The 142,667-nt window shown below is 51.8% G+C and overlaps 1 protein-coding gene and 2 long non-coding RNA genes across 10 annotated transcripts; 1 reads left to right on the forward strand and 2 right to left on the reverse strand.

Annotated features, from left to right (window-relative positions):
* Positions 1–660: 660 nt before the first annotated feature.
* Positions 661–96,446, reverse strand: ACTN1 (actinin alpha 1). Of its 8 annotated transcripts, none has more exons than XM_023627983.2 (22): positions 95,367–96,056; positions 46,340–46,454; positions 41,475–41,594; positions 34,713–34,799; positions 32,129–32,216; positions 31,523–31,601; positions 27,271–27,352; positions 25,569–25,654; positions 17,842–17,934; positions 16,233–16,463; positions 14,227–14,374; positions 11,442–11,592; positions 10,544–10,652; positions 9,917–10,057; positions 8,901–9,083; positions 8,470–8,604; positions 7,127–7,306; positions 6,036–6,182; positions 4,986–5,066; positions 4,430–4,495; positions 3,002–3,160; positions 661–1,378 (listed from the first exon to the last, which is right to left on the reverse strand). In XM_023627983.2, exons 1-22 carry the CDS (start codon positions 95,469–95,471, stop codon positions 1,220–1,222), a joined length of 2,745 nt encoding a protein of 914 aa, XP_023483751.1. In that variant the 5' UTR covers positions 95,472–96,056; the 3' UTR covers positions 661–1,219. The 8 variants fall into 8 exon arrangements, with proteins under 8 accessions (XP_023483751.1, XP_070105768.1, XP_070105767.1 ...); XM_070249667.1 differs by lacking the exon at positions 95,367–96,056 and adding an exon at positions 90,889–90,981; XM_070249666.1 differs by lacking the exon at positions 95,367–96,056 and adding an exon at positions 74,284–74,438.
* Positions 96,447–112,789: 16,343 nt separating this feature from the next.
* Positions 112,790–114,944, forward strand: LOC111770323 (uncharacterized). The gene is made up of 2 exons (XR_002803511.2): positions 112,790–114,524; positions 114,740–114,944. It is a non-coding gene; the product is annotated as an uncharacterized lncRNA (long non-coding RNA).
* On the reverse strand, positions 114,937–124,015 carry LOC111770324 (uncharacterized). Its single transcript, XR_002803512.2, has 4 exons — positions 123,776–124,015; positions 121,512–122,139; positions 117,309–117,506; positions 114,937–115,547 (listed from the first exon to the last, which is right to left on the reverse strand). It is a non-coding gene; the product is annotated as an uncharacterized lncRNA (long non-coding RNA).
* Between the last annotated feature and the right edge of the window lie 18,652 nt (positions 124,016–142,667).

Below are 142,667 nucleotides of genomic sequence, written 5' to 3' on the forward strand. Positions count from 1 at the left end.
GGAGAAAAACAAGCTAGAGCAGTGTGCACAAATCCCCCGGGGAGCTTGTTAAAACACAGATTCTGACTCAGAAGGTCTGGGGTGGGGCCCCAGGTGATGCTAGACAGCTGCCATCGGTGGGACATTCTGCACAGTGAGGGATGAGGTGACTCTTAGACAACTCAGTGTGCCCCCTGTGGCAAAGATAAAAGGAGTGGTGGGCACACAGAGCTGTTTGATGCTGTGGAATATAAACAAAGGTGGGGCTTATCATCAAGGAGTCCCTTACACATCCAGGACCTTATTTTCACCTCACAGGAGCCTTGTGAGGAAACCGCCTTTTCCTTTTTTAAAGTGACAAAACTCAAGTGTAAGAAGATTGAAGGCACCAGGGTCAAAAATGTCCTCGAGGTGGGGACAGGGCCCCACACCATCCTTGCCCCACACACACTTCTGGGAAACGGTAAGCAAGGACTAAGCTGGGAGCTGTCATGGGCGCATCATTGCTTTAGTACAGTGGGTGCCAAGCAACAAAGTTGTCCACTCTGCAATTTTATCCTGACCCTTTCTAATAGGGAATATTAAAATTTTTAAAAAGTGTGTGCTGATAAAGAGGCTAACCATACCTCTTGACTTAAAAATGAGAAGCCAAGCCACATAAATTCTCTTCCTTAAAAAACAGCCATTTCAAAAGATTTTCTTTAATATCATAAAATATCTTCATGGACAAGTGAGCTAGCAAACACACATGCACCAACGTGCCTTCTGACCAGTTTATCCCTGCCCCAACCCCCACTCCCACATCAAGGCGGACATGAGATTAGAGAAATGAATACAGCAGATGGAACAGATAGAAAAAAAAAAGAAATCGATAAAAAGGATGGAATATAACATTGTGCTTGGTTATTTTCCTATGTCACAACAAAACAAAACATTTCGGTGCAAATAGTTAATTTTTCCTCTTTTCCATTTAAGTCTGGTGGAGAAAAAAATACTTTTTCTATAATAAAATATGTGGTTTTTTAGTTTTTTACTTTTTTTAACGTAACTTTTTTTCTTTTTTGCAGAAAATAATTTGTAAACTGTCACTTCACGGGCAGGGAGGCTCGATGCCACGTGGGGCCCAGCTCGCCCTGGCCGAGGCTGAGCGGAAACCACACCCGGGCGGGGAGGGGGCAGCGGAGGTGCAGGGCGGGCGCTCAGGCGTCGGGGGCGAGGGCGCTGGACCGGCCGGGGCGGGTCAGAGGTCACTCTCGCCGTAGAGCGCCGTGGAGAAGGACATGTAGTCCAGAGCACCAGGCACAGCGTCGGGGCCGGCGTAGGGGGCCATCCGCGCGATGCAGTACTCGGCCTGGTCGGGCGGCAGCTCCCGGCGCAGCTCGTCCATCGTGATATAGTTCTGCGGAGAGAGCGCGGTCAGGGCGGCCTGGCGCCGGGGAACCTCATTTGCGACATTAGGTACCACGTCCCACCCCCATTCTGGCCCCCTCCTCGTACTTCTGGACATTTATACACACACCTATGCACACATCCACACGTGTATGTTACACATGCATATGCATGTATGCGTATACACACACATGAAATATGTTTATTTTAAATCTCATACTTTAACCCGTTTCCAAACTAATTCCAAGGGCTAACTGAACCTATAATAATAACTCAGCTGGAGCAGTTATCAGCAGGTAGTTTGGGGGAACATAGCGGGACCCCACAACTGGGCTCCATGGGGTGACATAATTTCAGCAAATTACAATGAACACCCATTTGGGGCATCGCTGCCACAGGCAGCTACCTGAACCATGTTTGCAAAGTGTGGGCCTTCCCCCATCCCAGTGGCTCTGGGCCTGGGCCTCTGCTTTCCCCTGCCTTGGGCTTGCCATGACAGGTCTGCTTGGAAGCTGCTTCTTTTGGGAGCCTGAGGCTCTGGAAGAGCCCACTGAGGGGCTCCAGCCCACAGCTGGGCCCCCAGCTCCCCGCCCAGCTCCGCCAGGGTCCTCTAGGAACCAGTGTGAAGGAGGGGGGCTGCCCTCAGGTCACCCCAAAGTCAGGAGACCGGGCCCCTTTCTGGGCCTCGGAGACCTCTCTCTAAAGCGAGCCACTCCACCTAGGTGGTTTGTGAGGGTCCTTCCACCTCCGAGGTGCTGTGACCCTCACAGGGTGTCCTTGAACTCAACTCAGGCCTTTAGGAACCTCTTCATAGGTTCAGTCTTTACTCCATTATAGATTGAGACGTTACAGAAATTATACTCCCTACCGGCTTTCGCTTTTCGTAACTGAATCTTTTCAGGTCTGAAGAAAGGATGGCATAAGGATCATCCTGTGAATTTCACAGAAAGGAAATCTGGCCTCCAGACTCCTCTCCTCCCTAATTTCCACGGGATGGCTCCTACAGATCCCTGGGCTAGAGATGGTGGTGGGTTTGAGTGACATCCAGGTCCACCAATGATCATCTCAGATAGCCGAGACCTGACCTGGGCCTCTGGTCTCCACAGAGACGGCCTGCTGCATCCCTCCCAATTTTCCACTGTCAGGCGGGGCTTTGCAGAGAGCTGGGGAAATTCAGAAACCTGAGGCTGACTGCTGCTCAGGGTGGAAAAACGAGACCTGCTTCCCTCCTGCTCCCCACAGTCCCTCATGCTGCTTGCCCCCTCCATGCCGTGCCTGTGGCCCAAGAGGATAGAAGGTGAAGTCTGAGCTCTCAGATGGACTTGCCATCACCCAATCACATACTCCAGCCCAATCTACTGCCCTCCACCACCCATCATTTCATCACAAGTACGAAGGAGTCCCTCAGTGACAAGCAATACGCCTGGCAGGGGACCCCATTAAGCTAATAGTGTGTCCTAGCACCTTAGCTGAGCCCAAGGTGTTACAGATATGGGGAGAGGTTGATGGCAGTGAGAGGCCCAATGGGACGGTGGAAGAAGGGGCAGTGGAGGTGCTCACGATCTCCCCTCCAGATCAGCGTCCAGCCAGTGCCTGCCACGCCAACACGGTGCCCACACCACAGCAGACCCACCTTGTCCCCGGCCAGGATCTTGAAGGAAGCCATGACTTGGTCTGCTGTATCTGTGTCGGCCGTCTCACGGGACATAAAGTCGATGAAGGCCTGGAATGTCACTACCCCCAGGCGGTTGGGGTCCACAATGCTCATGATGCGGGCAAATTCTGCCTCTCCCTGGAGAAAAGAGCCAACCCCAGCCCTGTCAGCCTCTCAGCCACGGCCGCTGGGAATCTCTTACCCAGTCAGCCTCTCAGCCATGGCTGCTGGGAATCTCTCACACGGAGCTGAAGCCCCCGGGGGCTCAGAGGAGGCTGAGGCTGTCAGAGCAGCCCCTGACCTAACCTGGGTTGTCCTGAGGGTATGAGAGGGACACAACACCCAACAGTGAAGACCTGGCTCAGGGCTTCCCACCCCCTACACAAGCCTGGGCTCCCCTTGGGGCAATAACGATAATGCTGATAACAATGTTAACAATGACTAACATCCACATAGCATCTACTATACACCAGGTGCTATTCTAAGTGCTGTGTATATTTTAGTTCAGTTAACCCTCACCACAACCATAGGTGGTAGATGTTTATTATTTCCATCTGATTCCCAGATGAGAAACCTAAGGCCCAGACAGGTTGGTGACTTGCCCAAGGTCACCCACAGTAGGTAGTGGAGCTGGGACTGGAACTCAGGCTCTCTGGCTCCACCCCCTGTGCTCTCCTCACCACCCAGCACTTTCTATGTGCCAGACACGTGCACAGCACTCATGTGAGTTCCTTCATTTAACCCTTACCACAGTCCGGCAGGGTTCCCCTCATCTCATCCAGGCCCCCACACTGGTGATGGCAGAGCTGGGCTTACTCCCAGGGTCACTGCCTCTAGAGCCATGCCCTTGGCCCTGCGCTGGGCAGCCCAGGGCTCTGCATTTTGCACCACAGCCCAGGAGTCCCTGGCTGCCTGGCGAAGGCTGCTGCCTGCTCAGAAGGCCTGCAGGAGGGCAGGCAGCTGAGAAGGGTGCAAAGGAGCCCGGGGCCACGGCAGAGGCAGCAGGCTTGGCTGCAGCCATCACCAGGGAAAGGGGAGAAATCGCCATGCCTCGTGTGAGATGAAGCAGAGCCAACCCAAACCTAGGATGTCTAAACCACCAGTCCTGCCTGGTAGCCTTGGGGCCAGCCCAGCCATCCTTGGTGGGAGTGGAAAAGCCCGTCTCCACAGCAAATACCAGAAGACACAGTGGCACAGACTGAGGCGAGAAGGCCAGGCTCCAGGACACACACAGGCCCCGAGGCTAAGGCCGGGTTCAAGGCACCATCTTCCCCAAGGAGAGGAATCTTGAGCGCCCTCTGGGGAGGGCAGCCCCTGGCCTGAGGGCCTCCAGCTTGCCATGGCCAGGACATGGCCTCTCACCAGCTGGCTGCCCCTCACCAGGGCAGAGGATGGGGTTTACATTACCATGTTGTAACCCATGGAGATAAGGCAGGCGCGGAAATCATCCGTGTCCATCATGCCTGTCTTCTTCTGTGGGGCAGTGGCACCAAGACACAAGGAAGGTCAGAGGCGAGAGGAGGAAGGGTCGGCCCGGGGCCAGGAAGACAGGGCACAGAGGGCCGGAGGGGAGGACGAGACGGACGGTTTGGAGGTCAGGAGGGGGAGAGGAACACAGGAGAAAGAGATGCAAATACACATCCGGGGAAAACGTCCACAGGAAGGCGTAAGACGGAGCAGGGAGATGCAAAAATCCGTCCACAGGATGGAGAGCGGTGAGGAGAGAGGAAGGCGGGCACCGAGCAGGTTCCCAAGAAAGACAACCGAGGGCAGAGGTCAGAGTAGTAGATGGAGGAGCCCAACACGGGCCCGGAGGGGACAGCAGGAGAGGACGAGCCCCACGGCCCACAGGAAAGGGGAAACAGGGAGATGCAGACAGGGAGAGAAGAGAAAAAGGAGAAACACGCGTTATTTCTCGCCCCGGAGGCCACCCCTGAGCGTGCTCCATGCAGGAGGCGAGTACCTGGGGGTCGTTGCCAATATCATAGCCCAAGCTGATGAGGCAGGCTTTGAATTCCTCGGGACCCAGCGTGCCGGAGTGGTCCTGGGGCCGCCGTGCACCAGGCAGCGAGCCATGCGGTGCCAGGGAGGTGGAGGCCGTGAGGGGAGGGTGGGCCATGCCCCGGGTGGAGGGTGGCGTGTGGGGAGACACAGGACAAAGGCATGCGGGTGGAGAGGGTGAGGGTGAAAGGGGCAGGGGAGGGGGAAATAAAAGTGCACACGGTTAGACACAAGGACAGACGAGGTCCCGAGGGTGCCCTCTCCCCGGCACACGCAGCCCTGCTCCGGGAAGCAGGCCAGAAGGAAGCACGGTGAGCCACGGGGGTGAGAAGCCCCCCAGAAGTGCCCAGCCCCCCTCCAGCCCCCACCCCAGTTTCCATGGGTGCCCCCACCAGGTGCCAGGAGGGCAGTGAAGCAGGCAAGGTGGTGGGCAGCGCCTGACCCCATGCTCCCACCCCATGGGGTCACCCCGAAGCCCTAGGGCACTGGGAGGGGAGCTCACATAACCCGGCCTGTCCCAGGGCTGGGACGAGAACCCAGGACTGACAACTCTGACATCCGCCACAGAGGGTCCCAAAGACGGCCCCTGGGGGTAGGGGTGGGTAGGAGGGAGCCTCTGCTCCTCTGTCCTGAGGCAGAGGTGAGGGCCAGTCCCCACAGCCAGGGGCAGCAGGCCTTCACTTGAGGCTGTGGCAGCCTTGCTCCTAAGGGTTGACTCCTCATGTTAGGAGAGCAAGGGTCAGGGGTCAAGGGTCCTCTCTCTACCCACAATAGGAGCACTCTCTCCAGGAAAGCAGAGAAGCTGGTGGGACACCAGGACTGGCTTTCCAAGGCCGGCTTCATGCGGTGCAGGGAGTCAGGGCAGGCTGACGGCCTCTCCCTCCTCCTCCTCCTCACTTGCCCAGGAACCGGGCCCAGCATGGCTGCGTACACCCTGGCAGTGCCCTCCAGGGCCCTTGGGCAGGGGCTGGGAGCTGCTCTAAGAAGCAAGAGCAGGGGGTGGGGCTCTCACCCGATCAAAGTGGTTGAAGGAGGCCCGGAACTCATTCATCTGCTCCTGGCTGATGCCCTTGGCATCCCGGGTCAGGATTTGGTTCTCCACCTCATTGATGGTCCTGGCTATGGTGGTGAGGAGCTGCTCCCAGCCCACGCGGATGTGCTGCAGGTGGGCGAGGGGCCTGTCAGCAAAGGGGCCCCAGGCCTGGACCCAGGCTGCCCCTGCCCAGCCCTTCCCCTGACCATCCAAATGTCTAAAGTAATCAAATTCAGCCTTCCTTTCGGATTCACAGTGTCAGCAGAGGCAGGGGAACCAGCACAAGATCCCAGGACAGAGGACCCAGATGATGAAGCACGGCACAGTGGTGGCCTCTGCCTGGGAAAGCAGAGACCAGACCTGCCAGCGTGGGTCACCTCAGGGAGGAGGGCAAATTTGGTAGTTGGGAAGATTAAAGGACAAAAAATTGGGGAATTCTCTGAACCTCCAAAGCCATAACCACACATGCATGCCTTCAAGGTCAAAACCCGCGTTTAGAATGAGGATGCCAGGGCCGAGTGGTTAAGTTCACGTGCTCCGCTTCGGCGGTCCAGGGTTTCGCCGGTTCGAATCCTGGGCGTGGACATGGCACTGCTCATCAGGCCACGCTGAGGCGACATGCCATGTACCACAACTAGAAGGACCCACAACTAAAAATATACAACTATGTAACTGGGGGGATTTGGGGAGAAAAAGGAAAAACAAAATCTTTCTAAAAAAAAAAAAAAAAAAGAATGCGGGTGCCTAAGGCAGGTTTGGACACCAACATCAGAATCACTGGGTGCTTGTTAAAAATTTACATTCCTGAGCCCCACCCCAGACCTAGTGAGTCAAATTCTGGAGAGGGGCCCTGGAAACCCTATCTTAACAAGCTCCATGGGAAATTCAGAAGGCACTGAGGACCCAGAGCTCCAGCGGGGAGATGCTGGTATTCCTCCACCCACTTTATACTCCTCCTAGGACCAGTCCCCTTGGAAGATGGGTAACTGCCCCCTGCACCAGCCCAGGAGCAGGGAGCAGAAGGGGACCCAGGGCTCCCTCCCCAGAGAAGCGAGGCTGGCGCTGCCCACCTCCATAGTGTAGTTGGTGTGCTTGTTGTCGAAAATGAGCGCCTCCTGGATGAGCTGGTGGTCGCCCTCAAGCTGGTCGATCTTGGGCTTGTAGTTGACAATGCTCTTCTCATACTGTCGCAGGTGGCTGAGCTGGTCCTCCAGGGTCCCGTGCATCTCGATGGAGATCCTCCCAATCTCCTGCTCACCCAGGAAGGAGGCCCTTGTCAGACCACCCCACTCTGTGCCCCTGGGGTGGGGACTGAGGCCCCAGGTCAATGGTCAACCCCTCAGATGACTCAGTTCCCACCCCAGCACTAGGGAGCCCACGAGTGGTAATTAGTAAGCCTGGAGCAAGAAATATACAGCAGGGGTGAGCCTTGGCATGGAATAGCATCATGGAGGGGTATGACAAGCATTGCTATTCATCACCGGATGAAATGCCTCCTGTCTCTTGGGTACCTCTCTTCAGGAAGGGGATGCAAGGTCAGCTGTTAACCTAAATGTTCACTCTTCTGCTTGCTATTCAAACTCCCTTCTCGAGCCTATTCCCAAGCATCGTCCATCTCAGGGACCCCTACTGTGCCCATGAGCCAGGTTCTTCACAGGCTCAGCGGACCTGGCTTACTCTCAGTGGCCTGAGAGTGGACTGAGTTCTGCTCCTGGGATGCCTGCCTTGGCCCACCACATTCCCACCCATCTCCGTGGGCCAGGCCTAGTCCCTGTTTCTGTCTGTCCATCCATGTAAATGAACCTTGTTTGTGAAAGCACTCTCTGTGCTCAATTCAATCCAGCAAATATTTCTTGAGCACCTACTATGTGCAATGTGCTAAACAGGCAGGGGTAGAGTGCAGGGGAGACACAGACGTGAACTCGACCTGGGCTCTGACCTCAAGGAGCTCAGAGGGACACCACGCTCTCAGCCAAGTGGTGTCCCTTTTCTGATCCATACAATTTTGCAAAAAATTCCACCCTTGCCCGAGGTTCTGTTCTCTCTGGGAGGATCATGTTCTTTGACCAAGCTCACGGCTCAGGAGCAGCAGGAATGGAGAAAGGGAGACCTGGTCAGCCAGATAAGCCCAAACGGTAAACCACGTCAGCCAGAAAGAGAAAACACTTTCTCGTGTGGCTCCTTAGCACTGTCCCTGTGTTGGTCTTTGCTCCCAAACCAGACTCTGGGATCAACCCACAGGCCTTCCCTGCAAAGGCTACACACCCCTCTGCAGGGCAGCAGACCAGTCACAGGCTCAGGACCCACAGTCCTCCATGGCTCCCACCCCGGAGGAGACAAGGCAAGCCTTTCTGTTGGGATGGTGCTGAGAAGGCCTGGAAGCCCCATCTCAGCCTCCCATGACAGGACTCACCTCCATCTTGGTCTGGATCCAGGGCCCAATGACGTTAGCCTGGGCCCCAAACTGCTTACGTAGCCTCTCATTGTGCTGCTGGCGGGCATGCTCCTCCGTCAGGGCCTGGTCCCTCCGAGGCACCAGCTGCCGTACCTGGGGTGGGAACAATCATGGGACACTGGGGACAGGCCAGCCACCTGCCTCATATTTCAGATGAGGAAATGGAGGACTCGTGAAGGAGAGGGGCCGGTCAGTAATAGAACAGAGTAAAGATGTTAACTTGATCCAGAAACTCAGTCATTCATTAACTTGACAGATGAGTGTTTATTATGTGACAACCAAAAAACCAAAATCAATGAAAATCAATCAACCAAAAAAGAGACCAAAATCTCTGCCCTAATGAAACTTACAGTGGTTCAGCCAATGCCTCACCCAGCCCTCAAACTCACATGGTCCCATTTGCCGTTGATCTCCTGAGGCGTGATGGTTGTGTAGGGGTTGGTGCCTGCCATGTTGACATGGTAGGTCTGTACAATCTTGGACACCTCATTGTGGATGCCCAGGATGGCCAGGCGCTCCTTGTCGGCATCAGGGAGGGTGGCTTTGAACTGCTCGTGGGCTGTGGTCAGTCCCTGGACAGAGATGGGGATGCAGAAGCACAGTGACTGGGAGGGACTGGTGCCTCTCGTGAGCAAGATGAGCAAAGGCAGCCCTGCACGGCCCGGGCAGAGGCGGGTGGAAGGGCCCCGGGAAGCCCGGCCCCACACCAGCTGGGAGACCAGGAGGCATCAACCAAGGATGCTCACGGCTGAGGACCAGCACGGCTGGGCCAGCCATGGGAAGGCAGGCAGAGCCATCACAGTAGCAGTGTCATCCTTGGGGCTGGTGAAGTTGGCAGCAACCCCCTTGGGCATTCACCACCCCAAAGTCAGGTCAGGGACAAAGCCCGAAGTCTGCTCCCCAAGTAACCTCCCCCAACATATACTTCCTCAGCACTTTACAAAACCTTTTCAATCTAACACTCTATAACTATAGAAAAGGGCAAGAAAGCTGTTTTTTGATATAAAACAAGCTCCAAGATAACTGTTAAATTAAAAATAAAGGTTGAGAATACGGTATATGATAAAAGCTACTTTTTGTGTAAAAAAAGGGTGCAGGGAAGAACATGTTAATAAATAAATATCTTTGCTTGCATATGCAGAGACTGTGAGGTCATATGGCTTCCCTTTGGGGAGGGGCATGAGAGATGGGGGACAAGGGCAACTTACTGTATATCCTTATCTTTTAGATTCTATACTACGTGCATGTATCACCTAGTCAAAATAAATAAAATGCGAACCTTTCGAAGCTATAAAATCTTTGGGATGCTAGCCCTCTGTCCTCTCCCCACGGGGCAGTCCTGAGGAGTGTGACTCGACGAGTGTGGGCCGTGGGGGAGGGGGGGGGGCACCGGGCTGCAGCACACCTGGATCTCCTCGATGGTGTGCACGATGAAGGTGTCCTGCAGGTCCTCCATGGCCCCCTCCATCCAGTTGTTGAAGGGCGCAGCCCGCTTGGCATACTCCAGGTACAGCTGGTCAATGGTCTCCAGCAGTTTCTCTGTCCGCTGGGAGTGCCAAATGGGGTGAGGTGGGGAGCCATTTAGCAGTCATATCCAGACTACCCCCTCATCCCAAGAGCCCCCTGGCCAGCCCCAAGGGGTCCAGGTCTGCACGTCCCAAACTAACTCAGGCAGAAAGAACAGGCTTTTTCTGGGGCACTGGTTCTTAATGCATGGTGTACGGACCACCCCAGATTAGAATCACCCGGCCTGGCCCCCAGTCTGGTCTGTAGAATAGGAAAGTTCTCAAACGGCTGGGGTTGGGCTAAGTGCACTAACTCAGGAGGATGAGATATGGTTAGGACAAAAGAGCAAGCATCACCATGGGGAAAAGCCGAAACCCAGTGCCAGAGTGAACTTCCCAGTCAGGCCAGGGCCTGGGGAGGTTGGGGAACACAGGGGAGCCTTTGAGCCCAGGCAAAGGGAGTCATGAAGCAGAAGGAGCACACAGAGCTGCGGGAGGCAGGCCTCCATCTCCCTTGGGGCCTTCACCTCCAGAGCTTCCCTCCGCTTCTGGGTCAGGGCCCCCAGGTTGTCCCACTGGTCACAGATCTTTTGGCACCGGGCGTTGACACTGGGTGAGTCGTAATAGTCCAGCTCACTGGGAGGGAAGACACAGGAAGAGTAGGTGACCCAGGTGACCTCTGTGGTCTGCCCTCCTCTCCCTGGGGCTGGGGGCACTTGCTAGTGGTGCTGGGAGGTCAGGTGTGCTCACTTCATCAAGACCTTCCAGGCGCCCCCCACCCCATCCCCAACTCCTGGGCTTTCAGGAGACTGCTTGGGGGAGACCAGTGAAGCCTAGTTCTCCTTTCCAAGGGCCCCCACCACAACCTTGGCTGGAGGCAATGCCAGTCTTGACTCCAATGCCCAATGGCAGGGAGATGCTGAGGCCCAGCGAGAGCTTAGCGCCAAGACTTGTCATCCTCTCATCCTGTACTACTAGTTACAATGAGAACCCAAGGCCTGGGGGCCAGCCCCGTGGCTGAGCAGTTAAAGTTCTACACATTCCATTTTGCTGGCCTGGGGTTCATGGGTTCGGATTCCGGGTGTGGACCTACTCCACTCATCAGCCACGCTGTGGAGGCATCTCACATACAAAATAGAGGAAGACTGGCACAGATGTTAGGTCAGGTCTAATCTTCCTCAAGCAAAAATAGAGGAAGACTGGCAACACATGTTAGCTCAGGGCAAATCTTGCTCAAAAAAAAAAAAGAACCAAAGGCCTGCAACAGAAAGGGCCATAGGCTCATTCTCCACTGGCGGAGGTTCTCAGTCTTCTTTACTGACCACCTGCCTGCCAAGGCACCTGGCTATACCCACCCTCCTCACTTTTCACAGCCACACCCCCATCTCCCACAGCAGCCCCAGCCCATCACTGGGCCACGCCTACTTGAGCTCCTGTGCAATGGCAGCAATCTGCTCCACACGGTCCTGGTGGGCGGCCAGGTCGCTCTCGAAGGCCTCATGCTTCTTGAGCAGGGCCTTGATCTCTGACAGGGTGGCCGTCTCGTAGTCCTTCTGCCGCAGCATGGCCTCTTTGCCTGGTTCAGGGAGAGGCAGTACAAGGCTGAGCAGAAGCTGGGAGGCCCCATCTTCTTGGCCCCAACCATCCACCCCCTCAGGACTCCAGGAGCTCCACTCCCAGAGTACACGCCAAGGAGATGTCCACCGTGCAGTGACCTGCAGTTTGAGAAAGCAGATGTGCAACCAGAACACCCACTGCAGGGCAGGGCAGGAAACTCACCATTTCCATGGGGCCTGCACAGGGCCATTAGGAGTGCTTAGGTGTGGATGCAATGCAAGACTACGTGGGAACACCAGGGCATAATGTTAACTCAATGAACAGCAGGAAACAACGCTCTAGGCTCTGTGGTCTAACCAGGAAAAAGCCAGCCAAGCACCCCAGGATGCTCCCTCTTCAGAGTTTCTCTATTTACAGTTGCTAGTCCCCAGCAGCCTTGCCAGGACCCCCTCCCAGTTCCTCTCAGTGTGGTCAAAACGTCCCACACACTCTGCATGTAAGCCATTGGTGACCAGAGCCCTCTCTGACCATCAGGCGCACTGCCCTCTCTCTTCAGGGCTGGGCAGGGCTCACATTTCTTGGATTTCTGTTTCCTGGGAGGAAAATGGAATGAGAAATGACCCCCTGGAACCGCTGTTAGATGAGGATGTTCACCAGCTGCCTTGTGAAGCGACTGGCACAGGACAGGGGCTGGCCTTCTCACACGCCCACCCTTGCACACGCACACTGTTCACGCCCGTCACACATGCTCATCCCCTCAGTAAATGAGCCTGGGCTGTGAGGCTGAGAGCTGTGCCCAATATAGCACTTCTTTCCCTCTCTCGCCTCGTTTTTAAGTCAGAATAGTAAAATGACAAGTTTAGGAAAAAAATATAGATGAGCCTCTTTAGTTCTCGGTCTTTCCCCATATGGATGTTGAGTTAAAACCACAGGGGATATATAAATTATGTTTCCAGCAGCACATCACCAGAGTTTCTACTTCGGCTCCGTGGCCTCCTATGTGCCACTCCGATAGCTACGGAACATTCCGCCGCATGGCTGAACCACTGTCGGCGTAAGCACTTGCCACCCTCTTGTGGGGCATGCCGGCCCTGGGCTTGCACTGTTGCAGATGGTCCCACTGCAAACATCTCCAGGCACAGGACCTCCTCCGTGTTATGGTTAATTCTTTAGACAGTCTCAAGAAATGGAATTCTTGGGTCAGTGAGCAATAACCTTGTGAGGTGTAAATACATGTAGCCAGATTGCTTTGTCCAGAGGTTGTGCTGGCATCTACCGCTGGCACGCCAGCACTTCTCATGCCCTTGCTGGGCTGGCAAGCAGACGGGGCCAGTCCTTCTCTGTACCTTTCCGTGAGCTATTCCTTGGCCCCAGAGAGGAGACGACAGAAGCTGTAGGTGAACCAGTGCAACCTCCACCATCCCCTTCCACTCTGCACCATCCACGCCTGGATACATAACTCCATACACACACAGTGGAGGGTGGGCAGCAACCTCAAGTCATTGTGTACAAAGCCCAGCGTGTGTACTTACAACAGGCAGCTGAAGCCAACCCCCTTGGCTGAGTCAAGGGCACTCCAATCCCCTCCCTAGCCAGGTAGCCACAGAGTGTGGCCAACCCCCCCTTGTCTCCAGCCTAAGGTCTGAGGAGCACAACAGAGCTGAGTCGGGGAGTCTGAGGGCACTGAGCTCCACCAGCCAGTGGGGTCTGCCCCAGGGGCTCCAGCTGGCATGGACTCAGGGCCCTAGGATTTGGGCAGTCCATGCCCCTCTCCAGCCCCGACCTGGGTTCTGAGGAAGATTTCTAGGAATGATTTTCTCTCTTTGCAGTTAACCTTAGCAGCCAACAAGCAGATACTACACGTGGCCCACGTGCCTCCAGGTCAGAGTAAGGGAGACACACATGTGCTAAGGCAAGCGTTCTAGGTCACTATAACTGGGGGGCAGAAAAAGGAAGAGGAAGGCAGTGGAGGAAAAACACCCATGGCTACCATTTACCGAGTGCATTCCACGTGCTGGGCACTCAACTAAGCATAAAACATAGTTAGGACATTTAAGCCTATGACAACCCTTTGAAGGGGGTACTGAGTTGGATAGTGTCCCACTCCACCTCACTTCAACCTAGAACCTCAGAACCTGACCTTATTTGGAAATAGGGTCTTTGCAGATGTAATTAGTTAAGACAAGTCATACTGGATTAGGGTGGGCCCTAAATCCAATGATGAGAGTCTTTATTAGAAAAAGGAGAGGGCGATTTCAGTCACAGAGACACAGAGAAGCAGTCATGTGGAGACGGAGGCAGAGACTGGAGTGATGCTGCTCAAGCGAAGGAACCCCAAGGACTGTCAGCAACCACCAGATGCCAGGAAGAAGCATGGGATGGGGTCCCCCTCACAGCCTCCAGAAGGAGCCAACCTTGCCGGCCCATGCTTCTTCCTATGAGGCTGACACTCTTATTATCCCCACTTTACAGATGAGGAAACTGAGGCAACCCAAAGACTGATGAATTTGCCTAATGTCAAGGAACTGGTAAGAGGCAAAAGGAACACAAAACTAACAAAAGGCAAGAAAAGAAAGGAGGTGCCGCTGGTGGCTGGGTTCGGGGAACATGAAAGCCAGGCCCTTGGGAAGGCAGCAGGCTGGGCTGGCCTCACCGTCCGTCCAGGCCTCGTGGATGGAGGCCTTCTGCCGGAACTTCTCTGCCAGGTGGTCCAGCCGCTCCAGCCGCCGGATCTCATTCAGGAGCCACTCCTCATAGCCCTTCTCTGCCTGCTCCAGGCAGCCCCAGGCGTTGTTGATGTCCTGAGGGGACGGGAGGCACAGGGTCAGCTCCACTTGGCCCCTGAGACCCCCACAGCTGCTCTGTGCCTTCCAGGAGCCTCCTCCCCATCTCAGCCATACCCACTCAGCCCCCACTGTTATTTCCCTGGGCCCCCAAGGCATCCGGCTTCTTGGGCAGGGAGTGGAGCTGAGTCCACATGGGCCACCCAGCTGTGGGGCTCTGGGTGTGCGGCCCCACAGGGAAAGAGCCCAAGGCCTTCTGTGGCCCAGGACTGGCTTCTGACAGGATTTCTGACCAATCAGAGAGGTTGTAGGACCAGCCAGGCAAACAGAGCAACGAACTGAATGGGGCAAGCAGCCTCCCCAACGTTTTCTGGATCCTCTCATGGGCTCTGGCCTCTGGGAAGTAGCCTGGGAGCTTTAGGGACCCTGGCCTGGGTGAGCTGGGCAAGAGTCTGAGGATAGTGACAGATGCTGAGCACAAACCCATAGCCCTCCAGACAGGAAACCACCGACAGGGCCACCCCCTACAGTTTGCACAAGGGCATCCTCTGGGCAGCAACTGGGACTGAAGCCAGCCTGCGTGCTGCCCTGGTCCCCACCATGTGCCTGGGGGCCAGCCTGCACCCGCCCAGAGGAGGGGACATTTTTTCTAACCCGCACAGAGACTCTCCGGCTAGCAAAAGCTCTGGCCAGCTAAAAACTGCTGATTCAGCCCCGGAGCCCAGGAAAGGACCACACTTGCCTAGACTGCATACACTACGTCAAGGGCCTCCTTTCTCTTCTCCGGGTTCCTGGGTCCTGCCTCCTCCCACTGCTGTTCGCATGCTCCTCCCATTCCCTCGCGTCCCCGCCTGCTATGCCACGTCCTCCCATTACTCTCATTTCAAAGGACAAAAGCTTTATGCTCATCAATTTTAAACTTTTCTTTTGCATGTTTCTCTGGCTCATAAACTTTCTCCCTGAAGAGGGAGGAATAACAAAAATTGACATAAATGAAGAGTATATAACAACATGCAAAGTTGGTCACAATATAAGTTTAGTTGTTTTAAAAAGCAGCTTATTAAATAAAACCTGCTTTAGGATTACCTTAAAAATTATGTTTATATAGAAAGACTAAAAAACTCTTTTCCAAAAAAATGTTTAAGTTGATACTGGGTAGTAAGATTATGAGTAATTTCCATTTTCTATATTTCGCTTATTTGTATCTTTGAAATATCCTACCACAAAAATCTATTACTTGTTTAAGGTAATAGGTTTTTTTTTTAAGTGCTTCAACAAGATTCCATGGAAGTAAGAATGATCTTTTTTTTTTCCTGCTTTTTCTCCCCAAATGCCCCCAGTACATAGTTGTATATTTTCGTTGTGGGTCCTTCAAGTTGTGGCATGTGGGACGCTGCCCCAGCGTGGCCCGACGAGCAATGCCCAGAATCAGAACCAGCGAAACCCTGGGCCACCAAAGCAGAGTGTGCGAACTTAACCACTCGGCCACAGGGCCACCCCTATGGAAGTAAGAATGATCTTTATTGCTATTGAGTTACGCCCTGTTTGGTTCAATGTGTCAAAAGCCATTTTGTTTGCAAAGATGATTTTTTGAGGATCAGGGGGAAGCTGGCAGTGCTGGGGAGGTCTGGGGTGGATGTTCAGGGGTCTGGAGGGACCCCTGACCCAGTCTGGTCAGGAGAGAAGCCGCCCCCCACAGCTGAATGGGGGCTCCAGCCTGGGTGGTACCCTGGAAGGGAGAGATGATATCGAGAGCAGTGCATGCAGGTAGAGCCAAACCTGGCTCCGCCCACGACGCAGCACCTGACCATGACCATGAGCAGGTCAGAGCCAGATGCAGTCTCGGCTGGGGGCCCGGGCTTGCCCCCATGCTCACCGAGACCATCCTGCCCTCGGAGGGCATGAAGGCGGGGCGGTTGCTGAGGCGCAGCTTGGTCTGCAGTGTGTTGAAGTTGATCTCCAGCTGGCACTTCTCCTGCACCTTGGGCGGCTTGTGCAGGCGCCGGTAGTCACGGAAGTCCTCCAGCTTCTGCTGCATGGCGTGCATGGTGTTCTCGGGCGCCCGGTTCTCCAGCCAGGGGATGGTGCGGCGGATCCACTCCAGCAGCTGCAAGCGGAAGGGGAAGATGCTGGGAGGGAGGACAAGGGCCGGCTTCCCTCTCTTCCCGCCAGCCCTTCCCACACAGGGGGCTTCAGGGAGGCGTCTCTCCTGACAGCACACTCTCCCCAATTACCACCCTAGGTCATTCTGGGGCCACAAGGCCAGGTTCTAGGGTGCCCCCTCTGAGAATCACAGACATCATGAAGCCTGGCCACTAGGCTACGTTAACTCACAGCCACATCACTGAACCTCCCTGCTCTGCAAGGGGGAGAACTGCCGACGTGGTGGAAGACAGCTCAACCAAGAGCAGGAGAAGCGAGTCCTGGTTCTAGGTCTACCTGGCAGGGCCTCAGTCTCCTCACCGACACCATGGAGAAGTTAACAATTGTTCCCTGAGGTCCTTGCCGCCTGACCTTCTAGGATTCTAGAAGGTGGGTCCCTGACTCAAAGGGGAAGAGGCGGCTTCTGGGACACAGGCAGGGAACAGCTTGGACTGTTTTCCTTGAAGAGGTGATGGTGATGGTGAAGACGGAGGAGCTGAAGCGACGATAGCAAACATACTGATCCCCTGCAAGGTGCCGGGCAGGTCACCCAAATTAACTCATCTGAATAATCACAGGAACCCTCTGGGGTCAAGTGCTATGACCCTCCCCCAGGTTACAGACGAGGTAACCAAGGCACTGCGAGGTTATGTGACTTGCCAAGGTGACCCAGGCTGAATGGCGGAGCAGGGATCAAACCCAGGCACGTAGGCTCCAGAACAGGGGTTCTTACTACGCTGGACAGCAGATCCACCCAGGGGAGGGGTGAGCTGTTCCAAAGGCTGAATTCTTTCAAGGAAGAAGCATGTGGACTCTTAACCCAAATGCATTCAATGGCAGAACAGCAAACCCAGCACTGTCCCATCCTGTCCCCCGGGGTGGTTCAGTCGCTAGGCCAGCCTGAGCCAGCACTGATCTCCCTGGTTCATACCCTCTCAGAACCAGGCGTTCCCCTCTCCTAGTCTGAGTGAAACTCACAGAACAACAGCACATCAGGCTGGAAAGGCCTGTGAGATCCCTTGGCTCAACTCTCACTTGTCAAGTGAAAAACCTGAGAACCAGGGAGAGGAAGGGATTTCCCAGGCTCACTGTGGGTGACAGAATGGGCCTGGAACTCAGCTCTCAGAAGCCCAGAGACTAGCCCCGGACTCACTCTCTGCTTTCTGGGAGAGCAGGAGCAGAGCCCAAGATGTCCTGGGTTAACTGTGCTGGGACCACGGACCACACCCGGCCTGCACTGGGCCCCAGGACGGACTGGAGGTACAGGTTCTGGGGCCCCTTTTCTGTCAGGGTGGGGTGGCAGGGCCTTGCTGGGGCCGGGCCAAAACTCAGGTGATACCCACATCGCTGGCCAGCTTCTCGTAGTCTTCCATGAGCTGCTCGTTCTCCTGGTTGACGGCCAACACCTTGCAGATGCGATTGGCTGCTGTCTCCGCCTGGCAATGAGACAGAGGGTCCCGGTCAGCCTCCCGGAGCACCTGGTCCACACCTGTCCCGACAAAGCCCCCTCCCACCCCTGCAGCTCCCAAGGCTCTGAATTCACAGCCTCCTTGCCCCTCCTCACCATCCTCTTTGCCAGCCCATACCTTGTCCCATGGATCAGGGGGGCCCAGAGAGAGGTCTTGGTGGCTGAATTGGGCCCCTGGAGCAGGGCCTGAGTTTGAGGCCCAACATGTATGTTAGAAAGAAACAAATCCCATGACTGATAGAATCAACCCGCTCAGCTCAGGCTCAGAGATAAGAAAGTTCACGCCCATCCTAGAATTCCAAGAGGAGGCCCTGGGACCCCAAGGCTCAGGCTCTCGGGCTGGATCCCAGGGACGCAGAATTCAAATCTGGGAGTTCTGGAATAAGGGGCTGACTGAGAAGCGGTGCGGCCTCTCGGGATCCCTGCAGAATCTCTCAAGTCTCCTGGGGCAAAGCCCAAAGAACTTTACAGACGATCCAGGGACCCTCTCCTCCACTAAGGGCAAGAGGTAAGGGTCAGCCCATACGGGCAGGACGCCCCGAAACGGAAGTGTGGGCAGCCCTGGGAAAGCCCTGCTCATGTCCTGCACTGAGTGCCGATCTGACACGGAGCTGGGCCCCGGCAGCCAGAGGAACAAGATAACGGAGCGGCAATCAGAGGCAAAGGCCCAGAACCCTGGGAGACACACCTTCTGTGCATGGAGGGCCCTGTGCACCCCACACCGGCAGGGCCAGGTGGTCCTCAATGCACTTTGCTCAGGTGACTTTTGAATTCAGCTCTATTCTTGTGCACAGCCTAACCCAACTCCAAGGGGAGGTGAACTCAAAGCCTTTTTGGGGTCCTGGATAGAAAGGAAGACAGCCTAGGGGTGGGAGCAGACAACGCCTGTGAGAAGACAGAAACGCACTCTGGGGCCCTGGAGAAGGGTGCCCCTGAAGATGACAAGGGACGATGAAGGTTTAGGGGTTAGAAAGATGAGACCTCACAACTGGTTGATGAACAAGACAAAATGGGTTTCAACTGCAGCAAGACAAACTGAGGCTACACAAAAGGAAGAACTTCCTGAGAATGAGGATGCTTAGAACTGGGAAGGAGTGACTAAGAAGATGTAAATGTTTCTTCCCTGCAGAACTTTTCGAATAGGAAGTACACCCACAGAATCATGTGATGTGTGTGTGACTGTGCTGGGATGTGTGTGTGTGTGAGGGGGTAGGATGAGATCATCATCAAGGTCCTTTCAAGCTCCAAGGCAAGAGACTGCATCCTCCAGGGTGAGGCGTCAGAGCAGGTGGGCCTCCAGCAGGGGAAGAGCGGGAATGGCCAGAGAGGGAGCTGAGCGTCCTCTGAGAAGGGACTTCGAGGCACCAGCCTGGTGATGCAGTGGTTAAGTTCCCACGTTCCACTTCGGCAGCCCGGGGTTCACCGGTTCGGATCCCAGGTGCAGACATGGCACCGCTTGGCACGCCATGCTGTGGTGGGCATCCCACGTATAAAGTAGAGGAAGATGGGCATGGATGCTAGCTCAGGGCCAGTCTTCCTCAGCAAAAAAGAGGAGGATTGGCAGCAGATGTTATCTCAGGGCTGATCTTCCTCAAAAATAAATTGATTAATTAAAATAAAATAAATAAAAGGTTTAAAAAAAAAAAAAGGACTTCAAGTCCCAGGTCTCAAGAAACTGGGGCAGAGAGTCACATCCTTGGACCCTCATCTCCGGCCCCTCAACTCAACTGTGTCCTGGAGATGCCACGGCCACTTCTCACACCCACTCCTGACTGATCATCCTTCCGTCTGAGAAACAGGGGGAGTCCCAGGAGGCAACGAAGAGGGAAATTCCTTCCTGGAGCCTGTCCCAGAAGGGGTGGGGCCCCCGAAATAGCAGGGTTACGAGAACCAGGCCGATGTGCCCACGAGGCTGGCTGGGGCTGGCAATCCGCCTGCAGTCACAGGGCTACTGTCCTTGAAGGCTAGGGCAGGGGCCCTGGGGGAGGCCAATGCTCTCCTCCGTACTGACATTCCTGTACGAATGCGGGGTGGCTGCAAAGACCCCTTCCCAACGTGCTGACGGGGCAGGTAACAGTCATGGCAGCTGCTCGTGGTGGGCAAATGGCAGCTGGCGCTGTGAAGCCCTCCTTCACCTGGGTGTCCTCCTGATTCATCTTGAAATCCTGGGCTCAGTAGTCACACAAACTTTGATTTGTGTGTCAACTTATCAAATTGGTGGACTGAGCGAGGCCTGCATTCACGGGATTTTAGGAGGCGTCCCGTGGGTCTCGCGAGCCTTGCCCGTCCCTCACAGCCTGGCAACTGTTCCAGGGTCAAAGGGACCTCCTTTTGGATGAAGTCTGGGGGAGTTCCCGAGTGGGCCTTCTGGAAATTTTTCAAAAAGACTCCATTTCTTTCCCAAGCCTGCGTCTCAGCCTGGCCCCAGCCCCGCCCCTCTCAGGCTGGCCTCACCAGGAGAGGCTGACTGAGGAAACCCATCAATATGACCAGGGAATCTGCCTTTGGAAATAAAGCCTGGGCCTCCTGGACCACAGAGGGCTTTCTTTAGAAAAGGCCGTGTCCTGTCTGCAAACCCCATCAGGGTTGCCTCAAGGGACAGCCCAGCTCCCACTGTGACCTCCAGGAAGCAGGCTCCCGGAATCCAGATTTGATTTCAGAAAAAAAAGGAACGACATGCAGGACCCTCAGAACCTCGCCCCCGACCCTGCGCTCACTGCCCGATTCCCTCCCTCACGGAGGCAGAAGCCCGCAGAAGCCCGCAGATGCCTGCCAGCCGCCTGCCAGCCGCCTGCCAGCCGCCTGCCAGCTGATGGGTGAACTTGCTTCCACACTGGTCCCTCAGTCACCCATCAACCCCAGCTGACCCCAGCCCAGGACGTCAGAGACCAGCTGAGGAAGCACAAGCTTGGTGAGGCCTCCAGAACACGGTCCCTGGAGTGGAAGAGAAGCGAGACTCCTGCTGGTGGATCGGAGCCTACCCCAGTCGTCCCAATGTTCTGGTTTTCTAGCTTTTTTCCTCCCAGGGCTACAAGAACCCCACACACTATGGAGGATTTAGGACAGAGGTACCCAACACCACCAGGTACACAAAGAGACTGCTCAAAGGAGAGACTGGTTGTAGGGGAGGAAAGATTCAGTCCCTGAGAGGAACTCGAAAACTGAGGCAGCTTCAGAGTCCTGCCCCCAGGCTCCTCCTGCTCTGGAGCCCGAGAAGCAGCCCCAGGATGCCAGACCTTTCTGATGATGAGAGAATTTGCACACACAGGACAAGGGATGTGAGCACAGATCATCAATGGGCTGAGAAAATATTTTACAGGAATAGGCAAATGGATTACTTCCAAGTGCCAAAGGAAAAGACTTCTGGAAATCTGTTTACCTTTCCTTGTTTTGCATTCTCTTGTTTTTCATGACCTACTTTAAGTTGTACTATTTTACAACTGAACACAGAACAATGTTTGGCTTCATATTAGTTATTTTTAAAGAAATTAGGGACTATTATTCCTGGAAGATGAGCTATCCCAATGAAACCTTCAGCCACCCCAAGACAAACTGCCACCCTGACAATCGGCATCCAATTAGCTGGAACAGGCAGTCTGGAGAGGAACCATCCCCAATTACGGTGACATCAAACACCCAGACGTGGCCAAATGATGCAGCCCACAGCCACCCACAGATTCACATCAGTGCCACCACAATCATCTGTGACATTTTTAGTCAAAGATTTCCCAAATCTAGCTAGAAGTGCCCATTTCCTTCCTCCCACAGCCACCCACTGCCCTAGCCCTTCCCCATGTCCCAAGTCAGCACCCAGCCCTGGTGTCCCTGACAGTGAGGCCCCCAACAGACAGGAGCAGACCCACGGCAGCCGGCCCGCTCTGTAGCCGCCGTCTCTGGCTTTCCCCCAGCAGCCCCTGCTCCAGGCAGTGGGACGAGAGCCTGTACCAGCGCCACTTGCTCTCCTCTCACAGACCACACTCCGTCACATCTCAGAGCTTCCGTACAAGCTCGGCTGCCCTCCTCAACCCTCCCTAAGCTTCTCCCTGGTGGGCCCCCTCCTCAACGCTTAAAACCCTCAAGCCCAGTGTCCTGCTCCAGGAAGCCTCCGTGGCCTGCAGCCGTGCGCCCGCCCGCAGGTCCACAGCGAGCAGAGCACTGAGCAGACCGCGGCCACGGTGGGCTGCCGTTATGAACGGTTTCCCCAGGTGGACCAGGAATTCCTTGAGGGCAGGAAGGGGTTCTTTCCCTTAGAAGATTCACAAGAGTGAATAAAGCCATGGATGATGGAGGCATGCAAACAGCACCATCTACTCCTAGAAGCTTCCAGAAACACCTACAGCAAATCCAGTTGGTGCCTTAAATGGCTGTTTCTCACAAACAGTTCCACTAGACCAAGAGCTCTAAAGCTCAAACTAGATAAATGAAATCTGGTTGCTCCAAACCCCTTCTAAATCCCCACAGGGGAAAAGAAGGGGAGGAGAGCTGGGAAAGAATCAGAACCCGAACCAAGGTGGCAAACAGAAGCTGGTCCTCATCTGACCAGGAAAATCAATCCGGCACACTTGCATGCCCCATGCGTGTATGGGCACCTGTACTGCTGCACACGCACATGTGCACCACACATGCACGCATGCAACAGACTCTGCGGCTTCGCTAGTTCCACCGTCCACGGGTTGACAAGAGAAAGGCCAAGGGAAGGACAGAGGACACTGGGCATGGGTGTTGGAAGATGTCTCCCCATCGCACCCGACACCGAGACGGGAAGAGCGTGCGGGTCTGAAGGACCTTCCTCCACGACGGGACGGGCAAGAGCCCTGCCCACCGGCCTGCGAAGCTCTAAGCAGCTGCCTGAATCCTTACAAGTGGTTCAGGGCAACTCTCAGGGAGGTCCCTGACCCAGGACAGGAACACCCCCCCACCCCGACTCCCACCCCCGCCCCCAGCTGGTGACCTTGTCCTCAGAGGTGGACAAAAGGAGCGTGAAATGGTCGCAAGAGGGATGAGTGAAAGGGAAGAGGGCATGGGGGGAGGTGGTATGAGATCTGGGAGGGAGAAAAGCAGGCTGACACACACACACACGCACGCACGCACACACACACACACACACACACGCACGCGCACTCCCTACCAAGCACTGTCATCAGCCAGGACACAGGGAAGGCTTCAGAGACCGGGAAGGCCAGGGCCAATGGGCATGAAGCCCAGGACAAAACCCCTGAAGGCACAGGGGAGGAGGAGGAAGGGGAGTTGGAAAGAAGGTTGGGGAGACCACGGCAGAGAGCTCAGACCTGCCACGGACACGGGCCGGCAGACCCTCTGTGGTTCTCAGGGCTGGGGGCCCACTGAGGCAAATAGACAGACGCCACTCACATCCTGGCTAAAAGACGGGGGGCAAGAGGGGCCTGAAGAAGTTGATGAGAGAGAGCAGCAGAGGTGGGACAAAGAGAAAGAAGAAGCAAGACACCAGAGAAGAGGCTGGAAGGGGCTGGGCATCCTGGGAGGCCAGGGACACCTAGGAGAGGGTGCCTCCCGGCAGGGCTGCTCTCATGTCTCTGTCAGCGCCAATGAGGCCTTGGCAAGAAGCTGAGGAGGGCCCTGCGCGCCCATCCAGGCAGGTAGTAGGGCTACTGCTTGCCCATCCAGGGCCTTCATGTAATATTTTAAAGGCATCTCTTCTCCAAAGCACTTCTAATGGAAACTGTCACACCAATTATGTTAGAAGACATTTTTACTTCCATCTTCAGGACAATTTTAGTAATAAATATTCAGATCTTTCATTGTCTACGGTGCACACATGGCACCCGGGTATAGTGTGCAACCTGCTCCACTGTCCATGGCAGGCCTGGTTGGGAATGATAAGGCAGGGCTCTGAGCCTCTGGCCTGACACCAGGGAGGAGGCAGGAAGACTTCTCTCTGCTCTGGCTTCTGGGTCGTCTGAGAGGATGGTCTTGCCTAAGCTGGACCAAGGGAGAAGGAGAAGTAAAGGGGCCCTGGGTGAAGGAAGTAGTCAGGAAGCACAGCCAAGAGCTGTGCTGCTTGGGATGAGGGCTTTCAACTCAGGCTCCGGGGAAGGAGCTGAGGCCACGAGCATCTTTCCCATTTGTGGCATCCATGATGCCCAGTGTGTAGGGACAGAAAGCAGGAGACCATCCAGAGACTGGGGTCATGGCACCGTCAAATGTCCTGGCCAAGGTTCAGAGGGCACCCTGCGCTTCTGCAAGAAGAGGGGGCTTCCCTGCCCCGTCCTTTGACTCCAGGGCCTGCTGCTGGAGGTCCAGGGAGGCCAGCAGGGGGCGTGGGCAAGGCCGAGGGAGAGCTCACCTTCTGCGCACCCGAGAAGGCGAGGCAGTGACATGAAACACTAGGTCACATGGCCCTCCCATCCGGCCTTAGCGTGCCCACACATCTGCGCAGAGAAGGAGAAGAGGTTGAGAAGAGAAAGTAGCGGCAGCAGCACAGAGTCAACCTACACAGCCACGGCGGACGGAGAGAACGCAAGACGGACGGACAGACAGAAAAGGAGGGACCGAGCAGAAAGGAAAACTGAGATGGTGGCAGGAGAAAGGGTCGGGGGGAGCACAGGCTGAGACAGGGAAGCGGGGAGAGCAGAGGGGAAGGCTGGGCAGAGGGCGGGGGACGTGCGGGACGCCCTGTCATGCTTCTGAGACAGTCTCTCCCTGTGGAGGGTGGGAGATTTGCCTGAGCACGTGACAGGTCGAAGGCCAGGCCTGTGGTGTGCGGTCATGGTGACCTGGATGTTGTGTTTCTGGGGTCCTGCCTGTGAGGGGAACTGAGTGAGGGGCATCTGCTGCCTCAGCTAAGCCTGGTAATAAAATCTTCAAATCTTCCACATCTGGAAGCAGGGTGAATGATGCCCTTTAGCTGTGGTACCCTTGTGTAGTACGGAACCTGCACAACTGGACTTTAACCTCAGGCCTCCCTGAGCAAATCTGGGCCAGGACACTTGAAGGGGTTCACGTCTGCCCACCCATCTTTCCCTTCCTCCCTCCAAGGGTTGTGCTTATGTCCAGGAGTGGAAAGCGACCCCACATGGGGGTCCCGGGCAAGATATAGAAGGCACCAGGACCCAAAGGGGCTGTGGACAGATTTGCTAAATCAAGGCCATGTGCAAGAGAAAGTTGGGGGCTTCATGACACCTTTGCAAAACAGGTCAGTGAAGACAGGAGACAGGTCCCCAGAGCGGCTTCCCCAGGGAGGTCCCTACTGCCCTGACACACCCTATAGCTTCCACAGAGGTGGGCACTGAGGTGCCGCTGCCCATGCACCTGCCAGGCCTTCAGAACCACCCCGGCTGATGTCACCCATGCAGCCCTTCCCGCTGAAGCCATCGGGGTCCCAGGAGGTAAGCTCCTGCCCGACTTTCTCGGAGACAGTAGAGAAAGAGCAGAGGTGCAGGCGGGAGAGGCGCTGAGCAAGGCCACCACGCCACACTGGCCGCAGGGGCTGATGAGACCAGAGACGGGCCCTCAGGACCCTGTGGCCGAGGAGAGCGGAGAGATGGGGGTGGGAGGGGCGTGAGCATGGTGTGGGGTCCGGCATGAGGTGTGCTGGGCAAGGAAGGACCAGGGGGCCCTGGGTACCTTCTGGGCTCCAGAGAAGGCATGGTAGAAGCTGGACACATAGGTCATGATGGCCTTCTCATCCGGTCGGGCGGTTCCGACAATGTCTGTCAAGAAAAATCTGGAGTTAAAGCCAGCTGGGGAACACACAACACGCCTCCTGATGTGATGTGGACAGAGGCTCTCAGACCACCCGGTCTTCTTGCCAAAATGCAGAGCCTGAATCTAACTGGCTTCCGGCATCAGCTTCCACTTACAGGAAGATGAGAGGGACAGTGAGATGGGGCCCTGAGGGAGCAAACAGACAAACCCCGAGTAGGGAACAGTGCCTGGGACAGCCGGCCCAGCTCCTGCAGGCAGCTCAGTGGCGGGAACAAAACGGGGTGGAAGGAGGACAGAAGAGCTACAGATTAGAAAAGACGTAAGAAATACAACTAAATGCCATGCGCAGACTCTGGATCCTGATGAAAACAAACCGACTCTAAAAAGAAACAACTGGGGAAATCTGATTTTGAACTGGGCAGTAGACGTATCAAGGAATTACTGTTAATTTGCTAGGTGTGAAAATTGTTTTATGGTTGCATAAGAAAATATGCAGGAGCCAGGCCGGTGGCATAGCAGCTAAGTTCACACACCCCACTTTGGTGGCCCAGGGTTCACAGGTTCGGATCCTGGGCATGGACCTACGCGCCGCTCATCAGGCCATGCTGCAGCAGCATCCCACAAAGAAGAACTAGAATGACCTACAACTAGGATACACAACTATGTACTGGGGCTTTGGGGAGGGGGAAAATAAAAAGAGGAAGATTGGCAACAGATGTTAGCTCAGGGCCAATCTTCCTCACAAAACAAAATAAAAACCTTTAAAAAAAAAAAAAGAAAGTATTCATATTTTTAAGGTATGTATTCTGAAGCATGTAGCTATGAGATCCTGTGATTTCTGGGATTTGCTTTAAAATATTTCAACACAGAAAACAAAAAAAAGAAAAAAATAAAGTGTGACAACATCTCAATAGTTGTTATCTGGATGATGAATACATACAGGTTCATTATACTATTGTCTCTGCTTTTACATATGTTTGAAAATGGCTCCACACACACACAGATGTTGTCACAAACTATCGCATCTCTCATCTATTCTCCGAAGGGCCTGTTCATCTTTCCAAAAAGTCATTTGCTTTCCTGTAAGTGCCCTCTCTCCCCCTTCCCCCTGCGAAGTTAGAGATGAACATACACCCCCAACTGACCACTCCTTCCATCCCCACCACCCGAACTCCCGAGTGGACGCGCGATGCTCATGTCAGTAAATGGCTGTTGGCTTTTCTCTTGTTAGTCTCTCTTTCGTCACTCTAACTCACAGGGCCCCAGCTGGAGAACCCAGGAGGGTAGGGGGAAAAGATGCTTTCCCTCCCCTACAGCAACCAGGGAGCACCACACTCTACCCCAGCAGCCACTACCCGGACCCCAAGGCCAAAGCGAGAACCACCCTCAGGCGGTCGATGCAAAAACAGCCTCAAAGCCTTTGTCAGCACCAGCCACCCTTCCCTACAAACCTCAGGGAACTATGGAATCCCTGACGGGCAGGTGACCTCCAGGCTCCCCAAATGAGATCCCAGAGACCAGGTCTTCTCCCTTCCTGCCTCAGGCTGCTGGGCCCACTCGTGCTGACCGCTGGGTGGCAGGTGGGAGAAGAGCTGGTGGCCCAGAAGGAAAGCGCCTTCACCTTCAGCATCCAGCATCTTGGGGATGTCCAGGTACTTCTCCGCCACATCGAAGGCCGTGTTCAGGTTTGTGAGTGGATCATCCTACAGGGAGAAGAAGAAGAAGGAGTTAGACAGTGAGAAGTATGACAAGACGCTGGCTACCCCCATCTGGATGACCACCAAGATTGGGGGGCAGAGGAAACTGTTATAGCCCCTCCCAGGCTCAGTCCTCAGGGGCCAGCTCTGGGTGTAGAAGGCTGGCCTCACCACGAGGGCTCACTGGCTGGGGGTTTATAACACCATCTTTCCTCCTCAAGCCTCAGCTTCTTTGCCAGAGAAATGGAGTGAAGAATATTGGCCTGCAGCCCAAGAAAGAATTGCTAAGAAGTGAGTGCTGAGAGCAGGGTACCGGCCTGGGTGCTATCAGTCTTGGCTTCTGGTTTCATCTTTGCACCAACCAGTGGGACTCATGGGTAAGCAAGCTGGCTTCAGTTTCCCCATCTGTTACTCAAGAGATAGACTAGGAGGGGCCAGCCCCGTGGGCGATTGGTTAAGTTCGCGCACTCTGCTTCGACAGCCCAGGGTTTTGCCAGTTCCAATCCTGGGAGCAGACATGGCATCGCTCATCAAGCCATGCTGAGGCAGAACCCCACATGCCACAACTAGAAGGACCCACAACTAAAAGACACACAACTAAGTACCGGGGGCTTTGGGGAGAAAAAGGAAAAATAAAATCTTTAAAAAAAAAAAAAAAAGAGTTGGACTAGGAGCTCTCAAACTCCTTTGGAGCTCACATTCCATGAAATCTTGGGGCTCCTTCATACAGCTATAGCCTTCTGACTATTCTTATTTCTGCTACCTTCTCAAGAAAACCCATTAGGGATTGGTGAGGATATACAGAAACTGGAATCCTTGTGCACTGTCGGTGGGACTATAAAATGGTGCAGCTGCTGTGGGAAACAGTATGGAGGTTCCTCAAAAAGTTAAACATAGGGGCCAGCCCAGTGGCGCAGCGGTTAAGTGCGCATGTTCCGCTTCAGCGGCCTGGGGTTCTCCGGTTCAGATCCCAGGTGCAGACATGGCACCACTTGGCAAGCCATGCTGTGGCAGGAGTCCCACATATAAAGCAGAGAAAGATGGGCATGGATGTTAGCTCAGGGCTAGTCTTCCTCAGCAAAAAAAAAAAAGAGCAGGATTGGCAGGAGATATTAGCTCAGGGCTAATCTTCCTCAAAAAAAAAAAAAGAATAGGAAAAAAATAAGTTAAACATTGAATTTCCATATGACTCAGTAATTCCACTTCTGGGTATATATCCCAAAGAACTGAAAGCAGGGACTCAGATATTTGTGCACTCATGTTCATAGCTGTGATATTCGCAATAGCCAGAAGTTGGAAACTACCTACATGTCCATTGAGAGATGAATAAATAAACAAAATGTGGTATATCCGTACAACAGAATATTATTGTGCCTTAAAAAGGAAATTCTGATACATGCTACAACATAGACAAACCTTGAAAACATCATGCTAAGTGAAATAAGCCAGGCACAAACAATGTATGATCCCACTTACAGAGGTACCTAGAATGGTTAAATTCCTAGAGACAGAAAGTAAAATGGTGGTTTCCAGGGGCTGGCAGAAGGGGGAATGGGGAGTGGTTCAATGGGTTCAGAATTTCAGTTTTGCAAGACGAAAAGAATTCTGGAGATGGACAGTGGAGATGGTGGCACAGCAATGTGAATATACTTATGGCACTGAACTGTACTAAAAATGGTTAAAATGGGGGGTGGCCCAGTGGCCCTTCTGTGGCCTGGGGTTCATGGGTTTGGATCCTGGGCGTGGACCTACACCACTCATCAAACCATGCTATGGCAGCATCCCACATACAAAATAGAGGCAGACTGGCAATGGATGTTAGCTCAGGGCCAGTCTTCCTCAACAAAAAAAACAAACCAAAGAAAGAGTATTAAAAAAAGGATAAAGCAGTAAGTTTTATGTTGTGTACATTTCACCACAACTAAAAAACAAATTTTAAATGTGGAAAAAAAACACAACTCAGTGGGAGGAGTTTCTTGCTGGACCTCCCACTATTTCTTGGATCCCCAGATTAACCTAAAAACAAGCTGGTTTTGTCAGTCCAGGACTCAGTTTCCCTGTTTGCTAAAGTGAGAATCACAAAGTAACCAAAGGATAAACACATTCATTTGGGACACTTTCAGGAAGAAATTGCTCAAAATAGAGAAGGTGGAGTGCTTCTGGAAAAGTCTCTGACAGCTTCCAGAGTGATAAAAAACACTGCCAGGCAGTGAAGGTCACTTCCATCCAAGGCTGTAAGCAGTCCTCAGGTCCCAGGTACACACCCACCTGGCCCATGTCATTCCCAGGGACCGCCAGGCCCCCACGCCCACCTAAGGTCACTGTGGAAGGAAGGGCTTCCGGTCAGAGCCCCTCACTCTCCCCTGTTCCCAAGCACTGCTCAGCTCTGGCAACCTGTGCTTTCTGGAAAGAAGCCACGGTTCCGTGGGCCAGGTCTGTGCCAGGACTGGGGCTGGATTTCATTGATGCTACTGAATGAAAGAGAGAAGGAGACAGACACCGTGAAGCAGGGAGAAATGAAAAGACACAGAGAGGGAGGGAGGGTGGGGAGAGAGCTGGCCGGCTGTGCGACAAGGGCCCCTGGACTCTCACCTCCCGAATGGCTGAGGCTCCCGGTGTCTGTGGAAAGTGGGGAGGGACTGTAGAGGCCCGGTCAGCACGGGCCCCCCTTTCTATGGGATAGAGAACAGCTGCGGACTAACTGGCTGCTGCCACCCCAGCACACCCAGGCAGGGACACAGACACACGCACGCCCGTCACCCAAGCACATCAGCTGCACAGTGAGGAGGCACCAGAAGGCGCGTTTAACAGAGAATCGTGGCCCCTAGGATTTCCCGTCAGCAGCCCTGTTTGACTTGGGTACACAGCTTTCGGGCAGGTTGGGGGGTTCTGAAGCTGTTTTTTTCCCCCTCACAAGGCAGCTGAGTTAAAGGGCTGGGATCCCTCTGTCCCCCAAGAGACGAACGTGGGAAGGGCTGGCCCTGTGCTGGCCAGGCTGCAGGCTCCTCCCCTGCAGCAGGTGGGCCCTGCCAGGTGGGCAGTGTCCACAGCCTCAAGCTTCGGCCCAGCAGGGGATGGGACTCCATCCTTCCTGGCAGGTGACTGCCCATGTCCTCCCCTACAAATCCTTCTCAGCAGCTCTCTCCCCCACACCCTGGAGGCAGGGCCTGCTGCCACTCAGAGTTGACAGAGCAGCTCTCACACCAGCAACACAAAGCCTTGTTGGCCACTGGGAAGCAGAGATCCCTGCTGGGGGCATAGGCAAGGCAGGGCTCCTTACTGAACCCTGTGCTCTCCAAGCTTCAAGGTCAAGTGGAGAAATATAAAACAGTCACTCCTAGAAGCCCCCTTGCCAAGAGACTCGAGCATGGACAGAGGACGTTCCAACCCAAGCTCCATATCATCAAGTGGGGTACAAGCAGGGCTCCAGGTGGCCTCTCCCAAGACGCCCGCACCACGTGGCCTCAGCAAGGGACGGGCTGAGAGGGAGGATGGGGTGAGCACAGTCAGAGAGCCCCCGGACAGCCCTCTCCAAGGTCTCGGCCAGCGTCCCTTAACCAGCCCGGACCCTGAGAACCACCCCAAGGCCAGCCACACAGCCCCACCTCCTCGTCCACTCCTCGACAGGGGCACAGGCTCAGGAAAACCTCCCAGCAGCTGCATGCCAAAAGCATAAATGAAATCGGGCAGCAGCAAAAGAAAACGCCCCAGCCAGACTTCAGCCGTGAAGTGAACCAAACCCACGGTGGGAAGCTGCCCAGCCAATCTCAGACACGGCCGGGATAAACACCTCTGAGAAAATGCAACGTTTGAAATTGTGAAATGAATACATCCCCCTTACAAAACCTGCATTGACAGAAGGGGAGAACGCCACTTACTATTCCGTCACTCTAACACAATCAATGCCGCCGTTTGGCTATTTTTCCCGGTGGGCTGTCAAGTCAGCAAAGTACATGCATGCTGTGCACATATGATATAGTGAAGGTGTTTTTCTCTTCCTTCTAAATGGCTGTCTCCTTGGCTCGTCTAAGAAGACTGACAGCCCTCACGCTGGGCCATGCGCTCTCAGAACAGGGGGCCCAGTCCCGCCCTCCCCCGCCCTCCCCCACCCCCACCTACCCACCAGGGACCAGCACGCCGGGGGGTGGCAGTGGGAGGTCAGGGGAGCACACATACCTTCCGCAGCTTCCCATAGTCGATCAGCTCAGGCCGGTGTCGGTGGATCAAGGCACAGAAGCCGAGGCCATCCTTCCAGCTGCCAGAGGGAGAGCGAAGGTGAGGAGCGGCTGAGGGGGCCCAACACTAACTACGGACAAAGCACGAAGCGGGGGTCTCCCTTGTTCTGGAGATGATGACATAAGGCTTGGGAGGAGGAGTTAGGAGAAGACAGGATGGGCAGGGACATTTCTACCTGTCACCCCCCCAGGCAGTGGGGTCAAGACTTTGTGGGTGGGGCTCGGCAAGTTGAGACACACTTGCCACATCCGACCCTACCCCCCCCCCCCCAAGGTCCCAGCTCTCGTCTGCTCTGTTCCTCATCTTCCCCGACACTCTCCTGGGAGCTCCCCAGTACATGAGCATCAGTCACAGGTGTCAGAGGCAGCAGCCGAGGGGGGGGGGCATCCAAGGGTTGGCGACACTCCCTTCCAAGAAAAGCTACTTCTGCCCACAAGGGCCTCAGCTCTGTTCTAGAGATGAGACTGATCCCGCCAAGGGGGCGCGGAGGTCCTTGGGGGAGGCAGCCTCAGTTTTGCAAGAGCCCCTCAGCCCGTGGCCACTCACCTTATGTGGAAGTTCTGGATGTTGACGTTTTTGTAGGGGGCTGTCTTTCTCTGACACCACAAGAGCAGCCCTTCCTTCGCCGAAGTCTCTGTGGGGAAGGGGACAACAGGTGGAGAGGTCAGGGGGCTGGCTCTGTGGAGGGAGGGGCAGTGGCTCACGGGACGCCTCACCATGGCCACAGGGCCCAGGCTCTTTCACACAGGGGGTCCACACAAAGACCCCTGGATTGCAACCCCGCTGCTACCAGGCCATCAAGTCTACTTCCTTGAAACATTTGAGAAGTTACTTGAGAAACACAGAAGCAAGCCAGGAAGTTTCTCATAGTTAGCTGCATTACACATTTAAATACTGAGATAAGGGCCTTTCAGACTCAAAATATTTCCCTGTCACTTCCTTTTAATCAAGGAAATGGGGGCCGGCCCAGTGGCCGAGTGAGTAAGTTCTCATGCTCCGCCTCGGCGGCCCAGGGTTTCACCAGTTCGAATCCTGGGCACGGACGTGGCACCACTCAACAGGCCGTGCTGAGTTGGCGTCCCACATGCCACAACCAGAAGGACCCACAACTAAAAAATACACAACTATGTACCAGGGGGCTTTGGGAGAAAAAGGAAAAAAATAAAATCTTCAAAAAAAAAAATCAAGGAAATGGAGCAAGACAAAATATGTTGGCAACCTACGCCAGGTAGCCACTTTGGGGAGGAAAGTTGGATTGATCTATGGAATCTAAAGTCCAGGAATCTCCAGAAAGGGGCACGTGTGCCCTGTGCAGCATACACAGCCACGTGGGAAAAAAATGTTAGGACTCCAATCAGATTTCAACTAAAAGAAAATAAGGTTTCCTTATATTTAATGCATAGATTGCCACTGTTGCTGTGTGTGAGACAGACCCCTGTCGGTAAGGTAAGGCAGGTATCTCAGGGGACCCCAGCAGCTCCCAGCCCAGATATGGCTGCAAACCACACCGCCCCATGTGTTCGCATCTGTGAACTGCAGGTCATGGTACCCAGTGAAGTGGGTTTGTGGATGATCTCATTTACTTTCAATTCACAAAACAGACTTTAAAATGACATAAATTATTCGAAGTAAAGATAATAGAATAATTCAAGCACAGGCAAACAAAAAAAAAAAATCAGCAAAGCTAAGGCTTCTGAGTTCAAGCTCTTCAACAGCTCTATTACGAGATTAAAACAATGACGATTCGGGGGCTGGCCCCGTGGCCGAGTGGTTAAGTTCGCGCGCTCCGCTGCAGGCGGCCCAGTGTTTCGTCGGTTCGAATCCTGGGCGCGGACATGGCACTGCTCGTCAGACCACGCTGAGGCAGCGTCCCACATGCCACAACTAGAGGAACCCACAACGAAGAATACACAACTATGTACCGGGGGGCTTTGGAGAGAAAAAGGAAAAAATAAAATCTTTAAAAAAATAAAAATAAAATAAAATAAAAAAAACAATGACGATTCGATCCGAGCTGACAAGAAGTCTGCCCGAAAGAATCAAACTCATCAAGAAGGCAATTTGAGGAGCAGCCCCGTGGCCGAGTGGTTAAGTTCGCACACTCCACTTCGGCAGCCCAGGGTTTCGTCAGTTCGGACCCTGGGTGCAGACATGGCACCGCTCATCAGGCCACGCTGAGGCGGCGTCCCACACAGCAGAGCTACAACTAGAATATACAGCTATGTACTGGGGGGCTTCGGGGAGAGGAAGAGGAAAAAAAGATTGGCAACAGGTGTTAGCTCAGGGCCAATCTTCCTCACCAAAAAGCACAAATATTTAAAAAAAAAAAAAAGGGCAGTGGCAATTTGAAAATGAATTTATAGCCACCATCACTAACAAGAACCACGTCCTAAGTGACTATGTGGGCATCCTTTTAACCACTTCAGCCCTAAATACCAAGTATCTATAAACCAAACATAGACCTTCCCATTGCTGTATCACCAACAGTCCAAGATTCCCATATGGAAACCAAGATTTCCAAACAAATTTAATCCACATTGTTCTCATTAAAAAATTACTTGAAGAAAAATCTTTTCAAGATTTAAAAATTTTTTTGGTGTGTGTTTTATAATATGCATAGCAATACACAAATATAATTTATTACAAAATAAATACACATATATCAGACATAAACTCAAAAACTGCTGGTGTGAAATTAAAAATTGAGAGAGATCACTGCCCCGACCACAGCAGCCTCTTGCAGATCTGGAAAGTGGCCACCAGAGGGTGCTATGGGAGCAGAGTGGAGACCTGGGGTCAGCTTCCCATTCCTGCACTCCCTTCTGGCTGCTGTTCTCCTACCCTTTCAGATTTAACAACCCAAGAGCCAGGTGCGGTTTCCAGCACACTTCCCCACGGCAACTTTGGGCTTTCTCAAAATGGGGAGTTTGCCTGGGGCCAATACACCTGTGGGAACCAGCACCCCAAACAGTTCGTACTTCTCTGCAGACTAGGAGGGCAGATGTCTGCAATGGGCAAGAAGCCCAGGACGTGGCCCACAGTCAAGGCCCCACTGCCCGGGGTGAGGGAGGAAGACGTGACGGTGAAGGCGCAGGAGAGGTGGGGGCGTCATGGAACAGAGCAGACCAACCTTCCACAGAGATGTCCTGGATGGCAAAGCGGAGGATGATGGTCCAGATCATACCCAGGGTCATTTTCACGTTCCCATCCACGATTTCTACAGAAACAGCAGAAGGACATGTTAGGATGGGTCTTAGCAGGAACAGAGTTATTCCGAGCACCCACCTTCTCCAGGCACCACGCAGGAAATCAAAGACCCCACAGCTCCACTTCCAGAGGGAAGTCGATATGTTTTCAGAAGTTAGTGCAACTAGATGTCACAGGTGCCAGGAGAGAAGTCTATTTGGGGGGTGTCCTGGGAACACAGGAGGGTGTGGTCAATTCTACTAGGTAGTTCGGGAAAGGTGATAGAGAAGGAGGTGTCTTAAACCACGAGCAGTGTCCCCCAGCCTGATGGAGGAGGGGGCAGGATTTCTCAGCATCACAACTGTTCTGGCAACTCTGAGCTGGGGACCACCAGGCAATCACAGCTCTCAGAATAGCCCTCCACACCCAGAAAGCCGGTGCAGGCAACAGACTGTAATCAACCTAACACAGGTTTGTGAACACCCAACTGAAGGATCCACCAGCTCACAAATCCACCTCGTAATGCCATTAGATGGGTATTAAAACAGATGTTTTAAAAAATCAACAACAGCTTCAAGACCACAACTAAGAGATATCCAACTAAATTCCGTCTAAGCAGCACTATGTAGCCTTTTTAAAAATGCTACAAATTCTATGAAGTAATTTTTTTCTTTTTCTGCACCAGGCCCAGAGGCTGGAAATACAAACATAACTAAGCCCAGCCTTTAAGGAACCCAGGACACAGAGCCATTTATGGTCTTGGGGGCTGAGCAGGTGACAGTCAAACGTAGACCCCTCACCCTCACCTGCTTCCAGATCCGGTGCTCTCGGTTAAGAGTAAGGCATCCAAAGGATATTTTATTTCCCACAACACTGGTTTGAGGGGAGACTCAACACAACTATGAGGAGAGACAACCTCCAGCCACTCCCGATTCCCTGGGCTCATGTCCACCAGGGTTTGCTCCCCAAAATCCTCTTAAAGAAGAGTAGATTCCACTAAGGAAGTTACACTCTAAGATCTTACCCCCTTTCTCAAAAGCGACGGCAAAACTGCATGACTGACAGGGTACAGCGCACTGCAGCTGCTTATCAAGGGCAGGCAGCTCTGCAGAGCCTGCATCCGGGTGCCGAGAGGAGGAGGACCAGCATCCACTTTGGACACGGGACAGGATGTAACTCTCCCTGCTCACAGCGGGGTTTTAAATGCCCCTCCCAGAGCCCTGGACATCACCAGGGCACAGACCCGAGTCGGAGGGCCTGGGTTAGAGACACAGGGAGCTGCAGCAGCACATGAGCATCCAGCTTATCAAGTAAAAGCAGAGCATGCTGGGGGGAACAGAGAGTTCATAAAGGTTTGATATTTTTAAAATGCCCTTTCATTTGAGACTTCCAATGGTTTAACCTCGGTAACATTTAGAGTCTACATAAATTGGTAAGAAAAAAGTCTAAATTCACAATAGATAAGCAGGCAAAGGACATGAATAGACACTTCAAAAAACATGCAATACAAATAACCAATTTATAAGAATGTTCGATCCCACTTGTGATTCAAGAAGTTATTCCATTTTCCCAGCTATTAAATTAGCAAAGTTAAAAAATAAGCAAACACACACTTCGATGGTGGTAAGGCAACTCCACTGCGACTAGAAGTGTAAATTAGTTTAAAAAAAAAAAAAACTTTCTGGGAAATAGCTTGGCAACAGGGAGCAAGCATCTTGGAGTCGTTCAACTTGTGGAGAGTAAAATTCTACCTCTAGGAGTCTATCCACAGCCAATGACGTGAAATGCAGAGTAAGGCTGCCTGTAAAGGTGCTTGTCGCTAAGCTATGTATCAAAGGCCCCAAACTGGAAACTGTGTGAAGGCACAAAGCACAAGCACGACCGAGCCCAGACCCTGTCGCCCCTCTGCTCAAGACCTCCAGGGCTTCCCATCTCACTCAGAGTCAAAGGCAGTGGGCGGCGAGGCCCTCAGGTCCCTCCACCCCCTCCAGTCACACGGCCTCCTGAGCTCCACCCTCCCTGGATGTCAACGGGGCTTGCCCCTCACCACCCTCGTGTCTCCACTCACCCATCACCTTCTCCTTGGGTCCTTCCTTGACCTCCCACTTGACTCTCCGATTTATTTCCTCCCTCCTACATATGTATGTGTGTATTTTCTCTCTCCCGCTTCTAGAGTGCAAGCTCCACAAGGGTAAAGATTTGGTTTTGCATCACTGCTCAGAGCCCAGCATGGTGCCTGGCACAGAGAAAGCCCTTCTCAACATCTGTTCAATGAACGAGTGAACACTGTAAGGTTCTAACCACAAGCGGGTGAATGGGCAGAGGCGTGACGCAGGCCTGTCAGGCCCCAAGGGCATAGCCACGCTCAGGCTCCTCCAGGGCAAGACCCAGGTCTGGAAGAGGGCACAGCTGTGCTCAACCAACAGATGATGAACACAGCCATTAAAAATTACCTTTGCAAGATTTAATAACTTGGGAAAACCTTTATAATACAGAAAGTGGAAAAAGCAGGTCCAAAATTTTATGAACAGTGTGTCAGATACAAGGGGACATTTTTTTAAAGTCTAGAGAAAGCTCCAGGTGATAATGCTGCCTCTGGGCCTTTCCAGGAGCGGAGGCTGGGTGCTGGCCCCCCTCCCTCCCCCACCCTGCAGCCCCAATGCTGCCCCACTTATAAAGGCCAAATACCTCAGTCTCCTGCTGGCCTTGAGCTCAGTGTCCTCCCAGCACCAAGGAATACGAGGCAGCTTCTTTTTTGGGTCTTGCCTACTTCTTCCTCTCCTCCATCCCCAGAAACCCCCCAGGGATTTTTGCTTACTGAATTCGCACTCATACCAAGTTCTCCAGAAAAGAGAGGAGCCAAGTACAGGCAAAGAGACTGGGTGTGTTCAGTTAAGACCCGTGCACCACCCTGGCCCCAGTGCCCCCGACTCCCCGTCCACCCTCTGGGTGTAACCCTCCCTAGGGGCCCTCCTCCCTGGGTCCCCAGAACGGCACATCCTCTTCCCAGGCATCTCTAGATTTGGAGCAGGGACGCCCCATCTCACAGGCAGCTTAGGTCAGGAGGCCGCCGGGAATGCTGGGTCCAAAAGGAGGGTCCCAAGGCCACAACTGGACCCCGTGGGAAAAACCATGACAGATTATCAGTGTCTGCCACGGGTGTGGGAAGAAGTCAGGCATGTTTCTGTCATTCCTACGGCTACGAAGCCATTCGCATCCTGCACTTACTCGGCGCCTGCCTCTCCCTTCCCCCGACACTGCCCCCCTAGAAATGCAGTCACCTGAGCAGTATTCAGACAGTAGAATGAATGATGCTGGAGAAATTCCACTTGACAGAAACTGGACCCCAGAGGGTCACCACCTCCCAGACCACTGCTGTAGCTACTGTACCCCCACCCCAATCCTGAGGATAGATGCTAAATCATCGAGACCACCCCCAGGCTCTGGGCACCCAAAGACATCAAGATTCCCCCCCAAAGATCTTAAAATAAAAATCTTTCCCAGGTCCTCTCCCCTTGTCAAGTCCCAAGTCCATGAAGCCCAGACATTCCAGAATCAAGCATCGTACAAGAAATCCTAACCCCTCCCCGAGGGATGGCAGTTTCCCGCCTCCAGCTTCCATCTGAACATCTTTGGGGACAGGGAACGTACGCCCTTCCTGGAGCACCCACTCCATTCCCTAAGGTTCCACACGTTACCCACACTCAGCCTGCCCACAGGTGCTCCCTTCCAGGCCTGCTCTACCCTTCAAGGTCAACCAGAGTCTGGTCCTTGCACCACGTGACAATCCTTCAAGGTCTGGCATCTTTCACCCCGGCTGGGCCTGGTCCCCACGGCAGACGAGCCCACGAAGCTCCTCAGTCAGGACAAGCGGCAACATCTGCCCCCAGCCCCACCCCCAGGAGAGCTCGTTCCCTGACCCACCCCACTGCCTTTGATTTTATGGTCTACAGCAGTAAACTGCACTTCAATCAAATAAACCAAACCCATTTGGGGCCTCATCCAGTTTCCTGGCTTGGCAGAGTGGCCACCCCAGCATGATCTTGGTGCTCAGCTTGAAAAGGGAGAGAGGATTTCAAAGTAGGAAGCCTCAGCCTAAAGCACTGGCTCCCTAGGGTAATGAAATTCTTTAGGAAAGTTAGGAATATCTCATTTTAAAGGACTGTCTTAACAATCTTTGGAGAAGCGAGGCCTGTGTCAAAGGAACTGGAAGACCGTGCGTGGCCAGCTAGGTGAAGTGGCTCGTGGAAGACTCAAGGTGCTGGTTAGAGTTTAGACCAGTGCTCTTTGCTCCCTGCCCCTCTGCTGAGACAAGCACAGCCGACTTCACCTGCCACTTCAAAGCAGAGGAGAATCAGACGTGAAGTTCTGCCCTCGGCCCCGCGGGGGAAGCAGCAATGCCCAGGGGTGATGGGAAGAGGTGTAGACCTCAGCTCTGGAGCCCGAACACCTGGGGTTTAATCCTGGCTCTGTCACGTGGGAGCAGTCTGGCCCAGAGCCTGTGCTCGACCACACCACATGCCTCCACCCCAGCAACTCTTCTGAGCCTCAGTTTCCTTGATTGTAAAACGTGACCAGTGATGCCCATCCTGCAGGCCTGCTCACAGGTGGAAGGGGATAATCCGTGTAAAGCATCCTGTCTAGCCAGGCACAGATCTGAAGCTCAGTAAGTGCTGTCACGCCCACCTTCTCCTTCCCTCCTCTCCTTTGCTATTCAGATTCTTCAAAAAAAATATTTTTTAGGTACTTGTTAAATTTTCCTTTCTAAAAATCTGGATTTCTGGCTTCTTTGGAAAAACTGGAAGATCTAGCAATGCTGGATCTGTACACCCACACAGCCACAATTGGTTAGACGACATGGCAGCTGCCCTGCTTAGTAGGACATGCTCTTCCCAGTTCTCCACAGTCCCCACCCATCCCTACTGCTCACCACTGGCCCACCTCATACAGCCTTTACTTCCCTGCCCCAGTGGGCATCTGAGTTTGCAGCAGACCACCTGAGTGGCAATTTCTTTGGCTTCCCACCCCTGCTTAGTTGAAACTTTTTCTGCCAAGTCTTTACTCCTGCCTAATAGAACAAATTATTCTTTCCTTCTTATTAAAAGACAGAGAATATTTTCCCACTCACAAAGCAAAGTACCCTGCTATGTGCAAGTCCTTCAAACACTTACTGGGCACCTATGGTGTGCATCACACTGCTAGGAGCTGGGGCCACAAGGATGCAGAAGATGAGGTCTCTGCCTCACAGCTAAGGGGATGCTGGGACACATAAGGCACTGCCCATGACCACCTTGAGCACCAGCCTGAGTTTCCAATAAGGCAGGGGTTCAGCAAACTCTCTCTGTAATGGGCCTGATAGGAAATATTTTCAGCTTTACAGGCCATACGGCCTCTGTCTCACCTACTCAACTCTGTCTGCAACGAGAAAGCAGGGACAGAGAATATGTAAACAAATGGTGTGGCTGAGTTCCAATATTTACAAAAACCTGTGTTGGCCAGATTGGACCCCATGGACTGCAATTCGCCGACCCCTGTGCTAAAGTTTCTCAGTTTGATACAGAGACATAAAATCCCTCAATTTCTAGAGAAAAGGTGGGGAGGGGGCACTTCCAGAGAAGAGATCTGCTCCTAGGGGTTTACTGGAGCAAGACTCCCACCCTCTTCAAGGAAAGGCCACTCCCTCGGGGCATCTTGCTGGTGTCATGCAGACGTGGATCTGAGTTCTGGCTTTGCCACTTACTGGTGATGGGACCTTGAGCAAGTGACTTGATCTCATTAGGCATCTGTATTCTGTGTAAAATGGGCATAATAATTAGAGCCACCTCCTAGGGCTGTTTTAAGGATTAAAGGAGATCAATGGTGCAAAGGGCTTCAGCACAGGACCTGCCAGAGCACGAGCTCAATAATCACAGCCACTGTTACACCGTGAACAAATGGATGGATGGATGGATGGAGACTATGCTCCTCAGCTTTAGGCCTCTGGCACCACACAGCAGGTGCCCAATAAATACTTGCTGAATCTATGGGACACAGTACTGACGGGCCCTGTTCACAGTATTCTATTCCAGTCACCTCGACCCTCCCTAAACCCTTCAGATCCAGCACAGTGCACACAGGAAATCGGGCTGCCTCCTTTTAACCAGTAAAGAACATGCTAATAACGGTTTAAATGGAGCTTTAAAAAATTTTTTTACGTGAAGAAAAAAGAGTCAAGGAGCTACTCTGCAGGGAAATGGTATTAAGAATGTTCCAAACGGCTTCTGGACATTGGTCTTCCCGGCGCTCCGTGGAGCTCAGGGCAGCCTCCCCCCACCGACCTGGCCGGCCTCAGCACGCTCTGCCCAGACCACAGACTTCTCCGCTTCAGGCAGCACAGCGCAGCCGGGCCTGCGGAGGACGGAGGCAGCATTCCACACACGCAGGATCCCACAGTGCTAGGATTTGGCTGAGGGGGTGCTTGTGCAGACCAGGGAGTGGGCTCCTGGTTTTCCAGGGGTGGGGCTGGGGTTGGGGGATGATAGTGGATGGAAAGTGGCTGTTGTGACATGAAGAATCCACAAGCCGATCAGATGGAGGTGCTGGGAGCCCCACCTCCAAAGGCCCCCAGGGATGTGCAGGCCCAGGAGTCAGGGTAGAAAAGGTCCCGGGAACCAGGAGAGCAGAAAATCAGGCTCCGCGGGGCAGCCAGGGGGCAGGCCATACTCACCCTCGGCTCCAATGGACACCAGTTTGACCCCCTTGCTGGCTATGAAATCCAGGGCCTTGTTGACGTTGGAGATCTTGTGCACCCTCATCTTGCCTCTCTCCGGCTTGGCCAAGCGTTCACCTGAATGTGGACCGAGAGGGAGGGGGAGACGTTCTTACCCAGCAGCCAGGGCTGCTCCCGCAACACCCTCATCAAGGGCACACCTCAGAGAGACACGCGCATGCCATCTGGGTGCAGGCAAATGCCACCCAGGGAGGGAACGAGAGGGTCTACCCTGCCTCTTCTTGGTTCCACTTCTCAGATCTAAACTGCTTGCATCCACTCAACAAGTCTGTCTCAAGCCCCTATAATGTGTCACGGACTTGGCTGGCTACTTGGAATATGAGGATGAACAAAACAGTTTCCTGTCGTCATGTCCTTATGTTCCAGGAAGAGAGACAGGCCAATAGAGAAACACAGATAAATGCACACAAATACACAAATACCAAGGAGGGGAAATGCTTAAAAAGAGGATGCAGGGGCCAGCCCGGTGGCGCAGCAGTAAAGTTTGCACGTTCCACTTCTCGGCGGCCTGGGGTTCGCTGGTTCAGATCCCAGGTCCGGATATGGCACCACTTGGCAAAAGCCATGCTGTGGTAGGCATCCCACATATAAAGTAGAGGAAGATGGGCATGGATGCTAGCTCAGGGCCAGGCTTCCTCAGTAAAAAAGAGGACTGGCAGTAGTTAGTTCAGGGCTAATCTTCCTCAAAAAGAAAAAAAGAAGATGCAGAGGAGGGGGATGAAGGAGCTGCAGAATGGTTGGGGGAAGGTCTGAGTGGGAGGACAGCCGGGCCTAGAATGCAGGGACAGGTGATCAAGACAGAAGGAACAGCACATGCAAAGGCCCTGAACTCCGAGTTCTAGTCTCAATTGTTAGGGCCTGGGAGGGAGTGTGGGTCAGCCTAGAGTATTTTGAAAAAGCTCCCCGGGTGTTTAAATGGAAGTGCCCGCAGACTCCCTCTCTCATTTGGTAACTGCTGTTCTTGTCCCGTTACTGCCTCTCAGGGGCACCCACAGCCCAGCTCCAAGTCAACGCCCCACCTCCAGCTTCCAAGTGGGAGCTTCTGCTGCTCAGGTGTCAGGGTCAGAAGCTGCAGGGAAATGGGGTGGAGGAGCTGGTTCTCCAAACACTCCATTAAGAGCACTTTTATCCCAGAGCAGAGGCATCCAGGGACCTCCTGAAACTATTCGAAAAATTTATATGTGCAAAACACGTGCCCAGGCCTGGGGATGGGGCACATGGCTTTCATATCTCAAAGAGGTCAGGGAGGGGCTGGCCCTGTGGCTGAGTGGTTAAGTTCACGCGCTCCGCTGCAGGAGGCCCAGTGTTTCGTTGGTTCGAATCCTGGGCACGGACACGGCACTGCTCATCAAACCACGCTGAGGCAGCGTCCCACATGCCACAACTAGAAAGACCCACAACGAAGAATATACAACTATGTACTGGGGGGCTTTGGGGAGAAAAAGGAAAAAATAAAATCTTTAAAAAAAAAAAAAGAGGTCAGGGACCCCAAAAGGCTGAAAACCACCATCCTAGCGCCTGAAACTCAGGACCCTTGCACCTGCCGTGGTCTCCAGACCAGACCAGCTGCACACTCCCCTCTCCGGCCCATCAAGCACATCAACAGTCTGGCTGAGAGAGCTCACGTGGCTGGGCAGCCGTGATGTCAGAGCAGCACTTCCTCAGGGAACCTCCCAAGCCCCCAGGGCCCCCCAGCCTCTATAAGAGAACAGACTTTCTGCTGCAGATGTGATTAGGCTGGCAGCTCCCAGGCAAGCACCGCTGGGTGTTTATTATCGAATCAAGACTCTCTCCCCTTGCGGCTCTCCCAAGGCTGTGGTCCCTGGCCAGCCTCCCTAGCAAGGTACGCCACCGTCCTCCTGGGCAGATGAGATGCCACAGGGGCTTCCTCCCATAGGATGAAGGGAGGCAATGCCACATCCCCCCTGGAAGGCTGCTCCTGCTAAAGCCCCAGCCCTTGGATCCTGCTAAGGGTCCTGAGCTCCCCAGCCAGCCCAGCAGCTGTGCACGCCGGCTGGAATGGGACTTCTCCGGAGGGCAGTGGAGGCCGCAAGGCCAGTGGTTCTCAAACTTCAGTCAGCATGAAACCGCCTGGAGAACCTGCTAACTGCAGGTGTCCAGCCCCGCTCCCTGCCTCCTCTTTTCTGACTTAGGTCTCAGGGGGTCTGGAAACCCGCGTGTTGACAAGCAGTCCTGCTGATGGTGGAGTGGTGGTCCAGGACCACACTTCGAGGACCTCTGCAGGCAGCATATCCCTCCGTCCTCTGTCATCCTACCCATCTCCAGAGACACTCAAGGAGGAAGCATCAGCGTCTCGGTGACTCCATCTCCCCTAGTCCCGAGAAAGACACAAGCCCGCCTCACATGCACACAGGTCCCCTTGGGCAGAGGCCGGTCTGTTCTGTTGGAATGCACCGGTGGCCATGCAGAAATGCCCAGCCCTGGTCACTCTAAGATTTGCTGAGCGTCACCTACATGCCAAGTACAATTCTAAGCACTTGGGAGACAGAGATGAGACCATCCTTGGCCCAAGGAGCTCCGCGTGGAGCAGGGAGGAAAACAAGTGAGCCAAAATGATGATACCATGTGGTAAATGACACAAGGGAGGAATTAATGGGGCGTTATCAGAGCCCAGCCACTCAAATGGGCAGGTGGCCAGGGAAGCCCTCCTGGAGGAAACCCAGAGCCGAGCTTTAAAAGATGAAAGAGAATAACACCCAAAGAAGTGAAAGCAGGGACTCGAACAGGTGCCCGCACACACATGCTCACAGCAGCGCTACTCACAACACCCAAAGGTGGAAACAACCCACGTGCTAACTCACAGATGAACAGATAAGGAAAATGTGGCACATGTATCCAATGGAATAGTCAGCCTTAAAAAGGAAGGAAATTCTGACACATGCTACAACATGGATGAGCCTTCAAGACATTAGGCTGAGTGAAATAAGCCAGACACAAAAAGACACATACTGCATGATTCCACTTATATGAGGCACCCAGTGTGGTCAAATTCACAGAGACAGAAAGTAGAACAGTGGTTGCCAGGGGCTGGGGTGGGATGGGGAGTTAGTGTTTAATACGTACAGAGATTTGGAGCGGGAGGATGACGAAAAAGTCTGGAGGTGGATGGTGGTGATGGCTGCACAACAAAGTGAATGTATTTAATGTCTGTGCACACTTAAAAATGGTCAAAATGGGGCCAGCCCCACTGGCTTAGTGGTTAAGTCTGGCGCGCTCCACTTCAGCAGCCCAGGTTCAGCCCCGGGGCACAGACCTACACCACTGGTCTTTTAGCAGCCATGCTATGGCAGCGGTTCACAAAAAAAAAAAAGAAAAAAAGACAAAGATTGGCAATGGATGTTAGCTCAGGGTGAATCTTCCTTAGCAAAAAAAAAAAGGTCAAAATGGTGAATTTCATATTACATGTATTTTACCACACACACACAGATTTCACCTGCACTTTGAAATATTAAAAGGTATTGGGGGTGGGGAGAGGCAGTTAGAGCTGGTGCAAAAGCACAGAAAGCAGAGAGCACGCCATCTGAGGAGGACGGCAAATCTCCCAGGGTGGCACAGGGTCTGAGGCCTGCTACCTTTTTGGGAAGAGTTAGCTGAAAACAAAGCAGGTGCCAGCTCACAAAGGCTCCTGCAAGCGATGCTAAGGAATGTGGGCTGGGCTCAGAGCCCTGGGAGGCACTCAAGGGTGTCAAGCAGGCAACAGCATGACCATATTTGGGCCGTCGGATGGACGCACTGGCTGCGGTGTGGATGACGGGGCTGCGGTGGGAGGGGAGGAGCTGGGAGGGGGTCAAGGCCTCTGTGGTATCATGTAGGTGAGAGCTGACGCAGGCCCACACTGACACCATGGCAGCGGAGATTAAAAGACAGATAATAGAAGAAAGAAAGAAAATGAACAGAACTTGAATGCCAAGTTGGAAAGAAGAGCAAAGGAAAAGCTGTCTGTGATTCCTAGATTAGGTTCAGGAGAACAAGATGAAGACTGCAGGAGGAAAAAGAGGTTTGCTGAGACCAGGAGTGGTAAGTACAGTCTTGGACATGCTGAGTGGGCCCTGAGGGACATCTGGGTGGAGACGCCCAGTGTGGTCCAGCATTCGAGAGGGGCCTGGAGGGAGAAGGCCGGACTGAGAGCAGGTCTAGGACTCACGGGTGTCAAGATGGAAGGTAAAGTGAAGAGAGTAGCTAAGTTGTCAGTGTATCAACCAAGGCTAGAAACTTGAGGACCGCCAACCTTTAGGGGACGGTGAAGGAAAGATATTCATAAGAAAGCTGAGATACGCGTTCAAGGCGAGCTGTCCCCCCAGATATCTGGGCATCTGAATTTCAAGTTGGGCCTCACATGAGGGTCTGGGATCCTGTAGGTATGTGTAGATAGGTAGTAGTGGGGCCAAGGTTTGGTGATAGCCATGGTTGCATTCTTGACCACAGAATCCTAGCATTTTGGAAGGGCAGGACCTCGGAGACTATCCTCCAAACTCCCTCTTTTTGCAAATGAGGATGCTGAGGCAGAAAGAAAGTGACTTGTCCAGGGAAATATGGACGGTCAGCAGCAGAGCCAGGACCAAGACCCAGTCTTCTAGTCTGAATTCACACATGTCACTCCCAACTTCTTTCAAGAGACCGAAAGTGAGCCATGACCAAAGGCAGGGCGGAGCACAGGTGTCAGGGCAGCAGTCCCCAAGTGGCAGAACCCAGTGGGCAGCACCTTCTTCTGGGCCAGGGTGGCCCTGCCCACCTGGCATCACCTTTGCCCTGGCACTCTCAAGGCCAGTGGTCCACCTCACCTGAGATGACCTCCAGCAGCAGCATGAGCTTCAGGCCATCCCGGAAGTCCTCCTCAATGTTCTCGATCTGTGTCCCCGCTTTACGGAGGTGGGAGTTGCACCACGCCGTAAATGTCTGGGCAAAGGAAAGAAGAGCAAGCCGTCAAACTCTCCACAGGTCACGTGGTCTCCGAGGCCCTCACAGGGGCCCCAGTGGGTCCCCAGAACCCGCCTGCCTCGTGCCATCTTTCCGGTTGTTTTGTATAAGGTACTGGGCAGGCTGGCATTGTCATCCTCGTTGGGCACAACGTCTAACAGAGCCAGGGAGGGTGGGAAGTCTGCTCAGTGGAGCCCATAAAACCTGTTGGCATGGCTGTTCACACCGTCTCCTTCACCTCATCAACCAAGCAGTGAACTCTCGCAGGGCAGCCGCTAAGGAGACACTCAGCAGGGCCAGCGGCATGGGTGGGCACCAGAGGGATGGACAACGTGGCACCCTCCTTGGACGCCTCCCCTCCCAACTGTCTTCCAAAAACATCATCCCCAGCCACACTTCCAAGTGCCGCCATTCCATTCTTAGCAATTTACCTCTTAGAGTATAAGGTTTAGTTTCAACCTTCACAGCTATAAGGCAGAGCACCCCAGAGGTAACACGTTAAGCTTCATTAACACCTTAGGGTAAATTAGTTTATTAAATCCTTGTCCACTCACAGCAGCTAGCTAAGGGGATTAATCAGTTTTGTTGGGGACAGAGTACAGAGGCACGGTGTCAGGATAAGGGGAGAGAAAGGTAGGCACCCCAATGTGTATATGTGTGTGTATTTGGGGTGGGAGGCGGAAGCACTTTAAGCTGCAAAAGTATGAGCAAGAATTCAAGAAAGGGAATTAAGAAGAGGAACTGAAAGGCCATCAACATTGTAACATTCTAGTCTGTAGGGAGAAGAGCAACATTGAAGCTGCGTCTAATGATCATCACACAGACCACCCACCAAGCTGCCCTGTGCCAACAGAACCCCCTAGTGGCTCAAACACAGAACAGGGTGACTCAACAAATGAGAAACGAGACTCGTGACCCCCTCTGCCACTTCCTCTTGCCCTGGGGAACTCCAAAGTCAAGTGGCAATGAATGGGCAGGGGAGGGAAGAACACCACGCCAGTGACGACTGGGGAAAAGAAACAGCTGTTCAGGTTTATAAGCAAGAGTTAAAGAGCCTGTGAGCAAGCAGAAGGGGAGATAGCAGTCCACACAGGTGGGGAGGAGGGGAGCATTGTGACACCCCCCAACTTTGGGCCTCATCTGTAACTCACGTTTCACTAGAACTCGTCAACACAGGATACTTCTCTCTCCCTACAAATACATCTCCACTCCATAAGCCAGTCACTCCCATGATAGAGAAGAGGGGTGTGTGTCCTGTCCCAAAGCGTTGGGAAGACAGGCACATAGATTGAGGGTGGGCAGGGGACATATACTGATTCCTCAGCCTGGATATCCTCTACGTCATGCGTAGCTAACACACTCATCTTTCAAGATCGAGCTAAGATATCACCTCCTCCCGGAAGCCTTCCTAACAGCCACCCACCACATGTGGGTTGGGGGCATACAGCCCACAGCACCCCACACCCACTCCATCAATGCCTGTATCCCGCTGCATGGCCCTTGCCAGCTCCACACCTGGATTCAACAGTCACCTTAGAGTCCCAGGGCACAGAGTCAGGGACACAGCAGTGAACAGAACAGCAAAAATCCCTGCCCTGTGCAGCAGACATTCTAGCGGCTGTAAAAATCGCACAACTGGGTGAAGGAGGAAGGAATCGATGCGGGGTGGGGGGGGGGCAAGGGCCACGTCCTGGAAGATCCAGCTGCCCCCATGGGTGATACTGAATGGCATCAGGGCGGGGGGATGGGCCAAACAGCACCCTCAGGGACCCTGCAGAAGAAGACAGCTCAGAGAAAGGGGATGCCGCAGGACAGGCCAGAGTGCTCACCGGGCGCCCTCCCTCCGCTGCTGACACTGCAAACCCGCCACAGAGGCGAGGGGACTTAGTTTTCATTCTCAAGCTGTTATAACTTTTTTATTGTCGTAAAAAATTATTAAAAAATTTTTAAGTCTTTAAAAGCAATGCAACTTATTTTGTTTCCATATTCTCTCCCAGCTGTCATCTGTCTACACGTGCACGTCTGCCGGTTGTCATTGTGCTGTACCTCCACATCTGGGGGCGGGGCTTTTCATGTCCCCCCATCTTGTGTTTCCACAGCCCCTTGCTCTCCTCGCCCCTTCCACGCTCAGCCTCTGCTGGGGTGTCCCACTGACCTGAGGGGAACTGGACCGCCACAGCAGCTCAAAGGGATAGCTTCAGGTCCAGCGTGGCTTGGGTGTGGCGGGACTACCAGCACGCCCACAGATAGGGGGGCTGTGAAACCTCACTGTTTACCATCCAGTCTCTGGGGGCTGGGGTGAGGGGAAGGAGGAAGAGGCTGCTTTTGTAGAAAGATACTGCTTTTGCAAGAGGAAAAGTGCTGTTGAAAGCAGCCAGCCGCATTTCCTGGGGAAGCCGGACTCAGAGCTGCGGGAGACAGACACACACCTATGGCTGCTAGGGCCTCCCACACAAAGCCCTGGTTCTCAGGCCTCCAGGACTGCGCTTTGGGAAAACCCCCAGGCCCCCAGCCCCGGCCCCGACAGATGACTGCCTCGAAGGGGCCTCTGGGCACCTCCCAAACAGGAAAGTTCTGCCAACAAAGAGCACCCATCTCAGAGCTCAGCCTAAGGAGGGGATGGTGGGGTGACCCGGTGAAGAAGAGCACACACTCTGCAGGGCCCAGAGCTGCACTTGATGCTCAGATCCACTATTACCAGCTGTGTGACCTTCACAGTAACCTCCCTAAACCTCAGTCCCCTCAGCAGTAAAATGGGGAGGGTGACAGCACTTTAGAAAAGTCAGGAGGATCACCTAGAAAATATTTATCAAGTACCTGCCACTTAGAAACTGCTCAGAAGAAACACTGGCTCCCCTGACAGCTTCCCATGGACAGGCCTCGGAGAACGCGCCCCCCTGGGCTCCCACACCATGGCCGCCTCCCTGCCTCCAGCTACCAAACTCTGTCCCGGGCGCCACCCCTGCAAGGCTGCCCTGAGTTTCCAGATGATACCCTGCATGTCTGAGGACTCTCTTTTTGAACATGCGCTGATGTGTGACAGGAGAGGGGAGAAATTGTGGTGTGGGGGGCAGAAAGCCTGCAATTTTTGACAGTGGCCTTGTGGATGCCCAGCAGAGGACGCTGATGGGGCACAAAGAGGGGAGAGCGCTGTGTCACCAACGTGGGCCTCCACGCATGCAGCACAGCCGTATTCTCTCCTCCGGCACAGGGCAGGCCTTGGTCTTGAAGCTCAAGCTCCCACGTTATGGCAGACAGCGGCACCTGCACCCTTTAGTGCTCCAGGGGTCCAGCAGGGAGGAAAAGCCAACAGCCACAAGTGATGTCCACGGCTAGAGACCCATGGCCCCATGGCCTCCAGCATGGACTACCCCAGCAGGTTCATGGTCCAGCCTCATTCAAATAAAGGGCAAGGGACCATTTTATTGCCTCAGTCCAAACCCTCCAACCTTCTTGCTCCAAGGGCCCCATCACTGGGTCCTTGCTCTGACTCAGCCTGACTAAGGAGACAGGAGGAGTCGACAGGCCTTGAGGGGACCCACTCTGTTGCAGAAATGGGCTCAGGATGCCAAGAGGTCTCAGGAGAAGTGCTTGGGACAGCATCCTGGGAAGTGTTCACAGAGCTGCCATGAGGGCTGGTCCCCTTCTCACGTCACCCACCGCCAGCCCTGCTGTACAGCCTCTGAGGGCCCTGGATGGAGGTGGAGGGACTGGCAGAGAACTGGACCCCTGCTCCACCCCTCACTGACCTTGAGGCCACCGACCCACGTCTAATCTGGCATAAAGGGGACTTCAGGAGACGAAGAGTGTCATTGTCCTGTACTGCAGTTCAGGGATGCAAATGGGCCAGGCCTGACCAGGCTCCAATGGAGAGTGGCCGGGGCACACTTGAGCCGGGCCAAGGTCCATGGAGTTGATGGAGGAAGACATCTTTCTCTGCCTTCTCTATGGGTCTCACAGGCTTGCTTTCACCCAGAATCCTCTATATCTTTCCATGACGTCTTTAACAAGTATCATGCCCATATATTTCCTTTAGAAGGTGTTGAGAAGGCAAATGGCTTTTGAGAACATGCTCTCCCTACTCCTCAGCTCAGATGCACTGGAATATGACTTGAGCCACACAGGCCTCTTTGAGTCTCTGTTTTCACATCTGTAAAAAGGGGACAACAGCATCTACCAGGCAGGACTGCAATGAAGATTAAATAATATAGTCTATTTCACCACAACAAAAAAATTAGAAAAAAGATAATATTAACATATTGTTAACATTAATGATGATATAATATTAACATGCGTTTGAAATATAGTAGGTGTGCAAGAGGCAGTCCCTACCACCATCATCATCTGAGTAATCACACTCGGCTGGCAGCGGGGTACAGAGGATCACCCCAGAAGCATGAGGCGGGGGCTGAGCTTCCGAGGTCAAGTGGCATTCACAGTCTTGATCTCGGTGGGAGCAGGGAGTGGGAAAACACGAGATGCTGAAGCACAGGAAGGTCACGGGACTTGCTCGGGATCACTCCACAGAGCGAGCATCCAAGACACTGGGAGGGGTCGCTCTAAAGAAGACACTGCAGGCCCGGGTCCATCCACTTCTGGCCAGGGGGTAACCTTGGGCAAGTGACCCAATGTGGCTCTGCGTCAAAGCACTCATCTGTAACACGGGGGTAATAATAGCAGGGTGTTGGTCGGGAGAGTCAAGGAGACAATCCACTAAAAACACTGAACAGAGGGCCTGTAACAGAGGGACTGCCCCATAATTACCTATTATTACTATTGCCACAACAGTTCGGGTTATAATCATTACAAGCTCATGCTGTTCAAAATATTTCATCAAAAAAAGTTAGAGCTGGAAAAGACGCTAGACATCACCCAATCAAACACTCAGTTCACAGCTGAGGACACATGGACCAGAGAGGGTGAGTGGCTTTCCTCAGGCCACACAGCTGGGTATGTTCACCTGGCTCCTAGCTCCCAGTCCCACACACTTTCTGCTCCACCAGGACAATGTAGATTTCAGGTGCCAGTACAAATGGGGTGCCGGAAGGGAACCACAGAACGAAAGCCAGGAGTCTAAATGGCCAGACGAGTACGCTGAATCTTCTGTAGTATCACTGAAAATAGGTCATTGTGAAAACACTAGCCTGATGGAAACTGGGTGACTGGCCAGCACTGACACAGAGAATCTGAGTTGACGGAACATCAGTGGAGTTGGCGTGGGACAGGCAGCCCCTCTGGGAGCAGCATGGCAGAAAGAGGTGAGGGGAACAGAGCCCAGGGGCAAGCAGGTGGTTGTCCAGAGGCAGGAGATCACTCTGTATGGTGGGCAGATCAGAAATACGTCTTTGAGGAGAACTGGGAACACAGCGCTTCGCAGGAGAAGAGAAGAGAGAACTCAGACACCCACCTCAAATATGTGAAAGACCCTCCCATGAACAAGCAAATAACTTTGTTGGGTTCAGCCCCAAGCAGAACAAGGCAGGCAGCAATGGAGAGGAACATGAATTCTAGAGCATGGCTGACCTGGATCCGCCCCTGAAAGACCTTGGGCGAGTGACTTCACATCTCCAATCCTCCATCTCCACATCTGTAAAACGGGTCATGATAGAACCTGCCTCAAAGGGTGGCGAGGACCAATGCGGCAACACACGGCAAGCGCTCAGCACATCACCCACACAGAAGGTCAATACACGGCAGCTACTGTTACTAGGATGACAGACAGGAAGCTGCAGGGAAGACTAGAGTTCAACGCAGGAGACAGACCAAAAGCTGGATGTACAGGGCGTTACTGCCAAAGGCATGTGCTTGGCGGGGGTGCTGGGAAAGGATTCAAGCCCCCTCGGGGGCTGAGCTAAGTAAGGTCCCTCATAATTCGGATTCTTCGAGAGCCCAAGGCAGCCCTTGAAGCGATTGGTTTCGAAATGTGTCTAAAGAGCTCAGTTAGACCAAGTCAAACACACATAAACGTCTGAGCAGGTTTCTTAATGTGATCGATATTTTGGTTTGGTTACTTCTTTGTTGAGGGGGGTGCCTGTCCTACGCATCATAGGATGTGTGGCAGCATCCCCCAACCCTCCTCACTAGATGCCAGTAAGTAAATCCCCCAATCTCAAGTCGTGATGACCAAAAATCACCCCTGGTTGAGAGCCTAGTCTAAGAGACAAACACACATGCCAGAAATAACAACAACAACAACAATAATAATAACAACAGCAGCTCACATCTACCAAGCACTTACTCTGTGTAGACCTCTCTGAGAGCTTGACCCCCGTTAACTCATTCAACCTTTACAGCAACACTGAGGCAGGTGCTATGACTCTCCCCATTCTACAGATGAGGAAACGAAGGCACAAAGAGGTTTCACAAATGAGCACAAGGGTGAGTGCAGGAAAAGTAGAACCAGATAGTCTCACCCTCATGTATGCTCCTGAATTTTTCTGGAAACAGCGGCCTTCTTGGCTATCCTTTGTTTTTCCACTCAGGAGAGTAACATGAGTGCAGAGAAGGGGCTGCAAGTGGACAAGCTGGCCGATGGGAACTGCACCTGGGCCCCAGTATCAGTGCGGGGCTGGCGAGGGGACAGGGCATCTTCTCCTTGGCTCTGCGTGGGAGCATGACCCTCGGATGCCACACCTCCAATGAAGAGAAGCCAGAAATTTGGACTTTATGTGAATCCTCTAGTTTTTAAATGCTGGTACAATTTAAAAATAGAACATCCCATAAGCTCCCTCAAAAGATGTTGGCAGGCTAAACCTGAATTAAGACTCAAGGGTCTCTGGTTCCAGAGAGGGAAAACGTAAAACCTTGCTAAGTCTCCTAACAAAAACAGTCACACGCGCAGGAACGCACGGTGTGTTAACACAAGCACTCAGCGGACAGCGCGTCCAGCACCGTTAACACTCCTGACAGACCACAGCCCACATCGGTCACCTGGGAATCCAGAAGCAAAAGCTGAGGGCACATCCTGTGAGGGGTAGGGGGGCTCCCCCTATTTGGACTTGATCAAGGACCGATACCTGTCACCAGGGATGACAATAAGATGTGCCACACACTTATGTATGTACGCACACCGCCATGTTTGTGAATTAAAATAAAGGTACCAATTTCCATTTGTTACATTGGAAAAAATGAAGCTTCTGCTAACTCCCGCTGTAGGGTGGGTCCAATGGCAAAGCCCACAGCAAGGCACAGCGGGCAGGCTGATGTGGCACAAGCCTGGCGGGAGGCAACCCGTCCAGAGGAGCTAAAATGGGCATAAATCTTTCGCCCAATGCTGGGACGCTCTCCTGGGTAAATCACGCTAAATAAAGACCAGCCCATGAGCGTGAAAATGCTCCTGCCAGCATTACTCGAGAGGAAAAAATTAGAAATAGTCCCAAATTATATTAATAGAGTATTAGATAAGTAAATTATGGTTCATCCACTTAATGGAACATTACACGGCCAAAATGATGGGTTCTGAAACTATACATTATTACGGAAAAAGGCTTATATGTAATTAACAAAAAAGCAGGATACAAAATTCTATGAACTGCAGGTTTAAAACTATATGAGCACTCACACAAAGCCGAGAGAACGGCTAGATCAGAACACGTCCATACGCACGCAACGCTTGCGCCCCAGCGATGAGACTGTCCCTGAGCCTTCTGCCTGCCCAGGCGTCTGTAAATGTGCTGGCTGTGAACCATCTACTCCCGCCCTCTCCCTGCGAGCACGCTCCTTTCAACGTGCACTGGCCTCAGTGCACAACCCACACATCCACTCACAGCTGACCTCGCCACAGACGCCTCCATTGACAATGGCACTTTATCTATTGGTCACGCAGCAGAGTAAACAAGATAACCCACCGCAGGCAAATGAGACTGGCTTGGTGGTGGCATTCGGACAGCAGTGGCACCTCACCCAGCCACCAGGCTCATGTGCTGACCACACCCCTCCCAGGCACATCCTCCTGCTCCCCTGGGATCCTGACCCTCCACGCCAGCCACAGTTCACAGCAGGGGAGTTAGTGTTCAGAGGACAGGGGTCAGGAAACCTGGGCCCTGCCCTGGCTCAGCCAGCCATGCTGTGACCTCAGAGAAGTCACCTCAACTCCTTTTGGCTATGTGACCCCAAATGAGTCCCTCATACCCTGCAGGCCAGAGCCCAGCAACTTTTCCCATCATAACTCCACTAATTGAAAGACAACAAAATAGAGCGCCAAGGACAACCTTTTGTTCTTGTGTAGGGTTGATTCTGATTGCTGCTCCTTGTCAAGAGACCAACAGCTTACACAGGGACAGCTTCATCTCAGTGGACTCACAGCGTCACCAGTGTTTCAGTCTCCACACTGCCACTCCTACCCCTCACACCCAGACCCCTGTTAGGAGTTGAAAGGACAATCCTTAGATGCTCTCTGCCACAATATCCCTGGAAGGACATACACGACCTAGAACAGTGGTGCCTCCGGAGGGGAGCTGGGAGGCTCCTGACAGAGCGGGGAGGGACATTTGCTTTTCACAGAATAGCCTTTTATTTCTTTTGGATTTTATACCAGGTAGAGTCACTATCTATTAAAAAAAAGTTATGCAAATATAAGAAAAGTTTATCTGGAAGTGTGTACATTTATCTGTTAAGTCAGACCTCTGGGATGGGATAAAGGGAACTTCCTATTTCTCTGGGATTATGGGGTGAGGGGAGGTCAGTACCTATGAATTACCAGTGGGGAAAAAAACAGTATTTCCAAAATAAAAAAGAACAAGAAAAAGATGAAAAAGAAAAAATTATCCCATCTATTTAAAAGAATTAGTAAGAGAATCACTTAAGATATTATATAGAGAAAGGGTTCTGGAATACTTGGGGTTCTTTTCCCGTCCCCAAAGCCCCAGTAAGTACACAGCAGCTGTATATTCTAGTTGTAGGTCCTTCTCGTAACCACCAGGCCATAAAGGCTGGATCTGAAATACTTTTAAAGTGCCTTATCAGTATAAAATATTATAAAGAAAGTCACAATTAGGGACTGGGACATGAGGATAAACCAGCAATCATGCACACACATCCACCCCAATAGTCAGACAGCAACCCCTGGCCAGGGGGCCTCAGAAAAATGTCAAACAAGCTTCTAAGCCTCTTGAAAATGGTACAGAGCTCCCCCCACAAGCTGGCTTCTCATCAGGTGGTCCCCTCCCTGAAGCAGAGCAACCAGGACCCTGGTCTAAGCTCATCAAGTAAAAAGTCAGCTCACCAGCCCCCCCCACATCCTGCTGGGCAGGCACCCTGCCATGATTGCCAGTCAGAGATGGCCCCTCCTCGGCAGCTGCTGGCGCGGGTGTGCAAACGTTGGGCCAGGGCGCCCTGAGAGGGCGGGGCCGGCACGTGTGCACAGGGCTGAGTTCTCTGCAGCATCTGGTGGTGCAGGGGAGGCCACTAAGGAGCAGCCAGGGAGCCTTCTCTCTCTCTCCGGCCACCCTGGAGTCCCTGTGACCCCCACACATGGCCAGTCTGGCCAGGGCGTGAGCACTGGTTGGTTTGTCTAAGCCAAGAGCTGCCCAGAAGTGATCTCAGACGCCTGGTGTTCTGGTAACATAAACAGGAGTATCTGGTGAACTTATCAAGGGCAGACTGCCAGCCTTTCAAAGGAGGCTGTCAGCTGGTTCACCCACAGATGAAACGCAGAGTCCTCAAGAACATCTCCACCCAGATCTGTTTACTTTCCACCCACCTGAGAGCGGGTGCTGGAAAAGCTGAGAGCCGCCAGGCCGTTTCCTCTGCTCCCTGACAAGCCATGCGAATGCTGGGGTCCCGGGAACAAGAGTGCAGGTGGCCGGGGTCGCCCCAAGGAGCCGGGCTTTGGAACCAGACAGAGCTGGGGCTTCAGTTCCACCTACACCACTCATCAGCTCTGTCTCTTTGGACAGGATTCTCAATCTCAGCCTCAGGGTGCCCATCTGTAGAATGGGGGTAACAAGACCTACGACGGCACAGAATTAGAGGACCATATTAGATCTTATGAAGCTAAAGACAGGCAGTGCTGTGTCCACAGCATATGCTTAAAAAATGTTAATCCAGCTGGCCTTTGTCACTCACTGGCTATGTGACTTTCATTAATGAAGGCCTCAACTCCATCTGACAAGTGAGGATCCATAACATCGCTACTTTGCAGGACTCTTGTCAAGCTGAGGGCAATGAAAGCAAAACAATCAGCAAGATGCCCAGGACAAGGCAGGGGCCCAGTAACGCCCGCTGTCACACTGCCCCCACTTCCCAGTCCCTTTTTATTTAACCAAAGTTAATCATTCACAGAGCTCTACACGGTGGAAAGAGGTCTTGTTATCTAAATTTTCCCACTGCCGAGGAAACCCTGAGACCAGCCTGCCGGACAGGATGAGGAGACTAGAAGGGGAGCACAGCCTGCATGTTTCCTGCTTGATGTCCAACTGCAGCCCATTTCGGGGGAGACAGCACCAGACACCCAGAGGTTCATCAAGGCCAAGGGGCAGGGACCCCTAATGGCTTGTGCTGGAAGGTGGAATGACCTAATGAACATGCCCCAGTTGGAGAGGGCTCCCAGGACCACCATGAGACCGGGCACCCGCTTTCTGCCAAGGCCCCTGGAAGGCAGCTCACTGCATGGGCGGCCCAGCACCTTCCTGCTGGTGCAGACAGAACCTGAAGGCTCCTGAGAGAATCAGAGCCGTTTTAGAAGTCAGGTGACACGTAAACCCAGTGAAGAAAGGAGGGCTGTCCTCTTAGCTCATGTCCAATGAGTCAGCTGCCCCCATCTGCCACCTCCACAGCCTGGCCTCTCCCAGGGACCCTGAGCCGACAGCACCAGGCCAGCCAGCGGCAGGCTCTGTCAACTGTGGCCTTTGTGGCCTCTGTGACCCCGGACCCGCTGAGCCTCAATTTCCATGTCAGTAAAACAAAGACAAAACGAGGGTCTATGCCAGGTGGCTGTTGTGGGGGAGGGTTCTGTGAGCTAAGGCACTGGGCCGGGCCCAGTGTCGGACACAGATTAAGTGCTCACTAGATGTGAGAAAACCAAAACTATCTACAGAGACAGAAATGAGAGTTGTACCCTCACCCGCTCCAGGTACGGAAGTAACGGACTGAGCTGCTCAGCCACTGAACAGCGGCCACTAAGCAAGCTGAGACAAGGATGCCAAGGGGGGATGGCCTGGTCTCATCTCTGGCCCTAGGGAGCAACTGAGCCAGGCCTGAGCTGTGAGCTTTAGATGCCACTGGCCTTGCTGATGCCTCCCCCAGGGAATGGTCACTCTGAAGAGCAGATCATGGCCCAGGTCATTTGCTTAACCATCATAGGCCAGTCAGCTCCCCCTGGGCACACTTCACACCACCCTGCAGCATGGTGGCACCCCGTTCTGGAGGCCAGTGTGAGACCAGCCAGCTCCCCACTGCTGACCCCGAGTTTGGCCCTGCCTGTAACACCTCCCCCACGTCTGGAGTCCAATTCTGCCCTGGCAGGTCTGACAGCACACAGGCCTCGGCGGGCCGCAGCTCACAGGAATGGCCCACACATTCATTCCCCAAAAAAGGAAAAGCCACCCAAAAGTGAGGTCATTTGGTTTTTCTGGCACAGATGCAGAGAGCTATGGACCACTCAATTCTACAAAGAACTTCCCAGATGACAAGGATTTGGCCCAGCCTAGTATTCACAAAACTTGGGGATGTGTGGTCTGGCTGATCGAGCCTAACTTGACTCCTCTGTGTAGTATGAGGTGTGACTCTCAACTTTACAACTTGATGCCTCGAGGGTCTTATCTGCGAAATGGGAATGACCAAATCCAGCCCTCCTGGGGTTTGGGTAAGAATTAAATGGCACAATACTTGACTTAGGGTGGGGGGCTCAAAAAGTAAAATAAAACGCAGTTAGCTCCCTTCCTCTCGCCAGGGTCATTTCTGCTGAGTGTGCTTTGCTGACCGGCAAGGAGGACCTGCCTAGACTCCAAGCCCCCTGTGTGGAAGCCTCTCTCCAGAGGTCAAACCACTTATTACCACAAATTTGCAAGAAAGAAAGAGATACGTCACCGCTTGGACAAAGTTTTCCAAGTCTCTTCTCTGTGCCCCTAAATAACCTCCTGGGCTGGGGCTTCTTTTATGGCCTGTCCACAATCCACTCCTGGTCATCCCAGCCCTCTCAAGGCATCTCCTTTGGCACTGGGAACTCTGACCTCCATGGTGGCCACTGTTACTGGGCTGACAGCTGGAGGCAAGCGGGGCATCAACTCTGTCAACTGCTTACAGGGACCTAGGAGGGGTTCCTGGAGCCCCCAGACCCAACAGGGGCAGACACTGCACCTCTCTGTAGTGGGTGTGAAGGCCCGTAAGAGAAGCCATGGTCCAAAGTCTGTGCTTACACTGACTGGTCCAATGACACATGAGTAGGGCAGAAAAAACAGAATAGCTCAGTGCTTTGTTCTCAAATTTGAACGTGTATCAGAATCGCCTGGAGGGCTTGTTAAAACAGATTTATCCCACCACTATAGTTTCTCATTCAGTAGTTTTGGGCAGTCAGAGAAAGTGCATTTCTAACGAGCATCCAGGTGATGCTGATGCCGCTGGTCCAGAAACCACACTGAGGACCACAGGCTTAGCGGCTAAGAGGATGGGTTTGGGTACAGAAGACCGAGGTTCAAACTAGGTCTGCCATTTACTAACCCCGCGACCTGAGCCAGTTCTTGACCTCTCTGAGCCGCAGTCTCCTCATCTGTTAAATGAGATAATACCTTTCTCACCAGGTTAAGAGGCTTTAATGAGCTAACGTATGCAAAAAGCCTAGCACATATTAAGTAGTTAACAGTGTCTATAGTTCATTATTAAAGGACAAGAAAGAAAAAGGATACTAATATAAAGAAGTGAGACAATAGGAACTACTCAGGGTCCTGGAATCGCCTGTGTAGACTAAGTGGTCACCTGGCACCATCTGGGGGTTACAGAGGTCACCTTGGTGCCTACGGTGTCCCTGTGTCCAGGCCAGCATGCTCCAGCAGGCACCACACCCCAGCTCTCCCCAGTCCTGGACTCCTTCACCCGATCAAGGACACATGATCAATAGGACCTCAGCACCATTCTGGCCCAGACTCCAGGCCACCGCCATGATGCCACCCACCTCCTTCCTGAGGAACCACCACCCAGCAGCCACATGACCTCACACCAAATGCAGGTAGAAACACATCCTTCCATGGGAAAGCTCAAAGCTCCAGGGAACCCAGAGCCCTCAGGATGCCAGAGACCCCCTAGGCAGAAAGCAGGGGTGGGGGCACAAGCTCGGAGCCCAGCCACTCTGGAAGAATCACAAGCCACAAGGAACCACACCAGTGATCTGCCCCCTGGGATGCTGGAGCAGAAACTTCCTAAGGAGCATTAACAGACTCACTCTGTAAACTGCCACTCCCTGGGGAGTGGGATCTCCATGATTCTCCATTATGACAATAATTACCCCATGCCTAAGAGGAAGTTTCTAGTTCCGGGAGCACTGAACGGAGGAAGAGAACAGAGAGGCCTGGCACTTTAATGAGCTCCTCCTCAGTTGCAAATTAAAACAATAACATATCCCTTTACACCTAGTAGACTAATAAACAGTTAGAAAGGTGATTACACCAAATGTCAGCAGGATTGTGGGATCCAGAAGCCCTCATGCCTGGAAGGGTGGACTGTCGGCCATTTTGGAGAGCAATCCAAAGCTGTATTGTGAAATCCAATGTGCTCCCACCCCACCACCCAGGAAATCCCCCTCTCAAAGAAATTCTTGCACAGTGAATACTGGGAGACGTGGGAGAATTTGCGTCATCCCGTTATCTGTGTCAGCAGGGGAGGAGTCGGAGACAATCCGCATGTCCATGGGCGGGGACGGTACGGGAAAAGGTGACAGACCCACAGAAGCCTTGCATGGCCCCACCATGACAGTGGGCCATGAACCGAGAGGCCTAATTAAGTCAAGCCCCTTCACCTGAGATCCAGGAAAATACAGTCTCTTCTCTCAAAATACAAATGCAGATCAGCACATTATAAGGTGGACAGAAGCCCCGAAACTCCTTTATTAAGGAGCCTCAGGCAACCTGTGGACCATGGAAACCACCATCCGACATGGCCCAATGCCATCACCGCCCTCCCAGCCTGTCCTCGGGACCCATCAGCAGTCCGGGGCATTGGCAGCCCAGCACAGCAGGCCTGCTGGCCAGGCAGCCAGGGGATCCGCAGCAGGGAGCGGGAGGCTGAGGAACAGGACTGTGTCTGTGGAAACTTCCCCATTTCCGGAGGGGTGGTAAGTACAGCGACGGGGCAGGACAGGGGGCTTCGTCTGCAGGCAAGCGCATTCACGGCGCGCTCCGTCCCCCAGCACCAGGCTTGTTAACCTTGGAAACTGTGCAGTGGCAGAGGGGGCCACAGAGAGCAGGGGCAGCCCAGGGGGTGCCTGCCACCCCCACAGCCTCACCCAAACCTCGTTCCAGAGAAAAGTACCGTGTTATGCCTTCAATTTAAAGATGAGGACACTGAAGGCAAAGTGGACCTCTGGGCGCCCCGAGGGAAGGGGAGCGGAGAGGGAATAAGATCGTGGAGTTGCTCAAAGACGTTGACTGTTACTGTTACCACTAGGTGAGGCATGAGCCATCTCAGCAAATCCGCTCAACAATCCTATGTTAGAGGAGGAAACCGAGGGTCAGAGGCTACATAACCTTCCCAGTCACACAGCTAGCAAGACACAAAGCTGCAATTAGAACTGGGGTCTCCAGGAGGCCAAAGCGTGAGCCCTTTCCACTATCCTGGGGGCTGTGGCTCATCCAGGGAAGCCGGGATTAATGAGAAATCAGCCAGCGCCACTGGCCCCAACCACCCAGCTCTGCCCGCCTCCTGCACCAGTCCCGGGTCAGTCTAGCGCCACACGGGCACCTGTGCAGTATCCCCAGGCAGTCGCTGGGCCTGGACCAGAGAGGGTGGCTAAAGGGCAGCCCAGAACACTGGGCTGAGAATCACCCCCTGCGCTCACATCCAATCACAAGAGAAGGTCCTGGCCCTAGCGGCTCCCTGGGGATGCAGGACGGGCCGGGCAGGTTTTCCTCTAAGTCTCAGTTTTGGGGAGGTGGAAAGAGGGTTTGAACTCTTGTCTCTTTTGGCTTTCTGAACACAAAGCCCACTGAGAGAGACCATGAATAATTGAAGGGGCAGCCAAGCCAGGGGGTATGGATGCCAGAGTGTGGGCAACAGGCTTGTTGGGGGTTGGACTGGCCCCATGTCAGCAGCCTCCCTCATGGCGGGTCACTGCAGATGCTCCTGACCCACCCAGGCTCCCGGCTCCCCCTGCCAACAGGCTGGAGCCAGGTTCATTCACTCATTCAGTCACTCTTACTGAGCACTGACCGTGTCAGGACTGAGGCCACATGCCGGGCCAATAAAGACATGGTCCCTAAATCAAGGAGCCTTTAGTCTGAGAGGGGAGACACATGTCAATCAAGACTCATATAAAAATGAGTGGATATTTGCAAACTGAGTTTAAATGCATACAGGAAAAGTTCCGGAAGTCCTGAGGCCCTAACCTGGTCCAGGCTGGGTAGGTGTGTATATGTGTGTATGTATGTACGCACGTGTGTGCACGCATGTGCACACGCATCTGACCAACGCCCTGGGGCAGTCAGGGAATTATTAAAGCTAAGGAATTTAAATTAGATGAACACTTTGTCAATGTGAAGGGAGACCATATAATTTATCATCCAAACCAGGGCACCTGAAAATAAAAGGAGGTACTATTAATAATTATCCCTGGACAACAGGTGCAAGCCGAGACCTCCGGTCACCCTCCCCACATGCGTGGAGTTGGGGACGGTCAGGAGGGTGGCACCGCCACGCGGGGGAAATAAAATATCAAAGGCCCAGGGAAAAGGGACTAAGGCCTGCTCCAACCCCCAGGAAATGGCCACTGGGACTGGTGCAGGAGGAGAGGAGAGGGGTGCCATGGGGCTCCTGCCGGATGCTAGGGTGCTTTCTTCTGAGAACAATGGAAGCCACCAAAGAGGTTTTGTTTGATTTCAGCTGAGGGTGGGGTGAGTGTGGGAATCAGACGTTGGTTTACATGTAATTCATGGCAGCTGCGCCTCGGAACGAGCCTCCGAACTGCAGTGTGAGGAGCAGACCAGAGGTGGACTAGAACGGCAGCGGAGGACAAGTTAGGAGACTGTGAAGAGGCAGGCAAGAGACCACGGTGGCTCAGATGGGACCACACGGAAGTGTCATGGGTGCTCAGGGAGTGAGAGAGGGACCAGAGGTCACACTCAGCTTTCAGACCTGAGCCAAGAGATGAAGGAATGGGTGAAGGCGCCATCCACTGGAACACGGCTTTCCATCCCACACTCCTCTGCCCGCCCAGACGCCCACAGCAGCTCGCCACGGTTACAAGAGAAGGTCCAGTCCTCAGCCTCGCAACGTCATTTGAAGGTCAGAGTGGAAGGACTTCGGAGATCAGGTGCCCACTGTCCCAGCGCTCTGTCGGTATTAACAACTAATCCTCCCACCCACCCTATGAGGTAGGCACTACCGTGAATCCCATTCTACAGATGAGAAAACTGAGACACAGACTCTCACGGTCACTCAAGGTCAGCAGATGAGGAGCCACAATTTGAGCCATAGTGCCCATGCTTCCAACCACAGGCTCAGTCAGCCTGGACCCCCTCGGCCCCTCCTTCCTCCTGACCCCCCCGAGGGCCCAGCAGCAGGTCACGTGCAGCAGCCCAGAGTGGGCTCCTCCCCTCCCAGTGCCCACCAGGCCACCTCACCCCAGCCCAGTGGGCTCACCCTCTGGGAGTGGGGCCAAGCAGAGGCCGCTCCCGAGCTCCCCTCATAACCCTAGTGTGTAGTCGGGTGGACACCCTTGGCCTTGGAACTCCCTAGTGGACCAATCCCAGTGCCTCCCTGCCGTCCCTCCCAAGCCTCTCCACCAAAACCCTGAGAAAATCAGGCTGAAACCATCATTAAGAGCCTCTTAAGGGGAAACTGGAAAGGGGGGTGAGGGGTGTAGTGAGGACCGAAGAGGTGTACCTTTAATGGAGCATGCCAACGTTGGGAACAGGGAAGCAGGCGAGGCAGTGGACCTTGTGCTCGGCATGGCCGATGGACGCTAGCCATACCCATGCCTCGCTTCCCGCACACTGTGCCTTCCCCCATCTGAGCAGGGGAGGCAGCCCTGCCTGCGCTTCTAAAAGCCTTCCCAGACCTAACAAAAAACGGAGGAAGAGAGGAGGAAGTGGAAGCTACCTACCCACAAGACTTCAGGACTCCACCGACAGCCCTGGGAAGGTGTTCAGGCCTGGCCAGGCCACCTCCCTCACCTCCTTACCCGCCGACACCTGCTGATTCCCAGTGGCTCTGGAATGAAGGCCAAGGCTCGGTGCACTCACCTGGGCCCTGGTTTGCAGGAGGCGCACCTGGGAAACATCCTGGTGGGGCTCAGAGCTCTTGCCCCAGCATCCCAACCCTGTTCCCCACTGCTGGTCTCTGCAGGCCTCCCTCAAGGGGCAGCAGAATGGCGCCGCTGCTTCCCTCTGCCGCCTTGTCACTCACCTCCTCCCTGTCGCTCCATCTGTCTCCATCTCCCATCTTTTCCGCGCTTTAGTAGAATGTTTGCAGGTACAATGGACACACAGCACTGGGAGATCTGAGTTCTAATTCTGATTCTACCACAGGGGAACTGAGGGCCTCAGGTCTGTCCTTTAAACTTCACAGGCTCACCTGGAAAGTCTCCCACCTTATGTGTGGCTACACCTGCCTCATACCTGCCTCAATGGGCTCTTGAGATACAGCCACTGGGAGAGCAATCTGAGGCAAGCAAGGTTTCCCAAATAGACCTAATTACAAAACACCCTGAAAATACAGATGACGACCACCCCAACGACCGCCATTCTGGTTCAGGAGTCTTGGGGTGGGGCCCAAGAACCAGCATTTTAACAGCAAAAAGAACTCCAGGTGAATCCTATAATCAGGCAAGTTTGGGCAACTCTGGGCCCCAGAAGTGCACGGGAAGTCTATCACCTCACCTTCTGTGCAGAGAAGGGAAAGAAGAGCTTGTGAAAGCACTCCTTGGCTTTGTGCACACATCCAGAATAACACCTCCCCCCACTTCGGGAGCCCAGCAGGTGCAGACGCCAAACTGGGTGGTTTACAGCCATCATCTCGCTTAGTCCCGGCAACAACCCTACAAGACAGATTGCCTCCTTTTTACAGATGATAAGGACCTGCTGAAGGATACCTACAGCTAGTAAGACGGCGGAGCTTCTCTCCACCCCAGGACTGCCGACTCCAAAGCCGGGCTCTCCCCAGCACCCCGCAGCCTCTGCAGATGGATTCCCCCACAGGCAGGGACGGAAGGCAGAGGGCAGCTCCAAGCACGACTGCCTGTCCTATCCCCTCCCTGAGCCTGGACCTGACGCATCCATGGCTAGTCCCAATCATCCTGTCTGGTAGGAGAAAGCGGCGCTCCCCTGCACGGAGACGGAGGCCACTGTTTTCTGTCCCCAAATATGAGGGAGACAGGGGTCCTGGAGCCTGCAATCTAGAAAGGAAGGTAGGACCCACCTAGGAAAGAATCATACAGCAACCCAGGGCAGGAGAGAGTTCTGAGCCGGATCGCCCAGTGCTGGAATGAGGGGCTCCAGGAGGGCCTGGCAGGAAAGGGTGCCGAGGCCAGAGAACATGCTGCATCTAGAATGAGGCCCAACATACCCTGGAGCCCTTCTTCCCCACCCTGCATGATCCCTGCTGAGCGAGCAGCAGCCAGCCCCAGAGCAGAGTTCAGCAACTCCCAGCTCCCTGGAGAGGAAGCAATTTCCTCCTGCAGAGGAAGCTGCCGCCACCCAGCCAGACAGCATCCCACAGCCCCTTCCTCCTGTCCCCGCCTCTCCGGGGGAGCTGGGCCTGGGACGAGACAACTGAGAAGCAGAGGGAAAGCGCCACGGCGGTCCTGAAACCTGGCCTTCCTGTACGGAGTCCTCCCCCCCAGCCTGGAGGCTAGTGACTCCTCTCCCACTTAAAGGACACAACAATGACAACAGCTGACATTTAGTGACACTTATTTACTAAGCACTTCATACGGGTTATCACATTTATTCTTCACAACAAGCTTAAGAGGTAAATTTTGGTCCCCATTTTAGAGATGGAAAAACTGAGGCTCCGGAAGGTTAAACAACCCAGCTAGCAAAGAACAGGTGCCAAACGAAACCAGAAGTCCCCTAACACCAAATTCCAATTTCTTTCCACTGTTTTTCTCTCTCTCTCTAAGCATCTGCTAAGTACAGGGCACTAGACCAGCCAGAACCAGAAATAGCCCTGCTACCAGGGCGCCACGATCGAGCTGACAGGTAACGACACGCCTCATCAGTGAGGCACAGACTGAGCAGCAAAGAAGGAACCATGTGCGAACCCTGCAGGGGGCCAGGGACGCGGCTCACGGTGGGGTTCCACACCAGCAAGCAAGCAGAAGCCAGGTGGCTCTGCACAGGGTTCTGGGGTGCAGGCATATCTGGGGGCCTGACTTGAGACAGTGGTCAACTGCAGGCACAGCAGACTTGGTGAGGGCAGAAATCAGGAGAGGAGATCCTGCGCTGTTAGCAAGAAACAGAACTTTTCTCCAAAGGAAGCTAGCAAGTTTTGCATCAGTCTCTGTAACTCCCTGGCCAAAAATCTATCACACACTAACCCTTCAGGAGAGCCCCTGGGAGAAAAACAGCCTGGGACAAGCAAGCACTGGGGGGAAAAAAAGCCAAAGGCAAGAGTGGGGCCAGCTGGCTCAGGGGTCGCCGTTGCGCCCCAGGGTCCCCAGGAGGCTGCAGCCCACTTCCCTGTGTCTGCAGCAGGAGGAGGCGGGGACCTGGCCCAAAAGGCCCTTCTCCACCAAAAGATGCCAGAGCTTCTCCTTAGCTCAGAGGCTGCCGACTTCCCCAGAGCTGTGCTGCAGCCAGCGCCACACACTACGCCCAGCTGGTCGGCCCGCCCACCTCTGCATGCAGCTACTGTGGCAGGCCCAGCCGGTCAGGGGCCTGGCCCTGAGGAAGGAGGAAGGAGGGGCGGTATCCAGGACCCTCTGCTGATCTATCGACCCTGCCTCAAGGGCTCCAAGGGCCCAGAGACACCAACAGTAAATGCATAAAATATAGCAATTCCACTTTGGAGTCCATACAGAAAAGAATTGAAATTGAAAGCAAGGACTCAGATATTCATACACCCATGTTGATAGCAGCACTATTCACAATAGCCAAAAGGTGGAAGCGACCCAAGTGTCCATTAACAGATGAACAGATAAACAGTATGTGATACATACATACAACGGAATATTAATCAGCCTTAAAAAGAAAGGAAATTCTGACACACACTACAACATGGATGAACCTTGAGGACACAATGCTAAGTGAAATAAGCCAGACACAAAAGGACAAATTCCCTATGATTATATGGGGCACCTAAAGGAGTCAAATTCACAGAGAAGAAAGTAGAACAGTGGCTGCCAGCGGCCAGGAGGAGGGGCGAATGGGCAGTTGTTGTTGAATGGGGACAGAGTTTCAGTTTTGCAAGATGAAAGAGTTCTGGAGATGGATGGTAGTGATAGTGGCACAACAATGTGAATGTACTTAATGCCACTGAACTGTCCACTTAAAAATGGTCAAAATGGTGAATTTTATGTTGCATATATTTTACCACAATAAAAAATATCTGTATATATAAATTAAACACATAAAATCTTATGTGTGGCATAGAAAAATAACCATGTTACCTGGAGGGAGTTGTTTTTTTTTACCACGAGCATGTCATACTTTCATAACAAAACCAAAAAAGACAATGAAGACTGATAAACCAAAAATGTTTCAAATCCTGATTCACGAGGGTGTTTAAGAAGTCCCCATTCTACAGAATGGGACGATGCTATCACCTGACTCTTCTTGCCACCAGCACCAGCCTGCCCTGCAGAGAAGGACAGGAAGCACCCCTCCCAGAAGCAGTAAAGGCAGACTTGGGTGGGGCCAGCTGTACCGCCCAGGCCTCAGGCCCTTCATGAAAACGGCAGGAGGGAAGTGACCCCCAGGGCCAGAGGCGATGACTCCAGGGTGACTCAGCTCTGGTTTCCCCGGAAGGAAATGAGCTAGCTAGCCTTTTTCCCCTTCTAGGAAAGCACGAGGGAATGACTCCCCCATCCCTACATGCCCAGGCTTTTTCCACAGACGGCTCTGACAGAACTACCCCCAACCTCCACTGCACGGGGAGGGAAGCCAGAGTGAAGAGGGGGGCAGAGGAAACAGCTCGCCTGACTGGGGAAGACACAGGATGGGGGAGGCACAAAGGACAAGATGTGCCTTTCCTCTTTCCACCCTCAATTCCCACCATGAACACACCAGGAGGGATGCAGACGGGCTCTGGTCCTATGTCCCCACTGACTGGCTGTGTGGTCTGGCCTCACTTTCCTCCTCTGTAACTTGAAGAGGAAGGAACATTTGCTACCTAAGTCTCCTTTCTCTTGAAGTTCTAGGCTTCTGCAGGAGCTGGGTGATGCACGGAACTGAGAAAGGCTAGAGAAGACAGAGCTTGGCCTTGGAACCCAGAGAGCCACGGTACGGAGACTCATGTCTGGTATGCCACGCAGAAGCAATGCTTCTAACTGGAACACCAGCACCCCCCGCCCTTAGGCCAAGCCGCCCAGTCATTCACTCATTCAATCTTTTCTATGCTCTTACCCTATGCCAGGATCCGGGCACTCACAGCCTCGTGAACGTCTCCACCAAGTTTCAAGAGCTGCCATCCCAGCCCCTGTCCCCAAGGCCAGCCTTTTGAGAAAGCAGAGTCTAGAAGAGTAACACAAAGAGCAGGCAGAAGGCGAAAGCATGTAGGACCCGGAAAAGAGCATGGAACCAGAGTCAAGAAAGCGTGGTTTAAATGCAAAGTCTGCCGCTGATTTGCTGTGTGACCTTGGACGAGCTGCTTCAGCCCTCTGGGCCTCAGGTTTCCAGTCTGTCAACAGGGGACTGGGTCTGGTCTCTGCAGGAACTTCCAGCTCCGACAGCCTGGGCATCTCTGGGACACAAACTCTCAATCCTGGGATCACGGCGGGGAGGCCTGCTGCAGTCAGCAGCACCATTGACCCTTCAGAACCCCGAGAACTCCAGACAGGCTGAGCTGACAGCCGGCCAACTCCGGGGAGCCTGCGGCCCCAGGGACAGAACTTGGCCGGCAGAGCCCAGCTGCTGGAGGCTGTCTGAAGGCGACCATGTGCTTTCACCTCAGGGATAACACGAATGTTGCAGGATTCTCAAAGCTGGAACCCTTTAGCTCGGGATGGGGTCAGAGGACCACAAGGAAGCTTCGCACATTCTCCATGCGCCCCCATCTCTGCCGGATTTGAACTATAAACACAGCCTTTTTCTGAAGGGAAGGGCTTAACACAAACCAGATGCAGCAGGGACTTTCCCCCACCCCCTCCTGGCCCTAAAATTAACGTTCGTGTCTCCTCTGCCAACATTCATTTGAAGGCCGAGCCTTAAAGAGCCAGCACCTCCAGTTCTCGCCTGCGCACACTCTCAATCACATCCCTGCTTAAACAAAATGTCAAGGTCCCAAAGGGAAAGTGCAGATGGGGCAGCCTCCCAGGAGCGCTTGGCACCCATGCAGCCAGGGCCAGATTTAAAAGGGGAGGTCAGTGGAAAAGGGCCGCTGATCCTCCACCACCAGCCCAAGAGGGATTAAAGGGCAGCCTTCCAGGGCGGGCTCTCGAGCCTGGGGATGGGCCTCTGGGGAGGGCATGGGTGGGGCTTGCCAATGGAACCAACCCATAGGGAGCAGTCCTGTGCACCAGCGCTGCCCCTGGGGGACTCTGGAGATTCCTGAAAGAGTTCATTTCCTGGACTTCAGTTTCCAGTCTCTAGAAAATGGGATGAATAACAGGCATCTTATTTAACTCTGATTCCTTCAGAGCTGTGATGATCTGACAGAACCCATCTTAAGAGAACTGGACTCCACTGGGCCCTGCAGGCTTCCAGGCTGCAGGCTGCTTGCTCCCATCTGGAAAGTTCTCCTGGTCCTACAGATCCTTCCAGCTCTGACTGAAGGCCCAGACCATCCCCCATTGCCCCCCTCACCTCCCCACGCCCTTCACCCACGCCAGGGCCACACCTCGGCACCCAGCACTAAGCAGCCAGCCCATCAGAGAAACACATCTTATCACCCCAGCAAGGGGACACATGCCCTGCTCTTAAGCTTGGGGGACCATGTCTTACACCCTCTGCACACCCCACAGGGCCTAGCAGTGCACTGCACACACTGAACATGCTCTGAACAGACAGTTCCATCTCACCGAGCTGCCATTCTTCAAGAAAAGGGACAGGTGACAGCAGAAAACTATTTGGAGAGGAACGTTGCTCCAGATAGAAATTCCCTGACTTGCTATAAATTTTAAATACTATTTTTTTAAGTATTTAATCCTGCAAATTTAACACAGCCATTTTCACTTTTGCACGTTACCTTCCTGTTTACACTGGTTTTATGGTTGCAACCGATTACAACATACACACCACATAGAGTTCTGCCACCTTCAACAGTCTATTGAACATTTTATTCCCGTATAATCTTCCCAAATCCTTTAAATCTTCATTTAAAGGCTGAAAAAATGTTCCACGACTATCATGTGTCAGGAAAGTTTGTTAAATACCTCCTCTACAGTTTTTGAGACAGCGAAGCTTCTCCCTCAATTTTACTCTCTTAGCACAGAGAATATTCTTCAGGATTTCTTTGTTTCAGCTGGACAGTCTCCTTAGGACCTGATACAAGGGGTGGAATTATCTGGCCAAGGGGTGGGAGCGTTTTCAAACCTTTTGCCACAGAAACGAGCCACAACGCTAACCCACAGGCTGCACCAACCCTCAAGGCCTTCAGGAAAGAGCACTCCTTTGACCACAAACTTGTCCTGAGGGGATTTTTTTTTTTTTTTTTCCTGTTTTAAAATTGTTTCTCAGTTAAGCTGCATCAGCTGGGAGATTTCCTCTTCTCTGGGCCTCCAGGTTACGTGCTCTGGAGATCCTTTTTTTTCAATCTTAGCTCCAAGTCCCACCTCCTCTATACCAACCCTTCTTATTATAATCCTAGTCCACTCCCATATCAGTGGACTCGGCGTGGTCCCCCACTGATTCCTTCCCTACTAAACCCTCCCCCCCTCTATTTCTGAGATCCTTGATCCCCTTATACTGTGACCCCCACAGTGTCACATCTCCCCTGTAACACTCCCACTAGGCAGAGAGGCAGCCAGAGGGTTTCTTGACCCAGAGTCCCCAAACTGACCCCTGGGGGTGGGGAGTCACTGGGCAATTGCCTGCTGAACTGAGTTCTACAGGCCTTCTAGGCTCCCTGTTGCCTGGGCCCCTGTCTCAAGGGGGCAGTTGGAGTCTGTGCCAGCAAAACACACTGCAGCTGGCAGCCCCCCAGGCTGAAACGATCCAGGATTATGACCATGTGGAGGCGTTCACACAGTCTAGAGCCAACCCAAACCCCTCTTGTCACGCTGTCTGGATGAAAGTTAGAACTCAGACAACAGCCCACAGTCAGAATTTGACTCAGCTGGGACTAGAGGATCAGAGGCCACTTAGGTGGGACAGGGAGGGGAACAGGGCGAGGCAGGATGCAGAATGTTGAAAAGCCCTCTGTCCACAGGAAACCAAACAACAGAGCTGGCAGGTCACTGAAGGACACAGATGTTGTGGCAGGGAGGGCCGCCTGTCTGATATGGACAGCCCCTCGGAATGCCCAGGATGAGAAGCGTGGCCTCTACCATCATCACTGCAATCCTGCGTCAAAGCAGCCTTGCGGATAGCCGGCTGGCCCACCTGCTCCAGAGCCAAAAGCAACTTACAGTCAGGGAAGCAAGAATAGGTTTTCTTTCTTTTCTTTACTTTCCCTCTAAGTAATGGGGGTTTGGGGTCCAGAAGAGATACTTGGTTCACATTTTGGGGGCCTAGTGAACTCAGGTCTACAAGGAGACAAAGCATCATCAGAAGGTCCTGGAGGAGGCACGAATATGAGCGAAGGAGATGAGTTTGTTTAGCTCATTCTGACTGAAGCAATAATATTCCTCAGGTAATCCTTCACAGAGGTCTCTAGCATTATCTAAAAATTAAGTAGGGAGCTTGCTACAAATGCAGATTCCTGAGCGCTGAGCCCAGAGTGTTTGGTTTGGCAGACCTGGGCGAGGCCCAGGAGGCTACAGTCTTTCCATGAACCCTAAGTGGTCCACGGACCACTCTTGAGGGAATACAACCTTGGAGCGAAACTCTCCACTTGAGTGGCAGACGGTGGATATGCCCATGGGAACCAGAAAACCTACAGGGAAGTTGTGGTCACCTGGCGTGGGTGATCATTTAATAAGATGTAGGCAGGAGGCCTGTGGCTGCTACCTGCCCCCACTCCTCACAGTAGAGAAACCTCTCCTTTCCCAGAACAAAGTACAAGTCCTTGTCTCCTCAGGAGTCCCGCTCTCCCTCTCAATTACCACGATCCTAATTGGACCAGCCTTCAGAGTTCACTGTGGTTTCCTGGGTGGGGAGAGACAAAGAGGGTAGAGTGTCTAATGAGCCAGACAGAATAAATCAATCCCAGCCTGGCCACATGGCTGCAAGCTGGAGCATCACAAGGCCCCAACAGGGAGCTGGTTCCAAACAACCAGAACAGCAGCTGAGACATCCTGGTGGCTTCCCCCTTCAGTGCCCCCAAGGAAATGTGCCAACACCAAGATTCTCTGTGGCGAATCCCATGGCTCTGAAGTTATGATCATCCACAGACCTTGGACATAGGCAAACTGTCCCCAGCTGTGTCAGATGGGCTGGCCATCTGACACTCACCACTAGGGACATCAAGCATGTCTCTAGTAGCTCTCCAAGAGAGCCTCAGAGTTCCAAATGTGGCTCCAAGGGTTTGGGTGACTCTAAGATGCCATCATTTAAGCATCATCTGTTCTTCCACCAAGAGACACCTGTGGACCTCCAACTATGGTCCCTGATCAAAGCCCACCCAACTCAAGGGCGGGGCCAGAGTTGCAAGAGAAAGGAACCTTCTGTGCATCACCTCCTACATATTGAAAATGACACAACCATGCAGCTGTGGCACTACTGTGTGTGCGGCACCAAGCTCTCCCAAAGGCTTCACCCATTTTGGCATTCGAAGCCACCTAAGGAACCTTTAGTCGGCACTTAGAGTTGCGGGAGACAGGCTCCAGTCCCTATGTGAGATCATGTCACCCCATGAACAGTCCAACTTCTTCTTCCTATCCCAGCGTCTGGGAAGTTCAGTCAGACACGTAACTGCTCGGGTGACCCGGGAGCTGCCCAGTGACAGAAGTAACACTGTGGGTTTGGGGTGCCGGCAACCCTCAGCCCAGAACCAGCACCCAGTCAAGAGTTCAGCGAGGGTCCGGTCAGTGCAGGAAGTGGTCTCTCCCACCCTGCAGCCTTCCTCCTGAAGATGGGGGCGGAGAGGAGAGCGTCACCTGGACCACAGAATGTTCAGTTCAGAGAAGCAAAGCGGAGGAAGTGAGAGCCGCGTGCGGAGACGGCAGGTTTAGGTTCTCGTTTGTGACTTCTCCCACTTCTCTTCAATTTTACCAAACACCCTGGCTCTTCTGACAAGCCTCACAGACGGAGAGGAACTTGGGGAATGTGGTCAGGAGCCAGGTCTGGGTGAAATCTTCTCAGACACAGATTCTAATTCTCGACCTCTTCTCCCACTGACGCTCATCAGCCCGGTGCCCCTGGCCCTCAGGCCTGGCCTGGCGTGTGGTGGCCACTGAGGAACCTACTAAGGCCAATGGGTAATGATATTTCACATTTTCTTCCCAAATGTTTAAATCCTGACAGTTTCCAAACCACCTTCTACGTATCTAGCACTAGATTAAAATGTTAGCAAGGCCTTCAGAATCCTAGAAATATAAGCCTACAGCCAGACAGCCAATGGCTGAAAAGATCTTTTGCGTCAAAGGAAAATCAGGTGCCACTCCCCCCACCAGACTGGGGTGTCTGGGGACAGCCATTAAGGGGAAGTGCCCCAGCTCAACTGCTGCCTGACAAGAATCAACAGGCTCACAGCAGCAGCGCACCAACCACACACCTCCACGCTCTCTGGAGAGTAGAATTTCAGGTGATCATTATTTTCTTCTTTGTACTTTGCTGTATTTTCCAAATTTTCCACCATAAATTTTACTTTCCTTTTTAATTAGTAAAAAAAAAAAAAATAGGTTTTGTATTGCTGGTGGCACATGAAGAAGTCTGTCTTTTAAAGGCAATTGATGAATATGTAAAAGGACTCATAGAAATGATCATCTCCTTTGATGGACTAACTGAGCTCCCAGATATTATCCTAAAATGCAGGAAAATGCCCACATGAAAATAATCTTTACAGAGGAATTATCTACGATAGCCCGAAACTGGAAACCATGAAAATGCCCAATAATGGCAGACTGGGAGGAGAGTGGATGTCAGCTGGCTGAGGAGCGAGGCAGCGGGTAAGGTGCCACGCCCAGGCCCAACCCCCACTGCCACACCTTTCCTTCCTGAAGGCTCTGCGGCAAAGGGCCTGAGGCCACACCTTGTTGAGACACAGCGCAGCCCCAAAAGAGCTTCTAGAGGACAACTGAGGGCTCCGGGGCCTTCCTTCTGCACCACTGGGGTAGGTCAAACTCATTTTCCTAACAAAATGGCAGCTCTGGCCCTGCCCTCACGTGCCGAGCACCCAAGCCAACAGTCCTCTTCTCAGGAAAGGTCTCAGGAACCCTCTGAACAGGGACCCAGGAGTCCACACTCACCGCTCTCCAGCCCCGGTCTGGACAAATGCAAGTGTGAGTCTCCAGCAAATGCTGACGAGCATCTCCAAGGACGGAGGCCTCGCTCAGGCTGAACCTCCAGAAACAGCAGGACAAGATTTCCCTATTCGGCTCCCCACAGAAATGCCTTCAGACAAGTGTGATTTAAGCAGGCCCTCGGCTCTGCTGGGGGTTGATTTAGGAACCAATAGACAAAAAAGGTCTCTGTGTGTTCCATGAAACGGATACTGATGGTGTCATCCACTGCACAGCTCTCCTAAAATGGAAAAGCCCTCGGTGTTCAGTGCTTACAAAGTGTCTCTTTCCCACAAACTGCTATACTTCCTTTCACTATGAAATAAACATAAGATCATCCCAATTTCCCCTTTTGTTTGGGCTGCCAGGAAGCTCGGAACTAGGGTCAGTGGTGACCTACAAAAACTAACTTCTAATTTAACATTGTTTTCTCAATGACCTCACCCCCATCCTGACAAAGCTCCAGATCTTCTAACTTCAATTTTAAAATTCTGTGAACCATTTAATGCGTTCTCCCCAAATGTTTTTGGAAAGTACACACAAACATATATTCATGAAACAACCTCTATACGTGGACCTCACTTTCTTCAGGGCTGTGTAGCTATATAAGAAAAAATGTCTTTGAGAAAATGCCAAGTGGGAAAATAAAAAAGCAGAACTAAATTGTATACACACTATGATTACCCCTATCAAAATAATGCAGGCATGAGGATAAAAACAAAATAGGTTTCTGAAGATACAAATAGCTGTGTTTAGGTGAAAGGGTGAAAACGGTCACTTTTTGTCCCCTGAAGTTATCTTCTCAATTGTGGATGACGCAAGCAGGCAAGCGGAAGCTAGAAATGCAGCGTCCCCTGGCCTCTCCCATGTCAGCCCCCAGGCTGCCACACTGGCAGGAGGGGACAGGCTATAGCCCCCATCTGGATCCTTAGGGACTGGAACCCAGAAGTGACAGTCTGCATTTCTTAGCATCTTGGGGAAGAAGCTGGTGCCCTGAAATCATAGCTGTTTGAGATTCCTGCCATCCCCTGTCAGTGGACATGTTCCGAGCCCTCCCTCACGGAAACAACAAACTGGATGCCTGGACACATGGCGGGGAGGGGCAAGGGCCCTGCCATGACCCCTGACTTCCAATGCCTAGGACTTGATTGGCACACTACTGACCCATCACCCTTCCAATGTCAGATCAAATGCCACCCCCTCTAAGCACCTTTCCTCATCCACCCGCAGAAACTAGCCCACGCCCAACCAACAGACATTCCCCGAAGCTACACTTCTTCAAAACCCTCAGCCCACCTGAAACCGCCCCCTCAGCATCTGTCCAGCCCACAGGACCGCGAGCCCCCGGCCCAGCACAATTGCAGTTGGTGCGCCATCCACGAGCTCAGTGGCCAGCAGATCGGATGGTTCAGACCCTGCTGAGGGCCAAGGTTTGGCAGACTGGGCTAGAGGCTTCCTCCTGCCTCCACTGGAGTCAGGATCCCCAGGGTTCCCACAATGGCTGGCCTCTACTGCCTCTATCTCGTCTCTAATGACAACAGCCCACGTCAGGCAGAGAAGTGTCAGTGGTCCGAGGGGGAGCAGAGGCAGGGTCTGCCTAACCCTGGAGAGCAGCCAAGACCTCAGAAGTAGGCTGACTCATCACCTCGCAGGTGCAGAAAGCTCATTCCTTGCCAGGGCATCCTCGCAACTGGAAACCCACAGCAGGGACGGTTCCCATGGCAACGGGCCAGCACCTCCTCCACAGCCGCCTTCCTTGGAGCACCACTTGCCTGTGCCCACGGGTCACTTAACCTACCCTCCCCCAGCCTAAATCCTCTGAACGCAGAGTGAGGAGGGGCCTTGAAGGCCAGGCAAGGCAGAGCGGCCCTCCCTCTGCCTCCTTCTCACCCTCGAGTCTACCTAAACACATTCAAGACCAGGACACTCACAACCTAACAGTTCATCCTTCTCTGGAAAGTTTGACTCTTAGAGATTCTGACCTAGCCTTCATCTCCCACACAACTCTCACCGAGTCCGACTTCCCCTTGGGCCTACCCCACGCAGCAAGTCCAGCACGGCCCTCTTCCACTGGGCAGCCTGGAGCTTTCTCCCACCAGCCAGCTTCCCACCCTTCTCCACCCTCTGCATGGCATCATACTGGTCTCTAATCCTCTCAACATGCAGTGCCCAGTTCAGACAGCCACGTGCTGAGCAGGACTCGGGACAAGCCGGGCATCCGCTCCTGCCCCGAAGATGGCCCAAGCTTGTCCCTCTGCTGACTCACCCTGTCCTCACTGTCACCCACCCTCAGGCCTTTCTCTCCAGCTGCTCCCTGCCCACTCCTCCTTCATGCCCATCTCCTGCCCCTCCCTTCCCATAACCTGACTTTGCCTTCGCCTTCGGTGACACTATCCGCTTGGCCCACCGCCCCCACCTTCACCAACACCTGACTCACTCTTACACAGTCTCCATTTAACTTTTAGCTCACAGTATCACCTCCTCCAGGAAGTCTTACCTGTCCCCTCCAAGGTGGGCTGGGGCCTCCCTTGGGCTCCCGTCACCATACCACATGGGACATCTTTGAACTCAACAGGGAAATGCCAACTCACGGGTCTCTCACCTGCTGCCTCTTCAGAGGCAGGGGATCATGCACCTGGCCCTGACCTGGAAAGAGCAACTGCTTAACATGTTAAATCTGGGTGGGAAGCACCTGGGTATTTCTTTTACTATTCTCTGTACTTTTTCTTGTAAATGAAATATCATTAAAAAAAGAAATAGATGATCCATAGTAAATGTGAATCGAGTGGACGAACCATCATTGGCTGCAGTGCCTTCAACCCCAGGAGATGTTTGTCCATCTCAAGTGTCTGCTGAACTCATCCTACAACAACTTGCCTCCCCCGGAGCTGGAGCCCAGGGCCCCTGGTCAGTCACTTGAGCACCATGGGCTCAAACCCTCAGGTGCGCTCCTGCACCGTGCACGGCACAGTGGGCATGAGCCAGAGTTTTTATTCGCGCTAGAGGATCATTTCATCTCCACTTGCCCTTTGTCACTTGAGAAGTTCGTAGCCGTTCATACTAGCTCGCTAGTCTCACCGTAAATTAACCCAGATGGTAAATATGGCAGGCAGGCTCCGCTGCTAACTCTGGAAGCTGGGTAATGGGCACATGGGGATTCATTACACTATTCTCTACTCCTGTGCTTAAATTTTCCATAATAAGTTTTCTCCTTAATTCATTCCTTCAATGTTAATTCCAACATTCCTTAAGTGCCGACCACACGCCAGGCAGCATGGATAAAGAGAGAAATAAGAAACAATCTTCCCCATGAATTGATAACTTTATTAAGTTCTAACTTATCTGCTATCTTCTCCCTCCCTGGGAATGAAACACCTAAGGGCACTTGTGCCAGGAAGACAATGCTGACCTCCCCAAGGAACAAATAGCCAGGAGGGGCCTCAGGGACTGTGTCTTCCCAGCTCGCTCTACTCCACCTACCAGTGCCGTCTCTCCACACACGGGGGGCTCCCCCACTCAGTAAGTGGCTGCCGGGAGCCGAGGGTGGGCCTCAGGGCTGCTGCCAAGCTCACGCACCCACAGGAAACCACGGGCGGGCTGGGAGCCCCCAAGTGAAAGGCAACTTTCCTCAAAGGGCAGGAGCCCAACGCCCTTCACTCTATCCTTACAACTCTTCCTGGCCCCGCTCAGTGCCAGGTACTAGGCCAGCTTCGGGGATAGAAATCAAAGTCATGTGGCTGTCCCTGACTTCAAGGGAATCACGTTCCTATTGACCGGAAATCCTTGGATTCAAATCCTAGCTCCGCCACTTACTAGCTGCAGGACCTAAGGCGAATTACTAAACCTCTCTGGGCCTCAGTTTTCCCAACTGTAAAATGGGGATACTGGCTCCCACTTCACAGGGCTGTTGTGAGGATTACGTGGGTTAGCACATGCAAAGTCCTTGTCCCAGTGCTTATATGTAAAAAGCTAACGGCAGTGCCAGGCACACAGCATTAGAAGAATTCATGTGTGAAACTTTTTTTTTAAATTCACCAGGCTCCCATAGCCCCTGTTAACAGGTATAGGCGACAATGGGCACTGAAACACTCTTTGCAAAGAAGAAATCACAGAGGCAGGGCCAGATCCGAGGGACAGGCTCAGACTGGCTTCTGGCTGTCCTTGCCTCACTGCCTTCTCTTGCCTGAGCTTTTCTGAGCAATGCCCCAGCCACCGCCTAAGGGGTAAGAGGGGCCGACAAGCCTGTAAATGCTTTCCATCCGGCCTCGTCTCAGAGGAGAGGTGCCAGCAAAGCTCCTTCATCAGGGAGATGCTCCCAGCCTGCCCGCACCAGGACGCTGCGGCCAGGCCAGGAGGTGTTCCGTTGCTGTCACTGTCTTGGGTTCTGTTTTTGTTTTTCTGAGCCAGCTGTCCCTTTTGCTCACTCCGGGCGTTAGGTGGCGTGACTCTCAGTCGGCCGTATACGAACCTTAGTGTGCTCTTTGACTTCTCAGAGTTTGACTCTCTCACTTGTAAATAGGACTAATACCGCCTACCTTCTTGCAGGGATGAACTAAGATTGTGTATGTGAAACAGGCAGCACAGGGCCTGCAACAAAGAGGGGAGACACTAGCAAGGCTGTTTCAGGGCGCAGGGGCCTGGAGCAGCTCTACAGACACGGGAGCAGCCCAGTCTTGACAAGCCCAGAGGTGCCCACTCTGGGGCAGCCAGCGGAGACCAAGCCAGGCCCCCTGCGCTCCCAGGGAGGGGAGGAAAGCCGCCGCCCTCAGACGGAGGGCCCAGCAGAGCCTCATCCCCAAAACCATCCGTGGGGGTGGCCAGGGCCTGGGGGGCCTCTGTGGGGCAAGAAGGAAAGAGAACAGACCTGGGGAAGAAAGGAGGGGGGCAAAGAGAAGCATGGAGGGGGGATAAAAAGCCCCCATCAGGCCCTGAGCCGCCCCCACCTCCCCTGCTCAATACAGCGTTGGGACCTGCAGTGTTGGGGACCAGAGAGACAGCCACTTCCTGGTTCCCCAGGAATGTGTGTGTCAAGAGAGAGGTATCTGGGGCTTAAGGAGGTTGGAGGCCCAGTTCCATCTCTAGTGAGGAGCTTCTCTTCCCCAGTCGGGGCCGACGGGCACCAAGCAGGAGGGACCTGACAGAGAGGTGGCAGCCAGGGCAGTGGTTAGGAGGTGCCCTCTGGCCAGGCAGCTCTGGGTACAAAGGCCACAGCCCCACTCAAGAGCTCTGAGGGTTGGGCACATTATCTAATGTTGCTAAACTAATGTTGCTAAACCTCAGGCCTCAATTTCTTCTATGAAGTGGAGATGAAAATGTAACAGTATCTATTTCATAGGGTGGTTACGGTGATTCATGACACAATGTGTGTAACGGACTTAGCACAGGGCTGGGCGTGTGGTAGTTAAGTGTTAGCTGTCAACAACAGGACTAGGACCACGAGTGCCACCAGCACCACCTCCGCTTGTCCCTTTGGCTCATCTGTCGCTTCTCTCCTCAACGGCAATCTCAGGAGCCAGTCCCGGGAACACCTGAGTGCAAGGGCAGCCATACAAACGGCCGCCTGTCCATTGCCCCCTCCAGCCTGGCAGAGCACAGTGGGCCGTCAAGTATGACATTCACCTGAACCTGACCACCCACACACTAGCCAGACCCCAGCAGCTCCATCTGCCTCCAGAGCACGGAGGCTCACCCTGCCTGTGTGTCTGCAGGTGTTCTGGAGCCCACCCACAAGGATAACTACAGGAGATGATTTATGTGTGCCCAGAATAAACAGTCCCTCCCACAACCAGCCCCACAAGGAACGCACTCATGGCAGAGTGTCCTTGGACACGTCAGATCACCACGATGGACCTCAGTCTCTTCATCTAAGAAGGCAGGGCCAGGTGACAGCATAGGTCCCTTCTGGCTCAGGCATTCAATGATTTGATTTCTTCAAACCACTACAGGGGAAAGGAGGGTTGGAGCTGGGTTCTAGGAGTAAACAAAGTGAAAGACAGGGCTACCTATTGACATCAGCCCCTTGGGCAGATTCCAGGCTGAAATCCTTGCTCCCTGGCTCTGACAGGAGTTTCTCCTACCCACTGAGCCCACAGGCAGGTCCCCTCCCTTCCTCTCACCAGGCCTGTGGGGCAGCCAAGCTGACACAAAGGACCACTATGAACGGTCTACCTGCAGTGGGCAGAGATGCTCTCCCCACTCCTGAGCCACCCCCAGGCATGCCATCACCTGGACCACACCTGGAGCATCCAGGCTACATGGCAGAGTTAAGGGACCCTTCGCCAACTCCAAACAAGGCCTCCCCCGCTCTCCCCTCCCCAGGCACCTGGCTTCCTGCTGGGCCACACCCCAAGCAGGCATTTTCAGAGTGAGAGGGCACTGCAGCGCACAGGACTCTGGCTCCTCAGAGGGAAGGGAAGGGAAGGGAAGCTCATTCACCTGGCCCCACCCACGCCCTTCCCAGAGGGTGAGAACAAATTCCTGAAAGCTGAGGACACAGAAGACTCCTAAAGGTAAGAGTCTGTGTGTTAGCTGAAGAGTGACTTTCAGAGCCAAGCTGGGATGCCCAGGAGTCAACCTCAAGATGACCTCTGGAAGCGCCTGACTCTACTGAGGAACCCCCCACCCCAAGAGGACAGACACACAGAATGCCAGCGTTCACCCAGATCCCAGAGACCATCTCCATGTGATAATGCAAGGAAGCACCAGCACCACCCCAAAACCCAGCCCCCTCATTTTATAGGCGAGGATCAGGTGTGGCTTGTCCAGCATCGCACAGCAGCCACAGGCAGCTCCTAGACAAGCCCTCAGGTCTCCTCCGGCCCAGTGCATAGTGCTTGATGCTCGACCGTTCTCCCTATTCCGACAGGACAGGGTTCTTGCAAGCCATTCTCTAGCCTAATAGTTCAAAAGGGACAGTCTCTCCACACCTACTCCTCTCCTATATGCCACCTCCTAAGGTCCCAACAGAAAGAGAGCAGGAGGCAGGTGGACCAAGGTCCTGCTGGACTCCACATGCTGGTGAGCTGGAGGGTCTAAAGGTTCCGTCTGGTTCCACACCCCCCCAAGATGCTGTGGCTAAGGACAGCAGGCTGCTGATGTCCAAGACTTGAGAGAGAACCCCCAGCGCTAGAACTGGAAGAAGGAAAATGAGGCCCAAGTCTTGGTTCCATTGAGGTCCCCAACACAACCTTCAAGGTCCTCGACACAAGAGGACCGGAAACTCCCTAAGATTTTTCTGAAGTAGGGACCCCAGCCAAATGCAGTAAGGGCAGGGAGTAGAGAGACGTGTCTGCCCGAGCAGGATCTCAGGAGAGGAATCTGAAGTGGGCCACTAACCAAAAGGGAAAAAACCCAGCTGGACTGCCTAACAGGGAGCTGGGGGGCCTGCGCTGGCTCCCTGCCACCCTGCCATCAGACACCCTGGAGGGGGTGCCGAGCAGCATGGCAGAGCCTGAGGGCATCCCAGGCTGGGACCCCATCACCAAGCACAAGGCGGGCTTCCCTGGCCTCTGGCCTCCTCCTGACTCCAGGGCACGCCTCGGAGCCCTGCTCTGAGACCTGGATTCAGCCTCGTCACTGCAGCAGCCCTTGTAACTCAGGCCTTCGCCACCCAGCACCTCAGCATCTGCCAGGCATCTCCTGCTGGACTGTGGCTGCCATGTCCTTCCGAAGGCACCGCTGTCACCGGTCACCACAACCAGAATTGGGGAGCACCTACCATGTGCCAGCAGGAGGCTCATGGCGAGTCAGCCGTGCTTGGGGTGCAGGAGCCCATCTCCCTCACTAAGCCTCGGCCTCTCAAATAGAGAAAGAACACAGCTTTTTATTTATTTTAGGGGGAAGGGAAGGAGGTGCTAAGCAGAAAATACCAGCAAAGTCACAGTCAAACAGCCCCAACCCTTCCCCCTGCCTAGATCGACCTCCTCCACCACTAACTCCAACGTGCAGCTCATGTGTTAAAAGTGCAGATTCTCAGGCCCCACCCCAGACCTACCTAATGACATCCTCTGAGGACAGAGCTCAGCGATCTGTGTTTTCACAAGCCCTCCAGGATGCACACTGAAGTTTGAGACCATTGTCCCACCCCACAAACCACCCCTATCCTTCTAGGTGTCAAAGCTCTGGGGTGAGGTGGTATGAGTGTCTCTAGATCCCAGTGGCACAGCCTCCAGGAGCCCCGGATAGTGGAGTCCTTACTAGGGGGCCCAAGGAGACCCCACAAACCCACCTTCCATCATACAAGGAGCCCCACGCCTGTCACAGATCAGTGGCACCCAGAGAACCCTCCAAACATCCTCAGAACCAAGTTTCACAGCAGTGTCCAGAGCAAGTGTGACAAGGGCTGCAAAGAGGCTGCCCTTCCCGGCCCTCTCTCCAGCCCACCCTCGACCCAGGTGCTAAGTGAGCCAGGCGGGGGCTGAGTGGCCCAGAGCCAGGGGAGAAGGAAGAAAGGGCCAGAGCCAGGAATCCCAGGGGGGACAGAGAGACCTAACTAGAATCCCACTGGCTGCCCCTGGGGCCCAGCCAAGAGGGGCCCCACCATGGCTCCCTACCTCCGGCCTCTTCCAAAACGCTATGCACAGAGAATGACTAACTTCCAAACGCTGCAAGATGCCACTGTGGGATATAAAATATAAATCCATGTAGAAGCATTCCCAAACTCACAGCGGCTTTCCATCACTGCACACTTACTTCATCAAGAAGCAATGAAAGGGCAGATGCCACCCTGGAGGAGGGAAAACGGCAAAGTGGTGTGAGTCTCGAAGAAGCTAACTCATGAGTCTCTAAGAAGCGAACTCTCAGAGCCCCAGAAAGAGGGTAGCAGGCAAGGGTGCAGGCACCCCCAGGCGACAGGAGCCAGGGGCCAAAAAGACTCAAGGGACGAAAGAAAACAGGAATCCGAGACCTGCTGCTCCCGCCCTCGCTCATCAGACACGAGCAAGGCTTGGGACTCTGACAGGACGCAGAGGGGCGGGTATGACACAGGGAGCCTCCCGAAGTGGCAGGAAGCCCAGCTCCTGCTGCCACCTGCCACATGTAAGCAGCTGTGTGACCCCTCCAGGCCTGTCGTCTCATCCACAAAACAAGGGGCCCAGTCGGTCTCGACAGCTCCAGGATGCGGGAGACGCGAGAGGAGAAAGGGCGGCATGCACAGCGCTATGCTGGGTATGACACCATTTAGGTAACGTTATCAACAGGTGCAAACATGCACACCACAACACAGGCAGGAACTATATAAATGTCCACTTAGGAATAGAAACACCACACCGGACAGTGGTTGTTTCCTGGCAGCGAAGGGAAGAGGACTGGGGAGGAACTCTGGGGCCTCAGCGCTGTCTGTAATGTTCGTGGTCTTCATGAAGTGGCCTCAAGAGCGAAATTCTAGAAATAACGGCTGTAACCGCCTGAGCCTCTGCAGGCCTTTCCAAATTTCCTCACCTCCAGCTAAACCACCTCATCAGGGTGTTGTGAGGATTAAATGAGTTAATATCTGTGAAACACTTAGAAACGTGCCCGACCCATGGCACAGGCCCAGGTTAGTTCACGCGGCCGTCAGCGATGGATGCTCAGCTCCATATTCCCAGACACATTCGTGGGCCTCAACTGGGCCTTCTCCTGAACCAGCAGCTTCTGTGGAAAGGGAATCTGGGGCAGGTCCCCCAGCCAGGCACCCCTGGGCTCCACTGTGGCCTCACTACCTGTGCCAACCAGCCCAAGAGGGGGTTCCAGACAGGCCCACTGAACTGAGACTCCAGTGTGACATTCCCTAATTTTTTAAAAAGCTGATTACAAATAGTGAACCTCTAAATTTACTATTGCTTAACTTTAAAAAAAAAAAAAAATAGGTGGCTTTCACTGAGGCTAAAGTTTGGAATATTATCCACATTTCTAAAGAGAGGCCTCAGGGCTTCATGCCTGCAGAGATGCCTCCCAACGGTCCCAGCCAGAATCCAGGATGAAGGGCAGGAAACCAGGGGTCTGGCCCCGCTTCCCCTGCTCCGGGAAGGCAGGACTCACGGGCCGCCTGCCCCACCCCCCAGCTCCCAGAGCCAAGTCTGGAAAAGCACTTTAGGTTCCTGGAAAGAAAGTCCTTTCCGAAATATCGGGAACTCTACTGGAAAGTGCCATTATATATTATCTGGAGGATGTCTGCCGTGTTTGAAAGGGAGCTGCTCTGTGCCAAAGGCAAGGCAGAAGCCAAAAACAACAGAGGGGCTTCTCAGAGCCACACACACACACACACACACACACACACGCATTCACGCTGACACACGGCCACTCACAGATCTGGACAGAGGAGGGGTCCAGACAGCGGGACCTTGGCAAAAGCTGCTGCCCTCCCCCCGACCCTGCCCCACCAGGCTCTCACACTGGGGGTGGTAGGTACCCCATTATCTGGTGTTGGGGCTTGGAAGGATTAAAAGCCCCACTGCCCTGTCCATCCCCAAACCACAGGCTATTCCATGTGGACATTTCCACGTGGGACATAAGGAGAAGAGATCGAGTCTGACAGCAACAAGCCCCCCACCCACAGGCAAGGCTCACCACCTCTCTCCCGAGACGCAAAGCCAAGTTCCATCAGGAGCCCTGCCTGAAGGAGGCCACCCACCTCGATGGTCCCTCCCTCGTGTCATTTCACCTACAGACGATGTGAAAATAGAGCTCAGCAGCACTCGACTCTACTCCTATCGGTTATAATCAGCTTTACAGATGGCTTTTACAAAATAAATCTTCAGGCCCATAAAAATGCTCCCCTGCAAGTCCTGGCCTGGCCTCAAATCACAGGCCTGTGACCACACTCTGAACAGCCCCACAGCACCAGCCACCACGAAACAGGAAAAACAAGGTGGAGAGAAGGCAGCTTGTCAGAAGGGCTCCCCTCCCCCCAGTAATGGCTGTTCTGCCCTCAGCTGAACCACTTGGGGCCTTTGATTTAGACCCTGAGCCACCAGGTTCAAAATGGGGTCAGAAGGGCACCCAAAAGTCATACCCCAACTGAGGCCCCCAGACGTTCCCTCACCGACTTTCTGAACAGTCTCAAGGCTTAAACAAGAGCCTCCAACTCTGGGTTCATATGCACAGGTTCTTACACTCAAAACAAACACTAGGCCTCAGCCACCCAGTTCAAGGCCGGTTAGGGTCCCCTGCTGACGAAGCAAGGGGAAGGCCGAGCAGGTGAAGCTGAAGGATCAGGAGCAGTGGAGGGGGAGGGGACGCACCTGAGTCTTAAAGCAGGGAAGCAGTCCCGAAAGCTGGGATCAGCTCCAGAGAGGGCACAGGGACACACGGGGCCCTCCAGCTCCAGGGACCTGAGTCTGTTCCCAGCAGTCACTCATTCTACTAAAACGTGTGGAGAAACACAACTAGCATCCTCCACTACCATTTCAACCAAGGAACCTCTGCCAGGCCCACGCCCACCCCCTTGGCTTCGAGACCCTCCAGGCAAAGACCTGGATTCAAAACCCACTCTCCCCTCTTCAGGCCTCGGGAGAGACTTGACCTTTCTGAGCCTTACTTGCCCTGTCTATGAAATGGGGACAAGACCTCACAAGTGTGCCCGCCACGGTTAACGGAGAAAACCACATGTGAAAGCATAAATGTTAAAAATCATGAATCACACAATGAGTACTTGATTATATACCATCTAGAGTTGTTCCTTATTATTTCATAAGCCTTGTCTCTCAATTAAAACATGAATTCCAAAACAGCAAAGAGTGTGTCGGTACTTCTGGTTGAGTCGAGTTCCAGGGTCAATCTGCCAGGGTTCATTCATAACCTGGCTTACTAGCTGGTCAATCTTGGTCAAGTTACTTAACCTCTCTGAGCCTCAACTTCCCTGTCTATAACAAGGAAAATAACAGTACCTTCTGCAAAGAGTTGTTTGACAGACTGAGGTCATCCAAACCAGGCAACCCTCCATCAGTGTGAACTGTTAGTCTTTTTACTTATTTTGGGAACAAAGACACTCTTAATAAATACCGTTTGGTTGGTTGTTTGATATAAAACAGATAACTCTCCCTTCCAGCCTTCCTTCTCTCATCCTCTCTTCCTTTCCCAGGAGGTGGACAGTATTTACATTACCTCCCAGATGCTGGGCTTGTGAAATGCTTTAAACCAAAATGAAAGGTTCCCTTTAAGGACCAAGGGTACCAGCACCTCCATTCCCAGCCCCTTCTCACTCTGCGGATGCGAGCCCGTTATTCCACATCCCTATGCTCAGGATCTTCATCTATCAAGTGTGATCATCCCACACGCCTTACAAGGCGGTTGTGAATGTTAAATGAGGCCGCCAACAGAACACATCTAACACAGAGGCCACGTCCCCCATCCTGGACCCCGTGGGTGACAGGCCTGGAGAGGACTCCACAACCTCTCAATGAAGAGCAGACACCAGCCCAGAAGTAGCCCTCTGTAACCAAGGACCAAGCAGGCGGTTTCCAGGGTAACAGCATCCTCTGCATCTACTCCCCATTTCCATCCCCGGCTGCCTTTTATTCTCCTCCCGCCCCTGTAGTGGGCCAAGTCACCTTTTCCCACTATTGCTAGGCAACCTCAGAGTGGTGCAGCTGCCTCCCCGGGGGAGGACCCTGGCCCTCCCCTCCCCTCCACATGTCTGGGGCCCTGGGGAAAGCTGCCCCATGTGGACCACCCCACCTCATTAACCCCAGGAATGGCAGAAGGTGAGCAGCAATCACAGGCCAACAGGGTCTATGGACACAGGTCCAGTGGGACTCGGTCTTGGGGAAATGAGGAAGCTCCCCCAACCCAGCCTTCACTTTGTCTGTGCTTATCTGTCATCTGTTCTTACACAGCTTCCAGGAAAAGAGTCACCTCGTGCCTTTTATGAAAGCTGCCCTTCCGGATTATTTTCCTATTCTCTTCTCCCACTCTCTCACCATGAACCTGGACCCCTGACCTTAGAGCAAACAGTGAGCAAGAGAGAAAAGGTGGACACACACAGGAGAGGAAGCAGGACGCACCAGAAACTCCTGAGAGGGGCTTGGCTGGGGGAGCTGGGATGTCAGGCGACTGTCATTTTCTTCTATTACTTAGCATTTTCTGAGGTTTTTTTAATTGAGATACATTTATTATACCATCAAAGTCACCCGTTTAAAGCATACAATTCAGTGCTTTTTAGAATATTCACAAGGTTGCACAACCACCACCACTCTCTAATTCCAGAACATTTTCCTCACTGGGTTTTGTCTCATCTTTGGTTTGTCTTGGGTTACACGTTCCTAGACACGCGAGCATCTGTTTCATAAGCAGCAGAGCAAAGTGGTGAGGAGGCAAAGGCAGGAGCCACGCTGCCCGGCTTCGGACCCCAGCTCCACCTCCTGTGGGCTGTGCGATCTTGGAAAAGCTAAGGAGCTGCTCTGAGCCAGCTCTCTCACCTGTAACATGGGGTAACAGGAGTACCCACCTCACAGGATTAGATGTGTTAATGCATAGAGAGCACCTAGGACAGTGCCTAATACTCAGCACGTGCTCAGCAAGGGTGAGCCACTATGATTATTAGCAGAAAATTTTTTCACTTTAAAAATCCAGTCATAGGGGCCAGCCCGGTGGCACAACGGTTAAGTTCACACGTTCCACTTCTCGGCAGCCCAGGGTTTGCCGGTGCGGACATGGCACCACTTGGCAAAAGCCATGCTGTGGTAGGCATCCCACATATAAAGTAGAGGAAGATGGGCACGGATGTTAGCTCAGGGCCAGTCTTCCTCAGCAAAAAGAGGAGGATTGGCACTAGTTAGCCCAGAGCTCATCTTCCTCAAAAAAAAAAATCCAGTTGTGCTCCTGGCTCTGGTCTGGGAAGATGGCCCTGCCCAGGCTGCTGGGAACTGCCATAGTTTCTGCTCATTCGTCTGGGAGGGGGCTAAAGCTGGACTAAGACTGTGCCTCTCCCACTCATCCTCTCTGCCATCAATGGCACCATCTGGGGTGGCTGAATGGGGCACACAGAGGGGACAGGTTTGGTTCATGACTGTTGCCCACGTGTTTTGGGGCCTTTGCATCACTACATCAGCCTCATGGTGCCCCACATTTGGAGATGCTGCCAGATAATCCCCAGCCAGGACATAAGGGGAGAGCCAGCAAGAGAGGCCAGAGAGCGCCTGAGCAGCCCTCTCCGTGCATTTACCCCCCACCCGCGGAGAAGGAAGAATTACGCCTGGGAACCAGGGAGAAGTCTTGGCCACGTTGAGAGGAAAGTGGGCTTCCAGGGTGGCTCCCGCGCCCAGCACTCCCACGGCTCCGTGCCTCAGACAGGGCCTGGTTTGGACAATCAGTACGTAGCAAGACACTGGCACCCCAGCCGATGGAGACAGAACCCAGGGCTGGTTCTGTCATGAGTGTGAGTCTGACTGGGGGACCCAAGTCTGACCAGGACTATGGGACCAGGCTGAGGGGGTTTCCTCTGCCAGTGGCCTCCCAGCCATGACCTCTCTGGGGAGCTCCAGACTAAACTGTCCAAATCATCTCCAGCTGTGGGCTCCAGGACGCCCTCCCCCAGTGTCCTTGGTGAGTAACCCAGCCCAGCTCACAGGGCCCTTCCTGCAGAGACGGGGGCCCACTGACCACACTCAGAAGGGACAAAAGCCAGGCCAGCAGGGAAGGCACCTCAATACCACAGCCCCTCAGGCACACACCAGGTCCCATGGGTTGGTTACACTTGGGGGCAGCTCAGGGAGGTGGGGGAGGGGAGTAGATGGCTACAATGGTCCCAATACCATCTGTACAGAGGCGTGGCGCTCCAGGGCCTGGCCTGTGAGTTGTGCAAACAGCCTGGCCTCTCAGAAAGGGGAGAGGGACAAAGAGAATGGGAAAGAAGGACGATGAGCAAGAAGGATGCAGGAGCGGGGGGTCCCCAGCCTGCAGCTGCTTGCAGGCCCCTGCATGGACAACTCCCTGTTGCCGCCTGCTCTGCCCTTCCCATCTTCGGCCCTCTCCCCTACTACCCTACCCTCCTTTGCACACTCACACTCACACACGCACACACACATGCAGCCTCACTGCCAGGGACAGGGGAGGCTTCACAGCAGAGCCTTCAAATCCTGTCTGTCCTGAGACGCAACACAAATGCCACGACTCTTCACCTCCTCCACCTCCGCAGGCGCAGTGCTGGCTCCTGCCCTACAGCGGCCAAGGCGACGCCTCTGGCCACTACTGGCACACCTTAGTGTGACTTTCTAGTCCCTCTCCACTTAAACGATCCCACATGGTGGAGATCTGATCCCTAATAGGGATTCTATCAGCATTCACTGATTGACTCCACAAGGAGAAAGCGTCAATGGTCTCACATAAGGACTAGAAGGTGAAGGATCAGAGACGTTGGCTCTTCCCTAGAGACACACAGTAGCTGGTCTGTGGCTAGGACATGTCTCAGGCTCGGGCAGCCCTGCCCTGGCTCTAGACCCTGGCTCTTGTGACAAGCCTGCAAGCCAGGTTTATGGTTTGTGGCCACTGGCCAGGCACCCAGCCCCTGGCCTTCCTGAAGATGGAAAGGGGAGGCCCAAGTCCCAACCACAAACCTCAAACTATAGGACGCCTGTTTGGCTTGACCTCCTCACACTCAGAACCACCCCACAAGACGGGTCCCAGGGGTCAGGGCCTCCTCCCACCCCCACCACGCTGAGCACAGCCTTGGCAGCCCCTCCTCAAGAAGTCAGACTTCAGAGTTTCTTCCTTCCCCTTTTGAAAAGGCTGATAACCACGGTGCTGCAGGAGCCTGTTGGTCTCTTACTCCTATGACAACAGCCCCTCGAGGTCTCATCCTTCTTCAAAACTGGAAAATCTGGTTCCCAGTGGCTCCAGGCCTTCTCACACCTGTCTGTCCCAGGGCAGCGTCAGTGCAGCCAAAAGCAGCGCCACCTGCCCAGCCACCTGCCCAGTCCACGGCCCTGAGGCTCTGGCCCATCCATCTCTCCTTCAGGCTCTGTGCATCGCCAGCCATCAGAGCACCTGCTCTCAGCACACCCACACGGGACAGGTTTGGAGAGGAAGCAGCTGTAACAGGTCCTGGAGTAAAGCCCTCAGCTATTTAACGGTGAGGCCCGAAGACACAGCGGGGTTGTCTCTTTTAGAGGAAATTCATACTCTAGGCTCATTTGCCCTGTGCTCTAACAAGCTGACAATGTTTTTAAGCACTTTAACATTCACCTCTCCATCCTGGATCTCCAAGAAGCAGAGAAGGGGGGCAAGGGATCCTACAGCCTTCCAGAGGGGAAGGCACTGAGCAACCAGAGAGGTCAAGCAACATTGAATGAACCAGAGCTGACTTCAGGGTCAGAGGTCAAGGAGAACTCCCACGCACTCCTAGGCAATCTTGGCTCCTTCTAAGATGAGTTTATATACTGCACCTTATCTCAAAGCACATCGGGTAAAGGCCATATAAACTCTGGTTCCTGAAAACAGTTAACATTTATTGAGCACTCACCATCTGTCAGGTGCTGGGCTAAACTCCCTCCATACATTACTTAGTTTAAACCTCCACTCAACCATATCAGGCAGGAATGATGATTATTCCCATTTTCCCCCTGGCATCATCAGGCACAGAGCAGGTAAGTGACTCACCCAAGAACACACAGCTAGTCAGCAGACGGGCCAAGATTTGAACTGAGTGTGTCCACAGCATGTCCATCTGCAGAGCCAGGGTACAGCCCCAGAATGGCGCGGTTTGCCTAGAGTGTAAAGCCCGTCATCCCTGTCTCCACCCCCAGCCTGGGGCTGAGAGCCACGCATGATGCCATTCATCCAATTAGTCAGCACTGTTTCCTGACCACCTACTACAGACCTGAGCCTGTGCTAGGCACTAGGGACCCGGCAGAGAACAGAACAGGCTGGCCTCCCGCCCCAGGCGAGCAGGACTGTGAGGATGGACACGAGCCAGTTCCCTCCTCCAGCAGGTTTTACTCTCACCGGCCTTGCCCTGCTCTGGGAGTCCTAACCGTTGGGGTGGGCGAATGCGCTGCTCATCCCCAGGTAAACCCAGCTCCAGCTGGCCTCCCTGATCAGCGGCCTGGGTTAGCTCCTGCGATGGCCTTGCAGTCCAGCAGGGGCTTTAAACAAGGCCGCCCCTCTTCCTGCCACCTGGCTCGGCGTGGGTGCAGACTCGGGACCGGGGCCTGTCTACAACCACCTTCATCGACCTGCCAGAGCCGCCTCTCTGTTCAACATCCATTAGCTCAACAAATACTGACTCAACTTCTCCAGAGAAAAAAACCCCACAGCTGGCACCTGTGGGAATACACGTTAAACCAGAGCCTCCAGGATTTAAGGGAGAAGAGACAGAGAATAACATTTAACAGGAGAAACTGCCATTTTACATATTTTCACCTGTCAATCCAGCGAGGGGGAGGGTAGGGGGAAGGACGTGCTCCTTGTTCTAAACGAGGAATTGGAGGCTGAGAGAGGTTAAGGAACTTGCCCAAAGTCACAAGCCTGAAAGTGGAGTCAGCATGCTCCTGGAAATCTATGCTCTCTCCAGCCTGCCTGACACTCAAGACACACACACACACACACACACACACACGTAAGGGTGCGGGCAAGATGCATGTGAGGGAATAAACTGAGGGCCATGTCATCCTGAAAGGATGGGTACAGACCTGCTGGCCCTAGAAAAGGTGGCTTGAGAGGTCAGCCTCGAAGGTCAGGAAGATGGTAAAACCATAACTCCCCTAATGCATAGCAGCCTGCGCCTGGAGGCAGGGAGTCCAGCCTGCCGAACTCTGCACTGGTGCATTCTCTGAAGGGACAAGCCACGGCCAAGCCATGCAGGCTCTTGAGTCATGCCTCCCACCTGCACAGACTTCTACCTGAATCACCATCAGGACTCACCACTCACCAGGGAAGTACTTCCTACCGCTCCCTGAGAGGGTGGGCAGGGCAGGAATGAGGCCCATTTACAGAGAAGGAAACAGAACGGGACTGCCACAGGGACCTCATTCACTGCCCTATCCTCAGCACCTGAACCATGCCTGGCACACAGTAGGTCTGAGAAAAGTATTTGTTGAATAATCTAATACCAGCTCAGAGAAGTGAAATGACTGGCCCAAAGTCTCACCAACAGTGGTGGTTGCACGATGCTAAAAGCAGGGTCTTCTGCCTCCCACCCAGTGGCCTTTGTATCCCACTGCACTGTCCCACTCCTCCCCCGCGCTCACTCTCCTGCCTCTATCCGGAATGGCCGGCCTCTGTCCACTTGTCGGCTCTGGTCCCACTCAACCCTCGCCTCCCATGGCCAGCAGAGAGGGTCTCAAAAGCAACAAGTCACTTTAGGTCTGATCCTCCAGGTGTGATACCACTTCCTTATATCCCTACCACCCCTGAAATTTTCAGATGGGGAAACTGAGACCTATCAAGGTAACATAAAGAATTAACGGTAGAGGGCCAGCCCAGTGGCACAGCGGTTAAGTGCTCACGTTCTGCTTTGGTGGCCTGGGGTTCGCTGGTTCAGATCCTGGGTACAGACCTACACACCACTTATCAAGCCATGCTGTGGTAGGTGTCCCACACATAAAGTAGAGGAAGATGGGCACAGATGTTAGCTCAGGGCCAATCTTCCTCAGCAAAAAGAGGAGGATTGGTGGCAGATGTTAGCTCATGGCTAATCTTCCTCAAAAAAAAGGAATTAATGGCAGGAAAAAAAAAGCCTTGGATTTTCTGAGTCAGGCCCAGAGCTTGTGCCGTGAGGCCCCCATGCCTCCATTGACCCCACCAAAGCAGATGTTGGCTCCCCATGGTCCAGAGATCCTTGCAGGCTCTGGATGCCAGGCTCAGCTTTCCTGCCTCCCTCACCAACAGGGGAAAATGGAGGGGAAGCTGTCTGCCCTGAGCATGGCTGCATCCCAGCCCCACCGGCACCAGGAGGGACCCTTGGCTGGTTACTTCCCCCTCTGCCCTCATTTCCGGTGCCTGGCCCACAGAGCTGCTGGGAGCTGCTGAGACTAGAACAGTGCCTGGCACACAGCAGCCAATGCCAGCTCTCAGAACTGTTGAGTTTGCCCCCTAGATAACCAAATTTCCCAGATGACCTTGTTCCCACCTTGCTGTCCAGAGTCAGTTTTATGAACATACATGCACGCACACACACACTACATAGTTTTTCTCCCCAACTACATTTAATACATTCATTCATTCGATAATACTGACTATTATGCTCAGTGCTGGGGAGATGAGTTTCTGCCCCCAGGAACTTAGTCCCACGGGCCTTAAAAGGACTAATTCCTAATTCTTGGGCAGTCCTGTCATTCCTGCCCCAACTAGGCACACAGTAGGTGCTCGTAAACAGCGATTTCTCCTCTTCTACGCTTCATGGGAGATCCCAAGACATCCACTCCCCTAATCCCACCCCTCCTGTCCCAATTTAAAATCTATTCTCAAGAAGGCTTCACCTTAAATAAAAAAAGAGCCCCCTGCCTTGTCCTCACGGAATCTCCAAATCACCCACTCCATTTTCAGCTCCAACAGCCCAACTGTCCCAGGAAATAAGTCGTGTGAGAGGGGGGCTGTCACAGCCTGTCCCCCAGCTCTCCCTGAGAGGCCGACAGGAAGAGGGGGAGGGGTGTTTAAGCAACTGCCACAGTGCAAAGAAGCCAGCATCTTCCGACGTCGCCGAATAGGGCTGGGCCGGCATCAGCGGCGCCCGGGTCTCAGGTCGCGGGGCTCTGAGGAAGCCCTTCGTGCGTGTGTTTTAAATTACCTCTGCTTGTCTGACGAAGTGAGTAAAGGGCGCCGTTTCAGGCTTAGGATTCCTGAGTGAGCTAATACAGGATGCTTTTGGCTGAAAAAAAAACTTCAGTCGGCTCCCTAAACTCCCCCCCTTTTAAGTTTAAAAAAGGGAATGAATGTTACCATTTTTGGACATGAGCGTTCTCCCTCAAGCCCAGCCCTAACCGCACTATCCAGAGGGACGCGCCATCCTGTCCCCCCCATTCCCAGATCAGCGGGCGGGGGTGGGGGAGGATAAAATGAGGAGGGACCGGATGGGAGCGGGCAGCGAGGGGGGGTGGGGGGTGTTAGGGTACGTGGCCGCCTGGGGCAAGAGCTCACCGCGCAGTCAGGAAGCAGAGGCAGGGTTGGGGCGCCCTCCCCACCCCCAAAAGAGAGTGGTTTCTGACCTCTTCCTGTCACTAGCCACTGTGCCCGGGTCCCATTGCCAGCTCCGAGGCCAGCCCCTGTGGCGGAGCGCGCACCCGGCCTGGGACGCGGCTGGGTGGCCAAGTAGGGATCCCGAGAGAATGACCCCAAATGTCCCCGGAGACAATCTCTTGCTCTGGAGCCCCTCAACTCAGATCAGGTTGCCCAAATTCTCTTTCTCCTTAGCAATGAGCTGGGGTCGGAGGGGCAGGTCGCAGACGCCAGCCCATCTCCGCTCGCAGCTACCAACCCGCTGCGTTAAGCAATAAAACGGTTTGCCGTCCTGACGCCGCCCCCACAGGGCCCGCTGGGGAACCCGCGTATGCCCCCCGGTTTTCTCGGCCCCAACACCACTCCAGCAGGTCCACCTCCAGGCAGACCTGGGGGCGGCTGCCAATCCCTCCGGCCTGGGGGCTGGGAGGCTGAGAGTCCCGTGCAGCTTGTCCCCTGCAGACACCGAGCCCAGGGCAGCCCAGGGCAGCCCAGGAAGCGCGCTGCCACCGCACGCCGTTTGAAGAGGCAGCCAAGGGGCGGAGAAGGGAAAGGAAAATCGATCCGAGCAAACAGCCATGGAGCTGGGGGCTCGATCCCAGCCTCTCGAGCAGCGCCCCCGCGCGCTGCCCACGCCGGGATGGTGAGGCTGCAGCCGGGTGGCCTGGATCCCGCGCCCCAAGGCGACCTGCCCGCCGGCGGCCCCACCTCCCCGCCCTCGGGCTCGGCGTTCGCGGGCTCCGGGGCAGGGGCTCTCCCCCTTCCGCCCGGCGCCTGTAACCCAACACCCCACCTCGCAGCGGCCGCGCAACACCCGCCCCCGCTCGTGCGCGCCTGGAACCCGTTCGGAGCTTGGAGCCGCGAGCCCGGCGGGCGGAGCGGGCCGGGGCGGGGGTCTGCAGCGGGCTGGGGCGGTTGCTGACCTTTCTCTGCTGCTTCTCCCAGGCTGGGTCCAGGAGCAGGTCTCGATCCCAGTCCTCTTCGGGCTGCATGTAGTCGTTGGTTTGCTGGGAATCATAATGGTCCATGATGGTGCGCGCGTGCTAGGGGCTGGATTTCTTCCTCCACCTTCTCTCCGGGCGGCGGCGGCTGCTGCTGCTGCTGCTGCTGTTGCCCCGGCGTGGAGACGGAGTCGGCCGGGTTGGGCTGGGCTGGCGGGGCCGGGCTAGCTCCCCTGCGCCCGGTTCCGCCGCGGCGCTGCTCCCGAAGGCGGCTGCTGGCTGCGGCGGCGGCTTGAGCTAGCAGACTGCTGGCCTCGGGGCCGGCTCTCGGACCTAATCTCCACGCACACTGAGCGAGACGGACACACTCGCTCTGCGGGAGCCGAGGCGGGCGGGGGCGGAGAGAAGGGGCAGAGCCCTCCCGAGGTTCTCCATTGGCCAGGCCGAGTTGCCTAAACTTCCCCCCATCGCCTCTCATTGGGAATTCCTGGCATCCATCAGCCGGGCCGCGGCGCATATAGGTGGACTGGGCTGCCCCCGCCCGGCGCGCACGCCCCCGCCCACTCTCCGGGTTCCCACTCCCCCGCGGCTCATGTGACACCAGCTTAAGCTGAACAGGACCGAAGCCGGGAGCCGCCTCCCCGAGCTCGGGGACCGAGCGGCAGTGCGCTCAGGAGCCCCAGGAGCCGCCGAGGCTTGGACGCGCTCGCCGCCCGCTGGCAGGCCCTGAACTCGGGCGCGCCGGCCTTGTTGCGCTCCCACGCGCGCTCCAAACCCCCGGCGGCCGGGCTGGAGAAGGGACGCGAGGAAACCCGAAAAGCATTTCATTTTCTCTTTCCCATGGTCCGGAGAGATTGGCACCCAAGGAAAGGGGGCAGGGAAAGCTGGAATGGAAAGGAATTTCCTGGGAATTTCCTGACTCCGTCCCCCCCGCCCGGAGCGACCCGGCCGCCCCCTGCCCTCCGGGAGCCCGGTTTCTTGCCAGCGAACGGCGCTCGGAGGCCACAGAGCTTTCCCGCCTCCTTTGCGGCCCGCGCTCGGCTCAGGGGACGGTTCTGCCGCGGAGCTTCCCGGGTGATGCCTACGTCGCCTAGCTTCCTGGGGTCCCCTGCCGGTCCCCGCGGGCTGGCAGGGCCGGAGCTACCCTCATTCACATCGGGCAGCATCCTGAAAACTGAGAGGGAGGGCCCTGAGTGATCTACCTACCCCACGGCCCCCTCCCAACACACACCTGACACATGGGGAAACTGAGGCTCACAGAGTTGAGCTTGAAAAGGGATCTAGCAGGTTCTCAGGACTCCACAGGTCAACCTGTAACCTTATGCCTGACAAACAAAGGCTGATTGTTATGGGGGAGGAAAGAGGGCAGGATTGACCCAACACCTCTCGCTACTTGGTGTCTGCCTCGGCTTCCTTCCTCGGCCCCGGCCTGGCGAGAGGAGAGTCTAAGCACCTGCTCCAGCAAGGATAGGTTCCCGGAAGGGGCGGGCCTCCCGTCCTGGTGGGCTCCTCTGAGGCCCCCTGGGACTGAGGAACAGTAGCAAGCAGACCTCGTGGTGCTTACTTTATACTACGGCCTTAAGGGATGGCTGCGTCAACTGCAGACACGCAAGTAGTGGAGAGGTGAGTGCGGGAGGGAGAGGAAGAAGTTCACGCCAGAAGGGCCCTGGCTTAGGACACTTGAAAGGCCACAGATGGAAAAAGTGAAGAAAGTGCCTCTGACTCTCAGGAAAGGCAGCTGAGGCTGTTGTAGGCGGATATCCGTGGTGTCGTCGCTCCCTGCTTCCTTAGTCAACCTCGCACGTTCATGCACGTATTACCGGTCAGCACCTTGCCTGCCGCAAGTCCCTGGTTGGGCAAGCGCTGCCTGTGAGCCACAGAGACAGCAGATTTCTGGACTATTTTATAACCACTTCTAAACTATGGCTCTAAACCTAACATGGAGGGTAATGATGGTGCCACATCCATCCATTTACTCAGTTAATATTGGCTGAGCACCATCAGTGTGTCAGGGGATGAGCTAGATGTTATGTATAGAGAGATGAGAAAGATACAGTCTTTGCTCCCATGCAGCACATTAGAAGCAGACACAGAAACAAAAATATACTTTAATGCGATAAGAGCAAGGAAATGGATCTGAGCAGGGGACTGTGGCAGCAAGAGGAGGAGCTCTGAGCCCAGCATGGGAAAGGAGGCTCCAGGTATAACTTTTTGGAGGAGGTGAAAGTCAGGTGAGCCTCAAGGAACAGGAGTCAGCAGATGAAGAGGAGCGTGGGAGGTTATTCCAGGCAGAAGCAACAGTGTGAGCTAATCCATGGGGGCAGGAAACTGCATGGTATAAAAGGAATGCCTAGCATTTCAAGGCGACTAGATTAGAAATTCAAGGCAGGGAGGGGCAAGAGATAGGACTGGGGAGGTGAGCAGCAGCCAGACCACAAAGGCCCCGTGTGTCATCTCAAGTGTGGATCTGAGGGGAACACAGCTGGCCGGAGGCTGTGAAAACCAGTTGCACAGCGGTTGCGATAATCCCGGCAGGAGTGGTGTCTTAGTCCGTTTGGGCTGCTGTAGCAGAGTACTATAGACTAGGTGCTTAAACAAGAACATTTATTTCTCACCCTTCTGGAGGCTGGGAAGTCCAAGATCAGGTTGGGAGTCTGGTGAGAGCCTGCGTCCTGGTCTACAGATGGCCGTCTTCTGGCTGTGTCCTCACACGATTGAGGGGGAGGGGGAACTCTCTGGTCTCCTCTGTAAGGCCACTAATCGAGTTCATGAGGGCTCTGCCCTCATGACCTAATCACCCTCCTAATACCATGACATTGAGGGGTTAGGATTTCAACATATGAATGGAGGGGGCGGGGGGGGGGGGGACGGGACATGAACATTCAGTCTATAGCAAATGGAGAAGAGTGGATAGACAAGAAAACTTAGGAGATAAAACTGAAAGGCCTTGGAGTTTGGATATGAGGAGGAGAAAGAAGAGTCTTTCTTGGTCTCAACAAATGTCCAATAGGGGACAGACCACGAACTCCACCTATATTATTTAAGTTCCACCTCTGAGGTGAGAATTGTCAGCATCTTTCAGAGAAAGCCAACTAAGGCTCAGAGAGGTGGCTAACTAGTCCAAAGTTGCACAGGGATATGTGACTCCTAAACCCATGCCTTTAACCCAGCGGTTCTCAATTCTAGGCTACTTCACACACACACACACACGCACACACACGCACACAGGGATATTTGGCAATGTCTGGAGACATTTTTGGTTGTCACAACTGGTAGGTTACCACAGGACAGTCTCCCGACAACAAAGAATGATTCAGCCCAAAATATCAACAGAGTTGGGAACCCCTGCTTTAACCATGGGCTTCCAGTTTGGATGATCTGGTGAGTGATGGAAGTACAATCAATTGAAAGAGAGAATTTCAGGTTTGGGAGTGGAATCATCAATTGAGTTTGGACACACTGAACTTGAAATGCTCTGAGAATGTCTAGATTCAGTTGTCCAGCAAGCAGTTGACTGCATAGCCCTGACCTGAGATCTGAGAGTCGTCTGCATGTGAGCAGTGCTGACACCATGAGACATTCCACAAAAAATGCCGAAGTGGAGCTGAGAAGAGGACCAAGGGCAGAACTCAGACAAGTAGCACTTAGAAAGGGAGTGTAAAGAACAGGAACCCTCGAAGCGGACAGAGAGGCAGTGGTCGGCAGGAACATGGAGACCTGGACCACATGGTGTTGTGAAAGTCAAAGGAGTGAAGTTTCAGAGTGAGAGGGTCAGCAACATCAGATAGATCAGAAAAGTCTGGAGAGTAAGGCCTAAAAAGTGTTCTTTGGCTGTGACATTTGAGAATTCATTGGTGACCTGTGCCCATGGAATTTCAGTTGTGGCCAAAGCTGTGAGTTTAAGAGACACTAGGAGGTGAATAAATGGTGGCTGTGAATAAAGAAAGGAATAAGAAATATTGGGTAGGAGCTGGAGGTGGGTCTGAGGTCAAAGGAAGAATTGTTTTTTAGAATAGGAGAAACTTGAGCTGTTTGTAATCTGAGAGGAAGGACTCAGTTGAGAGGAAAGAATTGAAAATGTAAGCAAAAGCAAGTTGGGGGATGGAACAAAGTTCTTGAGAAGACTGGACCATGTGGGTTCTAGGACATAAGCTAAAGGATGGGCCAATAAAAAGAGAAAAGGCTGTCATGTTCTGAAAGGGGAGAGGGCAGTAAGGATGGGCAAGGATGTCCCTAAGTGTATGGGAAGAAGGTAGGGGAGTGGTTTGAAATAATAACTGATGGGGGCCAGCCCTGTGGCCTAGTGGTTAAGTTCAGCGTGCTCCACTTCAGCAGCCCAGGTTCAGTTCCCAGGTGCAGACCTACACCACTTGTCAGTAGCCATGCTGTGGGGACAACCCTCACACAAAATAGAGGAAGATTGGCATAGATGTTAGCCCAGGGTGAATGTTCCCCAAGCAGAAGGGGAAGATTGGCAACAGATGTGGAAAATGTTCCTCAGCAAAAAATAATAATAATAATAACTGGTCATCTTGGTCTGCTCCATAGGGCAGAGGCCCTGAGGGGTGAACCAAAGATGATGAATTGGCCAATCTTTCCATCCAGGACTCACTGGCGGCCATGACACTGGTGATGCTCGTCCCATGTAACAACACCTTCTATAGAGAGAACATAGTTACTAAGTGCGTTGATTTTTTTAGGGATACTAAGGTGTATGTATGTTTATAACATCCATTCTTTTTTTTAAATTGGGGTATAACGTACAGTAAAATGCATTCCCCAAGTGCACTGATCTGAAGCATACAACTCAGTGAAATTTTACATGTGTCTACACCCAGGTAACCACTACCCAGGTCAAGATATAAGACATTTCCAGCACCTCAGGTTTTCTCATGCCCCTTCCCAATCTATATTCTGGATCCACATAAGAAACCACTATTCTGACTTCCTATCACGAATGATTATTTTTAATTGTTTTTGAATTTCATGTAAATGGAATTTACATGAAGATCAAGTAGATCTTGCTAAACAATTTTTCAAGTTGGCTGTAACAACGCAATCTCCAGGCAGCAGGGTGTGAGACTTTCAGTTGTTCCACATCCTCCTACCACTCAGTATTGTCAGTTTTCTTTTTTAATTTTAGCCCTTATGGTGGGTGAGTAATGGTCTCTTTTATGTACACCTTGGTTTCTGGATTTTTCATTCAATTTAATGTCTGTGAGATTTGTGTATGTGGTGTCAGTAGTTAATTTGGGGGGAGGTTGTTTGTTTGTTGTTGTGCAGTAGTCCATTGTGACTATATCCTAAGTCATTTATCCACTCTCTTGTTGATGGACATTAACCTTGGTTCGAGTTTGCAGCTACTATGAATAAAGCTGCTATGAACATTTTTTTCTTAAAAGATTTTATTTTTCCTTTTTCTCCCAAAGCCCTTGGGCACACAGTTGCGTATTTTTAGTTGTGGGTCCCTCTAGTTGTGGCATGTGGGACGCTGCCTCAGCATGGCTTGATGAGCAGTGCCACGTCCGTGCCCAGGATTCGAACTGGCGAAACCCTGGGCCACCAAAGCAGAGCACGCAAACTTAACCACTCGGCCATGGGGCCGGCCCACTGTGAACATTTTTATGTGTGTTTTTGGTGAACATATGTGTTCATTTCTCTTGGGTATAAACCCAGGAATGGAACTGTCGAGTGATAGGGTAGGTGTATGTTTCAATTTCAAGTAGATCTTGCTAAACAATTTTTCAAGTTGGCTGTAACAACGCAATCTCCAGGCAGCAGGGTGTGAGACTTTCAGTTGTTCCACATCCTCCTACCACTCAGTATTGTCAGTTTTCTTTTTTAATTTTAGCCCTTATGGTGGGTGAGTAATGGTCTCTTTTTAGGGGTTTAATCTTGTCATGTGCTTATTGACCTTTTGAATAAATAGCTCCCATTCCTGCTGCCATTGATTCTAGTAGCAATTTATTCTCAATTTATTAGTTGCTTGAGATCAGGGACAATGACATTCACATTTCATTAATTCCCCACATTTCATTCATTCATTCATTCAGCAAATATTTATCAAGCAACTGCTCTGTGCCCAGCACTGTGCTGGAGAGTAAAGATGCAGGCGTGAACAAGACAGATGTGGTCCTGTCTCTCTTAGAAGATGCTCAATAAATAGTCCATGAATGATTGTTTGGGGAGACTGTTTAGCCCCTGGTGGGAGCAGTTTTGGTTTGTTTTGCTTTGGTGGGAAGCTGAAGCAGGTCTATTTTACATGACTTTTCAATAAAAAGTTTAAGAAAAACAGCTCCTTAAAAAAAAAAATCCCTGGGGTCACATGGGCAGCCACAGAGGCATGAAGTAAGATCATGAAGGAAAATAGGAGGATTCATCTGGGAAACAATCCTGACTCCTTTCTTCCCAGAGGCTCAGGCTTCATGGCCCTTTTTCCATCCATCCTTTGAATTTCTCTGGGTGCAGTGACGAACTGAGATGGGGGGCAGAGTTCTTGCCATTCTACATGCCAGTGGTTGTGAACTGAGACTCAAAATGTTTGCTCGAGTCATTGAAGTTCCTTCCACCAGTTGGGCCTTTCTCTGGAGCTGCTCAAGGAATGGAGAACTCCCAACTCAGCAGCAGCAGCTCTGAGACACCAGCTCAATCCATTACCAGCACTCCAGACAGCCACTTCTGCCCCAATCTAGGCAGCAATGAGTCACCCAGAAAGCCATAGATGCTTTGCTGTTGAAAGAACCTAGCTCTGGAGCAGATGGCCCAACTTCCCTGGGAAAGAAGGAGGAATTATGTCTATGGGTTCTGGGAGTAGTTATCCAGCACCCACTCTGCCAGGCAGAATGCTAGGAGACCCAAAGAAGGGGGTGCTTCCTCCCAAACCTCCTGGTCTAGCTGGGGCCAACCATGGGCTTCCTCCTCTAGAATTCGTCTGTCCAACGGTTATCAACAGGCACAGTCTGAGAGGATAACAATGAGCTGGAATGACATATGAAGTGACAGAAAGAGTGTGGTATGGCAGCCCAGTGCCTGGCAGGCAGCAGCCACTTCACTGCTCATAGTTCCTTTTTCTTACCCTACGCAAGGCCCTGTGGGGAAACACAGACAAGTAGAATCTGCAAGATTCTGGAAACTAAAAGCTCCATGGACCTCCCAGCCCAGAGATCTGGGGATTTCCTTCATTGCGTTCTGAATCTCTCCCTAATCTTACAGCCTAATGACAATAGGCTCCTTGTGGGCTCTTCCTAAGAACTAAGGGCAGAGTGTATTTGCAGAAGGCTAGCAGAGAGGGGAAAACATGGTTTCTTGGGTTTCTAGCTCAGAAGGCCAGAGACCTCAGTGTTGTTCCCAGTTCCAATAGCAATCTAATTCAAGAACTCACCTTCTCCTGATTTCCCATTGCACGCCATTTATAACTGAGACAGCACTCTTTCCTTTATTATGGTCCCTTGTCCACATTTTACCCCCAACTGTCCCTAGGCAGTCTTACCCCCTCTCTCCCCCCACCCTCCACACAGCCTAACACAGGGCCTAGGACACAATGGATGCTCCAGTTCAATCGTTGCTGAATGAAAAATGGCATTAGTCAAATTTCATCTCTGTGCCTCAGTTTCCCCCATTGACCTGTGGGAGGTCCTAGGAGGCCAGTCCTTTGCCATAGTCCATGTAAGCATTTCCTAAGTCCTCTGAACTCCCAAGAAGCCAGTGCTGGAGAAACTGACTTGACCATCTCCCTTGTCTGCCCCAGGCAGCAGCAGCTGTCAGCCCTCACCAGCTCTAAGTCCCCAGAGGAAGGCTGCTTGCCTTTGGGCCAGTTCCTGCCCCACCCACCACAGGCCAGTCAGGGGAGGAAAGAAGAGAGCTGGCAGCATCCCTCTTGCAGGATCTCTAGTAAAGACTGGCCTGGAGCAGGCGGAAAAGTTTCTTTGGTTCCCATGCTTTGCCCGCCTCGCGGGTCTTAGGTCTCAGGTGATGGAACATCTGGCCTGTGTCGTGCCCTCTTTTTCATTTTTTTTTTTTTTTTTTTTTTTGCGTGAATCTTTCCCCCAAACTCCAGGGGTTGAACCCAAGCAGGAGCTCAGAAATCTCCACCTCAGATAGCTACCCTGAGGGCAGCTCTGCAAGCGAGAGATCATCGTGCCTGATTGCTGACTAGCCTGAGCCTGCCAGGAGGGCTGGGGGCTCTCCCCTATCTATCTCTAGTTCCCAGCACATATCAGAGCAAAACACTTTAACCACAGCTGGGAAATTCCTGCTGAGCAACACCCCTTCCCCCCACCCCACCCCCACCTACCACACGCACATCCCATGGGAGCTGGCTTGCAGGTTCCAGGTTAGGGGACTGAGTTGCAGGCCAGTCTGATTGACCGCAGCTTCCTCCCTCTTAGCAGCTGGGTCCCACTGGTCCTCCACAGCTCCACCCTAGAGGCCTGCCCAGGTCACTTCCATGGGGGTGATGGGATAGCTCTTGGGGAGCAAGTGTCCTTATCTGGGTAGCAGGATACAGTCAGAGAAAGAGCCCTGGGGTCAGGAGACCCGAGTTCCGCAGGCCTCAGTTTATTCAGCAGATGGTCTTTCAGCTCTGAGCCCTGTTCTAGAAACATCTCTCTCAGGCTCCTCCTTTCTGTCTCCAGTGACAAAGGGCTTGAGTCTTCTGAAAGAGTGTTTCTCAATCTTGAATACTGAGCAAGTTCCTTTAAAAAGGTACAAATTCTCACGAAGTTACTTAATTTTTGTTTTAACGGTTCCGTAAATGTGCACAAGCATAAAACTAGGTGCAAGCTTCTTGAAGGTTTACAACTGACATAAAATCAAAACAAGCTTACAAATTCTAGGTAAAAGAAACTGTAAAACCAGTAAGATTCAAGTTAGCCGTATTAATTTCAATGTGACTGTTGCTATTTGCTAAAATGAAACTGCTGCTCCCAGCGTGACTTAAGTTCTGCTGTGCTGAAGCAGGTGGTTCTTTGCAGTCGGGATGCCTGTATCACCATGTGCCAGGCGATGACTCAGTTCTCCTACTACTTTCTGTATTTGAACAACTGCATCAGGGCATCATTTAACCTTCACTTGGTGGGAACACACTGTAATGCACTAAGTCCCCCTCTGCTGTTTTCTCATTAACACTCAACAATTAAAGCTGAAAAAAAAATTTCTCTTTAATCTTTTTGCCAACAGGATCCTTCTCCCAAGTTTCAATGTCCTTATTTATAAAACAGAAGGAGGGGCCAGCCCAGTGCCTATGCTCAAAGTCACCTACGGCCACCCCCATCCAGTCCTCTCCCCTTCCCAGGACACGGGAGTCTCAGCCCCCTGCAGTTGGGTGGGGGCACTGGACTAGTTCTGGCAAATGAAATGACAGAGGAAGTTCACCTCCAGGCTGAGTAAAAAACTCAAGCACAGGGGCCAGCCTGGTGGTGCAGCAGGTAGGTTCTCACGTTCCACTTCGGCGGCCCGGGGTTTGCCGGTTGAGATCCTGGGTGCAGACATGGCACCGCCTGGCAAGCCATGCTGTGGTAGGTGTCCCACATATAAAGTAGAGGAAGATGGGCACGGATGTTAGCTCTAGGGCCAGTCTTCCTCAGCAAAAAGAGGAGGATTGGCAGCAGATGTCAGCCCAGGGCTAATCTTCCTCAATAAAAATAAATAAATAATTTAATTTTTAATTTAATTTAAATAAACAGGGGAATCATGTTCATCCCACCTCCTTCACAGGATGGCCATAAACATTCACTCATTCATCCATCCATTAGTGACTGAGTACCTACTATGTGCCAGACACTGTTCTGTCACAGAGGGTATAGCAGTGACAGAATGGACAGAAATCCCTGCTCAATGAAGCTTACATTCCAATGGGAGAGACTGATAATAAGATAAATGAGGAAAATAACGTGATAGTGTTAAGGAAAAAAGTTAAGCAGGGAAGGGGAATTGAGAGTATGGGGGTCTGAATGTGGGTTTTCCACACCACCAAGCCATTCTCTGACACCAGCCAGGGATCCAACAATTCAACTCAGTTCTGACACCATCTGCCGGGACATAGCATCAGATGCCGCTAGTTAAGGGTTCAGTCCCACAAGACGCTAGACACCAAATACAGGACTAGGCTGTCACCTGTGCACAACTGACTAGCCATAGACCAGAGCTTCCTGCGACCTGCTCCTTGGGTTTGATTAATTTGCTAGAGCTGCTCACAAAACTCAGAGAAACATTTTATTTAGCAGATTACTCCACCCCACTCCCCATCCCCGGGGGTCAGGGGGGTGGGACTGAAAGTTCCAACCCTCCAGTCACTAGGTTGGCTCCCCTGCAACCAGCCCTCACCCTTAGGTGCCCTCCAAAAGTCACCTCGTTAACATAAACTCAGGTGTGATTGAAAGGGGTTTGTTATGAATATCAGGGCACCTTTATTGCTCTTATCACTTAAGAAATTCTAAAGGTTTGAGGAGCCCTATGCCAGAAATGGAGACAAAGACCAACATAGATATTTCTTCTTATAAATCACAGTATCACAGCAGAGAAGCAGAGGGAGGTTAATTAATTAATTAATTTATTTATTTTTGAGGAAGATCAGCCCTGAGCTAACCATTGCCAATCCACCTCTTTTTGCTGTGGAAGACTGGCCCTGAACTAACATCTGTGCCCATCTTCCTCCACTCTATATGTGGGACGCCCTCCACAGCATGGCTTGCCAAGTGGTGCCATGTCTGCACCTGGGACCGGAACCGGAGAACCCCAGGCCGCCAAAGCAGAACGTGTGCACTTAACTGCTGCGCCACTGGGCTGACCCTGGGAAGTTAATTTAAAATGGGGTATTCATGGAAGGCTTCACCCCCATACTCTCAATTCCCCTTCCCTGCTTAACTTTTTTCCTTAACACTATCACGTTATTTTCCTCATTTATCTTATTATCAGTCTCTCCCATTGGAATGTAAGCTTCATTGAGCAGGGATTTCTGTCCATTCTGTCACTGCTACACCCTCTGTGACAGAACAGTGTCTGGCACATAGTAGGTACTCAGTCACTAATGGATGGATGAATGAGTGAATGTTTATGGCCATGGTAACATTTAAGACCTAAATGAGATGATGAAGCAAAAGCATTCGAGAAACAGCCAGGAGGTCAGGTGGCTAATGTGGAACAACACACATGAGACACACACGGAAAAGCACAATACAAAGTTGGGTATATTAGATTGGTTGTTTCACTGCCCAGCAACCATTTCCCCTCCTGGCAACTCGACCTTGATTTCCCCTAGGGGCACTTCCCCTGCCGGAGGCCCTGTGCTGAGGGTGGGGTTGACCCAAACCCTAACCACCAGGGCTGGGTAAATGATGAACCTGGCCAATCAGAGCACAACAGTTGGTTTAGGGATGGGCTGGGACCCAATCAGAATGAATGACACTCTGGGACTCCTGCTGGGACTCTCAGGAGAGAGGGGCACAGACTTTTCCCCTGGAGATCCCAGCAGCAAGGACACTATGCACCTAGAGATTTCAGGAGCCACAGCATGGAACCTGGGAAAAAAGCCAGTGCAGGGGAAAACAGTTTTAAGAAATGAAGAGCAACTGAGTCCTGGTGACATTTTTTTTTTTTTTTTGAGGAAGATTAGCCCTGAGCTAACTGCTGCCAATCCTCTTTTTGCTGAAGAAGACTGGCCCTGAGCTAACATCTGTGCCCATCTTCCTCTGCTTTATATGTGGGATGCCCTCCACAGCATGGCTTGCCAAACGGTGCCATGTCCGCACCTGGGATCTGAACTGGCGAACCCTGGGGCCACTGAAGCGGAACATGTGCACTTAACCACTATGCCACCGGGCCGGCCCCCCGACATGTTTTGATCAGCTATGTGCACCAATGAATTCTCTCTGTTTTTGTTTTGTTTTGTTTTGTTCTGTTTAAGCTCCTGTATTAGTTATCTATTGCTGCATAATGAACTACTGCAAAACACAGTGGCGGGAAAGAACAAGCATTTATTATCTCATGGTTTCTTTAGGTCAGGGATTTAGGAGTGGTCTAAATTGGATGGTTTGGGCTCAGGATCCCTCACATGATTTCCGTCTGGATGTTAGCAAGGATTCCAAAGGCCTGACTGGGCTGAAAGATGTGATTTCACAGTGGTTCACCCACGTGGCTGTTGGCAGGAGGCCTCCGCTCCTTGCCATGTGGGCTCCCAGTAGGCTGATTGAGCATCCTCACAACGTGGCAGCCTGCTTCCCCCAGAATGAGCTATCCAAGAGAGAGCAAGTGGGGCACGCCTTTTATGACCTATCTCTGAGGTGCATGTTGTCACTTCCATTCACTCTATTTGTTCGAAGAGAGTTACAAGGTCCAGCCTATGCTCAAGAGAGTGGAATCGGGCTCCACTTCTTGAAGGGAGGAGGATCAAGGGAATTTGTGGATATATTTGACCACCACACCTAGTTTGAGTTTGGTTTTCTGCCACTTGCAACCAATAGGGTTCTGACAGATATTCAGGAGTTTATCCCTATTGTATTATTGCTGTCATAAGGTGGCTCTTGGCAAAATAAACAAACAAAAAACCAGTAGCCAAGAAAGAGCTAACAAAGCATATCTTATAAATGCCAAATTGATCCTGCCCTATGTAAGCTCAAAAATCTCTGAGGACCCTCTTCCCAAAGCCCAAATTTCTTTTATTTTTCTTTTATTTTTTTTTTAGGAAGATTAGGTCTGAGCTAACATCTGCCACCAATCCTCCTCTTTTTGCTGAGGAAGACTGGCCCTGAGCTAACATCCATTCCCATCTTCTACTTTATATGTGGGACCCCAACCACAGCATGGCTTGCCAAGTGGTGCCATGTCTGCACCTGGGATCTGAAAGGGCGAACCCCAGGCCACCAAAGTAGAACGTTCGAACTTAACTGCTGCACCACTAGGCCGGCCCCCAAATTTCTTTACGTCAGGCACAAGGTGCATTATAGCCTGCTTCTCTCTACCGGTCTCCCACAGGCTGCCTGCTTCAGAATCTCCAGGCTGGGGCCAGCCCCGTGGCTGAGTGGTTAAGTTCGCACGGCATCAGCTGCCTGGGGTTTCGCTGGTTCGGATCCTGGGCACAAACATGGCACTGCTCGTCAGGCCACGTTGAGGTGGCGTCCCGCATGCCACAACTAGAAGGACCCACAACTAGAATATACAACTATGTACCGGGGGGATCTGGGGAGAAAAAGCAGAAGGAAGAAAAAAAAAAGATTGGCAAGAGTTGTTAGCTTAGGTGCCAATCTTAAAAAAAAAAAAAAAAAAAAAGAATCTCCAGGCTGCTTGCTCTTCTCTGACGGTGCCATCTCTCCACGCCTCCGTGCCTTTGTCCATGCTATTCTAACATCTCCCTGTAAAGCTCTGCCATGTCAAAACTCAACTCAAATGTCGCCTCTTCTGTGAAGATCTCTCTCACTTCACATCAAAAATGATACTATGTTACTGATGCCTACTGAGACTCAGGCACTGCACATTTGTCACGTCCAGTTCACGGATCCATAATCCTGCATTTATGTGCTGTTGATATGATCCCATTTTACAAAGAAGCAGACCCGGGCTCCTCTAGAGGGGCTGACGAACCCGCTTACGGTCGTCCAGCTGGTGAACGGCAGAGCAATGACTGGCACAGCCCCGTTCGTTATTCCTTCCTCTCCACTCCTCAACCCCTGTGCTCACATGCACCGAGTCTATATACAGCTCTTGATGAATCTGGCTGCACTGAGAGACCACGAACTTCTTGGGGGCCCGGCCCCATCTTGTAAAGCCACCTTTCATGGAGCACTCACTCTATGTGTTAGGCACGGGGATTAATGTTTCTCCTTTTCCAGATGAGGAAATCAAGGCTCAGAGGGATTAAATGACCAAAGTCTCACTCTAAACTCCGTGCCCTCATCCCTGACATGTAACTGCATCCCAGTGCATGAGATGTAGTAAGTGGTCAATTCGCGTTTGTTGGAAGGCATGCCTGGGCTAACGAGTAAATGAGAACTGGGCGGCCTCCAGGCTCCCCATCCCCACCATCTCCAGCTGGGGGCTGCTGGGCTCCTCTTCACCTGCCTCTGGTTGGGTGGGGGTGGGGTGACCTGCAGACCAGGTGGAGTGGAACTACTCCAACTGGAAGCCAAGGGCCCCAGCTTCTGGTCCTGGCTCAGCCTCCATCTCCCTGGGTGCCCTTGGGCAGCTCTCTCCACCCCTCACAGCCTCTTTTTCCATTGTAGGATGAAGGGGAAGTGCTGAGATCCCCCCAGCAATGCCAGGTGGGACTTGAGATGCCTCCAGACAGAAAGGGGCAGCCCAGACCCCTGTGGGCCCAGCAGCTGCTCAGGAGGCCACGAGCCCAGGGATCCTCCACCACTGGTGCACTGCTTGCTCTGGTGACCAAGATGGGCCTCTGTCCTGAACCAAGTGAGTGCCCACTCCCTGTGGCTGGCCCCAGCCTCTCAGAGTGCCACCCCGAGTCCTGCACCTCAGAAAAGAAGGTGAGATAAGCTTTCACTCCGTGCCTTACCTTGAAGGTGTTCAAGTTAAATTTTAGGTGCCGTCCTTGCCTGGGACCCAGAGGAGATTAACTCCATCAGGAGTTTCTCTCAGGCCTCCACTGTCCTGGCCAGACTGAAACATGTTTGGATCAACAACAAACCTTATCCACCCATTTCTGCCTCCAACCTTACCACATGTATTAGGCAACAGGAGCCCCGGGGTTGACCTTTGCAGCATCCATTGTTATGGCTGTTATTACAGACGCAAATAATAGCCAAGATGACAATTTGTGGTTAATGGTCCTTTAAACTAGAGGGCTGGAGGACGCTGGGAACATTACGTCATGGCCCTCTTGGCATGTCCTCCCACAAGCCTTTGCTTCGAGTCCCTCTTTCACACTCCTGCCTTTTGGAAACACTCCTCCACGTTCCCTCTAACTCTCTTTTGGCACAGCTTAAGGACCATGTTCCCTGGTGGTAGCCTTGAGGAGAAGCCTCATGGAAGACATCATCCAGGCCTCAAAGATCTTGTGTCCCACCTTGGTCCATAATCCTGAGCAAGTCACTTCACTGACCTGTTTCTGTATATCTCAGAAGGAAGAAGAATTATTCACAGTGAATGTGTTGAAATGTTTTCAAATACTAAGGATGAAAAAAAAACCTGGGTAAATATAATCCTGTGGTTGGTATACGGCTTGTTGTGGTTGTTGGTGCCCCCTGCTTCTGACTGGCCCGAGGCAGGCTGATCCTGTAGGTGCAAGCTGGCCCTGCAGAATTGCTATCATCGTGTACATCGGGACAGCCGTTGGGTGTTACTATTGCTTTCGTTCTTGTTTTCTTTTCTCTCTTTTGTTATTCCTTTCTTTCCAGCATCTAAAAGTCAGAATACATTTGTTGTCACACCAAAACTGCCCAGCGTATGGCAAAGAAGCAGCTAACCTACCTCCTAGATAGCTGCAAAGCATTTCGGGAACCCAAGCAGGTCAAAATGTGTGGGTGAGTCCAACACCTTTTCCTAAGTTGCTTGGGGAATAACCCGCAGACAGAAGGAGATGATCTGGAGGGAGAAAGGGAATGTGCAAAGAGGCGGGGAAGGAAACGGAGATTAGAAAGACACAGTCTCCAGGGAATAAAGCCTTCTCTCCAAAACAGTGGTGTGGCTGGACAACCAAATGGAATCATGTGGGTTCTGAAATATTTTCAACTGTTTAAAAAGGCAGTGACTGCAGACCCAGGAAAGGCCAGGGAGTGGGCTTATCTCCCCCAAGAATATCGATTTGCCTGACTCTCTGTGAAAGAACGAGGGAAAAATCACAGATCCAGGTCTAGGCACATGCTGGTCCAGAGGGGGAAGAGGTTGGAGAGGGCGCTTCCACCTGGACAAGGCAAGCTGCAGAATGCAGAAAGACACAAGGAGAAAGGAGGGCAGGAGGAGAGCAGAGCTGGAGTGAGCAAGGTCCAGGTGGTGCTGCCCAGAGGGCAGGGCAGGGCACCCCTGAGCGGGTGGTGGTGGCCCTGACTCTGAAACATTTTCTCCACCTGCAAAATGGGGCTATTCGCCACATCTATGAGGAAGGTGATTAGTCAGTGTTTTCCAGAGAAACAGAACCAATAGGATGTATACGCAGAGAGAAAAAGATTTATTATAAGGGATGGGCTCCCGTAATTGTGGAGGCAGGTAAGTCCCAAGAGCTGCAGGGTCAGTCTGTAAGCTGGAGACCTGATGGAGCAGGTCTAGTCTGAGCCAGGAGAGCTGATGTGCGGTTCCAATCCGAAGGCCAGCAGGCTCAAGACCCAGGAAGAGCTGATGTCTCAGGCAGAAAAAAAGCCAACATCCCAGTTCAAAGGCCATCAGGCTGGAAGAATTGTCTCCCACTCAGAGGAGGGTCAGCCTTTTTGTTCTATTCAGGCCTTCAACTGATTGGATGAAGCCGACTGACATGAGGGAGGGCAATCTGCTTCGCTCAGTGTAACGATTTAAGAGCTCATCTCATCCAGAAACACCCCCACAGAACCCCCCCGATAATGTTTGACAAAATATCTAGGCACCTGTGGCCAGTCAAGTTGACCCATAAAATTAACCATCACGCAGGTCATTTTGAGGACAGAACCACACAACTTGCATCTGAGGAAGCAGTACGTTTGTATTCACGTGTATAGATGGTAGGCAGCTGAGTTCATCACTACAACCGTGCCTTGTTCTTGGCCTGAAATTCCCTCTGGTTGCTTCCTGGGTAAAGTATGTCCTTGAGCTGAGAGAAAAGGGTGGGGATTCTTCCTTCATGGCCGGGGAAGGGAAAACTAAGGGGAGTAGCAACCAGATCAATGTCTCCGTTAGCAGCTGAAAGCTAATGGAGAGCCGGGGCCAGAGCATGCGGGGGAACTTTGGGCGTAGGAAAAAGGACAATTGAAGAGGCTGAAATGTAGGGCTACAGAGAGGGGCACCAAGGCCAGCCTGGCTGGTCGGTGGACGCTCCCCCAGGGAGCCCCATTGGAGACAGGCCCTGCCTGGGTTCCTCGAGGCTTGTTATCCTCATCAGCCTCAGTGCCAGGGCCAGGAGGCCGCCCGTCCTCACGTCTCCAGCTACAGGTCGTGGGTGCTGACGCTTATACATACACAGTCCCTGTAAGGTTAGATTCAATTAAATTAGCCGTGATTCAAAATCCTTATTCTTATCAGAAGCAAGGCGGCAACAGAGGCAGCATGACTCTACAAGCTTCCTCAGGCCCTCGGAATGCCAGAGGAGATGGGTAAGGGCACCTCCCTCAATCCCTGGGAGGTAGGATCTTACCAGAAAGTTGAATTTCTTACTCTATTATAGCAGGGCTTACGTCATGGTTCCAGAAGAATGTACTTCTAACAATCTAAGTGCAAGCCAGGAGGAATGTTCACCCACATGGGCCTCTTGTGGTTCTGGACCCGATTCCAGATCACCAGGGCCATGTCCTCACGTGGGGGCTAAGCAGAGTCAGCGCCCAGCAGTCCCTGAGCATTGTCTGCACCCAGGTTGTCGGAAGGAATCAAGCGTCACTGGGGTGATGAGAGACACCTTCAGAACTGGGCAGGCTGCAGAGACGTTGCTCCCCTGCTGCCCTTGCTGGGGCCCCACACTCAGGGAACCCCACTTGGGTCAAGTAGGGTGGACACGTCCAGAGGAAGCGAGGGGCAGGTGGACGGTGGCTTAAAGCCCAGCTCTGTGACCTGGTTCCTGTGACACCTTGGGCTAGTTACCCAGCCTCTCTGGATTTAAGGTCGCCTCTCCTCTGAACACAGCAGTTCTCAACTCTGGTGAAAATCACCTGACGAACTTCAAAAAAACAACCATGCCTGGGCCCCAAGCGAGATCAACAAAGTCAGACTTTCCTGGGGTAGAACCCGGGAACTGGTCAGAATTGTCCCAAGTGGTTCCAAAGTGCATGTCCATCTTTTCTAATTTGCTGCTTCCAATCTACCAGGTTGGCCACCAGAGAACCAAGTGCGTTAGGATGGGGTGGGCTGTGGAGACGGGTAATGATGAGGCCAAGTCTATGTGGCTCCAAGATTCGAATTGGAGTCACAGGAGCAAATTACAAGGAGGCAGATTTGGGTTCAGACTCAGAAGAAATGTCTAACCTTTCCTGAAATGCCTCTTCTGGAATTGCCTTCATGACCAGCTTATGAGCCACACAAGATGATCAGTGTTGCGTAAATTTATGCTGAACACACCTAATTTTGCCAAGATGGATGCATTACCTAGTTCAGTTGACTTTGCTGCAGACAGCTTTGGCTGTTTCCAAAAGTCAAGTCCACTCCCCAGAGTTACCACAGTGCCGCTTACTGCAAGCGCCTTACCCTCTCTGGGCGTTCTCGGCTTCTTCCCCCAGACAGCTGTGGGGCTCACCCACTTGCCTCACTGTGGTGAGATTCCAGCGAAATAATGAAGGAACGTGGAAGCTTCTGATTCTGCTGATCGAAGCTGAATGAGGGTGAATCCTCACGTCATCAGTGAGGATCTGAAAGGATGGCGATGGTTCCAAGTTCTGAAAGTCACTCGAACCTCGGAGTGGAGGGCTTCGGACCCATGACTTGATCTCTCTGAACCTCAGTTTCCCCGTCTGTTAACGGGGCTGTGAGGGTCACATAGGGAACACTTATAGAGCTCGTAGCCCAAGGTTAACATTTGCCAAATGCTCCACAAATGTTGATACCTTGTTATAATTATCACCCTTGAAGTAAATCGATGGCCTACCGAGGGGACTGTTTTGACGGGGACAACACTCATTTGGATGTGTAAGTCTAGAACGTTTGTTACGAAACCAGTCCCGCCTCTCCATGGTCCCAGCTTCCGTACAGGTTTGTTGACTTCCATTCAAGTCTCAGGTCCTTGGCTCAGGAGCTCCGCTCCCGTACAGCGCGTCCGGGCGTGAGAACAGAAGCCAAGGCAAGTGTTTGCTTTGGAACAAAGAAGGGCTGGGATGGGTCTCTGGAGGCGCTCGCCATTTCAGAAAAAGGAGTCATCTGTTTCTCATAAGATGGAGTGCTGGGCGTGGAATCCATGTTCCCAAACTGTCTGGAATCGCTCGTGACTGGTCTGGCCACAGCTCCTGCGGGTCGGGAGGGGCTGAAGTAGGACCCCGCCACCCTAGACCTTGAAAATGGACTTGCATTTCCTTCGAGCCTTCAAAGGTCAGGCTAAAAGCATTTCCAAGTTGCTCCCACCCTCTCCTCCATAACTGGATGAGCGTGTGTGTGCGTGTACATGTGAGTGTGGGGGGATGTCGGTGGGGAAGACGTCCAGGTGAGTGATCCTGAGTCACTGGCCCTGGAAAATACTGCTCCCGCCCTGATTTAAAGTTCTGAGGGCGCTTTCACTTCTCCTCTCCCTCACTGTGGGATTTAAGAACTCGCTCTCCTGATGCCGCTGAAAGTACCAGCCTGGTTGCAGAAAGCCCCACGTGGAACCTCGCCTCCGATGGACCCGGCCGCCGTGCCCAGGGAAAGGTGCTTTCCAGAGAGGTTATTCCTCCCTAGTGAGCTCTCATGCTCATGTTTTTGTTCCTAGCACCACCACCATTTCATTAAACTTTACTTAAAAAAAAAAAAAAACGCACCCACAGCTCAGAGTTTCGTTTTTATTTTATTTATTTATTTATTTTTTTGAGGAAGATTAGCCCTGAGCTAACTGCTGCCAATCCTCCTCTTTTTGCTGAGGAAGACTGGCCCTGAGCTAACATCCGTGCCCGTCTTCCTCTACTTTATATGTGGGATGCCTACCACAGCATGGCTTGCCAAGCAGTGCCACATCCGCACCCTGGATCTGAACCGGCGAACCCCGGGCCGCCGAAGTGGAATGTGGGAACTTAACTGCTGTGCCACCAGGCTGGCCCCTGTGCTTGAGTTTTTTACTCAGCCAGGAAGTGAACTTCCTCTGTCATTTCATTTGCCAGAACTAGTCCCGTGGCCCCACCCAACTGCAGGGGGCTGAGACTCCCGTGTCCCGGGAAGGGGAGAGGACTGGATGGTGGTGGCTGTAGGTGACTTCGAGCACAGGCAGGTTTAGTAACTTGCATGTAGTTGACATCAAGGTGTAAACCAAGTTCTGCCTAAAGCCAAAGTTCAGGCTCTGACGGTGACCCTTGGAGCCGGGGAGAGGAATCCCTCCCCTCCAGCCTCAGTCAGCAGCACTGTGTGAGCATCCCTGGTGGGACCCTGCTGGGAACAAAGATGTCATTAAATAGCAAGAGGCCCTGGTATTTCCACCAAAGCTCACCATTTTCAAAGCTTTTTAAAGTACACTGGGGGGCCAGCTGGTGACCGAATGGGTAAGTTCGTGCTCCACTCCCAGGGTTTGTGGGTTCAGATCCTGGGTGTGGACCTACACACTGCTTATCAAGCCATGCTGAGACAGTGTCCCACATACAAAATAGGGGAAGATTGGCATAGATGTTAGCTCAGTGACAATCTACCTCACCAAAAAATAAAAAACAAAGTACATTGGTTCCCCAAATCCCTAAGACACCATAATGAAGCAGGCGGGGCAAATCTCATAGCCCCACTGCTTGAGCCCCACGGCTCACGGAACTGAAGTCAGGAAGGTGCTCAGAGCTAGTCATTGAAATACCCAGGCTAGAACCTAGTTCTTCCAAAGCCTAATTGGAAGGTCTTCCCAACACATCCAATTCTCTGTAGTTTTAGTATCTGGAAAGGCCACCCTTTTCCCCAAACCATCTCCTGGCCTCTACCCACTCAGGAATGCCTAAAATCCCACCAGTAGGACATCATGCCCTCACGGGGCCTCCTCTGGAGGAGGTCGTCATCCAGCATGGGAGACCAAGTGTCACATCGTGCAGCCTTGGGTTTAAGAGCAGTGGAGAGATCAGGGTGAATGGGAGCCCAGGAAGCATGGAGAAAGGCGGAGTCCATTCCGGATGAAAATCCCTTCTAATTCTCTCTTTCTTCTGTTCTATTCTATTGCACTCAAAACCTTGCAGAACACCTTCCCATTCACTATTTTATTTAGTTCCCTGCACTATTCTGTTAGGGAATTGAGAGGTTGGTCAGATCTTTCTTCCCATTTGACAAAAAACGGAAACCTACAGAGGATAAAGCGACATCTCGCCTCAGGGCAAACCAGAACCTGAAACCAAATAAAGAAGCAAACATGTTCCAGAGTAATAATCATCAATCCTCGGGTGCATGTGGTGAAACGGCCACATTGAGCTACCTGGTGGTGTATAAATTAATGCATTTTATAAAAATCAGGTTTTTAGTATGAAATATTTCATACATACAATGGAGTTTATATAGTTCATATATATTTAGAATAATAAAATGCGACATCTACCACCCTGCTCATTACCAATGTTCTAAAACACTAGGTCACTTTAAATTATAAAAAATGATATATAATTGGTACAAAATTCAAATCATGAAGAAGATGAAGACTTTAAAGTTGCTTTTCCCATCCTGTCAACCTCTGAATCATACTCCCCCGGGATAACAATCGTTAACGATTGGACACACGATCTTGTATGTAGTCATTTTGGAAAATAATCCAGAAATATATGTATGTGTATATATACATATATATATATCAAGAGTCATAAAAATGTCTGTAACTTTTGGTCCTGTCACCCCTTTGTGGGAATTTATCCCAGGAAAAGACCTCCCAGGCTTCCCTCCTTTCCTAGAAGTGGCCAAGCTCATTCCCACACGAGTCTTTCTCCATCTTGTTTCCTCCACCCTGTTCCCCAGATTTGCTCATGGTTGGATTCAAGTCTCAGCTCAAATACCACCACCTCTGAGAGGTTGCCCTTGGTCGCCTGTCTAGACTTGCTGTCTCCCCACAAAACCTCCTGGCACACAGTAGGAGCACGTGTCTTTAGTGGAGAGAATAAATGTCCACTCGTGACACCCCCCTCCCCAGCCCCTGCCGCAGTCTACTTAGGTAAGGGACGTTATGCGACTCACCTTACAACCCAGGCAGTATTTCTGCAAAGAAAGAGTTTTGCTGGCTTTCAAGACTCTAAGGAACAGGCTGTGTGGGAAGTCAGGCCAGCCGGGGGCCACCTGACTGTCATTTCTTCCAGCAGAATGGCTGCCTTTCAGATGTAGATACTGCGTGGCTGGCAGTCTGCCCTCCCTCTAAACCCTTTTCATTCTTGGCTTCTAAAACAAAGAAGAGGTGAAGAAAATTTGATGGGTGAGAGTATCTGTCAAAATAACACCTCAGCCGTACTTAATTAAGATGAGTAATTTGAACACTCAATCAAGCCAGACAACGGAAACATTAAGAGTTTCCACCGAAACAAAAAAATGGCCAAGTGGGCGGGGTCTCTGGAAGCCTCCAGGAACAGTCTGAGAGGGGAGGGGAGGTGTCTTGCTTAGCCGGGGTAGGGAGGAGATGGGAGACAGGGGAGTCTAGACCCACCTCAGAGCTCCACAAACACCGGCTGGCTTGTTTGGACTGAGTTACTCTCTCTTTTCTCCTCTTAGCAAAATAAAACACGTTTACCAGAGAGGAGTCAAAAGAAAAATCAAAACCTTACATAATCCTACCATCCAGAAAGGCAATACTTTTGTAGTGTCTCCTTATAGTGTTTTTTTTTTCTTAGCAGAAATATACTTTAAAAATTAAAATGTCACCTCGCACCTGTCAGAATAGCTCTTATCAAAAAGACAACAAATAACAAGTGTTGGCAAGGATGTGGAGAAAAGAGAGAGAACCCCTGTACTCTGTTGGTGGGAACGTAAATTGGTGCAGCCACTATGGAAAACAGTATGGAGATTTCTCAGAAAACTAGAAATTGAACTACCATACAATGCAGCTATTTCACTTCTGGGTATTTATCCATAGAAAATGAAAACACTAATTCGGAAAGAGACATGCACCCCTATGTTCACTGCAGCATTATCTGCAATAGCCAAGATATGGAAAAGTGTCCATTGATGGATGATTGGACAAAGAAGATGTGGTATATATATACATATATATATATATGTATATATATACAATGGAATATTACTCAGCCATAAAAAAGAATGAAATCTTGCCTTTTGAAACAACCTGGGTGGACCTAGAGGGTATTACACTCAGTGAAATAAGTCAAACAGAGAGAGACAAACACTGTATAATTTCACTTATATGTGGAATCTAAAAATGAAAAAAATAAAATAGAAAGAAACTCATAGATACAAAGAACAAACTGGTGGTTGCAAGGGCAGGGGAGGGGTGAAATAAGTGAGGGGACTAAGAGGTACAAACTTCCAGCTATAAAATAAATAAGTCACAGGGTTGTAAAGTGCAGCACAGGGAATATAGTCAATAATCTTGTAACAACTGTGTGGTGACAGATGATTACTAGACTTGTGGGGATCATTCTGTAATGTACATAACTATTGATCGCTCTGTTGTACACCTGAAACTAACATAATATTGTATGTCAACTATACCTCAATAAAAATTTAATTAAATTTAATTTAAAAATTAAAATGTGATTATACTATATGCTGCTTTATAAGCTACTTTTTTCACTTAATATATTGTGAACGGGCCGGCCTGGTGGTGCAGCGGTTAAGTGCGCACGTTCTGCTTGGGTGGCCTGGGGTTCCCCGATTTGGATCCCGGGTACAGACATGGCACCACTTGGCACGCCATGCTGTGGTAGGCATCCCACATATAAAGTAGAGGAAGATGGGCACGGATGTTAGCTCAGGGCCAGTCTTCCTCAGCAAACAGAGGAGGATTGGCAGCAGATGTTAGCTCAGGGCTGATCTTCCTCAAAAAAAAAAAATTGTGAACCTATTCCCATGCCATCAAATACCACCTCAGGCTGTCAATTTTTATGGCTGTTTAGTATCCCATTACATGGCTGTATCATCCAACCAACGCCCTGTCACTGGGGATTTAGGTTGTTCTCAGTCTTTATAAGCAGCTTGTCGATGATTACTTCCAAAATGTGTACGTGGTTATTTCCTTAGGATTAATCCCCAGAAGTAGAATTTCTGTGTTAGAGGGTACGTAAAATTCTAAGGGCTTTTCCAGGAGCAGCTGGGGACAGCACATTTATAGTTTGCGGAGCACTAAGAAACGTGGTCATTTCTTAGTCTCTTCACCTATATTTTGACTGAATTCGTCACACTGAGCTAAAAACGCTACGCAAAGTTTACAAGCAGACGGGAATTTCTGCCTTCAAAGAGCTTGTATTTTAAAGAAAACCTTTTGATTTTTGATCTGGACAAATGTAAAGCAAATCAATTAAACAGAAAAAAAATGACCAATTAATTGATCAAATTAAAAACAGAAAATTAATGGAAGACTGTGATCTTGCCTGCTTTTGCTCGTTACATAATTATAATTTTAATTAATCAGTGTGATAAGTTGGCACACGTGCATTTATATTTCATGTGGGCCTTTAATGGCTCACACTGATGACTGGCTACTCAGTGGCCCTTTCTAACTCCCTTCTCCATTTTCTACTTCCTACTATGAACAAAGAAAAAGCCAAAAATTCACCTTCCTAGACTCCCTAGCAGCTACGGGTGACCTGTCTTTGCCTGACAAAACCAAAGAGACATTTGTTGCAGGGATCTGGGAAAGTTTTTCCCCTGCTTGACAAAAAGAGGGAAGTCACAAAACTAGCCCATATCAGCTTGGTCTTGCACCCACTCCCAACTTTGAACCTTGTCACATTGGTGTGAGATTCCAGGAGCTGTGGCAGCTATTTTAGAACCAAGAGGCAACAAGCCTAAGGATTAAAAAACCTCTGATAATGGTTAGTCATCAATTACCTCAGGGGCTGCTGAACCTACCCTGGAACTACCCTGGAATCTAACTCCCAGAACAAATATCTTTACGGTTTAAGTTAGTGGTTCTCAAGATTAGTGATTAAGTTAGCACATTAGAATCACCTGGGAATTTTGTTAAACTAAGACTGAGTCAGCAGGTCTGAGATTCTGTATTTTTTTTTTTTTTTAAAGATTTTATTTTTTCCTTTTTCTCCCCAAAGCCCCCCGGTACATAGTTGTGTATTCTTCGTTGTGGGTTCTTCTAGTTGTGGCATGTGGGACGCCGCCTCAGCGTGGTCTGATGAGCAGTGCCATGTCCGCGCCCAGGATTCGAACTAACAAAACACTGGGCCGCCTGCAGCGGAGCACGCGAACTCAACCACTTGGCCACGGGGCCAGCCCCTGAGATTCTGTATTTTTAGCAAGATCCCAGTTGCTGCTGCTGCTGGTTCAGAGCACACTTGGAGTAGCAAGCATCACTTATATTGGCTTGAGGCATCCTAACTGGTACGTCTTTTTCCTGGATGCAAAGATCACCCTCACTGCCTCACAGGTAGGGGTGCAAGGAGCCCTGTGGGAAGACACCGCATCACCAGCCCCCAGCTGGTGGGTAAGTAAAGTCCCGGGTCACAAGGCTGCAGACTGTTTGCGGAGGTCCGGTCTGCACTCAATGCCCCAGCCAGGCCAGCTTTTCTGACCACACCCGCCCAGGCAGATCCAGCCTTAGGCAAAAGGGGCTCTAACTAGAGTGCATCCTTTCTCTTGGGACCTTGCTCGACCAGCCTTCACCTCCGTTGTGCTCCTGGCTGGAAATAAGGGGGTGGCACTTTAGGTAAGATCGTTTTCTTTGGTTGCTACAAGTCAGGCTTCCAAAACCAGCGATGGTGAAATTTCAGGCCACAGAGAAAGAACACTGGCAGAAGCCCTCCGTTTCCTTTAGAGTTATCTACGTATTTACCCTTTTTTCCCTCTTTCCTTCCAATCTCAGGGAAGACAGGCCGGCCTCCTGACTCGCACTGCGGGCCATGTCTCTCTGCTCTGCAGGAGCCATCCGGAGTCTCCTTGCAGATCCCACCAGTTAGCTCTCTGGCTCCATTTCTCTGTTCCCTGTAGAGCGAAATCCCTCAAACAGATCAGCTGGCCAGGGCGCCTCCTTCTCCTTCCATCCCGTTCACTCCTATACTCACTCTTACCAGGCCCAGGTTCCCACCACCCTGCTGAAGCTCTCTTGTCGAGGTCGCCCAGGACCTCCTACCTGCCAATCTAAGCATTCCAGAGTCAGCCCCTATCTTCCTCTGATGGCAGCTTTTGGCACAGTAGAGTCCTCTTCCTGGGTCTGACCGTTCACCTGAGTTAGGCCAGCCCACTCACCTGTTTCACTCTTACCTCGCTGGCCCCTCTTTCGGAGTCTCCCGGCTGGTTCAGCCTCCTCTTCCAGACCTCTCCATGGTGAGGCCCAGGGCTCGGTGCTCACTCCCCTTGCCCTCCATTTTAAGTTTCTCCAGGGGTCGCATCTCTCCCACAGCTGTCAGTTCCATCTCCAAGCCAAGGAAATGCGTGTCTCCAGCTCCCGACCCCCACCCCGAGTCCAGAGTCACGGCCTCACGTCTGCAAGTGCACAGCAACATCTCCACCAGGGTGCCTAATGGTCACCTCAAACTTCACATGTCCCAAACAGAATTCGTAACTTCCCCTCACCAGCTCCATCGACTTAGATGCTCAGTTGGCAAATCTCGGAATCCCCCTTGCCTCCTCATTCCTCACACCCACCTCCATTCTGGTGTCAAATCCCGTCAGTTCCATTTTCAAAACACATCAGCAGCTTTCAAATCCATTGCTTCTCGCTGTCTCCAAAGCTAGTCCCCCGTTCTCACCTCTCTCTCCCTGGCCTGCTGCAGTGGCCTCCCGGTAGGCTCTCCCTGCCAGCCTTCCATTCTCTAGGCAGCAGCCAGAATGATCTTTGTAAACCGAAGCCAGGTCTTGTCACTCCTTGGCCCCAAACCTCCGTGGCCTCCTGTCAGATACAGACAAGAAGCCTGGACTCCTTGAGCCCCAGTGATGCGGCCCTGCCCACCTCCCCACCCCCACCTGCCACCACACTCTCCTTCTTCCCGTCACTGGAGCCACCACGTTGACCTCCTTGCTATGCCTCAAACACTCCAAGTTCCTTCTGGCCTCAGAACCTCTGTACCTGCTGTTCCTCCCCCCAAATCTGCCTGTTCCAGTTCCTTCCTTCCTTTAGGCCTCTGTTCAATGTCTTCTCTTCAGAGGGCTTCCCCGACCTCCGAGCAGAAATAGCTCACCTCTTTCCATCCCAAGCACTCTCTCCCCTTACCTCGCTTCATATTCCCGCCTGACACCATTACATGTGACGTCTAACAGGGTTATAGGATGATAACCAGGTTACACATTAATTTGTTATGTTTTGTTGTCCATCCCCCTCCTGTATGTAAACTCCACGACAGCAGGGCCTCAGCTGCTTTGTTCACAGCTAACCTGCAGAGCCCAGCCCAGTGCCTGGCACATAGCAGGTGTTCAATGAATGAATGAATGAATGAATGCACGAGCATGTGTTGACTAGGACACTCCACACCTAAGGAAGGTGCCTTGGCTCAGGCTGATCGGCCTAAGAGGCCACATATTCCTCTCAGAGCTGCTATGGAGAAGCTGGAGCCTGTTCCAGGGATGGTCCTGCGCTCTCCTGAGCTGTGGCAGCTCCCCTTGTATCTGGCCCCCAGGGATGCATTGGTCAGGCCTGGGGGCCATTTGGACCCCAGTCTCTTTCATTCCCATTCCTGGGGTCTCCACAGGCCTAGGGACAGCCAGGTCAGATCCCCGGACTTGGAGCAGGAACTCCAGGAGCCCTCCCGGGACTGAAAGCCACCCCCACAGCTTCCCTCTCCTCTGCTCAGCTTCCCTGCGAGACGGTGTGCGTCCCTCACGGGTCCCTCCAGCCCAGGCTGAGCAGTGAGAGAAGCCCGTCGGAGGCTGCCCCGGGGGGGAGCTGATTAGCCCTGCAAGCGGATTAGGGGAAATAAATAAATAGACAAATAAAGCTCCTCCAGCCCTCTCCATTTACCACCCTTGAAATTCTACCCTTAGAAATTCATGCTTAAGGCATGAGAGGAATGCAGCTCTACCTCCTCCAAGAAACCTCCCAGCCCCCCTTCCCGGCCCGGCCCCGGAAGGAGCCTTCGCTCGGCCGGGCTGCCCCAGCCTGCGCCACCTCCCCCGCCTCGGGCGGCCAGACGGCAGGTACTGAGCCGGCTTCCTCTTCCCTGCTTTCCTCCGAGGAGCAGACACTCCTAAGCCTGACTGCGCAAAAGTAATAAGAAGAAAATAAGAGAAAGGAAAGGATCCCCCAGGGAAGAGGTTGAAGGTGTGGACTCCTGGGGCCCATCCCCCCCGGGTCTCATCCATCTGGTTTGGGGCCCAGCCTGAAATCTGCATTTTAAACACTCTGGTCTTCTGACACAAAAGATCCTCAGTGGCATGAAGAGACTGTGCAGAAATGCTGATGCCAGGGCCTCAGCCCTGATTGGGCGGGTCGGGGTGTGTCCTGGACCCCAGGACTCCAGAGTCCTCTTCCCTCGCCCTCCCCTCCCCCGCGGACCCTCCCGGGCAGCCTGGGCTGAGAAGCACCGACTTACCGGCGCTGGGGAACAAGCGCTGCCTGGAATGGAGTCGCTGGGTTAACGTGGGCACCTCTCCTGTGGGGTGAGTCACTCAGCCCCGCCGCCAGCCCTGAACAATTCAGCCCGCCCGGCGGTCCCCAGGAGCCCGGTGCCAGGCCCTCGCTGGTTGCTGGGGAGATACAAAGAGACACGGTCCCTCTCAGAGTTTCCATTCGCTGTGGAAAGCCAGAGCTCAGGAAGCAGCGCATCAGCCATGGCGGCTCCGGGCATGAAGTGCAGGGTTAGGGCAGGGAATGGCTGCCAGTGAGGGGGCGTCCACACAGTGCCAGGCCACCTCTGGGTGCTGGCCTGGAGGGGCTGGTTCAGTCTTCCCAGCAAACCTGCCAGGGGGGCGTGTTATGGGTGAGGAAGCGAGGGCCATGGAGTTGAGGTGTCTGGCCTTGAACCCAAGTGTCTTACCTCCTATTCTGTCTCTGTCCAGGAGCCAAGTGGGGGCAGAAACAGGGCCCAGGGAGCCAGCCCCAGCCGGGGGCCCCAGGGGCTGGTGGGGGGGCCTTTGAGTCTTGCTGCCCTGGGGCTAGGAGACCTCCATCAGCTGGGGGCTGAGAGGTGGCCCCAACCCCCTCCCAAGTCCTCTGGGTGCACGTGCCCCTCACCCGCCCAAGGTCCTGGCTCACTTCGCCTGCTCTAAGAGCCTGGGTACCCCGCCTGACCTCCCCTACCAGACTGTGAGGTCCAGTGGGGGGCGGGAGACAGGCTTCCCCCCAGCCCACCTTTACTTATTGCCCGCCCCAGTGCAGAGCAGGCACCCAGCAAATCAGGCACCGGGGGTTCTGAGGTGGTTTGGGGGTGTGCAAAGTTGAAGGTGACCCCAGATTGGAGAGATGGCGTAGAGAAGCCAGGGGTCAAGAACATAGGCCACTGCAGCCTCGCTGAGTGACCCTGGACGGACCGTTAACCTGTCAGTGCCTCCCTGTTCTCGTCTGTAAACTGGAGACATTCACTAGCTCATAGCATTGCTGTGAGGGGCGTTGCTGTGAGGTGAGGCATGTGGAGTGCCTGGTACAGCACAATAAATTGTTGTCAAAGTATGGTTCTAACCATTGTTGTTGTTGTCGTCATCGTGTTATTGTTATCGGTGCCTGTTTCCCAGTTTGGCTCTGGGCCAGCCCCAGTTACAGATCTTGGACTTCGAGTTTGGGCTCCTGCCCTGGGCTTCTCTGGCCTTGATCTTAATCCTGAGGATGGCCAGGCCAGGTGACGTTTACAGCCAATGATCTTGGTGGACCTGGGCCTTGGTACCCACTAAGCCAGGGGCGCTCAGCCTTGGCTGCGTGTTAGAATCACCTGGGGAGCTTTTGATGCCCCATTAAAGAAAAACCTCTAGCAGTAGGACCCAGGCATCAATATTTTTTTAAGCTCCCCAGGAGGTTCCAACAAGTGGCGAAAGCTGGGAACCAGCACTGGAAGCTTGTTTCTCAGCACAGGAGAGGCAGTCCTCTTGGGGCTGGAGACTGGGTTTGGCAGTCAGATAGTTTGACCTTTGACCTATTAGCTACATGACCTTGGCCAAGTTACTTAAGATCCCTCTGACTCGTTTTCCTCTTTTGTAAATTGGGGGATGGTACCAACCTCACAGGTTTTAAGGAGTAGCATTAAGTTAAATAGGGTGACAGATACATAATAGGTCTTTAATATGTATTATTATTTATAGTCCATAGCTCAAAGTTCCCCATTGGTTGAGTATACCTTCCAACATACCCAAGGAGATGTTACAACAGACATACACACACACACACACACACTTACCCCCACCCCACATTGTAAATTCTTTTTCCTGAGGCTCCATAAATCCTATTGTAAGCCTGGTCAGTTCTCCTCTCGCCTCTCACCATGGCCAACTTTCTTGGGATTGTAATGTTTATGAGGTTGCCCCTGGGTCCCATCTTGGAGGCCCCTTTGTGTCCTCCTTGGGTCTGATTTACAAGGCACTGCTGTTCCGTTTGGGTACCCCCTACCCCCAAACCCGAGCAGGACTTTCTCCTTTGGAGTCTTCCAATCCCTGGGTAGGAGTGGGGGAGGGTCCCCAACGCATTCACCCCCGAAAAGCCGCACAGCCTGATTAACATGTTATGTTTCCTTGCTTTGGGCTAAAATTGTCTTACCTCATGCTGACTGGAAGCCCTGGCAGTTGAATGCCTTTGATTAATTAAAATGCAAAAATAAATCAACGATTACTTACTAAGTGTATTTTTCCTCAACGAACCTCTCAAATATGAGATATTTAGAGAAAAATCCTAGCCATACAAGAGATCACTGGTAATGGCAAGGTCAGGGGCCCCTGGACAGGACAGGACCAATGGGAGGGTGGTGGTTCCTGTTCAGGCCTTGCGGCTCAGGTGAAGACCCTGATGTCATGGCTGTTCTGGTGGAAGGGCTAACCTTTTCACTCTGAGGGAGCGTCAGGAGGCCGTACCCACAGAACCTGTCTGCCATCCTAGGCCAGGACTAATGTCCGAGATGCAGGGAGGGAGCTGAATTACAGGGAGACCATCATGGTAAAGCCTTTGCCTTAATAGTCATGATTATCATAACAGACACCGTTTCTGAGCTCCCAGCGTTTACCAAGCCTTTGACATTCCTTCTCTTGCTAAGTTTCCCCAACGCCCTGTGAATTAGGTACTGATGTCCCCAGAGAGAGTATCCTCATCCATTCATCCAGAAATATTTATTGAGCTCCCACCATATGCTCAGTCCTTTTTTGGAAGCAAAGACCAACACAGTTCGTGCCTCATGGAGTTTACAGTCTAGTGGGGAAGAGGAACATTACTTGGATAATACATAATCAATGTATCAGAACACTTTGGGCCACATGCCAGATTGAGCTATTTCAGACAGTTCCTCTCTGGCTACCATATAGAAATGCTGCATAAAATATTTAAAATATGCTTGAAAATACACAGCTGAGCTCGAAAGAGAGAAAGGAAAATCCTCGGATTCCAGAGATAGTGCAAGAACTCAAAGCCGGAATGAGGAGTGAGAACTAAGCCTATGATTCATGGAGTTTTGACTAGATAAAGGCCCTCAGGCTGGGAGCCTAGAGTTGTCAGCCCCTTTCAAAATAGGAGGCAGCCCCAGGCTGTCTGAGGCAGGAGAGCTGGAATTCATCCCTCTGAACCTATCCTTTTAAGGCTTGGAGCTTTAAAGAGAGGCCTAGTCAGGGAAGAAGGAGGCTAGAAAAACTCTACCAACCAGGCCTGCAGAAGGAGCAACAAAACTCTCTCACCATCCTGGGCTTGGCTGGGAGCAAAGTTCCCATGAAAGAGGGAAGGTCCAGCCCTGCCCCACATGGAGGAGAGAGCTGGGCTGCTCCCACCGCATCCCGCTCCCTTGGCGTGCCACTGATTCTAGGACTCCTCTGCCAAAAAGTTAACATAAAAGTTAGTCCAGAACTTAGGGCCCTGACAGAAGGAAAACCCAAAGTGTTCTGTAGGAACGTTTTCACAACTCGGTGCTCACAGACCTCCCACAGCAAAAACAACCCCCACAGAAGATGAGTTCCCAACCCAAAACTATAAACCAGGGAAACAAACCACTAAAAGAGAAATTAAGTAATACAAAACAAGACAAAAAAATACAGAAGAATTCACCCCCTAAGAAGTGGAAATAATAGAAAAATTGAAGACATAAAATAAACATTTTAAGTGATTATAAAGAATTTTTTAAAAGAAAAGAGATAATAAAGAATAGGATAATATGAAAAGATTGATGGAAAGCAAGACCAATAGAAGTTCTAGAAATGAAAAATACAGTTTTAATAAATTATTAAAATAGATAGGTTGGACAGCAGAATAAGACACAGCTGAAGAGACATGAAGCAAGTTGGGTGATACCTCTGAAGAAAATCACTCTACCAGTAGCACAGTGAGAAAAAGAGAAGAAAAACATGGAAAAATACAGAAGCAACCATGGCTAAGAGGCATAGAGGAAAAAAAAAAAATGAGAAGATCTAGCTTGTCTAGGTAGCATATCCAGGAGAATAGAGAGAGAATGTGGGAGGAGGAATATTTGAAGAGATAATGGCTGGGGATTGATGAAAATTGAACAAAAACCTGAATCTTCAGATTGAATAAGTACCCAGAGTCCTGAGACGAATAAACAACACAAATTTGCACCTTAGGCACACGATGGAAAATCTCGAGAACAGCGAGACTAAGCAGGTGATGTTAGAAAGTGTCATAGTTCTGTGAAGGAGAGATCTACAGTCCAAGAACAGTGTGTAAGAAGGCCGTGGGGGAGGGAAGGGGGGCTGGTCTTCCCCAGCGGTCAGGGAAAGTGTCATGGTGAGCTGTATGTGTCAGCTTGGCTAAGCTATGGTACTCAGTTGTTTGGTCAAATACCAGCCTAGATGTTGCTGTGAAGATGTTTTTTAGATGTGATTAACATTTACAATTAGTGGATTTTAAGTAAAGCAGATAACCCATCACAATGTGGGTGGGCCTCATCCTATCAGTTGAAGGCTTTGAGAGCAAAGGCTGAGGTTTCAGAAGAAAAAGGAATTCTGCCTCAAGACTGCAACATAGAAACCTCGCTTGAGTTTCCAACCTGCTACCCTATGGATTTCGGACTCAGGACTGCAGCATGAACTCTTACCTGCATTTCTAGTCTGCTGGCCCGCCCTATGAATTTGGGACTTGCCAGCCCCGACAATCATGTGAGCCAATTCCTTAAAATCTCTCTCTCAATAGATAGATAGATACAGATGCAGATACAGATACAGATGCAGATATAGATACAGACACTTGGTTTCTCTGGAGAGCCCTGACTAACACAGAAGCCTTCCTCAGGCAGGTGAGGCCTTTGAGTGGGGTCTGCAGGCTGAGGAGGCATTGACTACGCAAAAGAGGGGAAGCGGGGCAGAAGAGCTTTGCAGAGAGCAGGGATGGCTGAGGGCCAGGCAATGGGTCTGCGGACAGACCACACGGAGCCTTGAAAGGGTTTGGAGCTTTTTCCTAGGAGCAGCTGGAAGTCAGTGTGGGGTTTAAGTGGGGATGTCCGCAGGTACGGAGCCGGATGTGCCAGAGCTGGGGCTTAACTCAGGTCTCCCAGGCCTGGGGTCCGTGCTCCTTCCACAGCCCCACCCTCCTCCCACCTCACCTAGTGGGGACATTTGCTGTTGTCTGTCTGTCGGGCTATATGCTGCCCTTCTTTTGAAAGCAACATTCAGATCTCTCTTTTAGGGGGAATCTCTCTCCTTGTGGCAGTCTTGGTGGGTTATGACTCCAGCTCCTTCCCCAGGGGGTTGAGTTCAGCGTGGAGTGACCTAAATCTGGAACAAGGCTGGAGCCCCTGCCCCCAGCCCTGGGGCCCAGCACCCCTCCACAGGGCCTGCCATGGAGAGGGCCGTGAAATCCCTAGTTTGATAGGTTTGTTGTTTTTCTCCATTTCAAATTAAAATAAATCCCTAACTGTTAACCCTCTAGAGCGATTCTGTGTTCACCTGAGTTTGGGAACCCTGAGGAAGAGAAAGTCGGTCCTCGTGCAGAAGTTGGGGGCCTTCCGCACACCTGCCCCGGGGCGGCCGCGGTTTCCTCCACCCTCCGTGTGTGAAGCCGCTGCAGCCCCAACAGCTCGTGGACGTATTTGCCGCTGTGAGGCCAGAACGGGACAATGGGGGCCTGAGTCTCGAGCTGGCCCGAGTGCCCGGTGTACACAAGGCATCTGCCCTGGCCCCCATGCCGTGCCACGTGACACGGGTCCCAGGCCCTCCGGGCATGCTGGCCTTGACCAGAGCCAACCTCACGCCTCTGCAGCCTAGGATTGGGGCCGGAGTCCTGAGAGAATCTCTCTTAATAAAGCGGCACAGGAGCTCCCGGGGAGGGAGGGATCCAGATCTTAATGTCTTCAGTGTCTAGCATTGCCTGGCGCTAAAGGGCTCAGTCCATAATGCAAGGGAGTCGGGGACAGAGAGGAACTTCCAAGTCTTCTACCTCTGAGAAGAGGGAAAACACAAGGATCCTTTTGCACGAGGCTGATATGCAGCCAGAATGTGCCAGAATTATGTAAATATTGAAAGGCTTCCATTCTGGTTGGTAAGTAGTCATCGTCCTGAGCTCCCCCAAGGCCCCCAGTGCTCTGGCCACCCCTTGTCCCTCCCCGGAGACCCTCCCCGACCTCCAGGACCCCACCCCAGCCCCTCAAGCTGAAGTCAGTTGTCTTTGGTCCGTGATCTCACGTGCCAGTTGCTGTGTGGAGTATCACCCGCTCATGGGCTCTCCGTGCCCAAGACACCAGCTGCTCCCTGGCTGGGGGGTTTGGCATGGGAAGGCAGAAGAGCCACTCAGCTAAGACCACAGGGGCCGACCCACATGAAAACAGCCACAGTGCAGTCAGGTGGCACTTGGCATTCCTGCCTGGGTTCTCACATCCGGGGAGTGGCTGGCACAGGGCTTTTGGGGTGCCATGCTACCGATGCTACAGTGGAAAACCCTTGACCTTAGAGCCAGCAGACCTGGATCCTGCTCTGGTTCTAAATATCCTAACTGTGTGACTTTGAGCAATTTATCTAACCTCTCTGAGCTCCTGAAAAATATCTGTTGCACAAAGTTGCCAGAGGGACGAGCATACTGAAAACTTGGGAACTTGGTCCCTCGTCTCAAGGTCCTGTGCTAAATCCAGACCTATAAATATAGCTGTGGAGCATCTGCCCCCGCCTGCTGCCTCCTGCTGTTCCCAGAAGTACTCCCAGTCCCTGGTGATGGTTACCAGGATGTTGTCTGTAACCAGGTGCTCCCTTGGCCAAGGAGAGACTTCCCTCCTCCTCTGAGGGCCTGTGAAAAACAAGCCGGGAATGACTGGAGCGGCTGCTGGCTCACGTGCCTTCTCTCTGCCCTGCGTGGTTCCTGGGGAGCGGGACTCATTGCTGGGGGGCAGTGGGAGGTGGTCACCCCCCACTGGCACCCCTCACTACGTACACAGTCTAGTCTTCCTCCAGCCACATCTCACCCCGACACTCACACTGCACACTCAGGAACACACACACTTGCATATTCATGCACACTCACACATGCCCACACCTACACTCACCTTCCACACACTCACACTTACACACATACATACACATTCATATACACTCACTCATGCTCACACTTACCCATGTGCACACACTTGCACACTTGCACTCATACACACCTTCAGACACACACATCAATACACACATCCATACACATATTCCCAAGAACATCTAAAAATTGCAGAACATGAAATAATTTTAGGTTGTTCATATATTTTAAAAAAATTTTAACAGGGATTTATTTCAATATGTAATAGAAATGACAAAACTATTAAACTAGGGATTTCACTGCAATGATTGTTTAGGACAAAGCTAAAGGAGATAGGACAAGATTTAAGTAAAAGGTGTTGAGTTGCTTTAAAGGGAACTTGTTGAATAAGTTGTGACAGGGGCCGGCCCGGTGGCCCAGTGGTTAAGTGTGCACGTTCTGCTTCTCGGCGGCCCGGGGTTCGCCGGTTCGGATTCCAGGTGTGGACATGGCACTGCTTGGCAGACCATGCTGTGGTAGGCGTCCCACGTATAAAGTAGAAGAAGATGGGTAAGGATGTTAGATCAGGGCCAGTCTTTCTCAGCAAAAAAGAGGAGGACTGGCAGTAGTTGGCTCAGGGCTAATCTTCCTCAAAAAAAAAAAAAAGTTGTGACAAAAGTTGTGTGAATGATCCCCGGAGGCTCTTGGTTTGGAGAAATGTGGTGGTGATGGGAGTGGAGAGCTGGGGGCTGTGCATGGAGAATGTGGGGGGGCTTAGCATCTTGAGGTGCAGAGGGAGCCAGCCATGGAGGGACACTCAGGGACCTTCTAGAGGGAGAGAGAAGTTTAATTCATCCATTTTCTTCTGTTATGGTTATTGCTTTCTGTGCCCTATCTAAAAAATCTTTATCTACTCCAAGCTTGTAAAGATTGACTCCTATGTTTTCTTCCAGAAGGTTTAGAGTTTCAGCTTTCAGGTTTAGGTTTGTGATAAATTCTGACCTAATTTTTGTGTATGGTGTGAGGTAGGGGTTGGGGTTCATTTTTTTCTATATGAGTAACTTGTTCCAGCACAATTGGTTGATATAACTTTCCTTTACCCAGTGAATTACCTTGATGCCTTTGTCAAAATCAGTTGTATTTCGTGTGGATCTGTTTCTCGACTCTACTGTTCCGTTGATATATTTGTTTATCTTCTGCCAATGCTAGACTGTCTTGATGATCACAGTTTTATCATAGGTCTTCAAATCAGGTAGTGTAAGTTCTACAGTTTTTCTTCTTTTTCAAGGTTATTTTGGCTACGATAGGTCCTTTGCATTTCTATATGAATTTTATTTTATTATTTTTAATTTTATTTATCTATTTATTTTTTTGAGGAAGATTTGTCCTGAGCTAACATCTGTTGCCAATCTTCCTCTTCTTTTGCTTGAAGAAGATTCACCCAAAGCTAACATGTTCCTCTATTTTGTATGTGGGTCACTGCCTCAGCATGGCTGCCATGAGTGATGTAAGTCTGCACCTGGGAACCGAATCCAGCCTGATGAAGCACAGGGCACTGACCTTAATCACTAGGCCATGGCGCCAGCCTCAGTTGTGTGCAGTTTGTTTTTTCGTTTGTTTTGTTTTTTTCAAGGATTGGCACCTGGGCTAACAACTGTTGCCAATCTTTTCTTTTTTTTTTTAATTTTACTTTATTTCCCAAACCCCCCTGGTACATATTTGTATATCCTAGTTGCAGGTCCTTCTAGTTGTGGGATGTGGAATGCCGCCTCAACATGGCCCGACAAGCGGTGCCATGTCCATGCCCAGGATCCAAACCCTGGACCGCTGCAGCGGAGCACGCTAACTCAACCACTCGGCCACGGAGCCGGCCCCTGCGTGCAGTTTTAAAATGACCTAAATGGCATTGTGTTATGGATCTCATTCTGTTTCTTAGTTTTTACTCTCAGTCCGATATTTTAAGATCTATCCATGTTGCTCTGTGTACATCTATTTCATTATTCGCAGCTGCTGTGTTATACTTTTTTTTTTAGGAAGATTAGCCCTGAGCTAACCATTGCCAATCCTCCTCTTTTTGCTGAGGAAGACTGGCCCTGAGCTAACATCCATGCCCATCTTCCTCTACTTTATATGTGGGACGCCTACCACATCATGGCGTGCCAAGTGGTGCCATGTCCGTACCTGGGATCTGAACCGGCGAACCCCGGGCCGCCAAAGCGGAACGTGCGTGCTTAATCACTGCACCACCAGGCCGGCTCTCCTATGTTATACTTCTGATTGATATTCTGGGTTTGCCCCTTCAGATTTACTTTCCACCTTCTTTCTTCCTGCTCTGTACCCTGGGATCCCTTGCCCTCTAAATTCCCATTGCATTGGCCAACAGGGGGCACTACCAAGAGATCAGAGGGCCAGAAGAGACGTGTCAGGGTATTTGTCTCCCTGGCTGCTCCCTGCTAGTCCACAGTTTGTTAGTAGCTGCATTCCTCTACCTAAGGCCACAGCTGTTGTCAGGTGGCCCTCCCTTAGAGGTACAGCTCTGGTTCATTCAAGTTGTGCTACTTGTCCCTCTTGCTAGATCTTAAGGCATTACTGTTCCTTATTGATTTCCCTGAACCATGCCCACACCTGGTAAACAATCCCTTCCTTAAACTATCTCTAGTCACCCCCTTTGAGGTTGCATTTTGCTCCTGCAGGGACCCAATTGAAGCAATAATCCATGGTGTCGTATGTCAACCACACCTCTACCTATTTATTCCATTGACATGGACCCTGAGATGCCCCGAGCTCTCACGACCCTTAAATGTTGCCATATTGAACAGCTTCATGCAGCTTTATACAAACTTATGCACCAGTCTGAGAATTTATATAGGATTCTTGCCCAGGAGCAGGTCCTAGGGAGGGCTATACTTCATTTGACTGTGCACTGCCTGGTTATGCTTCGGAATGGCAGCAGGGGCTTATCTGCTCACCAGGAGTTCATGGGAGTCCCTGTTTACCCGCACTGAAACCAATGCTGGGCATCACCCAACTTTCTAATTTTCCCAGTTCACTAGGTATTAAGGGAGATCTTGTTGTTGTGTTTAAAGGGACCAAATGTGCTTTTTTTTTTTAAAGATTGGTACGTGAGCTAACAACTGTTGCCAATCTTTTTTTCTTTCTTTCTTTTTTTTTTTTAAAGATTTTATTTTTTTCCTTTTTCTCCCCAAAGTCCCCCGGTACATAGTTGTATATTCTTCGTTGTGGGTCCTTCTAGTTGTGGCATGTGGGATGCTGCTTCAGCATGGTTTTGATGAGCGGTGCCATGTCCGCGCCCAGGATTCGAACCAACGAAACACTGCGCCGCCCGCAGCGGAGCGCGCAAACTTAACCACTCGGCCATGGGACCAGTCCCTCTTCTTTTTTTCTTCTTCTTCTCCCCAAAGCCCCCCAGCACATAGTTGTATATTCTAGTTGTGAGTGCCTCTGGTTGTGCCACGTGGGATGCCACCTCAGCATGGCCTGACGAGCGGTGCCGTGTCCACGCCCAGGATCCAAACCGGCAAAACCCTGGGCCACCGAAGTGGAGCACTTGAACTTAACCACTTGGCCATGGGGCGGTCCCTTGTTGTTGTTTTAATTTGCATTTCTCTGATTACTCATGAGTTTGAATATCTCTTCAGGTGCCTTTGGGTTTCCTCTTTTGGAAAGTCCCCGTTTGTACTCTTTTATCATTTTCCCTGAAAACTACTTAAAATTTAAAGCATCATGGAGGCAGCAGTGGGCCAACTTGGCCTTTGGGCAGTCTGCTTGCAATCTTTACACCAGGCAAAGATTTCCTCTGCCTTTCCTCCCCTCCTTATTCCCTATAGGTCCCCACGTGGTGCTTAACTCTCTTCCCTGCCCCCCAATATTGACCTTGCCAGTACGGGGACAGCCAATAGCTGAAAAGTCACTCAATCTCAGACACAGCATTATTTATCTATAAAATGGAAATTGGCATATTTGCCTTAACTAGATCATTTATTCATTTAAATGAGCTGGATGCTAGGCAAGCCTCGGGGTTACAGATACACGCCTTTGAAAAGCTCGTAGATAAGTATAATTAGCGACATTCATACTATGAAGGCAGTCTGGTCTAGGTGTGGTGGAGACATAGAGGTCATTGTGAGATAAAATGTGAAATCAGGAGCTGGCCCCGTGGCCGAGTGGTTAAGTTTGCGCGCTCTGCTGCTAGTGGCCCAGTGTTTCGTTGGTTCGAATCCCGGGCGCAGACATGGCACTGCTCATCAAACCACGCTGAGGCAGAGTCCCACATGCCACAACTAGAAGGACCCACAATGAAGAATATACAACTATGTACTGGGGGGCTTTGGGGAGAAAAAGGAAAAAAATAAAATCTTAAAGAAAATAAAAATAAAACTCATCTAATAACAATCCTAACAAAATTTTAAAAAAAGTGAAATCATTTTGGATAATAAACAGAATTGATAGCAGTTATTAAGCACTTAGAATGTGCTAGGCACCATGCCATCTGCTTTACATATATTATTTTATCTAATCCTTACAACAACCCTAAACAGTGGTTCTCAAAGTGTAGTTTGCTGGCCCCTCAGGGTGCCCAAGACTCTTTCAGGGGGTCTTGCAAGGTTAAAACTATTTTTATAATAATACTAAGATATTAGTTGCCTTTTTCACTGGGTTACATTTGCACTGACTGTGCAAAAGCAATGGTGGGTAAGACTGCTGGTACCTTAGCACAAATCAAGGCAGTGGCGCCAAACTGGACCAGCCATCGTCGCGTTCTTCACCACCACAAGTCTGCAGAAACCAGCTTCCAGTTTCACTGAAGAATGTCCTTGACGAAGCAGTAAAAATGAGTAATCTTATGAAATCTCCCCCTGAGAACATGCCTTTTGACTATTCTGTGTGACAAAATGGGAAGTGCATAGAAAGTGCCTCTGTTGTGTTCCAGAATACAATCGTTGTCTCAGGAAAAGCTCCTCTGTGATTCTTCGAGTCGAGAGCTAAACTGGCCACCTTTTTTCATGGAACATCATTCTTCCTTGAAAGAATGCCCGACAGACGAAGCATGGTTATTCAGATTTGGATATTTGGCAGACATTTTCTCAAAAATAAACAAAATGAGCCTGCCACTTCAAGGAAAACAACTGACAGTATCTGTCACCAATATAAAATTTGAATTTTCAAGTGAAAATTAGAATTTTGGAAAGCTTGTATCTGCCACTGTGAGCGTGACAGCTCCCTGATGCTTGGAGAGTTTTTGATGACATGAGCCATGTTATTTTTCTATATTGGTAACAAAATGTGTCAACTTTTGGAAGATCTGCATATTCAGTAAACCAATACTTTCCAAATGACCAATACATAATGCTACAAAATCATGCACTGGGGGAAAAAAAAAAGCCGCTTAAAATGCAACATAGACCCATGGATTTTTTTTTTTTTTTAAAGATTTTATTTTTCCTTTTTCTCCCCAAAGCCCCCAGTACATAGTTGTATATTTTTAGTTGTGGGTCCTTGTAGTTGTGGCATTTGGGACACTGCCTCAGCATGGCCTGATGAGCAGCGCCATGTTCGTGCCCAGGATCCGAACCGGCGAAACCCTGGGCTGCCGAAGCAGAGAGCAAGAACTTAACCACTCGGCCACGGGGCCAGCCCCGACCCATGGATTTTAATGTGACAGAATATGAAAAGTTCATTGACATAGTTTCAGATTTCACAATTCAACTGACCTTTAAGAAACTACCACTTGTTGGGGCTAGCCCCGTGGCCAAGTGCTTAAGTTCATGTGGTCTGCTTCAGCGGCCCAGGGTTTCGCTGGTTCGGATCCTGGGTGCAGACATGGCGCCGCTCATCAAGCTGTGCTGAGGCAGCGTCCCACATAGCACAACCAGAAGGACCTACAACTAGAAAATACAACTATGTACTGGGGGGCTCTGGGGAGGAGAAGAAGAAGAAAAAAAAAGAAGACTGGCAACAGATGTTAGCTCAGGTGCCAATCTTAAAAAAAAAAAAAAGAAACTACCACTTGTTGACTTTTGGTATAGAGTGAAAAAAGAACATCCACAGTAATTAGAAAAGGCTACTTAAAACACACCTCTCTTTTCCAACTACATAGCTGCATGAGGTGGGATTGTCTTCATATACGTCAACCAAAAGTACGTATCTCAACAGATTGAATGTATAACAAATATGAGAATCCAGCTGTCTTCTATTAGAAAGATTTTCAGAAATGCAAAAAAACAGGGGCTGGCTTGGTGGCACAGCAGTTAAGTTTGCACGTTCTGCTTCAGTGGCCTGAGGTTCAGATCCCAGCTGCGGACGTGATACCACTTGGCACACCATGCCTTGGCAGGCATCCCACATATAAAGTAGAGGAAGATGGGCATGGATGTTAGCTCAGGGCTAATCTTCCTCCAAAAAAAAAAAAACGCAAAAGAACATCATTCTTTTCAGTAAGTATTTTTGTTTTGAAAAGTACAAGTAACTTTTACAAAAATTATTTTATTGAGCTCATATTGCCTTATAACACTGTGTAAATTTCAAGTGTACATTATTATATTTCAGCTTCTGTATAGGCTGCATCATGTTCGCCACCAATAGTCTAGTTTTATCCATGATCATTCATATGTTCCCCTTTGCCTCTTTTGCCCTCCTGCAACCCCTTCTCCTCTGGTAACCACCAATTTGTTCTCCTTATCCATGTGTTTGTTAGTTTGTTTACCTTCCACATATGAGTGAGGTCACATGGTGTTTGTCTTTCTCTGTCTGACTTATTTCACTTAGCATAATACCCTCAAGGTCCATCTATGTTTTTGCAAATGGCATAATTTTGTCCCGTTTTTATGGCTAAGTAGTATTCCATTTTATATATACACCACATCTTCTTTATCCATTAATTCATTGGTGGGCACTTGGGTTGCTTCCATGTCTTGGCTATTGTGAATAATGCTGTGATGAACATAGGAGTGCATATATCTTTTTGAATTAGTGTTTTCATGTTCTTTGGATAAATACCAGTAGTAGAATAGCTGGATCATATGGTATTGCTATTTTTAATTTTTTGAGGAATCTCCATACTGTTTTCCATAGTGACTGCACCAGTTTGCATTCCCACCAGCAGTGGGTGAGGGTTCCCTTTTCCCCATATCCTCTCCAACACTCGTTATTTTTTGTCGTTAATTATAGCCATTTTGCGGGGTGTAAGATGATATCTCATTGTAGTTTTGATTTGCATTTCACTAATAATTAGTATGTTGAATATCTTTTGATGTGCCTGTTGGCCATCTGTGTATCTTCTTTAGAAATATGTCTGTTCAGATCTTTTGCCCATTTTTTTACTGAGTTGTTTGCTTTTTTTGTTGTTGAGTTGTATGAGTTCTTTATATATTTTGGAGATTAACCCCTTGTTGGATATATGATTTGCAAATATTTTCACCCAATTAGTGGGTTGTCTTTTCATTTTGTTCCTAGTTTCCTTTGCCTTGCAAAAGCTTTTTAGTCTGATGTAGTCCCATTTGTTTATTTTTTCTGTTTCCCTTGCCTGAGTAGACATGGTATTTGAAAAGATACTGTTAAGACTGATGTCAAAGAGCATACGGCCTATGTTTTCTTTCGGAAGTTTTATGGTTTCAGGTCTTACATTCAAGTCTTTAATCCATTTTTTTGTTGTCGTTCTTTTGTGTGTGTGTGTCTGGAAGATTGGGCCTGAGCTAACATCTGTTGCCAATCTTTCCTCTTTTTTTCTTCTCCCCAAAGCCCCAGTACATAGTTGTACGTCCTAGTTGTACATCCTTCTAGTTCTTCTATGTGGGACGCTGCCACAGCATGGCTTGATGAGGGGCGTGTAGTTCCACACCCAGGATTTGAACCAGCAGACCCTGGGTCACAGAAGCTGAGTCTGTGAACTTAACCACTCGGCCACAGGGCCAGCTCCTTTAATCCATTTTGAGTTAATTTTTGTGTATGGTGTAAGGTAATGGTCTATTTTCATTCTTTTGCATGTGGCTGTCCAGTTTTCCCAACACCATTTACTGAAGAGACTTTTTTCCTCCATTGTATGTTCTTGGCTCCACAAATAACTTTTAAAATGAAAAATAACTATGTTAACATGAAATTGGTTGGCTGTTGTTATTTTTAAATGAGTAAATATGTTTTAATTTCTCAGTTTTAATTTTTTTTTAAAGATTTAATTTTTTTCCTTTTTCTCCCCAAAGCCCCCTAGTACATAGTTGTATATTCTTCGTTGTGGGTCCCTCTAGTTGTGGCATGTGGGATGCTGCCTCAGTGTGGTTTGATGAGCAGTGCCATGTCTGCGCACAGGATTTGAACCAATGAAACACTGGGCCGCCTGCAGCGGAGAGTGCGAACTTAACCACTCAGCCACGGGGCCAGCCCCTCAGTTTTAATGTTTAATACAGTAAATATATGGATGAATACATTTACACATATAACCTGCATAAATAAAAGTTCTTTGTGGTCCTTAATTGTTCAGAGTATAAAGGGGTCCTGAGACCAAAAAGTTTGAGAATCACAGATGTAGAGATAAAGTTATTAACCAAAATCTATGGATGAGGAAACTGAGGTTGAAAGGTTAAATCACTAGTCCAAGTCACACAGCCAGTGGGCAGTGACACCAGAATCCAAGCTTTGCTCACTCCATCATACGGGGCTGCCTTGCAACATGTCAGTAAACAATGGAAAGGCCTCCAGCAGCACAGAAAGATCTAGAAGGAGATTCTGCCGGCCCCAAAGAGACAGCAAGCACGTCTGAGTCGGGGTTGGGGATCCACACAAGGGACCAGGGAAAGCCTTGCACATCAGGTGACACCCATGCTGGGATTTGACCGGTGGGATCTTGATAACCCCAAAATTATGGGAGACTACACAAATCAGTTTATCTGAACCACACCCAGACCTGGGGTCAATGAGGACAATCTGATGGACTCTGCTTATTTAAAGGAATGTGCTGCAGTCAGTCCGAAAGTTCAAGAGTCCTGCCCCTTGCTTATATAAATGGCCTCCTTCCATGGGCATAGGCTCTACAGCTCACAGTGAGGCACTTCCGCACGTGTTATTTAATTTGATCTTTATAAAAGCTTTGGGTGGGAGGCTGGGCAAGTGTCATCGTTGCCATTTTACAGAAGAGGAAACTGAGGCGCCAAAAGGTTAACCAAGAGACTGATCATTGTAGTTAACTTCACCGTGGGGACTGATGAGTTATGACACAGGGGTGGGAGGATAATTATTTTTATTGTCTATCTTTTAAATTTATTTTATTTATTTATTTTTGCTTTTTCTCCCCAAAGCCCCCCAGTACATAGTTGTGTATTTTAGTTTGGGTCCTTCTGGTTGTGCTACGTGGGACGCTGCCTCAGCATAGCTTGGTGAGCGGTGCTAGGTCCATGTCCAGTGTCCGAACCAGCGAAACCCTGGGCCTCTGAAGCGGAGTGTGCGAACTTAACCAGGGGCCGGCCCCTGTACCTTTTGAATTTTATACATGTGCATGGATTAACTATTCAAACAAATACATTAAAAGGTTTTTTAAAGTGAGGTCAAGTAACTTTCACAAGGTCTCAGAGCTAATAAGTGGAGGGACTGGGATTCCAGCTCCAATCATTGGGTTCCAAAACCACATTATAACCGTGATGCTTTCTGACCGCCTAGAATATGCTATTTTCTAGCTTTAAAAACTATGAAACATGGACACAAATGGAAAATATTTTTATCATTATTAATAACAGCTCTCGGTCGAGGGCCTTTGAGAGGCTGACCGGGGCCTGTCAGGAGCAGCTTTTGTCTAATTAATGGTGGTCAGTCCGACCAGTTAAAAGGGGAGGGGGACTTCGTTGGACAATGGAGAAGGACAGCTTCTCTTCAGCCCACTCTTGCTCAAGCCAAGAAAGCCAGGCTACAGAGAGAGCTGGGAGCGATGATGGGCCGCTGAGATCTATGGAGAGGGGGTTACACCTGCTGACTTGCTGGTTCCCAAATCCAGGGAATCTATTAACCACCTATTAACCACCACCTAGCCCTGACTGTTTTAACTCGAGACAGTGGGAATGAGTTTCTGCTCCTGGAAACTAAACCATCCCGACTGAGTCCATGCATTAGGCACCTACTGGGCCATGCCCTCTGCTGTCACATTTGACATGCATCTCTAGCCAAGGTTATTGCAACAGCCTCCCAGCCGGTCTTCCTATTTTGGACCTTGCCCTCTTTGTTTATTCTCCACACAGCAGCCAGGGTGATTCTGCTAAAATGTCAGTCAGATTATGTCATTCCTTGCACAAAATGCTCCAGTGGCTGCATCTCACTGATAGCAAAAGCCAAAATCCTTCCTACAGCCTGCAAGACCCTGAAAAATCTAGATCTTCACTCCTCTGATCTCACCTCCCACCAGTCTTCCCTCACCCAACTGTAGCTACACAGGCCTCCTTATTCCTTGAACAACACCAGTGGTACTCCTGCCTCAGGGCCTTTGCACTTGCTGTTCTCTCTGGCTGAAAATCTCTTACTCCAGAGAACTGTGTGACTCACTCCCTCACCTCCTTACATCTTTACTATAGAATCACCTTCTCAGTGAGGCCTTCTATAACTACCCTGTTGGAAAATTGATCTCCCCAAATTCTCAATCTCCTTACTTGCTTTATTTATTTATTTTTTTTGAGGAAGATTAGCCCTGAGCTAACATGTGCTGCCAATCCTCCTCTTTTTGCTAAGGAGGATTGGCCCTGAGCTACCATCTGTGCCCGTCTTCCTCTATTTTATATGTGGGACACTGCCACAGCATGGCTTGATGAGCAGTGTGTAGGTCCACACCCGGGATCCAAACCAGCAAACCCCGGGCCGCCATGGCAGTGTGCATGAACTTAAACACTGTGCCACCAGGCTGGCCCCACTTGCTTCGTGTTTTTAACGTAGCACATAAAACCGTGGACATACTAAATATTTTACTTATGTATTATACTTATTCTATGTGTTCCTCTACTAGCACATAAGCTCTATGAAGATGGAGATTTTTGTCTGTTTTGTTCTTTGCAGTACCCTAGGTACCTGGAACAGTGCATGGTACAGAAAGTATGCTCAATAAATATATGTTGAATAATGCATTATCTCATTTAATCTTCATGACAATCTGGAGAGGTAAGTCCTATCCCCCAAGGAGCCCATGGTTAAGTGGTTATGTAGTTGTTGAATTTGCTCTAACAATTTGGCTTATCTAATGAAAAGATTTTCCCTACTGATTACTTCAGGAAGGGGTGAAACTGTGTCTCAAATGCAAATATGTCACTGGGACGGGTCATCATCAGCAAATCCTCAGTTATCAACACCTCGGTAAGGGTTCACTTGTGAAATATAATTCAGTGTATTGGATATTTTCCATACTTCTCCCATTTGGATAAGCTAAGAGCTGTGAGAACCCAAAAACTGAGCGGGATGTAGGCCCTACCTTCAAGGATAGGATAGTCTTTGCAAACTAGACAAGCTCACCATGTTCCCAGCTGAATGCAAACCGAGTGTCTCTGAGCCCAAGTGTCCACACGTTACCGGTACCCTGCTGTTTTGGTGGTAGAGGGGAGAATGGGATGCAGGGTGGTAGCTTAGCTCCTCAGATACTGTGATGCTACGTTTTAGAAGACAGGGACACAAACCATCTTGTACTTCTTTCTTCCCTGGGTTTGAGCTGGTCAGTTTCTCTAGATATGTCCATTTTGTTCAAAAAACATTCTCAGAGTTCCATTTCTATGATTTCTGAGAGTTAAGAAAATATGGTATATTTTATTTTAATCTCTGATGTAATATGAAACTAAACATATCTGGAAAAAAAAGAGTAAACACATCTATATAGCAAAAACAGAGAGTGA

The sequence above is a fragment of the Equus caballus genome, chromosome 24, assembly GCF_041296265.1.
Source record: "Equus caballus isolate H_3958 breed thoroughbred chromosome 24, TB-T2T, whole genome shotgun sequence".
Taxonomy (NCBI): domain Eukaryota; kingdom Metazoa; phylum Chordata; class Mammalia; order Perissodactyla; family Equidae; genus Equus; species Equus caballus.

What these genes read in the sequence shown, in the direction of transcription:
- ACTN1 (XM_023627983.2), bottom strand. Translation starts at nt 95,471, where the DNA reads ATGGACCATTATGATTCCCAGCAAACCAACGACTACATGCAGCCCGAA. An exon ending in ATCCAGAACTTCCACATAAG is followed by an intron (nt 31,602 to 32,128) that starts GTGAGTGGCCAC and finishes TCCCTCTGGCAG; the next exon opens with CTGGAAGGATGGCCTCGGCT. An exon ending in ATATTGGCAACGACCCCCAG is followed by an intron (nt 4,496 to 4,985) that starts GTACTCGCCTCC and finishes ACTGCCCCACAG; the next exon opens with AAGAAGACAGGCATGATGGA.